This window comes from Hippoglossus hippoglossus, chromosome 19 (genome assembly GCF_009819705.1).
Source record: "Hippoglossus hippoglossus isolate fHipHip1 chromosome 19, fHipHip1.pri, whole genome shotgun sequence".
Classification (NCBI taxonomy): domain Eukaryota; kingdom Metazoa; phylum Chordata; class Actinopteri; order Pleuronectiformes; family Pleuronectidae; genus Hippoglossus; species Hippoglossus hippoglossus.
In genome coordinates this window covers 12,102,553-12,246,731 of record NC_047169.1, presented here as the reverse complement: position 1 = coordinate 12,246,731, position 144,179 = coordinate 12,102,553, and the positions used below count along the sequence as shown (strand labels likewise).

The window sequence follows — 144,179 nt, the reverse complement described above, 5'->3', positions numbered from 1 at the left end:
CCACAAGTAGCCTCGACCTCTGAACTGTCAATAAAAATCAGTGTTTTCTTTCAGCTTTTTTTTTTTTATTCTCCTGCTTAAATCTGCTTCTTTTTGTCATGAAACTTTTTTTAACTTTTATATTTTAGTTTCATTCATATTTTAAGCACCATACGTTCCAAGTTGAATGATTCTTTACTGAGATATCGTCAAACAGTCAATGCTAGAAAAATCTGTTTTTCCTGTTTGTTTTAAAACTGTCAACCAAGCTTTGAATGTTATATGATAAATGGTCCAGTGTGGTGGATAACATGAATGTTCTGCTTTACTCTTGCAAAAAAAAAAAAAAAGAATACATACCTATATTTGGCAGATGGTTATTTTTTATTTCTTTCAAGAAATGTGCATTTTGAAGATGGTCGTTACTTAAGTTTGGGATTAATACAGTCGTTGTTAGCATGAACTGAAGCTGCAAGCAGAGTGTATTTCAAGGAATCAGATATATGCAGTGTCTTCTTTGGTGTAAAATTGTATAGATCATAGTAAGGTGTATTTTCTTCCCCCGTAACTCCATCAATACAGGATTTGGATCCATTCCTCAGATGAACCTGCCAAATAATGGAATAATGGATTCAGATATTTTTAATTTGCTGAGAATCAGATGGAAATATTGACGATACCACTGCGAGAATGCACATTGAAATAATGCAACCTCAGGTTTTTATATACGGATACAATCATACCTTGCTTGTGTGGTTTCTCGGAAACATCGACCCCGGTGGTTGTTGCAGACGGATTTATTCTGGTCAAAGACTCTGTAACAAAAGCAGAAAACAGTTCAATGGGATTATCTTTGCCTTGTACTTTGGATCATAGCTGTTTAATGTGTATTATGGATTTGATATTTTTTAATATCAATAAAGCTGCATTGTTATTTTGATATGATTCAGATATTGTTTGTGTTTACCACCACTGGAGAGGCTTCTTCCCATCAGGCCTACGAATGTCTCTCCTTTATTCCCTGACAGGAAGGTGAAGGCAGATTTATGGTCAGAATTTAAACTCAATGCCATCATAAGAAAACAAAAATATTTTGATTGGAAAGCATTTTTTAAAATCATATTTGAATGATTATTGATTACACTGAAGTTTGAAAAGGAAAGTCAAGCTACGTACGTCGATTAACTTTGAAAGGTTTCTTAACACCTGTGGGGTAAAAAAAAAAAGACCACAGTTACCATTGGATAATTTTCTCTTTATTAATAGTCTTGTATATGAATCTTATTGGAGAAAAAAAAGCACAATAGATCATGTAAAGTTTTTTAATGGATGCCACCTGAGCGTTTTCCCATGAGTCCGTAGAAGCGGAGGGCTTTAGATCTCTTCATCAGGGAGGCTACCAGGTGGCTCACGTCTGTTTCCATCGCTGTCTGTGAGTCGTCCTAACAGATGACACATTTATTCATTTAATCAAGCAAAATAAAATAAAAATATATGCTTTTTTAAATTAAGAAATATTTCCCACATTGTCATTAAATCACAGAACATTTAATCCATATCTCCGTTCAGAGTATTCTCCAGTTTCTCCAAGGAATAATTTCTCCTGAAAAAAACCCGGAATATATATTACCGATGCTCACCTGCCAGTCTGTAGACAACCCTCTCTCCTCTTCCTCACTAGCAGTGAGTCCCTGACAGGTTTGCAACAAAGTGCAAAAAGTCACAACAACAAGCTGCATCTTCCAGGTATCCATTTCTTTGTCGAGCAGAAAATCCTTTGCTTCTGATTATCTTGAATCAAAGCAATGGATAGATAAACAATGTCTTTGGTATATATTTTCTGCAAAAGCAAAAAAAAAATAGAATGCAAAACGATGCTGGGAGGATGTGGTCCAGTGTTATTGTGTCTGTCCCGGCTGCAGCAGGGGGCATTTATACGTTTGTACCCCTGCTGCTAGACCCCTCCCCACGAAGTATGATCCCACGCTTTTCTTCATTGCATCAAAAACCTTCAAATTTATCATATCACAGCATTTTTTAAGAATCTGTCTTCTCTTTAACGTACTTTGGAGCCATCACAAATGAAAACATGACGTATATTAGGGAATTAAAGATGCTTGAACGTGCTGTATTTCTTCAGTTGTCCTCTGAAGATTTTATTGACAGTCTCAAGTTCAAAGCAAGACCCTCATGTTCTGTGAAATTAAAGCTTAAATATTTACATTGGAAGCATTAACCTTTCATGTCCACTTTTACTAGGCAGCTGCACTGCTGTCGGTCTAAAAATATAACTCATTTGTGACCTTGTGATGTGTACGGGCTTCTTTGATATGGCAGACGAGCCGGGCAGGACGTGTGGGCGTGTCGGGCGACGCTTTTGCAAATATAACCATCTGCTTTGAAGGTAGAGCTTTTATTGGTTGCGCAGGCGACTTGGTGCCTGACTGCTACCTCTGGATTTATTGAACAGGTCAACATAGATGTGACCTTTGCATGTATATTGATAAATAAAGATTAAGAACAGGTTGTTTTGTGACACTGATGGTCAGGAGTGAAGCAGAGGATGAAGAAGAATGTGCTCGTTCTTTATGAATACCAGGAAATAGGCGTAAAAGTGTTGTTGAAATTTGGCTGAATTTGGCTGCACTAATATACAAGTTGAATATATATAAATTTTCCATCTCCTGAGATAGTTACAGTGTTATTAAACCCTTTCATGATACTTACTTACGTAGACATGTTTTAATTGAAGCTGTCTGGCTATAGAAATGTCTGGAGAGGCAATTACTTGACAATCAGTGTGCGCAGTAAGGACGCCTACTCGAAACAAAGCTGACACGCGCATCGCATGCTTTGATCTGTGCACAGGTGCTTTGGAAAATGCAAGAAAGGGCCAGGACAATTAAAAGCAATTACTCATGAACAGCCCTCGTGTGCACACAGTGTAATCCACGGCGATCGTAAAGTGCAGAATCAAAAGAAATCAGAGGCACAATATTTGCATATGAAATGGCTGAGTCACAAAGAGCTGCAACAATGACCGAAACATTATTTCCCTGTGATGCAGCGGAAGCGGAGTGGCCGGGTGTGGGTGCTCACTGCTGGTGATTCACTGCAGGGTGTTGAGACTGATAATAGTTAACCTCTGATCCATTCCACCTTCATCTTATATGACATTTCAAGAGGTTTGACAACAGAGTCAGTTTTACATCCACGTCACTGTCCTTGACCTTAAACATGTCACCTTGATTTCTGTGGATCACCGTTTTACAGGTGCTTCATGGGGCATGCGTGATGGAAGAGGTCGGCTTTGCTTCATTTTACTGGCAGTGACTTATCCACATAGACAACATTATGTGTTGGCATAATGTATTTCGATAGTTTCCTCAGCCAATCATTACATTTTCATCATCTTTGGTTAGTCAGTGGGATTACACTTAAAGGTCCAGTGTGTAAGATTTAGGTGAAAGGAAACTATTGGCAGAAATTACATAAGAAATAATCCTAGTGATGTTTTCACTAGTAATCATCTAAATTGTACAAATTGTTGTTTCTTTACCCTAGAATGTGTCCTTTATATTTAAATAGTTTATATTTACATTGGGAGCAGGTCCTCTCTACAGAGATGACAACTGAAGCTACCACAGGTTCTCTGTCATGTTTGGAAGGGGCAGGTGAAGTGAGGGGTGTTCAGCTGCAATATGCAACATCACCACTAGATGTCACCAAATTCTACACACTGAACCTTTAAACAACTAATTTCCCAAAGGGAATATAAAGTCTATCTTATCTTATCTTATCATATCACATCTTATCTTATCTTATCTTATCTTATCTTATCTTATCTTATCTTGTCTTATCTTATCTTATCTTATGCAATCTCATCTCATCTCATCTCATCTCATCTCATCTCATCTCATCTCATCTTAAATTCAGTTTACTCATCATAGGGAGCATTTGTATTTGGACACATTTTTACGCCGTTATTGAGATGAACAGATGACAGGAAATGAGGGGAGAGACAGGCAGCAAAGATCCCTATCTGGACACAAACCAGAGACATTGCATGATTGGTGCCTGGACCACGGGGTCACCAGAGCTCTTTAGTAGATATAGCATTTTAAACAGGAGCAGTGCATTACAAGCAGACTTTGAATGTATTGAGCATTTAGGAGGCAGAATGGCTCTAAATAAATATTATTTTGTGTGTCTGTAACTTGAACCACACAGGAGACAATCTCTTTCTTGTGATCCCCCCAATTTTACAACTTAATGAAGTATAATACTAAATCAGTCGGGTGGGCAGGCCTCAAATGATGCGTTCAGTATTTGCCAGGAAAACCCATTTTATCTGCGTCATCTCAAAGATTTATTACAGGAGTCCAAACATCTTTCATTGACTTACAGACACTAATTCACTTACACTGCCACTGAATTGCAGTCTACTATATTACACTGATCTTCAGCAGACAGGAAAATTGCACATGACAGATACAAATTCAGTATCTGTGAATAATTTCTTTGTGGTCTCAACTAATAAAAACCATCATCTTTTCTGTTCTCGACGTCTGTGTCATAACTGCTTTCATATGGCCTAAATAAAACCATATTGTCAATTTAACAGACTCTTTTGTTTTGGACAAGTGTTATATTTATTAGTCTTCATCACATTATAGGAGATGAAGGTAGATACAGATAGATACACCTGGCAAAAACAAGCGAGGGCTCTTTATTGTTGGAGCCGAGGGCCATAATCCCCTGGTGACGGATACCGTGTTATCAGATGAGCCACTGGGGCGAGTTCATTCTGGAGGCCTGATATCATCAGCTCTTAGCCTAACAGAGCGGCTTTAAGGACGCCTCTTAGACCCGCTATCTCCACACAATCGGAATCCGTCTTAACACTGACAAATTAGTCCATTCATGGGACTAAGTGGGCTTAACTGGAGCTGGTCAGTGGAGGAAATGGTGTTATGTTCCCCACTGTGCTCTGCAGTTTTATAAAGAAGAAATGTAAATAATTAAAAAAGTACAGTGATAAAAGTATTAGTAGAGAGCCTGAATAACCAAAAATAATATTACTTTATATAAATATGATTATGAAATGCTTTGTGAAAGTACGTTTCTGCTTTATATCTGAAGGATCTTCACCTGAACGCTTGCCCAATTGAAATATAAACCACAGACCCTGATTAATAAAAATGAAAATCATCTCATCATCTTTTCATTGAATGAAATTCACTTACCCTATCCAAAAGATCCAAATTTGGAGGCTTCACTTTGTAGTAAATGTAGTAAATCTCAATGAATGAGCTTGAGATGACCCTTACCCTAACCCAGTGAAAAAAGGGAAACAAATGTGAAAAGTAATGGTTTTCCCATTATAAAATACAAGCAGGTATATGTAAGATGAATCTATCTGCTGTAATATATACAGTATGACCTGTACAGTCAGTCAGCGACAGATACCTTGTATCCAGGAGGTGGCAGTGCTCTCTAACAAATAAACTAAGAGCCGCAGAACCTGAAGTGCTCCTTCCACTCTGCCAAAATGCTGCCACCACCTCACTGGAGTCACTCATGATGAATCTATTTTGTGTTTGCTTGTTTTGTCTGTTTGCTCGGTTGACACATTTAAAAGTGAACAAATGTGCACGTATTGTCTTGGTTAGGGACAATGTGCCACACATTATGATTTGTCTTTTGATTTTTGTGGTTCATTTGTGTTTTGTTTTGCACGTTTTACAAATTTTAACATTTAGTTGTCAGCTTGCAATATTTTTTTTTTTTCCCACCACAAAGAAATCTGGATATTTGTTGTGGCTCACAGTGAACTGGAGAGGTTCTCACTATATTTAATTACACCCATTAAAAGATGAAAACCTTGTTGCTGCAAAATTCTTGTTTAGCGTGAATAAAGAAAAACTTGGGGCTTAATGACCTCTTCTCTGACCACAATAGACACAATGCAGACTGGGGGAAAAAGTTTCAAAATTAGCATCACAATACCATCATTATAGGAGATGACGCTGATCTGAAATTATTTCAGATCTACAGCACAGATTCTGACAAGTCGAGGCATGAAACAAAAACAAATCTATAAATTTCTTTCTATCAGGTGCATCACAAATTTTCTTAAACAGATAATCATCCGTCTACATTATTTTCAGTGGAATGTGACTAATTGTTTTCATGTCAAACTTTGCATACCAGAATAGATCAGACACTGTATGAATAGGACTGCATCCATACAATGGTATACAAGTAACTTTGTTTGTTTCTTAGTCTGAATGGCTCCTCGCTCTCTTGCTCCTTGAGTTGTTTTTCCCGTTTGGTGCCCTGTGGCACTTTAGTGTGGTTTTTCTAGAGAGGCATAAATTTGGCTCTTCAAGGCTCCCTGAGAATGAAATACCACTGTCTGTCTCTGCATGCTCAGACTGGGGGCTTTGGGCTCGTCCTGTGGTGGTTCTGTCTCTATGTATCCAGCAGTGTGGGTGCCATGGCTGCACCATAAAGAGGAGCATGAGAAATGTATCTTGTGCGAGCTACGTCGACTTTCTCTTGAGGAGCGGCAGGTGATAAAGGCATTCCCCCTTCCTGCACACAGAGGCATCGGCAGGTTGTGTCAGATGTGTTATCGCGGCGGTCACGCTCTTTTGGAGGTGATGTCAGGTGGCGGAGGTTCACTGAAGCGTCCTCAAACACAAACAGGAACAAGCACACTTGCCCTGAGAGGCCTGTGTTAGACGCGGTTGTTTGACGCCAGTTGTTTGCTTTGAACTTATTAAAGAATCTCTGTGATGGGTTCGTGTTTCGTTGTTGCCTCATGACTTCGAAGACTTCCTCACTGTTGTTACTATTCTAGAAGGAGTCGATTGTTTGCTTTGAAGTTATTGAAAATCACGGATGGTTTTGTGTTTCAGTGTTGCCTCATGACTTGGGGAGATGCTACGTGAAATACCATTGTGTCCTCCATGTTACTATTCTGGCATCACTCTCAAAACGAATTCCTTCAATGCCGAATGATCTTTAAACTGGGTTATGACGTTCAAGTACTTTCGAATTTGCATATTGGAACCATAACAAAGTCACATTACAGGTTGGGAGTTTCAGCTATTATTACTTAGTCACAGCTGGATGGCTGTTTACTCACTTGTGGTATTCTTTGGCTGACAAGTAACTAACTTCAAGGGTTTGTATTGGCTGACCTTGATATATTTGGGTCATGTGAGACATATCTTTATCTGCTGATCTTTTGGCCTTTGGAAATAGACAAGAAGATTTATTTCTAAACAAGCTAGCAGCCTGCTAACTGAGAAACTGGAAAACACCTCTGTCCAAAGTTGACAAAATCCACAATGCAAAAGCCCTAAAGCTCAACAACACATCCCTTGTGTGTTTAAAGCTGCTAAATGTAAGGATTTTAGATCATAACATTCACACATTCAAAAAAAAATGTGAAGAAATAATAGTTTTGACATTTTGTCACATACTGTGTGTTGCAGGTATCTAAAATATCCAGGATGAACGCTGCCATCTTGCGCATTTGGAGACTAGTGATCAGACAGTCTGAGATGTCAATCAAGATGTTACAGGCCATTTTTATAAAATAAAATTAGTGATTAAAACCAAACTTACTAGAAAATGATGAGATCTACTTTAAATGACAGAAATCATAAAAAAAATATTGTATTTATAGTGTTGTCTTTTTAGTTTGGTCCATGTTCCATTCACTAACAAGGAGGAGGCGGGGTTTATGACTCATACGGCAACCAGCCACACAAATACCAAAATAACACAACAAAATTTGAAAATTAGGCAGTTTACCTGGTGTAACTTCAAGGTCAGCACTAGTGCTAACTTTGAATAATTAGTCAGCATTCCCAAGTCAGAATGAACGGTGCTTTTCCCCTTTTCTGCCAAATGAGAGTGGTATCAATCTTTTAAATCTAACATTCAGCAAGCAAATCAAAGTAATTTTCCCGAAATGTTGACTTGTTTCTTTAAATCTCATCCCTTATTCGTTAAGTGGGTCATTAATATGTTGGATTCCCTTTTTTCCAGTATAATTGTTTGTTGTCATTTCATAAGCCTCTCTACAGTGCTCATCTGTTGGTTCTTAGGTCAGAACCCACGGGTCCCCGGAGGCCCATAATTGGCCCCGTCAGTGATGTTCTTGTTTGCTGGGCTCTTGTGGCTTCTTCGACACTCTCAGCCTATGGTAAGGCCCCGCTCAGTCAGATGTGCTTACTTTGTAGAGAAGCCAATCACCAATTCATTCCCAAAGCCTCAGAGGTTCAAAAGCCAAGTGCATAATTGCCCCTTAAATCAATCTGCAAATTTCGCGGTATCCGAGCTGCAAACAGTTGGCCTGGAATCATTTATTCACGAGGAAACGCTCTACATGGTATGTATTTAGAGTCGCAGGGAAAGTGTCCTGGAGAAAATTACATTGGAGTCAGGGAAGATACATTGAATCATGGCCCTGTGGTTTGCATACATTTTACATTCGTCCCAGTACAATTCGTACCATTTGTTCAACCTTTATGTGTATCATTGTGTTTTGGCGGTTCTGATGGCGGTACAGGCCACACAGCGAGAACTCTGCTTCTCAGAGCTTTCCCCCACGTAGTTATAGATTTTTTTTCCCCCATAAGCTTCAGTCGGCTGCTGCTGTGTGAGAGACGTGAGACGCAGACAGTGTGGTTGCAGCAGTGTCACCTTTAAAAACAGACAGGACTCATCTTCCTCTGTCTCTCTACCTTAATAACAGCTTGCACACAGACACACACACACTTTGATGCCAAGGGCTTTACGAGTTCTGTTTAATGCACACCGTCCTGCTCGCTCCTTCTTTCTCCGTCTCTCTTTTGCTTTTTCTGTCTCTACCTCCTTCTTCCTCCTTCTCTCCCTCTCTTTCTGTCTTTCTCTCTCTCTCTCTGTCTCCTCACTCCCTCTCCTCCTCCTCCTCCTCCTCCTCCTCCCCTGCCTGCTGTATTTGCAGGCAGCTTTAGTGCCAGACACCCTGAGGCAGCGGTAGCGCCAGCGAGTCTTCCCACCTCTGTTTTTGTGGTGGGAGATGACATGTCAAAGCTTTGAAGGGCAGGGGAAGGGAGGGAGAGGGGGAGGGAACGGGAAGAGAAGGAGGGAGCAGCACATCACTCGGCGCGGAGGAAAAGCAAAGGACCCAGAGAGAATGTCATGTGGCCTGCAGTACAGCCCAGATATTCTCTTTCTCTCTTTCTTGGACCGTCTATGTGGGCAGGCAGGAATGGCGACAGGAAGCCACCCACCCCTCCCACTCCTTCTCCTCCTCTTCCCCTCCTCCTCTCCTACCCTCCTTCAGCTCTTCACTCACTCACTCACTCACGAATCCCCCGCTTCACCACCCCCTTTTTCCTCTTCTCCATCCCACCTTCCACCCCTCCACTCACTCACGCTCCTTCTCTCTCCCTTCTCAGGGCCGTGCAGTTTCTGTTGCATGAAATTCCCCAAAATGAATTTTTCCTTCCTCCCACCCTCTCTTCTTTCGATGCGTCTGTCTCTGTCACCTGCAGGCGTGCCTGTGCATCATAACTCACTCGGTGGTGAAGTTTTCTGAGGTGTGTGGAGGTGTAAACTGTGAGTGAGTGGCAGACAAAACATGTTTGATTTTAGATCCTCAGCCATTACTCATCCACCAGTATTTTTCCAAGAGTGTTGCCTCTGCGTAAATTTACACTTTATCAACTTCACTTGAAATAACACACACAGGCCCGTGCCGTGAAAATAACTTGTAGATGAGTCTTGCAAACACACAGTAGAGCAGTAGAACACACAGCCTAATGAAATACCTTGAACTGTGGGCTGCCAGGTGTTTATATTTCCACTGAAGGAATGCTGTGGTTGTGTACTAATTTGTGTATCAGAGCAGCAGGATTATTACTGAGGCAAACCGGACGGGGCCACACAGAAATGATCAAACATCCTCTCCTCAGATATGCCCTGTTGAGTGTATGGGATGTATAGTCTCGCTTTGTTTGACTCGCACTGAAAACACAAGACGGTGATTTCTCCCAGTGAAGCAAATAAAATGATGAAAGGGAAAACAGAAGCCTACACTGATGGGGTATAAAAAAAAAGTTTCCGCTGACTTTGATATGAGCCTCAGATGGCACTTCAACCATACCTGCAGGTTCTTATGTGGCTGCCGTCTCACCTGTGTTCTTTCAAAGCGTTCGCATTAAAGTTGCACATTGTAAAACATCCTCTCAACAGGGACTTTTCAGATGGTTCGTTTTCAAAGTGGAGAGAGAAGATAAACCAATCAGAGCCCAAAGAGCCTCCGAACCACTTTTCATTTTCATCCCAAATGAGGGTGTGGGCTCTTTGAGTCTTGTTTTTTTAACTTCTCAGATCAACAAAGACAGCACAGGATCAGTCGCAGGCAAATAGCCTGAAGATAAAAACAAAAGTAAGAGTAAGATGCCTCTTCTGGATTAGATGAGCTCAGTCGATGCTGAAACGTGTGTGTGCCTCTGTGTTTGTGTCACCGTATGACACACTATTTGTGTTTGCATTTGTTTGTATGGATTGTATCACTGCAGGCCAGTTTGATATTTCGAGTCATTACCAGCGTCAGAAAGGGAAGAGATTACAGGGTGCTGCAGCAATAACACACACTATTAGCAAGACAAGGTGTTATTATGCCTCTGGTGTCAGGTGATATGTCAGAGCAACTAGTCTGTGTCATGCTTACAATTGCTGGATCAGCAGGCGTATACAGGAACAAGTGAGTAGACAAACACATTAACAAAGAGCTGTCTGACCCATTCATCTTTTCTTAATGTGAAGTTGGGATTAAAATGTTCAGCTTCGCCGTTTGATTATTTTGGACAAGTTCCTGATTTAACACAGCATGACGTTATCCGATGCCTGGTTGTGTAACTTGTCATCACATTGCAACACTGTTGTTTAGTTAAAGTCACAAATTGCTGTTACAGTGCAGTTTTTTTCCTCTTTCAGTTTCAGGTTTTAAAAATTTTCAATGAGAACTCTTTCCTTTACAGTACAGTGAGTGTGTTAAAAGCATTAAGAAAATGCTCACGGCCGCAAATGTGAATGAGCACATAAATTTTGTCTGCCTCTTTTTTTTTCTTCCCCTCTGTCTTTCTTGTTGCGTCTAAATTTTCCATGCCTGGCCTCCCTACTGCTGAGAGTGCTGTTCCTCGAAGCCGCAGTGTATTTTGAAGCAAGGTCGGGAGAGAGCCAGAGGCTCCAAAATCAGGCACAAGACTCCCAGTGTTCCACTGTTCGGCTTGCTCTTGGCACCGGCTCCTGACCAGAGAGGTCTAGCTAGCCACAGCCACTGTGTATGTGTGTGTTTGTGTGTGAACATATATAGCCCTCCCCCATCCCAACTTCTAAGCCTATATAGAAATAGCTTGGGTCGTCTAATTTATGGGCTCTCCCACATAAAAAACAGCTCCTAGGTGTGAGTCAGAAAAGGCTTGAGCAAAATTTCTGTTGGAAGACTTGTCAGTTTTTGTTTTACCCCCCAATCCTCAGCCCTTCAATAGTAATGTATACATGTAACCGAAGTGGAGGTGGGTCCAGATGTACTGGAGTTTGACAAATCTGAACACACAAGCAATTCAGGGGAGCTCTTCTAAATTGGTTCCATTCCTTGGCTGACAGTGGTGAGGTCATCCCCCATAGAAAAGGAGTCTGGAGCTGGTGATTCTGACAATGATCAAATTTCATGCTTTCCCTGCTGCTGTCATTATCGACCATCATACAAAATGTCAAGTCTTCACAGGAGGATAGTCTGTCATCAACCATAACCTGTTCCGAAAGATAGACCTACAGCGCTCGGCTAAATAAAAGTGTTGGGGGATGGGGGTGGACCACACATCAAAAACCTCACACGCGATTAACACATATGGATCTGACATTAATCCTGAAGGTTCCTTTACGTATGTCAAAGGAAAGTCATCCATCTGTCTTCATCCTCAGACGGAATATCCACCCGGGGTCTGGAAGTCTAGGACGCAACACGCAAAACCACAGCGAATATAAATAAATGGCTGTATTTCTCTCTCTGCTTTTGTCTGGTCAGGACACTCATCCAAGAGCCTGCCAAGTTGTTCATCTACATTTGGGTTTGGCTGTTCCCCTCTCCCGACAGCTAAGCCCGGGCCAAACCACAGGAAAAGGAAGCGAAAGGTCCTCTCTGAAGGGCTTGTAAAATATTGTCCTGGGTAAAAATGGCCAATGTGAATGGCAACATTCAGTCCCTCCACTGCAAACAAAGGTTCTTTGAAGCAGAGACATGGGGTAGTAACTGCTGGTTTTGCTCCCTTTGTTGCCCAAAACTCTTGTTTTACTGGTTTTCATAGTTCATTCGTGTTTCTAGTAAGTGCTTTGTGTTTCCTGGCAGAGGCACGGCTCATGATAAAGTGTAATAACCTTGGTACACTAACTGTTTTTTAGCGTAGTTATGGTTTCAAATGACCTGGAAACACCATTGAATATAAGTATTGTCAGCACTATCCCTGCATATAGAGCTGTTTCTAATACAGATCAGGTTCGAGACCCTTGGAAATAAACACTTTGTTTAGTTATAATATGTCTGTACGAGTTTCTCAACCAATGACTCTAGTTACATACTATTTCAACTACCACAGTTTAATCTGATACCAGTCAAGCGGGGCTGGAACGTCCCTGCCTCAAATCCACAAAGCATCTGGGAAAATCTTAGTTCAGAGGACGGGATTCGCTTATACTTTGGACGTGCCTTTGAGCAAGACATCCAAACCCTCAACTTTCCCCAGTGGAGCTGCTAGGTTGCTAAAAGTCTTATTACTTTGTGGGCAACATTGTGCCAAATGGTCACATATATTAAAAATAAGGAAAAGACTTTATGTTAGGGTCCTGTTGTTTGTTTTTTTTGAATAAACTTGTAACTTACAATACTACCCAATACTAACAATAAATATGACAATTTCTCAAGATTTTTTTGTAAAAAATGTGTTTGAACAAGAAATAAAATATATCCAATGATGTGTGGCTTTGAATCAAAGCTATAGAGCTAACAGTAAACAAGGAACGACTTGAATGTGTACCTTACGGAGATGACGTATAATTGGCCCCTCTGGGGAAACGATGGGCCCTTTATGGCCCCTGATTTAGAAAAATCCTTGCTCCGCCATTGCAGAGAGTTTAATGAGAGGATTGACGCTCTGCTTGAGAGTGATATCAATCTTCTCTGCTCACTCCTAAAAATAAAGCAAATAAGTTTATCTCCCAAAGTGTTTCTTTAATTACGACTGTGTATTGCTGCAGTGGTTGTGAACTTACTCGTTGCACTTTCAGGGGCATAATGTGTTGTGTAAACTATCAGCACAGTCAGAGACATAAACACATTGAGAAACTGCCAGGTCCGTTTTTAAGAGCCAGTAATTCAAAACCTGAAAATGACTGTTACAATTTAACCAGTGAACAGAATACCTGCAGTGTAAATGCCTATCCGTGAAATTAAAGTGACATGTGGTGGTGGTGCAGGACCTATTTCCTTTCAATGTTTTTCCATCTCGGCTCCATGGAGATTTGCCCTCCCAATAAACACACAAACACGACCACTCATTTACTATACAAACCAACGTCACAAAAACAAAAAGTCAGAGAGTAACGCAAACTAATCGCCTCTTACATACACAGATACAAACCAAACACAAACACGCACCACACACATCCTCTCATCTTTCCACCGCCTGGCTCGCTCCTCGACAAAGTCTTTGACAAGAGTGTACAGTAAATTTGTGTGCATGTTTGTGTTTGTGTGTCCAATTTATCTCCATGTAAGCGTAAGAACACGGACACAAGTGTGTTAAAGTGCACATGCACACACCGACCGATTTATACACTGTATCTAGATGTGGAGCCATGCATTCATGCACCAGTGTGTACAGTTTATGAATTCATGAGGTGTGTGTGTGTGTTTGTGTGTGTGTGTGTGTGTGTGTAAGGGCTCAGTGTTCCCATGTGATGTGTGTGGAGGGCCATCTGGTCACCCCTGCCTTGCCGAGGTCCCTGTGAAGTGCTGTCAGCGTGGCCGTTGCGGTCTCCCGTGGCGACTGGAGGCTTGCTGCACAGCACTTCCAGCCCAGGCAGCCGACCTCAGAAAAGGAAATTTGGGTCGCTCAAATGGAGGGGTTGCTCCCGAGCTATTTACAGAGCCCTCTACCGGCCCAGCGCCACCCACGATATTCCATATGAGAACCGGTGTGTGTGTGGTGCCTGCGGTGTGGTGTGTGTGAGCGTTGGGGGTGGGGGAGGTATAGGGGGGCACGTTTGTGTGTGCTTGTGTAGGTGAATACATGTGCTTTTATGAGGAAATGCAGTTTTTTGCATTTATGCTTGCAGGCGTGTGTCCTGGCATACAGATGCACATGCATTTAATGCTTTATTAGAACCTATTATATCCTATTATCAGTATATATACAGTGATTATCAATGTGTAGCCACTTTATGTCAACACACTGATTATAACCTGCAGTAAGTGGAATAATTTGTAAAAAAAGAAACAATAAAACTCTACAGGCACGGACTCAACCGTTCTCTCGCTGCTGCACGATAAGAACATAAAACCACAAATGCATATTCCATGAATCACAAATCATAAATCACTGTCAGATTCGTGGAGACTGTATCTGCAGAGTGAATACCGGCACTGAGATCGAGGCAACCCTTTTCTAACGCTGCCTATATAAACATCTGGGCCGTCATGGTTGCTGATCAAGGAAATACGATGAGGATACGGAGAAGAGCGAAGCCTCAGATTAATGAGAAACCTGCCTGTAGGAAACTTCAAGCGGTTCAAGTGAGATCATGGGCATTTCTCTCTTGATGCCCATCAGTTGGGTTTAGTGGTTTTCTGGTCGAGCTCTGCAGACTTGGGGAATAATGCTGAAACAGGACTGTGGATCCATTTGAGGCCGAGGATCTGATGTATATTCACATTATTTCAGTGATTAAAACACATCACGCCAACTGCGTACAAACATGACTCCTATTTAAATTCGGCAAAACATCGACATATACATATTTACAGCCATATCAAAGGCTGCGGTAAGATACGATATCTTGTACAGGAGCTCTAGTGCCTGCTATGTTTTTCTTGACCTATCTAAGAGAGGTAAGCAACTAAACAATCTCTTAACGCCCACAGACTGGTGACGGTCCACCGCCACCCAAGGGGAGACCTCCAGCATCTCTGAAAGTCGCCCTATGTTGTGAATATTAGGTTAAGGTTATTTTAGGCCGACCCGCTCCAGAGGCAAATTACAGTGCAAGAAAGGGGGTGAAAAACCAAGTGGGCTGTCCACCGTGTAATTTTCCTGTTTCTCTTTCAAAGGATGAGGTATTCCTCGAGGAAGCCCTGTTAAATTTACAAGCCATGACCCCACATCAGCGGGAAGGAGGCTCCTCTGACAGGGAAGAGGAGGCATGGATGCAGCTTTATGACTTTAAGTCTGGCGCTTGATGGAGCTACGTTGCTGTTTTTCAACATCTTAAAGTGTGTGCTCGTTAGATTTAGGGCAGGTAATCAGAAGTTATTTGAGTTTGGCTCTGCTTTTCAAAGAAACTTAAATGATAAATGATTCACCTTGGGCACTTCTGTCACTGTTTAGCAGAGCAATGCTCCCGCATACCGAACTTGGCTGGTATAAGAGTTTCTGAAAAAGACCCTCTGGCAGATGTGAAGAAACCTCACCCTGAATAAAGATCCTGCCTGAACAAGAGAGCAGCCTTCAGAGGAACGAAGATGATCACTGCTTACTCCTGCAGTGTTCCTTCAGAGGTCTCCGCCATAATTATGCCAGTCTGGGAGAATTAAAGCTACCCTGGCATTACTTTTAATACACTAAGATACACAAACACTTCTTTATCAAAAGGTGCCATGTATCTCGTGCTTCAAATTCATAAACTCCCGAGAAAACCATTTTGATCTTTGCCAAGAGTGTTGCACTGGCTGTAATTATGCGTAAAACATCACACGTTAGATTGCAACCACGGAATTCATGATGTTTGAAGGACATTGAGGATACATTGAGGATACATCCACAATACTATGTTTTCGTTTGAAAACATATCAACTCTGCTACATATAGGCCCGGTATTCACAGTACTCTAGAGTTTGAGAGCTGCTAAAAGGGTTTAGAAACACTGCTGACCCCGTTTTAGTTTGAAAACTCCAACGCAACTTTTCAGTGTGGACGGTCAGAAACTGAGATGTTTGATCATGGTGATGTAGACACTCCAACCGCTTACTGATCGGGTGTTTTCGGTCAAGATGCAGGCTCCTATCCCATGACCCCCCCCTTCAGAAGAAAAGCCACCAGCAATAGCTACTGGTGTAGAATGCTACATAGATAATCAAGTGTTGCTAACTCTGTTGTCTTTGCTAACAACTGTTGTGCTGTTATTTTAGAATGATAAAACTGCTCACATGTGTAATAGACAAGCTATTAATCAAACAATCTGTTTCCATCAGCAAACGAATGCCCAGGGTGCATGAGCGGTCCAGTGCTGTGGTTTTTCAGCTGTGTCTGTATTTACGGGGATTAAAACTGATACAAAATGCTCATGTGGACAGAGACTGTTTTAGTTGGAAAGTGCCATTTTCAAATGAAAACATATTAGTATGGATGTTAGAGAATGCTGTCGATACACATCATCAATATTTCCTCTTCCTCCTCCGAAATCGTCCAGAGCATCCTCATCTACAGAGCTGCTGTACTAGGCCAGATAAATTTCCTCTTGAGTTTCCTAAGGGGCCCCTGCAGTACTAGTTTGGGGAGGGGGAGGGGATGTGCACTGCAGTGCGGCTTGCTGGTTAATTATGGGTCGCGAGCTGCAGCTCGGCTGGCCTGGGCGGGTGTTGGAGCCAGTGGGTCTGGCACAGGGAGGTCTGGCCACAGACCCCGGTGGTGACGGCATGAAGTCTGGGACGAGTCAGAACACCAGCCCGGGGTTTGGAGCATTCCTCGCATTCCCTCCTCCCATGGCTGCCTGCCTGTATGTGTATGTGTGCATGTGTATGAGACACAGAGCGAGGGAGGAATATGAGTGAAAGATGCAATGTGTGTGCGCATGTTCACGAGGACATGTACACATTACGTGTGCATGTTTTACATCCGGGCTGTATGGATATACCCATGCTAAAAAAAAACAGCATCAATCTCTCCAGAATCTCTCCTAAGAAGAGCTATCATTATATCTGAGCTGAGAGTTGAGAAGTTAAGTCCTTGATGAAAATGCTTTCACCAAACAGACATATTTCTTTTGCACACTTATATAAGTAACTCTTGAATGATTTTGACACGCAGAACTAATATCTTGTGGACTCGTAAAACCAGAGGGAGGCTCAGTTTCATGTTTTCCCGATTGAGGAAATGCTTTTTCCTGAAGGCAGAGGACAGAAAGGCAGATCTTCTGCCATTATACGATACAAACATAATTCCAAAGAGACTTTTAGGGGAAAGAATGATTCTCTGAAAACCAAGCCTTACTCAATAAGTGAACTTTCATATAGAGAAGCCCCCTTATGCTCTGAAACTCACCTTCATATGAACTTAGAGTCACCATGTTTTCAAGTTTCTTCTCTGTGGACGTCTATTTTGCAATGACAAGACACACTGGCAGCAGGACAACACACCCAGGGTGAAAGAGACAGCAGGTATTTTCATTCACGCATGAGATCAAACCTCTTCAAATTATTCTCTGAGGCTTTGTACACTTGACACACACATGTTGTCTTTTAATTAAACAACGGTCTTAAAAGATGTTTGTTTGATCTGGTAAGACTTCATTTTTTGGTTTTGGTTTTTAAAATCTTGTAAATATTTCCTTGTAAGTTTAGTGGAAAGAAGTGTATAACTTAATGCTATTTATAACGAAAGGATTTTCTTATTTTATCTTATTGATAGTGCAAACCGGGATCTACTAAATGTATTTTGACCCAATTAAATATTCATTATATAATCAGCAATTGTTGAACTAACCTTATATGACTTGTATACTTACGCTGTTGCATGCTTATCTGATCTGTTGAGCACTAACATGTATTTGTCGTGTAACTTAGCTTTTTATCTTGAAGCACATTGAGCCTATGCTTATCGACATTAAAGACCTTTACATTAATTGACTACCATTGTATTACCGTGTATATTCCTACTTTAACTAACAAAAAAATACATAGTGCACTGCTTGTGTTGTCCAGTGATATATAAGAGGTGCTGAGAATGTATTCAGAGAATTACAACTTGTAATCCACTGTCTATTGAATGTGGCTCAGTGGCCCACTTCTTGCAGCTCCTTATATGACAAAACAAGTGGCATGATTTTATGAGGCCCTGGCCCAGTTTTTAGGAGGGGGAGGGACCTTATTCTAAGAGGAAGTTAAGTAATGAGGTTTTTAATTTATATAACCTGGTCAGAGGCCGCACAGCGGTCGACGAAAATGTTTTTCTCTTTTTAAAGCATTTGAACTTGTTCAGAGGAGGCGAGACCTGTTGCAGACGCAGACAGGTGAGTGGGCTGCAAAGACAACAAGGAAGTCTCTGCACACTGAAAACACAGATCAAAGCATATGGCATGTCAACAGGCTGCTGTTTGTACGTATCTCAGACAGTCCTTTACAGGTCTGTGTGTGTGTGTGTGTGTGTGTGTGTGTGTGTGTGTGTGTGTGTGTGTGTGTGCACCTGCGAGTGCGCGTGCGTGTTTTAAGCCTTATTCAACCCAGTCACGGCAGCTCACCTAGTACGTTGTAATAAACATGCCATGTAAATATGCTACAGTGTCAGTGTCAACATATTGAAATGTAGTAAACTTTCCCAATCAGCTGCGGATGTTTCACAACTTTACCAGAGGGCCGCAGCTTTATTTTTAGCTTTCTTGAAGTTGAACTGTGCTTAGAAGATCAATTCGTGACAATTGCAGTTGCAGGTCTGCAATTATGAAACCTTCATGTATCATACTCAAATCTACATAGACCAAAGGTAAAGAGTTAGTTTGCCCAAAAATAACTCCAAAGTGGGGGAGAGGGCCACCAAAAAAGCCATTTTTTTCTTTCTCTCCCCACACAACCTTTATTTTGACAAGGCTGGGAGAATAGGGTATTTATATATGGGGCTGTGTGCTGTGGTTTCTCCACAATTACAGAGTGGCAGTGCTTAGACTGGGAGGCGTGCTGAAGGTTTATGGAGGGGAACATGAGGGAGCGGGGACATGAGGGGACCAGCCCTCCTGAGTCTTTACAACCTGACGTACGGACTCAGATACCACACATTTGGAAACGTACAGTCAAGTGTACGAGCATCAGATTTACTAACATAAAAACTTCACTGAAACTTAAAAAGTAGGTTTGTGAATAGGAAAATGTACTTTATGCAATTAAAAGTTTGAAGAGATTTGGTCCAAGCTGAGCCAAACCTCTTTAGCCCCAAACCTTTACATTGCAATGAGGCTCAATTTCTGTGTTTAGAAGGTGGTCAGTAATGTTTTGAGTGGTTCTGGCGTGGGCCGGAGCTTCTCTTTGTAGATTTGCTGTATTATGGTTGCGATATAAACAAGGATTTTTCTACCATACCTCTTGCACAACCACTGCAGGCCACGTAGAGGAGAACAGTGGGAGTTTGTGTTTGTTTCGCGGATGCTGTGTTGAATCTGGCAACGGCCTCTGCAGGGCTGAGCAGAGGGGGGGAAGAGGAGCGGGGGGTTTGCGGTTCTGCTGGGGAGCCTGGAAGTCAGTCAGGGCGGTGGCCGAACCACCTTCCCCCTCCACAAGCCGACATCCCCACCAAACGCACACATAATGTACGTGTGAGCGCACATTTTCACGGGAGCGTACGAGCACATATTAGTGCATCTTGTACACAAAAACTCGCCAGACTTGGTTCAAGCTTGTCAGTGCAGCACAGTGGATCCGGGGTAGATATAGCGTGCAAGGCAGGCAACAGGAAATACAAGATGGCCTTGTTTACAACGGGATTCAGCAGCTTCACACACCAGAGAGACTCGTACCACAAGCGAGCAGAATTAATTAAACACCTCTTAAAACAGACTGCAGCAATAGTTCACTTCTTTTATTCTTATTTTTTTCCTCACCACTGAACTTTATATTGCTTTAGACTTGCTCTTGCCTGTCTATACGTCAAGCCTGGCTTTGAAATGTAATACTTATTTAGGGGGTGTGAATGTTCTCAACAACAGGCAGTCTGCTTATTGTGTCTCTGGCTTGAATGACAGATACCTGAGAGTAGAGCTGGTGCTGATAGATATGCCCACGGTCTTAACACAATGTATTGGCACACAGTACATTTGTGACATATGTGTGTCAGTATGTTCTCTGTGGTGAGAGCAATTTCATCCCGTTGTTTTTTTTGACAATGCCGACCTGCCAATCTGAATCTCCTTGTTCCCGTTTCCACGTTTCTTCTTGGTTCCTCCTACGCCTGGATTTAGTCGCCATGGCGGCAAAACAAATACTTGCATCTTAAGTAGCATTTCGATCGCAAACCCTGCATTTTCTACCCACATTAAAGGATATCATGGTTTATGAGTGGAGACAAAGGTGCTTTAAGGCGCACCGAATGTATTATGGCATTGTTGGCATTGGTGGTTGGTAGTCTTAGGGTGTGTTGTGATGTACACAGTGTGGTTTCGAGCGTAACGGAGAATAAAGGGGACAATTCTGTGATGTCAGAGGTACACGGTGAAATGTTAAAATGCCGCTGGCTGAGCCGGTGAACTATTTACTGTAAAACGATCTGACGGACCCACACGTTCGGCTGAATGTTTTCAAGGAAATATGATTGTTGGTTTTTGCTCTTTCAAGAGTTTTTCTTTGAATCAAAGCCATTGTCAAGCCAAACATGACAGTAGATTTCTCAGAATACAATGAAGAAGAACATTATTTACATCTTACTTGAAGTTAAAGTACAGCATCTTTTTTATTATAACTATATAATAATTGTTATGTATTACAGACCAGTCCATTCCAAGTAAAAGTACACTTAAACTGTTACTTAGGTAAAATCAATAAATCTAAATGTATTTGTATGAAGCCCATATTCACAAATCACAATTTGTCTCATAGGGCTTAACAAGGTGTGACCTTCTCTGTTATTAACTCTCCACAAGAGTTTGGAAAAACTACCTAAAAAAGTTAAAAGTAGGTTAGCAACAAAATGTGAATTCTACTATATTAAATTACATAACATTATCTGACTATGACATTGTATTAACATATACACAGCTTGTTTATGTTGTAGGGTTGAGTTAATGGTAATTTAAACAACTTTGCATGTTGAGAACATAGCAATGCATCAGTAAGTAAGTAAGTAGTCAGTTAAGTACAGTCACACTATTATTATTATTATTATTATTATTATTATTATATCAGTGTATTAGTATTACTTTTCACTGTTGATCACTAACATGTGGTAGAAATACTTTAGAGCAGCTTTATTGGCAGCCTCTGTCGACCGACATGCTGCCATATCACAGGTTTTTCACCGGAGACGTATGTAGGTCAATTTTATTTTCTTCACTTCTTCCTCTTCTCTCTGCACTCAGTGGCAGATCAAATGGGGGCAGTTCCCATCACCTGTCAGAGGAATGTGCCAGCACTCCCATCCATCAGCAGCTCAACTTGAACAGGCATAGCTGTGGCCCTCTGCAGGCCCCAAAGTGCCCCGGGGCAGCAGCGCCTTACCTGGTAAATCGGCTAGTATGCTTGTGTTCATGTGTATGCTGCTCGGGTACAGATAGACATACAGGTTTGTGCTCATGCATGTTTACAAAGCATCTACGTAGCCAGTGGTTCCATCACGTGACCCAACATGTCTTGCCCTGCTCAGCGGCCTGTATGATGTGTGTGGTTTAGACAGGGCGTTCCAGCGTGTTCACCACCGACCTGGGAGAAAGAGGAGGATTTAGCATGTGTCAACAGGCATACCTGTAACCTGGGAGATGTGCCCTGCAGGCACCTAGTGATTTTCTCATGATTGTGATGGCGAGACGCAGACGATAGGGCTTGCAAAAGTAGACTCCTCAGCAGGACTGAGGTGGCTTAGCGTGGCGTCAGACACACACACCACTACATTCCAGTGGGATGCTCTTTATGCAAAGCGATGGGTGTTACACCAAGTGTGTGTGTGTGTGTGTGTGTGTGTGTGTGTGTGTGTGTGTGTGTGTGTGTGTGTGTGTGTGTGTGTGTGTGTGTGTGTGTGTGCGTTTATGCCTGTTTGCATGAGTCTATCACAATTACTGTTTGTGTTTGTGGCCACTGAGGGCCAGTGTCATGGTAGTGCTCAGGGAACAGAGCACAGGTCCAACCCTGAGAACCTGAGGAACCTGAGTAGACGTCAGGGGACTAACAGAGTCTAAGGGGCTTAGGCCTGGCCCGACACAAACACTTACCTACTGTGTCTGCTGTCTCCTTCACTGTGTACTGGAAAACAAGAGCTTTGGTGGAGACACTGGATCCGAGGGGTACCCCTGGGCTGCTACGCAGTCCTGAGCTTTTTGTTACATATCTCCTGTTTGTTTTCGGTTTTGGTCATGTTGAAACAATACTGTATTACTCATAATATTCCTCTTGTATTTTTCCCCTCAAATATCATCTTCCAGTCTTTTCTCTGAAGTCATTCCCAAGCCCAAGCAGCAACAAGGTGGCCCAAAATGCGAGGTAAAGGTGCGCGAGGGGTATTAATCTCGCTCTGTCAGTTTGGAGACGAGAGATGGGCCTCCCGATAAGAGACGGGCCTTGCGTGTGAGTATACGGGGGGTCTTTAAGTGACGACTGTCACTGCATGACAAACAAAAGGAAGTAATTGGCAACAGCTGTCATGAGCCACAAGATGAAACACTTACTCAAGGCAGATGAAGAGGGTAACTCTTGCTGCTGCTTCTCTGCTACGGCCACACCTAAACACTTTGTTTCATGTTTGATCTCAGTTGTCACTCTTGCCATTGTGTGTTCAAGTGACAATAGAGAAGTGCTAGTGCATTCTCTTCTTCAGTCATGTGGCGCCTGTGCAGTTGCCTTCCTGTGTACATATTGGTGTGTTTGTTCGGAACATACTCTTTGTGTACATTTTCCTCTCTGTGGGTTGTGCCTGTTCAACTGATGAATGTCTTCACATATACTGTACACATGCCCATTTGAATCACTGACGCTTTGCTTAAACCGACTCACTTTCTCTTGTCAATAATTTACATTAGCAGCGCGTTTTTAGCCCTTGCACACTGACTCAGGCCAAAGCTTACGTGAGGCAAGCTGATGTGATAATTAAGATAAGCTTGTTGTAGACCCTGAGGTGAATCTTCCTGGTCAAGTTGTGTAATAGTAATAGCAGGGTTCCTCCACGGCCAAGGATAGTGAAGGGGGGGAAACTCTAATTGCCCCAATTATCAAGGGAAACCTGCATTCCAGCAGGTGGTAGAGCGAACAGGGATCTGCTGAGTGTTATGACATTAACTGTGCCATTAGCTGCTCATTGGATTACAACAATACAAACAACTGGAGCTCAATTTCATCCCTGTCAGTTGCTGGAGTAACAGGAGAGCGGAATGGTATTTTTATCGGTTGATTTTAAATATAAGTGTTAGCCATTTTAACATATAGCATAGGTTACAACCTTGGACAAATAAGGATTTAGACTCATTAAATGTTCAATAGTCTACGCTCTTTTGGGTGTGGTGATTTTGTGTGTTCTCCTTCCAACGACACCATCGTCACCACTGACAGAAAACAGGGTGGCACTTTGGATCACGACCAACACATCGACACATTGTCATCAAATATTCACCTTGGATGAACCTTACTCGTACAGTTCACGGAGTGCTCAGAGCAATAACCCAATTAGATGTCTCTCTTTGTTGTGCTGCCAGTTTGGTATAGAAGAAATCAACAATTTTTTTTTTTTTTGGGATGCAAAACAGTTTAGATACACGATCTGCCCTGTGTTTATACGATTGTCGAGACACTTTCTGTCAGACCGGGACACACTCATACAAAAACAAACAGTCACACTTACTCCATGCACATCCAAGGCCAAGTGGCACTGAAGCTAGGAAGTGTCAAGGCTAATGTCGTGGGTAAACCCCGGCCATCGGACGTCAAGGAGTTTGGATTAGTCACACTCTGAGGTGTACCGTGTGCATTATTTATCAGCAGACGCCCTTGTCACTTCCAGCCCCCCCACCCCCACCCTGCTGTCCCTGCTAAGTAGGATTTATAGCTCTGGTGGAGCTGGCAGGAAAGAGAAACACACATTCATTAAGGAAATGGAGACAAAGTGTAGCTGGACCGCACCGACACCTCCTTCATATGGCTGTGCTGCTCCCCCATGACTATCTGGTTAAAACCATCATAGTAATAGTCCAATGCATGAGGATATAAATGATCAGTGGTCTCTCAGACACAGTTAGAGTCCATGTAAAAGCTGATATTAGTCAGGCATTAGCGGAGGCAACAGGGGAGTCACGCTCTCTTGTGTTGAAGTCGTTACAAAGTAGCGTTAGGCCAGAGGTCTTAGAGGAACTAATGGATGCAGATGAAGGGGTTTCGGAGTTGCCATGAATTATTAAATATGATCAGGTTTCCCGGGCTCTTGTGTAGATACAAATGCTCAGGCACACTGGAGCAGGACCCTGGTTCCTCTTGCACAGTGGAAAGAAAACCAACACCTGTAATCCCTACAAGGTGTAGAGGAGCGGAGGATCAGACTGCCTGAGACCCGAGCGTGTTTTGGGGATGTGTTGTCTCTCACGTGCAAAGACATGTGTGACATAGGCTACAGTTTCCTGCAAAAACATGTTTGATAACCATCACTAAAAATGATAAGTAGTTAGTATACATATTCATTTAGTGTTTGTTTATTTTATTGTTTATGGGGTCCAGCATTACACATTTACATGGGGGTCATTTTGGATTGAAGAAAACAATAAACATAAGGAATATAAAATGCAGCAAAAAATCAAAGTCAGGTTAAAAAACACGATTTGAAAATGTTTATAATAAGATAATAGAAAATGTAATGTTCACATTGGACAGTTTCTTTTTTTGTTTTGGTAATATACTGTAAATTTATTGTGATTTTCTTTCCAATCTGCGGAGGCTCATTATAGAACGATGTTATGTTTGAAAAAATAGAATTGACCCTAATTAGCATCTCCAGTGACATGCAGCGTTCTTAGCTGATTTAAAAACAATAACCGGGCAACTCTGTAGGAATAGAAAAAAGCTGTAGATATAGACATCTTCAATTTAAATTGACCTCTTTATACATCAAGCAGAAACAGAGCGACATCTCTATTCATTTGGAGTCATATTTTTCACCACTGAACAAATATAATTCGAATATTCTGTCTCCTTGTAGCTTTAATGTGCTCTCCGCTGATTCCTGACAAAGAACTTGTACAAGCTACACTTGCACTTTCACAATTGCGAACTGTGCGTGTCAACTGTTTGTTGCTGAGAAGGTAGTTTGGAGTTTGGAACAGCGAGATGAAAACTGCTATAAAGCTCCAAACGCTCTGAGGGCTGAATTGTCGGTGGGCTCATCACTGTGAGGGACCCCTTTCCACATTACTCAGGTGATTGATCCATTATTATCATTATCACAGAAACACTCATTGGTGCAGCTTTAAGAAGTGGATGAAGTTCAGGTACCACTTATGGTTTATTTTGTTAAAGTTTTGTAATGCACAGTGTGTGATATACTGCCCAGGCCCCATCTTTAGCAGCATCTGAATTATTCAGCCACCTTTACTTACACAGTACAGTATCTCACATCTCTCTGAGGTGTGCTCGCCCCCCTCAGCTCCTGTTTCCTTCCATCGCTAATTACATCTACATTTTGACGGCCACCCTGCTCCTCAGGCGAACCGCTAATGAAGTGTTTAGATAAAAGCAGAAGTTCATCAACTTAAAGTCTTTGGAAACAGAAACACTTTGGTAATGGCTCTTAAATGACTTTCATGACTAATCTAATTTGCATGCCTGACCATTTATACAACCCCTGTTATTATCTGTCTTCATAGTGACACCCAGGGAACATACATTTGCATATTCATAGCTGATATTAAACACACTTGGCTGGAACAGTGGTATTTTTTCTTGACACATCAAAGCCATATAGTCCGAAGTCATTCACTGGCTCTGCCACTTTGATGCTGCCGCCTCTGATGGCATACTTTATTACAAATAACAACACAAGAGACACCCAATGAACCAAAATAAGAAGAAGAAGACGTAAGCAGATCCAGTACATGGCCGTAATGAACCTTGATGTTGATTTCCAAGAAGAAGAAGAAGAGACACAACCCTCCATCTTTAGGGAAAGAATTTAGGACTTGTGCTTCACCTTTCAGTGCCTACATTGATCTTGACAGTTATGCTTGAAAGAAAGAAATAACCTGTTGATGACCAGCTAACAAAATCAGAGCTTCAACACAGAGAGTGAATCTCAACCCTAAATCTAAGAATATCAGATATCGTCGACTTTAGACTTTTCTGGAAATGTCACGCACTTGTCTTTTTTAGCTCACAGTGTGAAAGGGGGGGTGGGGGGGCATACTCCTTCCAAGATGCAATGGAAAATCCCGTCCTGTCCTATGTATTTCCCTGGCAGTGAGGTCATGTTGTCTACCTAACCGCAGACCTCAGGACTGAAGCCTGATGACTGACTGAGTGGTGTTATTTCTCTGCGTGTGATCACTGGGTGGCAGTGTTGAGCCAGAAAGGAGGAGGATGGAGGCTAGAGGAGAATTCTCGGAGGACTATGTTCCAGCTTCAAGTCTGTGCAGTACAGTATGTCCACAACAGATTGGATTAACATGTTTAACACAAACAATAGGATGCAAATCCTGGAGTTTTATGTTTTCAAGTTGTTCCCATGATCATACGTTACTCCCTCAGCATCACCCATCTGTCAGTTTCTGGTGTAAAGGCAACCAGTATACAGGGCACCCCACACACCCCGAACCTTTCTGACTGAGTGACCCCATTGTTCCCTCGGGGGTCCCTGAGAGACTGAGGGCATTGTGTGTTGCCGCTGAATCACAAGGACTTACCTGTCACCAGCTATAGCCTAAAGGACAAGCCCCTGTCTCCACTTTGTTATGGCTGTGACGGGGGGACAAGAGGATACTTCCAAGGGAACCTTGTTTCAGTGATCAGATGATGATAAAGTGATCTGGTCTGGATTCACAAGTGTCGATAGTGGCTGTCAGCACTTGTTTGATGGGTGGCTGTCCTCAAAAAAGAGCGGTGAATTGATTAATGTTAGAAATCAGAGACAAAAGAAATTTGTGTATGGTATAATTTTGGCATTGTTTTAGTGAGAGCTTTTTAAGGATAGACAATGTGCATTGTGTTGTTTATAAAATTTCAAAAATTAAATCCCAAATGTCCATGTCTTTCTCTGTCTGAAGTCCTGACCCTTTGCACACTTTCTGTAAACCTCTCTGTCTCAGTCGTTCTGGAGTGGAGACATGCCCAGCTCCACTTAATGGCCCTTTGTTCAACCTGCAGGCCAACGGGTCAGGGGTCAACTGCACCTGAGGCCGATTCCCACAAACAAAAGCTCTGTGTTTACTTGCAACAGGCCACCACTTCCCTGTCTCCTGTGGGTGGAAAACACGACAGCATGATAGACTGGCTGCAACAAAATAATGTGAAATTACTGCTTGTTTTTATCGTCTCTGTATATGAGGGATAAAATATATTTTCTGCCAGACAGTTCTAAACAAGGTGGATGGCAAAATGAGTAAAAAAAAAAAAGAGATTTGATGGTACGACAACAGCTAACAACACAAAAACATACTAAACCTCACCCAAAATGAAAAGGGGTCACATGTTGAAAAAAGAATAAAATAAGTGCATGTTAAGGGGGATGGGATTGTTCTGTAAAAAGGGATTTTAAAATACTTTTTAAAAATGTCAAGAGAGGATAAAGATTCCAAGTTAAGTGTGCCTCGCAGGTCATTCCAAGCTTGTGGTGGTGCACGCAAGGAAAAGGCGAGGGAGACAACTGAGGAGAATTTCCTCTGAGTGTGATAGCTACTGGAACATTAATATGAACATCATCAATCCAGAACGCAATGTAACAGGTAACGTTCTCTACATAAATACCATCTAGTGTTAAAGCCACAGACTCAAAGGGTGATAAAGAGAATATGTAAGTGTCATTTGGTCTTTTTAGAGTTAGGGGGAGATATCTGCAATACCCTAGTCTGTAAATTATCCACTGCAACTTTCAAAGATGGTACCACAGTTTGTAGTGTCATCCACCTAGAAGTTTAACTTTGTTTTATTTAATCCTACACCAAAATCATTAAAATAATTAGAAATTGAATTGGTCCCAAAATACATCCTTGAGGAACACATGTCTTTACTGTTAGCGGTGAAGAATTACAATTGTCTATGGGCACACATAACTGAATGTGTGTGTTTTTTGCAGAACTGTGGAGGTTGGTGACACTTTTAAAACCAATTGGACACAAATTTGTATTGATATTACCCCAATTTTTAAAGGGAATAAGTTACACAAAGCGCAAACCACCCCACCCATTTCCATTATTTCTACATGAATTCATTTGTAGTTTCAACAGCAATGGTGTAAGTATCAATACTTCTCCCTGCTTCCAACACAAATATCATGTAATGCTCTAACCATGAAGGTGGAAATCAACCAGGAAGCAAAACCGCAACAATTCCCTATACTTCCTGCATCAGAGACATCCATCCCTAGCTCCTCTGGCACCATGTCAAGGACAGCAGATGGGAATCTTTAAGCTGCCACACATCCACCCACGTACGGGAGCATAAGGGGCCTGCACTGACCAGATTGAAGCCTGAGATGGAATAAAAGAAACTGTTGGGTGCTGCATAGGGACTGGGTGGCAGTGGTTAAGCTGGGGGGGGTAGGGTCGCTGATAGAGGAGGGGGATTCTACCTGTCAGGACATGAGTAGAACAGGTGAACCCCCGTCCCCAAGGCCCTGCTCTCATTTGTCTGCACACACACACACACACACATACACACACACGGGCCAGCCCCCTCCACCTGTTACTTGGACTGGGAACCAGCAGGGTGCCCCCTCATCCATCCCACCCTCTTTCACCCACTGTCCATGTCTGTTACACCCCCTCTTTCTGTCCCATCCCATCAGCTTGAGGCTACCTGTGCTCTACCTCTTTCCCTGTCACTTTGTGACATCTCTGGATAAAATTCACCCGTTCCCTTTGTTTGCACGAAGTTTGATATGAATTCAACCGTGTAAGGAACCAGTTCATCAAAGGCTTTACTTTAGCCGTTCAAAACAGTGGCGGAGCCGTTAGCGTGAGCAGCAACATCTGCAGAAAATCTCACTCAAACAACATTAACATAAAATGTACAAGACTACCACATTTTTTCCCACACTCTTTGTTTAACATGTGATCACGAGGGAACTGCGACACCACAACAACTAAGTACTAAAGAAAGGACTAAATGTGGAATTTAAATGAATTTTTTGCAATAAAGCAAATGCCTTCCTGTAAAAAAAAAACAACAAGCCCATTGGTTGTGTGAGCAACAGATTGTTATTGTTATATTATTATGTTAACACATAGCTACATTATATTGTATGGTGAACTCCAGCGGCCGTAACAACAATGGAGCAAAGGAGGATGTCAGGTGATGAGTATGGAGAGTGACAAAGTCCATGTTAGGAAGAGGTTGTGTTGGACTTTCACACAGGAGATCGCTGTTTGTTCCCAGTATGAAACAAATTATTTTATCCACGACTGTTCCACAACCCTAACTGCATGTTCATCATCGTTACCATAATGACAAAGGTCGTCCAACCTTAAGGAAGTACTTATCTTAACCCAGACCCTGATTATTTTCCCCCCTTAACCTCAGCAAACCACACCATAAGCTCAACCATCGCTGTAACCATGATGTTAGATCTGGTATGCATGCAGCTGTAGGGGGCTCTATTTGAAGAAACAAACCTAGGGTCTTATGAGGGTTTAGGAACAAATTATGTTTTGGTCATTCTGGCTTAAGGACTAGTTGTTTGTGTTTGTACTAACTGGCAAATGTCAGCATGCTAACACACAAACTAAGGGCATATTATAAAATTATGTTAGCATCCACCTCAAAGAACCACAGTGGCTAATGTGAGCTGATCTAACCTGTTTCGCACTGAATTATGATTTGTTAAATGGAGTCAGAGAGGGGACTGTTTATTTTAGATCCTCAGGGTTTTGATATGAAAGCTGGAAGCAATAACAACACCTTTTATCAACTGTAATGCTTTTGACCATGGTTAAAAGCACATATATCAGAAAGTCATGCTTCTTTAAATCTCCTGCCGTGCTTTGTAAAATCGGAGAAAACGGATCAGGCTGCTCCTTCTCTTCCCTTTAAGTCATCGTGGTTCCTTCCAGCTGGACACTTAACCCCCAGCTGCGTCAGTGAAGCTGCCATGCAGCCAACAGCAGAGGACTGCGGTTACACAGGCTAGCCCCTAGGTGTGAATTTGACTTACTGTGTCAATGGGCAGAAGCTAGGAAGGTGCATGCATGCGTGATTAGGTGTCACTAAATAAATACTGGTTGAAATAATAAATAATGTTTTGGTAGAGGGATGACAGGCAATGAGGCGCCATGCACGGCCAGGTCTGACTCACCTCAACTGCACCATGACGCAAACGGCTGCTGAGACTGTTGTGGTGAGCAGGAATAAGAATCCTTATTTTTTTTTAAGTTAACTTGCACGATACAGAATTTGAAGTCACCCTATAAAATAATATTTTATATTTCATAGATACTAAGGATTTTACCTTTCCACTTAATTGACATGATGTTGATCAAAAGCTTTGTGGCAACTTATAGTGTTCATGCAATTTCAACCTTATGATAATGCCTGCGTGTGCAGCCACCTGAGGGGATTGCTGTTTTACATGGCCGTTTAAAGGTTTCTGTGGGATTAAAAGAGGTTGGATGCAGACAACACACTGCTATTTCCCTCAGGCAGGAGAGGAACCTTTCCACTCCATTCTCTGCTCACACTCCACACTAGTCACGCAAGCCCCGTCAGAGCTTCACACACACACACACACACAGGAAAACACACAGACAAAAACCTCATACTTAAAATGAGTCAGAGAAGCAGCCCTGGATTGAAAGTCAGATGTTGTGCAAGGCTTTGTTTGTGGTTTGTGTGGTTATTTGAAAGTCTGATGAATCCACAAATCAAATGCAGCCTTGATTTATGTATTTAGAAGTATCCATGTTGCTTTAAGCTTAGAAAACCAGTGAGGACATTTTGTCATTATTAGGGAAGTTTGTATTTGCATTACAGAATTAAAGAATGTTTTAATAGCACAGTCAGTTGACACAGCTACTAGTGTTTCACAAAGAAAAACAGCAGCAAATGATCCATGATCCTCCAGGACTGTGACTCTGCTTAGGTTATTAAATGGTGTGTGTGTGTGTGTGTGTGTGCCTGTGCGTGCATGTGTGTGTGTTCAAAGCATGAGAGCACATGGCCTATTCAAGCAAGAGGTATGCTTCAGAACAGGCTTCAGGGTGAATAACTGATGGGAGAGACCTTTATAACAAAGCTCTTAATACGCCCACATGCATGTTACATGGACACAAGCACACACACACCCAATCACAACACACGTAAAAACACTCACTGCCCTTTAAAGCAGATTCTCCACAAATCTTTTCCTGTCTATCTTATCGTCTTGTGTTGACTTTTATTTTTTTTTATCATAGCAGTTCATGACATACGCAACCTACTGTAGTAACTATAATTTACAACGTTCCCGCAAGGACAAAAGCTTTCGCGCTTTGTCTTTCATCGGTGCATCCACCCACTGTCACCCTGCAGTCAACCAAGTGTCAACTGCCAATGCAGGCGGTGGTTGCTATTCAACCTGTCACAGACTTTTGTCTCCCTGCGTGGGTCGCCTTTGTGTGTTTTCGGCACGCACATTGCACAGTCAGATATGGAGTAAAGGTTTGGGTGGATGTCAGGAACTGTCTTATTTAAGTCCAAATGTCCTTGGTTGCAGATTTTAATTTTGGTCGCCAGGTGTGGGGTTTAGACCCTCTGAATTCCAAAGCCATATAAACGTTCTCAGATGCTGGAGGGGGGTTAAAGTGTGCAGGGGTTAGGTGTGATTGCATGGGGTCTTGCACCGACGCAGGGTGGTGTGCACATGCGAGAGTGCAGGACACAAAGAGACAATGACGGAAAGCAAAACCCAGACGAGCAGTTTATACTTGAGAGAGTCTCCTCGTGTGATCAGTGGTATTGAGGGTTGGAGACTTTTGTAAAACTGGCAGGGATTTTGAATTATATTGGCCACAAACTACTGTCACCGCCTCTCAAACCACACGGTGTAGCAGATGCACATTATGGCCTCATAAGTCTTGAGCATGGGAGCTTTACTGTAACTCTCTGTGCTCGCTCTTCCTGGAAGTCCACACAATGTGTCCAATACTGTTTCATGTCAAAAGACCATTACGCAGCTCTAAACTTAAATGCATTTTATCCACAGTGGTCAGTGCATTCATTTCAATGTAATTGAAAAGTATGGCGGCCCTGAGAGCTCAACGCACTGCAATTTAAGAAAACAAGTGCAAATGGTGAAACTTTCTTCATCAATTTGACAAAACATGCATGACAAATAGAAAATGCACTGCAAAGACTCACAACAGTACAAAATACTCACAATATGACATGATGTGTTTCCAGGCGACAGTGAAAGGTGATGGACACGGCTGAGTCACTTCAGTCTACCAATTCAAGTAATCAGACGAAATACAATTTGTTAATTTAAGTTGAGAAAAAAACTGAGTTAGTATATTGAAATCATGCAATTCACAATGTTGCACTGATGCAATTTTCCAACAACACTGAGGGATGGGCAACTTCAACTAGTTATTTCACACGTCAAAAAAACATGGTAACAAAAAGGATGTTTCCGAAATCACTCACAAATCAATATATAGTCCACTAAATAGTGAGTTCGCTATTTTATAGTGGTGTCCGAACGTTTAGTAAAAATGTTTATAGTATACTCATTGTTTCCCATAATGCATCATGAAAAGTAGTGTACAACGATGGTCACGAACCGGAGAGACGAGAGCAGAGAGGGCAGCAGGAACAGCCCGAACATTAAGATCCGAGCAGCAGATCACAGCTTAAACTGCAGCAGTAGTTCTAAGTGTACTAAGTGTAAAATAAACATGTCAAATTTATTGTTGGGTTTTCCACAGGCCAATGTCGTTGTTGATGTTGTACAACATTTTTTTTTCTCTTCTGATGAGCTCACTAGTGCTCTATAAAGAAGACCCCATATAATAAAGTAGGGGTTAGTGAATGAGTGGGTGATTTTGGTCCCAGCCATATTAATCACTTTTTAGTGTCACCTATTTGATTGTGTTGCCAGTATTCAGTAGTGTTATGAGTATGAATTTGAGTACTTGCAGCACCTATTCTATTTGCCACACATGTGTAATCAAAAAGAAGGTCTCTCCAGTGCATTGAGCTTTCAGGGCCACCGTACAAAAGCACCAGAAAGAGCATGAGTTCACTCTTTAAGCCATCTCTCTTTTTGGGTTGAGAAAATCCAAAATGGCTTCCCCTCCTCTTTCTTTCCCACTATCACCGGCAGCCTGGCAGGGCAGAGCAAAGCTGCTTAGTTCATATACAGTGTGCAGGAAGTGATTAACAGTAAAAGATCAAAGGCAGTGGACAGGATAAACATTCTTCCCCGGGACCCTACTCCTCCGGGGTATACAGCACCACTTCCTCTTTTTACAGACTGACTGCTGCCTACACCACCACAGCACAGCGCACACATTGTCACCACATGAGGCACTGACACACAATTCAGACAGTGTGTGTGTGTGTGTGTGTTTGTGTGCGCGTGTGTGTGTGTGTGTGTGTGTGTTTGTGTGTGTGTGTGTTTGTGTGTGTGTGTGTGTGACAGACAGAGAGAGAGAGAGAGATGGAGTGATAAAGTGGGAGAAAGGAGGAGGGCAATGTGTTTATGTTTTTTGTGGGTGCGTGCATGACTCTTGAGAGCTGAGGCAACATCCAAGCTGCAGTTAGAGTTTGAAAATGATTATGTTGTTATGTTGTGCAGACCCAACAATCTGTTGAAGGGCCTCAGTTTATGTTAATTTCCCATATGATGCTCTCACTGGTGCACAGCTGTTGCGCTAAAGGACCGCCACTGGGAGTTGATTATGCGACTGCAGCTGCAGGTGTAAGAGTATAGGCAGGAAGCAAAGGAAACCCTCTCTGATGTCAGCAGCACTGGATATGGGAGGACAATTTGAAGCCAAGCTGTTAGTGCACGGAGCCTTTTCCTGCATGTGTGGGTTAAGGAAGGACCAGAGGGTACGAAGTGTGTGCAGAAAAAAAGACAGTAAAACACAATCTCTATTGAATCCCCCACACCTGATACAACTATCGTCAACGTGAGTACCTGCATAAATCACTCTATTCTTCACCTCACATTAAAGTGTGCTGGATATCTTCGATGCTGTCACAACATATTTCGTCATAATATTCTCACAAATTCAGTTTTAACCTTGTGTTTACATCAATATCAAGGCCTTCCTTCTTGAATCTGGGACTGTCTTCAACACTGCCATCCCCCACCCCACTCAACCCACCCACTCACCCAACCTGAGGTGAAACATAACCTCCTTTTGGGCTCAATGGATGGCAGATCACAGGCCCTTGAGATCTAAAAGAGACAATTATCCTCAATTGAAGGCTGACAGGAAGAACAAACGCTTCATAAGTGGTGCAGGGGTCTTTCTTCTTTTAGGGGGTGGGGGATTAATCCAATGACAAGGGGTCACAGGAGTGACCAGGTCACCCCATAGCCAGGTGAGGTACCCCATGACCTATCCTCTGAATACCAGGATGATGGCTGAGTGATCATACATCTTTGGATGTATATTAAATTATCAAGACCATTACATGAGGTCCAGTGTGGCCCAGAACCATAAGACTAAAAATACAGCGTTTGACCTTGTTGTTCCTTTGAAGCTCCGGTCTCAGGGACAATGTCTTTGTGTTGGGTTTGATGATGGCTCCAGCAGCCCTCTGCTGTGGTAGGCGCAGAGCGTTGAGTCCAAATGTGGGTTTAAAAATAACAAGGTCTCTGGATGTGTGGCTTGCTCGTGCTGTTTCTCTTGGCAGATTGAGGTCAGAATGTATTGCCCATAATCTGCTTCATATGCACAGCTACATAAAATGACTGCCAGTCTCAACAGCCTGCCAGTTATTCTCATCGTCAATCAAATCTGAGAAAATGTCGATGCTGGAGCGATATTGACATGAGGAAATAAACTCTTACACTGCTGTTTTTTTTGTGTGCTGTCCCTGAGGCAACAAACAAGAAATTTCCCTCCACTTCTCTGCCAGAGTTTAGCTTTTCATTCACATATTGGTTACAAATGAGCTTCATTTGGAATGATAACCTGAGAAATACACATATGGCCTCCAGTGAAACACCCACATTTGGTCTCTCTGCCTGCCATTAAAAAACATTTAATCTGATAGAATCATTTGTCTTTGTGTCTGGAGCCAGGCAAGTCCAAGGGCAGCTTCCAGCATCTAATTGGTCGAGAGGATCATTGACATCACAAGAGGTGAAAGGTCAATCTGGGACAACCTTGCAGGTTCTTTGGTGCCAAGTTCTGTTTGAGAGTTGCCAGGTGTGAAAAGCTTTAGTTGTTGTTCTTGGGCCGATGTGAACATCTGCGCCAGACCTCTAGCCAGTGCAGAGAAACGTAGTCATGTAGAAGCTGAGGACTTTGAATTCCTCCTAAAAACTTAATTAGAGAAAAAACACACATATGGGTGTGGTGGCGGATTGGGAAATAAAAGTACAGGATTATACTTTCCTTCAGCAAAACAGGATTTCCCTTTCAAACTCAAATGGAATGTCTTTGTTCATGAAAACTTTAGTCATGTGTATATCAGGTGTCATTCCATCCAGTCAAAAGCACTAAATAGGAAGTCTGGATATATAATCACAAGTTGTAACAGCTTCCAAATAATACATTAAATTCAATTGTTTGTCTTTTGTAAATGAATGTACCGTGTAATTTAATTACATGGCGCTAGTGCCAGATCCGCCCCCCTGTCCCCCCGCTTTAAGGTTTTACATTGATAAAGTGGAAACTCCCCATACCAAAATACCTATTGACTGGTTGGTTGGTTGTCTGGTGAAAGACATAAATGTCTGTATCAACAGGAGCCAGGATATTCATTTTGAGTTGGCTCCCACTCTTGCTTAATTTATGTGCACCGTAAAAGGTTTTGCATGCTCTCTGCTCGTTGGCGGACCATGATGAAAAGCTACCTGATCAGAGGGAATGCAGTGTTTATTTGTACAAAATGTTAGACTAAGCTGAGGTTGAAATTAAATTGACATGCAAATGTTTACTATTAGCTTAAACTCGTTCACTCACTCATCAGCACCACTGATACACAGAGAAATACATGAGCTAATGGTGTTCAGTTTCATTCCGTTTAGAGTGGGAAATATAAAATCATGCAAAACATGATACTAACCTAACACACATTATAAGCATAATATTTCTTAATTTGAGGTATACTGTGTGGGTTTTTTTTAATGCAAACAAAAATATTTCGAATTGACATCAATATTTAACCCCATTTTGTTCAAGCATCAGGTTTGAATTCCATGTTTCTGGCCTCACTTGTTTCTTGTTTGTCTTTCTCCCATTCTCTGTGTGTGTGTGTGTGTGTGTGTGTGTGTGTGTGCGTGTGCGTGCGTGTGTGTGTGTGTGAATGGGCGTGGCAATCTGGCTTCCTCCTCCTGCACACCAGAAACCCATCTACCAATCACTGCCAAGAATTTTGCTGTTGTGGTAGCCAACTCATGCTAATGCAAGTGGGTCTCTGGGTCTTGCAGTGCAATTTTCCAGTTTTTGTTTGCTTCATCCATATTTTCCTGCACTTAAAGTCGTTATCCTCTGCCATTCCTGTTTGCCGTCGCCCAGCACCTCAACTTTGAACCGTTGAACATCACTTGACTTAGTGCTGCTTTTGTATGTTTTTTTTCCTATTCTTATTAAAGAGCATTGTCTTTCAATTTGAGAGAAGGAATTACTTATTTCACATTCAGATTCTATCATGCTTTGACTCAAAAGGAGAGGAGTTGAGCAAGCTGGAAATCTATTCTAGCAATTAACATCAAAGTAGTGTTAGTGCACAGTTTGAGCACAAGCAGAGTAAATCTGTGCACAACAGGGGCTGTTTAAGGGGCGAACGCAAGGTTTTGATTGAAAACATTACAAACTCTGAAATCAACTAGTTCTGCTCTCAACCTGAAAGACTAAAATAACGTTAGGATAAAGATACCCCATACTTTTAGCCCAAAGCTAAATAGATTTTACTTCAGCCTTAAGTGGTTACATATTGGCAAGTTAACGTTAGCTTTGTTGGGTTGGTTCACCTAGCTACACTGCTTTTATAGGCTACTTGGCAGCTACTCAATTATAACTAATTTCCACGTACAAACTAATTTGAGCAATCCATTTTAAATAAAGTGATGCAGAAATCTCCACGTAGGAAGCTAGCAACTGGGCTAAGTTTGAACTTCCAAACAACTGCTGCAACTGTTGCATCTTGGCTCCAAAGCTTGAGCAAGCATTTGCACTCCTCATGATATAAATAGACAGTATTTACTCACACATCTTGTTTACCCTACAATAGCCTATCTGTATGCCTGACCCCTAACATAAACACAACATGGCTCCTTTCCCCATTGACCCAGAGGGGTGCAGGTGGTCCACATGGACAACTCTATATGGGTTCTGACCTGGGTTCAGAGGTCAGACCCCTCAAATGACGGCCTTCCTTGCCGCCCCTAATTGCCCTGTTTATTTTTAGTCCACACTGGGCCGTGTTGAGCTATTAAAAGAAACATGAACATGAGGCCGTCCACTAATTACTGTTGGGCCAGCAGACCCTCACTTTCCCTGATTGCTACCATATGCTAACCCACTCAAAGAGGAGAGTCTCATCTGTCACCTTCACTGTCTCTCTATGGTTTTGGTGTTGATGTAGCACTGAAGGATGCTGGCATTTTACTGGAGTTGTATATCAATCGCAATGTCTGCTGGCGCACAAGTGTACAAATTAAATGTAATATAAGCATGAAGACCACTATCTTCAGGGTGGATTTGTCCATAATCAAAGTACATCTCAGAACCATGATTTCTGTTCCCCTCCGTCTGTTCATGTCATGTTGGTGCCGCATGTTCTAAAATTCCTCAGAGTCACAGCGGAGATGATCGCTGTCATTTCACAGGATACACAAGAAGACAACAGATGAAGCGGATAGCCCTCACTGAGCCATTTCTGGCAAGTATCAGTGGATCTGGTTTGAGCATTTAAGGAAGCACTAAGTAATTGGATTGATTTAGACCTATGTGGTCACAGGGAGGTTGAAATAAGGCAGCAGAGACGGCCATCTTGCTGATATTGTGAAGTTTACAAAGGTTTGATTGCAGTAGGAAGCTGGCTGTGTGGATTAGCACAGATGGCTCTGCACAGAGAGAATTCCTGCTTCTGTTTAGTTTAAGAGGCTGTTAGAGGTGCGGACATTTGATATGACAATCAGAGATATGTCAGTGAGTAACATATTTCAACACTTTTCTTTCAAACTAGAATGAGTAAACTACTGTGTGATATTATGGTGAAACTTCAATGTCGGAAATACTGGGTTCATTGTTTTAAAATTTTTTAACTTTTAACACTTGTAGATATCCGGTATTTTGATGGGTGACCACACTTCCTGCTAACTTTTCCAGTGTTTGTGTTTTGATGCAGGTCCTTTGACTTTAGCTATGTAATATCCGCATTTTCCGATATGTATCTACTTGTTTCTTAACTTCTCTTCACCCAGTGCCAGCTTATGTTGCTGGTAGCACATGTGTCAGCAGTGAACCCGGAGCTGTCAGGACGGTGTCTGGATATTGTCAGACAGGACAGGCCCACCCGCCCGGCTCTGCCTCACTCCACCCCGCTCAGCTCTGATGGATTGGGTTTCCGACGCACCTAGATTCACACAAACCTGCAACTTCCTGCCGAAATGAATCACTGCATGTGAGAGAACAGATATTCACAGGAGAGCAATGCATTATACTACTTAGACCTGTTAGGTAGCTATGATGTGATGTTATGTTTCCTGAGCAAATGAATTACTTTGGAAATGTCAACTTGAGCAGACCTGGTCATGGTCAATATCCAAAGGAAAATGAGAATGGCTGGCATCTGGCAAGTTTAGGAAGTATTGATAATGACTAGCAATTAATTTGCATCAGAATGGTTATGCTTTGAAAATGCTTGTCTGTTTGGCCATTGAACACAGTGTAATATTTAATTTGTAAACTGCAGAAACTACACATAAATGTTTTTGTGTGAACCTGTTTTGTTGGTTCTGAGACAAAAAAACACACAACTAGAATGGCACTTGGTAGAGCACATACCTTCAGCAGTCCCCTTAAACTCAATCAAGTTGCACCAAATTGCATCCACTAATTTTTTCAAGATCCGTTAATTATTTAATGGAAAATTGGAGAAAATGTCAAAATAATACAACAATTCCTGGGTCCACGCCCTTTGAAGTTGATAGTTTCTTCCAAGGCCCACACTCCATACTTCCACCAAGCTTTAGTAAATTCTGTTCAGTAGTTTTTGTGTAATCGTGCAGACAAAGAAACAAACAGCAATGGAAACACAAAAAATTCTAAAAGGGAACAAAAAAGAGGAAAAACAACCACAAAGTGATATTGAGTGACCGCAGGGAGACAAACAACCACCAGAGACAGACACACAATAACTGCAGCCTGTTGGTTTGCCCTCGTGTGACCTGGGGCCAACTTTCTTAAAATCTGTTGAGCAGGATAGTCATACATACAGTAGTTTGTGAATATATGGACTATGGAGCATATAGAGTGTGATTTTCATAATTAGATTCATGAGACAAATTGTATCGTACATATTCCTCCTACACACCTCTCCCATTTACCAAACAGAGTAAAGTAAGTAGACGATAAGTGACAGTGTGTGGAGTTTACCAGGGCACCTGAGCAAATATTTGATGTACTAAATATATTAAACTATGCTGATTCATACAGTTGGTACATTTTATTAGATCCCCCTCTATTCCCCTGAAACGTTAAAAGTAACAGAATGGAAGAATTGCTCTCGGTGCCACTCAGGGTGCCCCTACAGGTGGGAGGCGTAATTTATGTTTTTACCAATCGTAAATACAACTCTTCTTCCTTTCCTCTGACAATGTCCTTCTCTGGCTCTGCCATGATGTACATACAGAATATCAAGCTAAGTTTTTCTTACAGCTAGCTGCTAACTTTAGCTCATAACTCCCGCTCTGGTTGTTGCGGTTTTTGTATGAGCACTGTGACATGGCAGGGATGCCATGATAATGATAAGTTTGTTTACCATCAAAATGATTTTAAAGGCATTACTTTTTAAGGTGAAAATAATACACAATGTTGCTTTGACACTGAATTGCAGTGGTAATTTAACATACCAAAAATATAATATTCTAAATGTCTCTTGACTGTATCAAGATTACAGGTCTCTCTGGTTTCAGGTAAAATTAAATATATTCCATTTTATTTCTGTTCATTTGAATATTATTGCAGACATCTTTATGTGTTTATATCTGTACATTGGAAGCAAACTATTGTATATATCAGGACACAGGGAAAATGTGATATAAAGAAACTGAAGATCAGTGATTTGATAAGCTGAAGACCTGACTGATCGTGTCGTGACGGCATCTGGCAACACTTTGTAATAATGGCTGCTGCCCTGACTATCAGGCGTGAGCGCTGTGGATTACTCTTTTATCTCAACATTGGAATTTCAAATTTTCTGATTTGTGAAAGCCTTACTTGTGGAGAACTCAGAGGTTTTGGTTTGGTCTGCTGAGATGATACCCAGCTGTGACTGAGAGACGCTAATATCTGAAGTGCGTCAGGAGCTTTTCTTGCCACTGTTGCTGTTGTTTGTCTTCTCAATCCTGCGTAACATGGAGTGACTTTATACGGTTGATGTAATCCTTAAATGTGCCGTGCAGATGTAGAGTCGATTTTGTTACAACACATTTTAGCTATTTGCTGGAAGACATTTTGTTTTGGCGTGCGTCACTCCTCTAGACATGATTATTCGATCCTCGACATGCAGTAAAGACATGCAGCAGAGCCTCCTTTATAATTTATAGTCCCACACACACAGAAGCAAAAAATCTTTTCAGCATCATTCAATAAAAGTGGATTCTGGGTTTAAGACGTATCATATGTGCAGAAAAAAAGGTTTGTGGCTTAGAAGATAATATCTAAAGTGACATTTTATACATTCTATAATTTGTGTGTGAGTTTGCATATACAGGCTGTGGTTATCCTGCTCCCTGCAGGGACCATGTGATGGCAGCAGTTGGTGGGCCACTGTTGCCACCCAGACAGCTGGTGTAGAGCAACAGACGACCTGATGGGTTGCCTCAGCATGATGAACACACCTGAGGCTCTGTCCTTTCAGGATCCTTGCAAACGGTTGGAGCGTCGGTTTTGGGCAATGCTCCAACAAAAACACAGGACTCAACAGAAACCAAGTTTGAAGGCAAGGCTCATAAAGTCACTAATCACACTTTTATGTTTGCTAACAGTCTGCTCCCACCGAGGAGAGGCCTCTTTAATGAGACTGCGTTCAGTTATTCATGATGGAAGGCTCAGTAAAAACCATTGCTCTGGTTCCACATTTTTGAATAATAGCCAAACCAGTGAAGCAGAAAAAGCCTACATGGTTGTTGCAATACCAATACAGCACAGATATTCAAGACGTCTCAAATCCAGTATCTGGTCCTCCTCCTAAACATGGAATCCTCTCCGAGAGGAATCAACACCAGACACTCCCAGTTCCTCTACGTCCTAATCTTCCTGAGAAACCAAGGTGGGACACCTGGGTGAAAAGGTCGCTGTCCCTAGCATTCCTGGCTTGGCAGGGGGGCAAGGGTTGAGTTGAAATGGAGGGGCAGGGAGAGGTAAGCAGGGGCATTGTATGTCCAGGGGAGGTACCTTAGTTGGGTTTGGCACTTTGGCTTTTGTTGATGTTTTTTGTTGCCATTGTTGGCCAGACTTAACATTCCTCCTGGCTCTCCAGTGAGTGTGTACTGGAAAAAGGTAGCGGTAAGGGGGAAAGATGACAAAACAGATGGGTTTTTAAATCTTATGGGAAACAATAGAGGGTGTCCCCCCTGAGCCATTTTGGGCCCTCGTGGCCTTCAGGGCCTTGAGCAGAGAACTGCATGACAAAGATGGTAAACTAGCAGAGAAAACATGGGCGACCTGAGGAAAGATTTTCTCATGACAGTACCTAACACTGAAATCAACTATTACTTGATTTTCATAGCAAAATATGAGATTCCAGCTTAATTTTGTCTTCGTCTTATCCTGCGTCTAACCTTGCACCATTAGTGTATTTGCTTCCTCGGGATGTCAGACTAGATAGTTTGCTTATTGCTATGGATGTTTCAGTCCCACTCTCACTAATAATTCATTCTCCTGCCTATCTTAAATTCTCACTTGCCATAGTTCACACGTCTCAGCTCATCTCAAAGGCTTGGTTTGTCAAAAGTTCTTTCAAATCTTCCTTCCAGGTGACCTCCATCAAAACGACAATTCCTTAGTTTGCCTGAAGTGACGTATCCAGAGCTAATGGAGTCAAGTTCTGGTCATTTAAAGCTTCACCTGCCTCCTGGTCGGTCAGATCTTGACGCAGCCTCCTAACGCAGATCTCCTCCGTCAGGTTTCCCATTGTTACCGGCCTGTCTCGCTCCTCCTCGGGTGGTTGTCAAAACAGATTACAAGTAAATGGATTGTTTTACCCCGGAGCCTCCTGTCACTGAAATATGGATGTGTTTGAAGTGGTAACCCCTATACACAGCCAATGAAGAGGTTACAAGTTTGTGTGTGAGCAGGATCACTCATTCTGCTGGCATTATCACCAACAGTTCGTTATGTCGGCTAAAGCTTGGCTGAATTCCTTAGCCCAAGATTGCTATCCGCAGGTTTTTGCTTGCTCCCCAGTTTCTGTCTCTGCATTCTACAGAAAAGCTTTCCGTCGCCACAAATAAATATGCGAAACAGTAGATCTACATTGGATGCATTGTTCTGGCAGATTTTGTGGTTATAAATTAGGTAAGCCCCCCAGGCCCTACTGTATTTGTCTACACATGCAGATTTTCAGAAGTAGCTATTTCTGTTATCTTGCGAGAAAGAGACTTTCCTTTCTGCCTCATTCAAACAGGAGAACTGCCAGAGCTCTGTCCATCAGATAAGAGATTTTTGGGTCAGGCACATAAGAGGAACATTTTGCTCGGAGCATTTTTTTCACGCAGTTACCAGGCAGAGGTTTTTCGTGGCGGGCCCTGGGGAGCAGATTATGACTAATGAGGTCCAAGTTAATTTGACCAGAGGAGGCAGCTGGCGAGAAACCGGCCCCAGTTTAAACCATTATCTGGAGATCTCACTGTGGGCCAGACTGAGGGACAAACCCACAGGAAGTACACCACTGTCGACGCCGGTCACGTCCACCACAAACGAGCTACAGTGACTTATAAGGAAATCTTGGAGAAGACGAGACATTTACAATCACCAAAGACGTTCTCGGTGCTGAAATTATTTTATTGTGCTTTTGAATCACTACACCTACAAAATGATACGTGTGATTATGGCAGATGGCAGTGTGGTTTCATAACACCTGTTCCCTGGTCCCCTGTGTTGTCAGTTTTGTTTTTGTGCTCATGTTTTAACAAGACTGTATGTTATTCACAAGGGATGATTAACAAGTGGTAATGTTTGATATAATAAACTGTGCTCATTTCTACTCTATGTTTTATACAATTTTAAGATCAATTATAGATTTTACAAAATGAATGTTAATTCGAAATATTTGAATACAATTTCTCCATGAATTTGACGAGATGATTTCCAGTCTAGTTTTTCCCGTGTGAGGCCTGCTCGGTCCCCGGTGAGCAGTTTTGTTTTCCCCTCCTGTTGTTTTATTGACACCCCTGTGTCATAGCTGACAAACACAGATAAGTAATCAGTAATTGTTTTGTGGTTCTGTCTCCCACAATCAATTATTATACCTCCCCAGCAATAATTTCCTTGTTTGATTTAAACACAAGCTCCCCCTAGGTAAGTCATCAGGGCTAATTGAGACCTGGGGAGCTCCACTGAAGGACATTGTTGGCTTGCAATGGTTTGGTGATGTTGTGCAGGTCCCTGTTGAATGTTTTATCAATGGAGAAGATGACATTAATTAAAGCATACAGGAAAACAATCAAATAAAGTCTCTAACGCCCTATTTCCTTCATGTAATATCCTTACAATATCATAATACTTGACTGATAACAACATGATTGATAAAAAAAAAGAAAACTAAAGCACTTTTAAACTCGTCCTTGTGGCACCGGACAGCCATTCACATAACCAAGGTGTGAGCAGCAGGTGTGGGAGTAATCTGGGACCCACCCAGTTTGCCGGGGCCCCTATTCACAGTCTGCCTGTAAGGTGCCATCCATTGTGTCCCAGTGGCTGAAGAGGAGCACAGGAACAGGACAATTATGACATTATGGCTGGGTGGCTGAGCAGCAGTCCCAGCTGGTGAGAAACCGGAGGAAAGAATGAGCAACCAGAGAGCAACTGTTCCCGCATGGGAAGCAATCCACCACATAGACAGAGTGTGTTCAGTCCTCATCAGGGGTTGTCGACGACGCTGGATGGCTCCTCTGGAAGCAGAGGGGCAACGACTTGATCCAACAGTGATTTGATTTAATTCCAGTTTTCTTAACAAACATTTATTGTCTCATTCTGCCCATTATCTGAGTTCATTATTGTTTGGTTTCATTTAAAAAAAAATCAGGCCCATGATGCAAATTAAAGAGCTCCACAATGCACAATGCCAGTAGGAATCGTAAAAATAAAAATACCATTGTAGGTTATATCCGAGTCAGTGCTGCAATATTTCCACTATTTTCCAGACGTGTAAGCCAATCACAGTTTAATGAAATGTGTGGGAGAGGTAAATTCAGCTGATTTACCCATCAAGTGTTTGGCAAATCACATCAAAGCTTTCAGGGCGGATTGGTCTACAGTACCTGGCTGTGTTCCCAGTCCAATAAATAAAATAAATAAATGACAAATATACACCGTAACAAGACTTTGATTGATTTCTGTCTTAATTAACCCCAAAATTATTTGAGTATTAAATCATATCATCCTTGATGGGAAGTATTTTTATGATCAGTTGATCCAAATCAGGGGATCACCACTTAATCCCGTGTGTGTGTGTGTGTGTGTGTGTGTGTGTGTGTGTGTGTGTGTGTGTGTGTGTGTGTGTGTGTGTGTGTGTGTGTGTGTGTGCGTGTGTGTGTGTGTGTGTGTGTCATTCATAATGCTTTCACTTATTCCTCTTGGTAATTCATTCATTCATTTATTGTAGTTCCTCCAAACATCAGTTTCATCTTCATATTACCATACAGTGCAGGAAAATATTTAAAATTGCAGATATGACATCTACTCCATCACCATCTAATCTGCATTCCTGTTTAGTTCCACTCAGTCCTGGTGTTTGTCATTGCTTCATCCTCTAAAGCACGACCACTTTGACATCAAAGCAGAGGTGTGTTGTTCCCTCTCCACGCTGAGGAGGATGTCATGGGAGAATGACCCTGTGAGCAAGAGGCCGCTCCGGCCCCGGGACGATGTGTAGATCCATGCGCCTTAGAGGTGCGGTCAGTGCATTCCTCTGTGTGTCTGCGCTGTGGCCTGATGGTCGGTCAAGAAAGCTGTCAAATGTCCGAGTAAAAGAGTGTTTCATGGTTACATCTGAGATATGGATGACGGCAAAACATAAGTCAACAACATTCAAACTAAAGCCCCTTTTTCACTGGTTAAAAAAAAACAATAACATCTGGCTTTTGTCTGCAATGTGAATGGAAACAATCAGCATTAACATTAGCTCTTGCTCTGATCGGCGGTGATGTAAAACATGACACCTGGGTGAACACGTTCATTTCTTCTTCTTCTTTATTTTGGCAGTCTAGACGCTGAGGCTGCATGCTTTCCAGCACAATGTTATGACACCTATTGATTTTCTGAGGGTTGATGCGTAAAGTCATGAACATTTTTATGCTGTTTTTTCAGCGAGGTGAGAGAGCTTCTCAATTTCCCGTGCGTTCGTGATATCGAACACGACTTACAGTGAAAAAAAAGCAGAAAAGCAAACTTGTCTACTGGCGATGGGAAACGAGTCAGTCACCTTTAGAAAAACATGTTCACTCGTGTAACACGAGTATAAAAATTACCTGATTTCCACTTTTTGACATCTTTAACCCTTCAGCTGTCATCACACTCCGCGTGCTTGGTACACAGCTCCTGCTGCTGCTTCCATAAACATCACACAGCTTGCTTCCTGTGGGATTTGATCATCAAATAGATAGACTCAACTTATAATTCTATACTGTCATCATTTATACCAGCCACCTTAAGTTGAGGCTTCCTCCTGCATGTAAATTTCCCGAAAGTCTTTCTTTAGGGATCAGGTTGTTTGCCCTTTTGCTCCGTCCAGTTGCATACCTGAACTGACGCCGTAAGTAATAAAGAAGGACCTTCTTTGATGTGATGTCCCACCCAGAGGCTTCTCCCTCCGAGCAGACAATACTCCAATTCATTACTGGACCTGCCTCTTCAAAGCTCAGCCACTCTGCGCCGGGAAACTCTAAACTTAGGCCCCAGACAGGCCCTTTTTAAACACCCCACTCACCCCCTGGGCACTGAGGTGGTGGCTGGATGAGTCCACATAAGTCACGGTGTCCTGCACATATCCCCCCCCCCCCCTCCTTAGCCCTGCAGCACCACACCTATCCCCCTCAGGTGACAGGTGGATTATTGGGCATCGGTATTTCTGCATTTTCTTGCCCAGTAGCTTGCAGCCTGTTGACCGCGGGAAAATGTCGCAAAAGAGCTGCAGCAATTTTTTTTACTGTACAGGGGTTTTACAGTGTTTTTAAGGTGTCAAACTCAGACTCCACCCGACGTAAAAATGAAAGTAAAGCCACAGCGTCCTTTGATTTTTATTGCTTGTTTTCAAAGCATCACTTTACACTTGAGTGTGTTTGTTGTTGCAGTGTAATCCCTTGTTATGACTCCAAATGGACTGAATGGCTGGTTGGCTGCCCATTGAGCCACTTGAGTAAATCAAAAAGTTTGACTTGTTTGGGGAAGGGGACAGTGAGGGCTGATCCATAACAAAAATGTTCACATGATCTTTCCCACTGTATAAAGATTATTTCAGAGACTGTACGGCCTTCTCAAATAAACACGGCTTGGCTCTACTTCTTTTCATTTTTAGAGGATTTTAGTTGTGCTCAATTGACAGGGATAAAGATCCGGTTAAATCGCCACACAAGTAAGTCACCACACACGCAGGGGTATGCTCTTACACAACTTGATATCCTGAGGTGGGAGTTCGCCCCTTGGGTGGTAAGATGTTGAATGTGTCAGAAAAACCTGCACATCTCAGTTTCTCATTTTTCTCCCTCTCTCTCTCTCTGACCCTGTTTACCCGCTGGTTGCCAAGTCTGATGTCAGCCCACTGCACACAGGGTCCCCGAGCGAGTGTACAGTTTCTGTTTTGACACTCGTTCCTAATTACACATGTAAATGATTGATCACCTGAGCTTGGCAGGGGTGAGTAGAAATGGAAGTCCTTGTTATGTGATGGCGCTGCGATTATGTCAGAGTCCAGGATGGTTTCTGCTGCTAGGTACAGTTGAAACTGATACCTGCAATGGCCCGAGAGTCAGGAGATTAAGTTCTGAGCATCCGCCATTTGGACCTAAGACTTTCCCTATTAGCGGTCCTTCAGGAGCAAGTTGCACAGGTGTGGCTAGATATCTATGGCTCTTTGTTTGCTCTAATCCCACGCAGTTTAAACCAAGGCTCACAGTCCGCACCTTAAAACCGATGCTAATACACCTGAGGGGCCTGGCTGCTGAATGCAGAATTCCATCTACTTTTGTGAAATGTGATTTGGCTAATTGATTTTGGAGTGGCCAGTCTGGAGTGCCTGGGGGTGAAAGAGAACAAGAATGGACTGTGATGGAAGTTGATGCTGCACAGCACTGATGAACCTGCTGCTACAAGAGCTCCCCCCTCTCAGGTGTGAAATGACGCTAAATATAACACAAAGACACCTCTACTCAAATCAATGTGAAAATAAACAGTGAGCCGCAGTGAGAAAGCATGTAATGCTTTTACAGATGTGGCGAGAACCTCTGTCGGGCAACAGCTGTTGGTTTGTCTGTGCTTCAGGTATGGAGCCAATCTGTGGGCCAGGAGGGTTTTAACCCCAATCTTCTCCTCTCTCGTCTCACAGCCTGGCACACATTGGCTGTGCAGCTGCACTTCCCATTGATCTACTGGGCTGCCTGGATGGCTGGCTGGAGGGAGATAGATTGGAGGGGAAATGGCTTAATTGTCCTCACTCTCACTGCTGGAATGCAAATAGCCCTCCACCACTGGCCTCCACTGTGAGGAGAGCCCCACGTTGTGAAACCAAGCTCCTATTTATTGCGGTGAAGAATAAAAAATACTATGACAATTTTACAAAATTAATTAATAAAGCAAGTGGACTCACCACCAACCCTCAACAATGTATTGGTCAATTGTAAAAAGAAAAATAAGAAATAAAAGAACATATTTTACCTTTGGAATTGTTATTTTTCCCAATTAGTTTTTGCTCTAATAAAGAAAAATGTCTGCCTCATAGAGTGCCAATACCATTCTTCAGTCAGAGGTCAAACAGATAGTCAGGTGAAGGGTCATGACTCACGTAGAAAAGGTAGGGGATGAAAGAGTTAAACGCTGAGGCGTATGTATCCTGTCTGACTTTGATCTCTGCCTCAGGTAGCCATCAATCTTGGCGAGGAGCTGATGGGAGGCTGCTCCCTCTCCGAGCGGGCTTGCTCAGACTGAGACTGTCTCCTGACTTTGACAGAGTGCTGGCATGACATGCCAGACAATCACACAGAGCTACGAGTCCACAACAAATCCACTGTAGGTGTTTCTATTTTAATTTTCCACTTGGTCTGAATTTATCCTCCTGTGCACCAGTTCTATTTTACTTGTTTTAATTAAGACAGAAGGAACCTGGTGATGTAGGACAGGAATGCAGGCAGGGAGGGAGCAGAGAGGGCATGTTTTGGTGAGGTTCAAAGATGAAATGAGCAAGTTACCGAGGCTTTGATGTTTCTTGGCAGGCTTCAGACAGTCACTGACAATCTGATGATCTGGAAGCGCAGGCCTTTTTGAATCTCCGGCCCATCCTGGCCCCAGTCGTCTCGCCCTCCAGTGACAAAAGCTTTAATATGACAAGGTTAAACACCTGAAGCACTGCAGCAAAATGGTCACGACAAAGCTGGGGTCAGGGGTGCAACTTTAAATGGTGGGAAGCTCAGTAGTTTACTATGACTGTTCACTTATTAATGGATGTTTTACACAACCGTTCTCGTCTTTGTTGTCTTGAAGTTCATTTGATCAGTAATTAAAGCTACTATGATCAATATATTTATGCCACATAACTACTTCTGTGGGAAAGGCGTTGCTTGTCTTGACAGAATATTGTCAAATCTACATTCCCCCCAGCTTTCCAGAGATTTATGTCCTCTTTTAACTCATTGTTTTCCTTTTCTTGCCTGAACTTTACTGTTCACGGTTCATTCCCACCATGCTCAGCCTGGTTTTTACACACACAGGAAGCTCTAATAAACTCACTGCACACTACCTGCTCGGCACTAAACAGCAGGCAGACAAACCCTGCGACTAGTTGGTGAACATAGTGCAACATTTAGCAGCAAAAGCGCTGAGGATTTTCCATTCCACAGAGTGATTATTAGACTTAGGTTCATCTCCAAATGAAGGCAAATTCTGCTTTGTGTCTGCTGGATGTTGCAACTTTTGCAACTGTTGCAAAAAATATATATATTGCTTGTAGCTTGTATTTTTGCCTATGGTCTCTTTATTTTGCTGCCTAAAATTCTTATAAATATAAGAATTTTGTTCTAAAATCTGTGTAATTTTTAAGAAAAACAACCTTGTTAATAATAGTAATAATAATAATATTGTAAAAATAATAATAACTTGGGACACTTTCATTGCTTCCAATCCTGATTGAATTTTCCTGTGATCTACCTCCAATGGCTGCTCCTTTTCTACATGTTCGCATTTGAGGTGCACTGACAGGAATTTCCTCACTTGCTCCTGTGTTGCATGATTTAAAAAAACAAATGATTTACGCAATACACACAATCTTAATATCAGTTGGCTCTCTCTCGGAGCTTTTCTTTGAGTGACGCTGTCATTCGATAGGCGGCGTGGTACAGGCTGGGTGCTGCAGGGCCATTGTGTCCCATTGTAGGTCACAATGGAACTTAACACTTGACAGAGCCAGGGCTTGTTGTCAGGAGCTGAACTTGATCCCGTCAAGTTGTTCCCACTAAAGAGCCATGAAGGAAGGGCCTTGACCTCACGGCTGTGCACGCTGTATATCAGGCCAAATATTAATTCTGCATTCAAAGGATATTCATGTATAATAGACGTGTGTGTATAGGTCAAATGTATGTTTTGGTCAATTCTAACAAGACCAATTTTTGACGTGAGGTAAGGGAGGATGGCCCCACCTGCTGCCCAGGCCACAGAGGCTTGTCATCCCCGTCACCTCTGGCATTTCAAACTGACGCTTGCCTTGCACACTGTTGCCCTACAGACCACAAAAGGGGGTTCACGTTACCCAGAGGGACAGGTAACTTCAGATGGATAATCCTTGGACCTGGTGAACCTGTCTTTAACAGGGGCCTACAGTCTAAGCTTGGCAACCCTGAGCCATGTGGCATTGTGTGTTGATTGGGTGTGCATGTGGGACTCCCCAGGGCAAATCATTGTCCGTTCTGCACTCCTCATATTGTTTTCTTGTCTAAACATCTGCAGCTTGTTAAACCTGTTAGCCTTTCTTGGGAGATTGTGGGAACTGGGAATTGTGTTTGAATATTGTTTCTAGATGAGGTTTGTGGCCTGAACACATTGTTTCTAGATGAGGTTTGTGGCCTGAACACATTGTCGCTGTCATCTCCATATATTTTCCTCACAGAGGGCCTTAGTAGATGTTCTCTGACACACTGCTGGAATGTAACATCAGATGGCTCCTCTGAAATCTTAGATAGTTGTAAACACACAGTGTTTGCCAGGGCGGCTGATGCCACTCCCCCAGATGTTTATGACCTCTGATGAACTTGCCATCTCAGCCACCAGGCCTGGCAGGATTCTCCCACACAGAGACAACTGTCTCGCTCCCAGCCACTCCTCCAGCTGCTGCCACCTTCTTGTCTCCCCACTGATCCATGCCAGCTTCCAGCTTTTGTTTTTGTACCCGCCTTCTCTTGGTACGGGGGGGCAAGATTTACAGTGGAAAAATATAGTATATTTTTCCCCCCATGTTGAGCTGTTGAGTCTGGAATGTGTGTTTGGGCAAGATTTTGCGAGGAGTGTGAAAAAACAACAGAGCTGTAAACACTGAGGGTAGACCCAGACTGGCTTCTTTGTTCCAGATGTGCAGCAGGCATGCACACACACTGTTGGAGCAGCTCCAGCCAAGTAACCCAGTGTAACCCAATACACTGCCACCACTGTCCCACTGCGTGTCCATCAGCTGGGCGCGCACTGCATCCATATAGACAGGTTACTGTGTGAATCCCCACTGTGTGTGTGTGTGTGTGTGTGTGTGTGTGTGTGTGTGTGTGTGTGTGTGTGTGTGTGTGTGTGTGTGCGCGCGCGAGAGTGTTTGCGCGCTCCAGCACCCACAGTCAGAATTGCTACCAAATGCGTATTTGGAAGACTGAGGAACTTTCGAAAAAAAAAATCAACAGTGTATAATTCAGACATATGACCGCAAATGAATCCATTTAAATCAGATGCGCCGTAGATGACACCGGGCTCAGGTTGCACCACCATCATGCAGAATGGTTTCTGTGCGTATTACGCTTAACGGAGTCCAGACGGTCTTTTTTCTCCGGACTTGCCAAGGCCTCTATATCCAACCAATCAATTAAAAGTTTAAGTCCAACAGTCAGCGGCAGCGGGCGATGCTGCTGTCGCCATCTGTCTGGCAACAATTATGCCAGAGATGAATTCAAAGCTCAAACCAAAAAAAAGATCAGACACAGTCCGACGTTTCCCACGCGATTCTATTCAATTTGACTCACTTTACTGTTGGGAGTTAGTTGTGTGATTTCATTTTGAATTTTCTCGTTACTTCTACAATTTAACAGTTTTTTCCCCCCGCAGCCTTCAGCTCGGTCTATTTTTCTCTTCTTGTTTTTGAAGTGGTGCAAAATATCCTCGATTACTAAATGGGATTTAAATTATAACAGTTTTACTTCCAATAAACGGGCCAGTAAAATAACACGAACAATTCAGGAGAACTGAACATGCTGGGGCGTGAATGGCCATGCAAGGCCATCGTCAAAATAACATCAGATAGAATACAAATACAAGGGGCAGTGACAGTAAAAAAGAAGTGAAGAGAAAAAAAAAGGTAGAAACATTTTTTGTTCTGTTATGCATTTTACTTATTTACAGACACAGTTACAGGAACAATTAAATATTTCCTTTGTGAAGAATTATTCAATATAGTATAATGCTGGTCTTGATTTCACTGAAAACGAGAAATAAATAAGTCACATACAAAATTTTCATTAATGAAACTGTTTTTGTCGTTTTTAATCATCATATTATAAGGATAAAAAATGATAAACACAGAAAAAGTAATTTAAAGATATTAAAAACAGACCAAGCCAATGGCAAATAATAACAGTTTTAAAAGATGAGGAAAATAACAGATGAGTGTTATGTTAAGTTTAATATGTACACACACAAAGAGAAAACACCTAAATGCATTATCTTAATACAATACTTAATTCAAATTCAATTAGAGTTAGTAAGAAGTAAGAAACTGGGGAGTCTTAATAAGCTATGGCATTAAAATATATGTCGCATCATTATTAGTTTGCATTGTTTTGCATATGTATGTATGTGTGTAATATACAACACAAGTCCTTATATATACATATTAACATTAAATTAAACAAATAAATAAACCAAATATTATTAATAAGATAACATAACACAATAACTTCTCACCTTAAAATGTTTATTTATTAGAGCTGTTAATTCATAGCATGTTGTATGTTATTAGTATGTCATATACAAATATATATATACATTTCCAGTACACTATCCCAAAACCAATAAATAATTCAATGCTCATTCAGTAGGAAATAAGGACACTACCTGGATGACATTAATATATTATACGATCACATATTTCCCTGAACAAAATGTGTAAACCTTAGATCCGTTTGCTCCTGAGACTTCACACAGGAGTGATGCTGATCATGTAACACCGGTGAACTCTCTGGGCCCTCAGAGGCTGCCAGCACAGGCGTCTCACTCGCACACACACACACACACATCAGCAGCAACATGGCTGCACTTGCGGAATGAGACGCCGGCCGTGGAGATATGAGTGTTCCAGTGTGATGGCGCCTGGAGGAGAGATTAGACCGTTCATCCTCTGCACTGCTCGGGCTCCTCCTCTGCCCCCTTCTCTTCCCTGAGGCAGAAAATTGTATTGTATTATATTGTTTGCATTGGCTTTCTCGATGCAAATGAATTGGAAAACATCGGCGGAGTACAGTGTTTGGGTGTTTTAGCGACAGACACCTGCTCACTTTTGCACGAGAACAAAACAGGGAAGCACAGGAGACATAAGGACAAAAATGAATATCTTTACATATAAAAACACACATAAAAAGTCAATATACAGATTGAAACTGATAATATCACCCATTTTTCATTTGCACAGAAAAAGACAAATAGGTTTTGTGCTTACTCTATATTTCATGTTTCTCATGGCTTGTCCCCAGGTTGATTCTGTGATGCATTTTAATAACTAGATAACTGTGTCAAACCAAACTTTAGCCTCACACCCATCATACTGTTCTGCTGAAATGGGACATGTGGGTCTTTACTCTTGTCTATTATGTGGTGAGCTGAGCCTAACATAATAAATCCTGGCATCCTGTCAGGGTCATGCACTGTCAGTCTGAGTCTTGGCCTCGGCTGGGTCCCAGCAACAGAGGGTTACTTGTAAAACATGACGTGCAAGTGCAGAAGATCACAGCCAATGCAGTCGCCTGGGAATGTGCTCTTGGTTTGTACACAAAGAATGCTGTCACTCTGCATCAGAGCCGTTCGATCGACAAACACGACTTGTGTGTGTGTGTGTGTGTGTGTGTGTGTGTGTGTGTGTGTGTGTGTGAGAGAGACCAAACACACCTATTTCAAAGACACCGCAGACATGTCGAGAGGAGACACCACTGAGTCTGGGCCTAGTTCAGGAGTAGGCCCGGTTCCAGCATCATCCCTTTGCGTGTATGCAACAGGCCACCGCAAGGACTCATCCCTGTCCTATAACTGCAGGGCCCGCCTTTGTTTCTCACCCATAATACACACATAATTAGAAGCCTTAAAGAGCCTCCTCCTCACCTTCCTTTCTCACTCCTCCTCTGCCTCGTACACCCCTCGTGCCCACACCTTATCTCCTGACAGATATGAACATCCAGGACTCAATCCTCAGCATTCAGCTCTGTTCATATACGCCCATGGGCCTCTTTGTCTTCAAAGGCTTGGATTTTGTGTTTATCTCTGTTGGGCCTCCCTGCTCCCATTCCTCACTTCAGCAAAGTGTGACTCTGCCGTGAACTAAAGGTTGTTTTTCCTGCTGATAACACGGCCTCTAAATGCAGCACCTGCTCCCAAAGCAACTCACTTGTTGCCATGTTGAAAATATTGCCACCATAATCCCACCACCAATAATGCTGCAGTAAATTCCTAATGGACATAGCCACAGTGTAATTTCCCCAGAGAGGATTTACAGCTACAGGCCACATGTATGAAGTCAGAAACGTCTTGCCCACAATTAGAATCTGGCCTCTCAACATGCTTTTTTAATTTTTCAATTTTTTTTTTATTGTGACTAAAATTTTACTATGATAATAACTTGTGGCTTTGTACTGGCCGACTGCTTTGCTGAGGCCTGTGAGGGATCGGGAAGCGGTCCAGCCTCCAGCAGTGCTGCTGGATTCCCAGTAGTTGCACAGGCAGGGTAGGACATGACCAAAATGACGGGGTTGGACTGCAGCTCAGCACCACGCTGGAACCCACCAAACACCCAGTTTTTAATGTGATTGCAGCCTGCATGTGGATGAAAGGTGAAGTCTGTATCAAACTGCTCTGCAGCTCATAGATTTTACTGAAAATATCTCAAGTTATCCACACACTTCCTCCTTTCACTGTTTCCCTGCACCTGTGGATTGACTCCCTGCTCAAGGGTTGAGTCAATAAGGGGCTGAGATGGAGACAGGGTTGCTCTTTGAGGCCCTGCATGCTCACAGTTTTCTCCCCCCGTCCCACAACCTATCCACATGTACCTTTGTGACTTGTGCTGACTCTGCAGTGTACGCCGCAGTCCCACCCTCCTCTGGCAGATTTGTGTTTCCCCTTATTTTATGAAACCCCAACGTTTAGTTAGAAATAATATGAGTGACATGTGGGCTGAGTATTTTAGTTTCATATAAAACTAAAGTCAAGCATTCTTTGGGGTACAGAGTTTGTCATATGAAAATTGTTCATTCAAATGGTATAAACACGTGTACTTGTACTAAAGTATTTGACCTGCTCTACTTTTTTCTACTCATAAACAGAGATGCAATAGAGCCTAATTTAATAATCACATCAGGTAATAAGATTAATTTGCATGTTGACACGAGGAATGAGTGTTGGATGAGCAGTAAATCTGATAACATGAAACAAGCTTGAGTCACCGTGGTTGCCTGTGAGCAGCCGCAAAGAACTTTGAATGGTTTGTAGACTGAATGTAAAACATCTAACCTTCCATCTGTTAATGATAGATTATTATTTTTAAATTTACTGTTTAATCGTTTTTGCAATTTAAATTTTTTTGCCGTAAAAGTAAAGATTTAAATTTTAGAATATCATAAAATGACCTGAAGATTTTGATGTAGTGTTTCCCTCATAAATAATTTACAATGAATTATGATTTTCATTAGCTGCAATATCAGAATATATTGTTTGTTAATGTACAGAAAATGATAAATTAGCGAGTTTGACATCGTGACAGAATTTCAAAGAAAACGTCGAATTATTATTCTATCAAAGGATTTTCAGAATAAAAGTAAAAAAAGAATTGGAGTGAATTGACAGCACAAACTTAAAAAATGAATAATGGAATTTCAATTTCATTTTAGACAGTGACACCAAATAAAATTAGATATAACTTGTTATTAACGTGTCAGTCACTTCACTTGTCAGTTCCCTTTGTATCATATTCATAAAAGAGCTTTAGGCATATTTTGGCTGTAGTCTCATTATAGAGCTTTGCCTCTTTTACCTCATAAAACATTTACAGTAACTAATGAAACTTTTATTTTGAAAAGTATCACTTTTATAATTATTCTCATTATAACCAGTTTTCCGTGATATTGACTACTAAATGTCCTCTTGCAGGTTTATTTACAGGACAAAACAGCAGATTTAGTTTGTTATAACTGTCTCCACTTCTCTGTAAACCACACTCGAGTAAGTTTCGTATGATATTTATTGATAATGTATAGAAGGAGGTCCCTGCATCCTGTATCATATGTTAATGAAGTTAATGGTGGAGCTCCAGTGACAGCCGCCTGCTGAAGACCAATCACAGAGCTCGCAGATGGAAGGCAGTGTGTGTGTGAGGCTCTGCAGGCAGAACCATGTCAGCTCCTCCAATGATGTAAAGAAGGATCCCTTTCGCTTTTTATCCGATTTTTTTCTGCCTCCTGTGCAGCTGTGAACATGCACACTGTTTCCCATGACTGCGCACATCGGCTTTTCACCAACAGTGCATTGGACCTATAGTGTGGATTTGCTCCGTGTGGTTTTCCTCGCTGTCCGACAGAACTCATGAAACCCTCTTCAGAGCGACGGGTTTATGGACTCGCGTACATTAGCTAATGATGTCTATGGGGTTCATGCCTGACAGTCTGAATGCCTCAGATCCCTCCAAATCGGCCTTTCTAGAGTTCGGCCACGGACACCCGGCGCACCAGCAGCACTCCCCCGGACTCTCTCACATTTATCCCGTCCATGGCTTGCACGCCGCCGGCCATTCCCAGCACGAAACTCCCTTCCCCGGCAGCTCGTCCTATGGCCGCTCTCTGGGCTACGCCTACCCCGGCGCGGTGAACGCTCATCCCCCGTCTGCGTACATGCCCTACCAGCACAGCAATCACAGCAACAGCAGCAGCCTGGCCCACAGCAAATTAGAGCAGACAGGTATGTGACACAGTCGAATAGAATCGGTCTAAATAGTCGTGTTGTTAAAGGCTATAAAATTCTGGTTTGCAATCGTGCTTGTGCGTAATTACGCACGGGTCGCTCAATTTCCCAAACGTCCCCCTGTTGATAAAAATAGTTCACTTCATGGTTTGGTAAGTTAACAAACACAAGTCATTTATACTGTATTATGCCTTGTGTCCAAATGGTGCTATATATAAATAAAGTTGCCTTCCCTTGCCTTATATCGAAAGTTTATTTGAGGCGTGCGCGTCATGCAGCAGGCAGATTCTCACTCATAAGTCCAAACAAGGCCCATATGGGTGCTCCCTCTTTACCGCTCATGTTATATAATAAAGGAAGACGGTGCCATTAATTTTATTGACCATAATTTTCTGTGGGTGAGTCCAATTATAGTCCACGTTACCTCAAAAACAAAATTTCTCCCTCAGTGTTGGTGCAGGACTCCTTTTCATCTCTGTGCACCGACGTCCCACTTTCTACACGATCGTTTTGGCATTTTGTGTTGTTGTAGAATGAAAGTGTCAACATGACTCAACGTAGGATACTTGATGTCAACACCTTGGAAATATTTCACTGAAACATTAAGCCTCATTAATTCAATAAAACCATATATTCACACAATTTATGGGATCTGATATTATTAAAGTTTGCAGTGCAAGGCCCGTGTTTTAAACTATCCAGGCACCATGCAGTCAAATTCAATCCTTCATCAGTTCACCTTGTGTTCGAGGTGGCAGACTACGTAATGTTTGTCTAAAACATTTAGGAGACTATACGAGCAGTTTAAATCCTGTTTAAATGTCACATGTGTTTTCTTAAGCTGTTTGTCTTCAGGCAGAACCTGAGGATTAAAGCCATGAAATCAAAAATCTTCTCTGTTTTATTGTCTTAATGTGCTAGATCGCGAGAAGTCCACGGTGATTGAGAACAGGGACATTCGTCTAAACGGCAAGGGGAAGAAGATCCGGAAGCCCCGGACCATCTACTCCAGTCTGCAGCTGCAGGCTCTGCACCAGCGCTTCCAGCAGACCCAGTACCTGGCCCTACCTGAGTCGCGCCGACCTGGCGGCCAAAATGGGGCTCAACCAGACTCAGGTGGGCCTTCAACCCCCCCCTGCAACCCCGACTATTATATACATTATCTTTTATTATTATTAATAATAATAATAATAATGTGGCCTAAGTAAATAAATATTTAGCAGCACATAATGATTGCAATAATTATAATGATACAGAAATATGATTCATAAATTAATATTCCATAATCTAATAATAATATTCACTTTGCATAAAAATATCACAGAGTAATAGAGGGTATTGTTGAAATGGGGCAACTTGAAAAGTAAACGTCTTATTAGATACTACTAGGATGATTGTGTTTCTGGAGATCAAATGAATAACCACGATTCATAACTCAATCCTTTAATGCATGCCTTATTTACTGTAACTTAATTTCCAGGCGGTTTTTCCTTTGTCAGCCCTGCTCCATGACATTTTGTGAATGAGGCATGACTGCAGTTAAATTATTTAAATCGTCACAGGCCTGCAAATTGAAGGGTCTCTCCTTGTTTTTGCAAAAGTTTATTATAAATCATGAAATGTAACCTGTACTTTACGAGGTATATAACAGCCCATTAATGCTAAGAAAAAAATTAAAAAGGGAAATAAATGAACTGCGGTCATGCCTCATTCACATAAGTACAGTAAATAAAGCATGGATTAAAGGATTGAGTTACAATCACACCAATTAGATTCTTCACTTGTTCTCCAGAAATACTATGATCCTTAAAGAATACAGCAACAAGAAGTTTCCTTTTTAATATCCTCTATTTCAACATCATCCAGTGTGTAATATTGTTTTCAGTTTACTTTAATTTAGATTAATGCAAAAATGTTTGAATATAAAACACAAAATCACAGAATTAACCATTAATACTGTTTAATGGGACGGAATAGATATGAATAGGATATATAGAGAATAGAAAATACTATAATGATAATACAAAATTATAAAGGAGGCATATATATAATGACCACATATATATAATGACCACACATTATTTTTACCAACCGTGAGTGGAACGTGTGTGTGGAGAATATGAATATATAACACACAAAATAACATATATCAATATTCAACAGATTTAATTTATTAATTTCAAATCTCTCTCTCTCTCTCTCTCTCTCTCTCTCTCTCTCTCTCTCTCTCTCTCTCTCTCTAGTTTTATTTCACACTTCTTTCAAATTAAGAGATAAACAGTTGAATCCACTCATCTGTCATCTGATCTGCCTCCTGCGCATTTTTGTCCTTAATCCCTGAACGGTTACTTCAACAATGATCTGCAGATGACACACAGTCTCTCTCCTTGCTGTCGCTCAGATATTTATTCATCTACCACTTTGACACTCACACTATATATAAAACATATATAAATGCTATTCTGGATCAGCAGAAATGTCAGTGACCCACCATATAGGCTCTTATTCGGTCTGTTTTGATTCCCAGTCTGGGCTTGTTGCTGTCACACTCATGCACCAGTGAGCTCATAAAAACAATAATAAGGGAGCTCCGTTTTTAAAAGATTACAAATACCAGTCAACCATGAGGCTGCATGAATAACAGTGCGCCAGGATCAGGCCTGTGTGGGATTTACTCAAAGCAACACGGAGAAGACGAGAGTTATGGCGAGTTTTCCTTTTTTTTATTGTTATTGTTTTTTTTTATTGCATTCTCTTCAGGCCAATTTTGAAACGTTTACCAAGGGGAAAAATGCTCATAAAACCCCTTCGCTCTGATATTGCCGCTGATTGTTAACCACAGTGACGCTTATGTGCAGTTCTCTCTCTTTTTTCTAGGTGAAAATATGGTTTCAGAACAAGCGCTCCAAGTACAAGAAGATCATGAAGCATGGCAGCGGATCAGAGGGGGGAACATCTCCACAGCACCAGCTCCATCATCCCCCTGCTCGCCCGGGATGCCCCAGCTCTGGGAGGTCTCCATGGCGAACAAGGGCGCGTCGATGCACCCGAACAATTACATGAACAGTTTTGGTCACTGGTACCCAAACCACCATGCCCATCACCAGGACGCGGTGCCCAGGCCCCAGATGATGTGAGTGGATTATTGCGCATGCAGGCCATGGGTGCTCTGGCCTGTTGGAAGGAAGCTGGACTCACTGGTCTCTCTCGAGGCCTCCGCTCAGAACAGGACTGTGTTTAAATGTGTGTTTCTTAGAACTTCACTGTTTTCTTGTGCGTTTGGAATCATAAATTCTACGAGGCATCAAATGCTTTTTTTTAAAAAATTGTTATAATGTCGCTGCAGCGTGGATTGCACGGCCTCGTCTGTGTGAAATGTGGATGTAGTGTAAGAGACTGGTTACAGATATCTCGTGTGCTTTATTACTAATAGGCCAAAACGTTTCAGCTGCATGATCCAAGAAAACGAGCGTTACGCAAATAAATACCTGTCGAGGTGACGTTATGAATGATTTCTTGTTTGGCTCGTTTGTTGGGGTAGCTGCTTCATCCGTGAAGTATTATATTCACTGTGAAACATTTGAAAAGGCAAATAGGTGAGTGTTGGTTTTCAATCACGAATCAAGGAAAGAGCGGGTGTAGATTAATTACAACCGGACACAACTGTGAGACTCTCATATCTTTTCATTACTGACCTGGGGATAAAAACACAGTATCTCCGGTGTCAGTGTGCAGAGTTTGATAACATCAGCGTGATAGATATATCACAAATGATGGGAAAAATCTGCACAGCTAAACCCTGAACCAAACCCGAGAGGTGATTTTCAAAACATCTATACAGATTCCAGGTAAGAAATAAATGGTTGCTTGTATATTAACCATTGCTTGTCTTGGCTTTATGTTTTAAGATAATGAGTTTAAAATGAAGGCCAGCATATAGGGCCTCTAACTCGAGGTAAAAAGCAGTGTGATTACGCAAAGGGTTGCAGGGAATTTTACGCACAGTGGTTGCGCACAGCCAACCTTTACGCACGGACAATATGTCTTTGCGTGCCTCTCAAACTGTCTCTTAGAATTTTAAATCCAGGTTGACAGCAAAGACTTAGGTTGAAATTGCAAAAATATATTCCATAGACTATTCCAAAGGTTGCGTTTTTGTGCCCTCCCTGAAACAACAATTTACACTTTTTGTGCGTTTGAAAAAGCGAGGAACATCTGAGGCAACATCCCTGTTTTTGTTTCCACCAGAGAGGGGGACACATGCCGTGAGGAGCGGAGCAAATCGGACGAGCGAGCCAGACATTTAAACTCCTTCCCCTCGAGTAGAGCTCAAACTTTACGGCGGTGAAATGACAAACGGCTGCGACATCCCCACCAATGAACTGCGCCTGATTTATGGTCGTTCGCACTGATTACAGCACATCCTGGCGTGTACAATGTTTAAACACGGAAAACTAGATATTTACATCTCATCGCAAACGCTTCGCCGCAGTGTGAGCTGGGGCTCTTGATTAAATGGCGGGCTAATCTCTTGTTAATGAAGTTGATTAGTGCGTTCACGAATCATTCAGTGGCTCCTTTTTTATCCTCTCTCTCCTCCAGCACTTCTCCCGCACGCTGGCCCGACTCTCTGGCAAACATTAGGTACCGTTTGTCTGATGTGATGTCATACTGAGGGATTAGAGAAATAACTAACCATCCATGTTTACATGAGAATTACGTCTATTAGAATACAATTTGTTTATATATCAAGTGTGGCTGCCATTTTAAAGGGTCGTGACAACTAGTTTTCAAGTCTCTTTATGCTGCTTCAACAGAAAAATACATGCACAGAAACTGGTTTTACTGAATAGCAGTAAATCAACTGAGCTCATTTTGTTCACAGGGAGGTCTTGGATCTTAAAGGGAGAGCCACTCTGCATAGTCTCACATATTATTGCAATTGAATGGAACGTGCCATCTTGCACTAACAACATCCAAGCGACTCTCCACAGCATATCCACAGTCTTTGCATTCAGCCCTGTCTTACCTTGGTCAGAGAACTGCAGCCTGGTTCAGGAGGTGTGGAGCCTGTAGCGGTGTTTCACTGAAGAACAAAGCCACACCAGAGCCCCGTGTCCTCAGTCCTCCACGCTGGTTTTCTCACATAACAACAAGCACTGTGTTACATTAACATCTCCTTCTTTATATACCAACATATACATATAAATATATATATATACGCACACATGCACACCCCTCTGCCCTTTTCCTCATTCTTGATGATTATGTGCCTTGTTGAACATGTGGGCCAGGGGAAGAAGAGGCTAGCTTTGCTGAACTAAGTGACAGGGCATCAGGGAAAATTACAGGCAATTTCACATCTCCAGATTAGAATAATGGCTCGTGGAGTTGGACAGACAATAGTGGGACCTTTCAAACCGGGGGCCAATTATCAAGCAGGCAGATTGAAGGGAAAGTGAAAAGGCTCCTCGCGTAAATAGACAAGCTGAGAGGAGGGAATGGGGAGATGATAAAGGCAAGTCTGGCTGTATCAATGCATGCGGACGGTCGGGGGTTATCAGATACAAGGTGTCTGATGGGTTTTAATTGCAGGATAGCAATGAGAGAGAAAATAGCTTGTTATTAAATCCCAGTCGCAGTGAATGGGCGAGCAGCAGAAGCAGGTCTCTGGGGTGATTATTGTTATTAGCTTGAGTGATCCGACATCTCTGGTAATTGTGAGCAACATCGCTGTTAGAGAAAGAGTGGCTGCATGACTCATCTGAATGGAAAGGCCTGACTTACTTTCACACACAGACACACAGACACACACACACACACACACACACACACACACACACACACACACACACACACACACACACACACACACACACACACACACACACACCGAAACACATACCTGGTTTGTAAAAATCTTTTACATTTAGTTATTTTATCAATATTTATCAGAAAGAAATCATCTTAAAGAGCAAATTCACACATTATTTTCTGACTTAACCTCAATTCATGTGCTAACAAGCTTTATTAGTAACTCCTCTTTCTGCTAACAACTTTTATTTATGGGGTTCAGTATTTATAGATGCTAGAAAAAAACCTGCATCTTTCCCAACAATGTTACAGAATCTCCCTTTTAGGCATCTGAGGATAATCCTCAAATCGTATTGTGAATGGTTCTTAGCAAAGGTTTTCTCCTGTTCAGATCAAAGACCCATTCCCAGTGTTGACAGTTAGGCCCATCTTTTTGTTCAGACCCATGTCTGGAGGCCCAGTGTGGAGTTTCCAGGGTCAAGGTGAGCTTGTGCCGCAGCAGCACCGAGGCCTGGGAAGGCTTTATCAGGATGTGATGACTGGCTGGGAGGACTCAGCACGCAGCCCATGCAGGCCCGTCCGTCCCCTGGTCTGCAGGTCAGCCAGGGTTCACAAGTCCACAGCTGTCAAGGATGCCTTTCCTCCGTCATTTCATCCCAGTTTACAGCAGAATGGACAGAGTGAGTGATGCTAATGCAGCAGAGGACTCGGCCCAGGCCCGCACTAAGTGTCGGACAGCTGCTGAAGTCTTTCCGTGGATGCATTTCAGTTCCCGACCTCCATCTCAACCCCATATCGCTGCACCCCAGAGACAAGTGCTGACACCAAACTGTTGACTTTTGCAGGGGTTAGGGTGGTCTTATAGGGGCTCGGGCACCATCTCTATTTAGGGTGCTGGGATGCTCTGCCACGCAGGGATCACATTCAAGTTCAGCAGTTCACCTCCACCTCCATGGCTACTTACACTAGTTAATGTTTGAGAGATGACATATATGGACACGTCTGACAGCTCACACATACGAGTGCAGCCGGTGGCTAGCACACGTTTGTCTTCGGCACAAATGTTTCCCCTGACAGCGCATAGCCAAGGGCCACACACGCTGAGGGAGCCACCGAGGGGAGGTCACATGTACCCTTGATGAGATTTCATTGATATTAGAATGCAATAGTGATCAAGCTGCTTCTGTCAGATCAGCACAGTGCACTGATGTGGTGAGAGATGCCGCAGACAACTGGTGTTGAGTTCAAGGAAACAAACATTAGTGAGCTAGAATAAGGAACTGTGACACATTGCAATACTGGAAACGATGATGGAATGTGTTTGAAGTTCGGTGGAAATCTGCTTCTTCACTGAAAGTCACAGGTGTCAATGAAACATGAAAGTGCACTAAAACCTTTATGGTCCAATTATTGAAATCCTGGTTAAATAACACGTCCAAATGATTGATCCAAAAGAAATTGTGGGAAATATTATTTTATTTATTGTAATGTTTATTTGATCTAGATTAGGCTTAGAAAATTATAAATTCCAATCTTTTCTTATAAAGAATTATGTAATATTAGTACAATTTATCTTATAGTGTTCAAAGTCTCTTTGTATGTCATAAAATAATAGTAATAAATATGCAAAAGTGTGGTAATTCATAAAAGATATTCGTCCAGGGAAATCATTTAATTATATAAATACATCTTAATTACACTAAAGATATATATTTAACTGTTGTTATAATTTCTGATTCTGATGTGAAGAAATATTTCCCGAATTGTATTGAATTATTTGAGAATTGGCTTTAATAAAAAGTGAGTTGTAAGATTTATTCCAACATGTTTTCTCCTCGTAAAGCCAGAAATGAATTATCCAATTCAAGAAAAAATCAAATAAAAATGTCAGGAGACATTTGATTCAAACATCTCACGCCTGTAATGTTCTGAATTGACTGTTATGGCACAACGTTGCAATAAAGTTTCATACAGTAACACCTCCGGTCCCGGGTGCATACCATTCCACTTACTAAAGGTGGTAGAAAAGGCTTATAAAAAACTCTCATCAGTGCATTTTATCCCCGTGCGTAATGGCGCCTTGGTGGTCCATGTGGATGAGATCGCCATTAGCGGTTTCTCCCTCGCGTAATTTTGTGTGTGTGTACTGTATTTAATAATCCATGCGGCTGCGTGTCCAAACTGAGGTTAAAAGAGGAAAGGGGTGTTTGTCATTGTCATTATTATCAGAGTATTCTCCAGGTTTCACATGGATCAGGCCGTTTATTACCTGGAAATACTCTTCCCCCCCCCCCCCCTATTTTCAAAGTGGTTTTTTTTATTATGCAACACGTGCTTAAATATTGGATTAAACGTGCGAGGTGAAGAAAACCAAGAGGAAAAACCTGCTTTTCTTCAGTCTTGTTTTCCTTTTTCAGGAGGAACTGCTTCGCCAAATGCATTAGGCTCAAATCCAAGTGTCTAAAGTGAAACGCTCAAAAAACAACAACAAAGGAGTCGTGTTTATCTTATACTTTCAATATTTGAAAGTATAAGAAAATATTTGAAAGCTTTTTTTAATCCCCCCTGCAGCGTCCGCGTGCGTGTGCGTGTGAGATCCCCCCCAGGCCACTGGTTGCCCCCACCCCCAGACCAGCCCCACCCACCACCATCCACCCCCTCCTCCTCTCTCTCTCTCTCTCTCTGTCTCTCTGCGTCTTTGTGCAACGAGCTGAATTCTCCCTCTTGTTTTCTGGCAACAGAACAGTAATAAAACCGAGTGACTCCAACATGTCTGCATGTGTGTCGCCTCCTACTGCAGAGCTTTGCACGCAGCGCGCTCAGCAGCTCGGTGCACTGCAGCCGTTCGAACCTGTGTCACTGGGCAGAGCGCGCAGTGGTTGGGGTTTAGAGACTATGATATAAACGCCTACGTATAGGGTCTTATTGAACATATAAAGAGAGATCTTGCAAAAACAAAACAGATGGACGAACTTTAAATAAAAATATGAACTACCTGGTGCACGAACATTAACACACTAACACTTCTTTAATGCGCATGACTAAACCACTGCCCAGTGTGTCATGACCAGTGTGTCAGTGTTCAGGTGGATGAATAATAATTACAAATGTGCATGTGTTATAATTAAATAATAATTAGTATAAAATTCCTTCCACTATATACAGGAATTTTTTGAATTGATTAAATTGTGTGGTGTTTTAGATTTCAGTAGGTTCACAAAATAATGCTGGAATTAAACTGGTTTGCAGTGACGACGTTTTTTTGTGTAAATAGATTTTTCCTTTGATAAATTTCCTTTCGTTTGTAACACTGTGTTTTAAGGTGGCACGGGCCTCTCACGACTGCAGTGAATTCTCTGCACGGTTTGTTCCGGAGAGGCGGCTGAAAAACAGGCTGTTTATAAAGGCGCTCGACACACAACATGCAATTAACACCTTTATTCAATTGACAAGAAGGCAACAAGTGGACTAATTACATGAATATAAAAATGGTTTTTGGAGGCACCACAGTGCAGTCGTTCCGTTTCAAACAAATATGATCATAGTGGTTCTGCATATAAACACATATTTACAACCTTCGACGTTTTGTACAAATCCATATAAATATGACCTGAGTGTTTTTTTTTTCCTTTTCTTTAGGCGCTATCTACAAACCCGCATGCATGATTTGATTGTAGCATGGATCAACTGCACAGTTTTGTCATTATTCGGTTTGTGGTTATAGGCTATTTGTTAAAAAAAAAAAAACGTTGCATAGGCCTATTCATTTACATAAAAAAGAAGTTAAGGAAATAAAACATAAGCGATAAATAATTTAAAAACCACGCCAGATATCCGTTAAATATGCTGCCACAAGTGACCAGAAATCCCTTATGTGCTTTGTGAATGGAAAAAAACCCAGTTCTGAAACATTCTTGATCATCCAGAAAAAAAAATAAAGAACGCAATGTTTCACTTCAGGCCTGCTCCCGGTCCAGTTTGCTCTGCAGAGTCATTGTGGAGACAACCTCGTTTGGAGAAAAAATAAAATAAATCTGGAGAGATCAATCTGCTCTGGAGTCTTTGTTAATAAACAGCTCCCACGCTCTGCTGCGGGACTGGGTGGTGCACGGTGCCCGGGTGCTGTAGGTGTGATCCCTGCTGGTACCAGTGGTTGTTATAATCCTCCAGGTATGGCGGCGACGAGCTGTGCGTCGGCTGTGGGACCTGAGGTCTGCTGATCGGGGTGCCCTGAGGGGTGCTGTTCTCCCAGACGGCAGTGGGGGAGGGCGGGGAGTTGCAGGCCATGGAGTCGCTGGCGTTGGGGCTGTGCTCCAGGGGAACCTCGCCGTTCTTGTACAGCTTCTTGAACTTGGACCTCCTGTTCTGGAACCAGATCTTGACCTGGGAAAGAAGCGCGTACTTTAATTGTAATGCAACTGAAAATTCTAATATGAAGAGCTACTCATTATTATTATTTTTTAAATAAATGTTTGCTTTTATATTGAGTAGATGAATATATAGATATAAATATTTCCCTGAGCATTTTAATTGTTAGACTTAATTACTTCAAACTAAGAGACACACGTCCAACCTCCTGTGTGCCTAATTACGCCCTGATGGATAATAACAGGGCTAATTGCTGACAATATTAGGGACTTCTGACTCGCGTCACTCTATAAGCATTCATGGATTATGTAATATCAAGTGTTAGCACCGGGTCAGGAAGCTCACCTGTGTCTGGGTAAGGCCGAGCTGAGCCGCCAGCTCCGCTCTCTCGGGCAGTGCGAGGTACTGCGCCTTCTGGAAGCGCCTCTGCAGGGCAGCGAGCTGGTAGCTGGAGTAGATCGTCCTCGGCTTGCGGATCTTTTTCGGTTTTCCATTCACCATACGCACCTCGGGCTCTGGCTCTTCTTTCACTACAAATAAAAAAAAAAAAAAATACATTAGAAATAAATCAATAAATCAGATCACTCAGTAGCATTTTTAAAGTATAAATCTCTGAGCTACAATGAATTAAAAAGGACAATTGCTACGTAATTCAGATTAGACGGAATGTAAATTCTAAGAAGTAGATGTTTTTTAAATATATTTATGGGTCAACTGGCAAATTCAAAGATTGGCCAAAAAACAAATGTCACAAAACAAAAGTCAAAACTAAATCACGCAACCAGGATGATGTTATTTTGTCAAATCTCCAATTTGGCCTGCCAGTGTAAACGTGATCAAATGAATAGGGTGAAAATTATTAGCTTTAATGAAATCATTATTATTTTATGGTCAGCAGTTAGTGACTCATTCCCAGGCAGACTGTTAAAACATGACATTAACACCAGACCCTGAAGGAGTGTTGGGTTTTTTCCTTTTCCTTCCAAGTGACTTTTATTTCACTGACGTTGTGAGCTAAACATGAACACAACATAAATACATGAAACGTAAATGAAACATGTGATCTGGTTTGACTAATTCATTGCCAATGTTCAATCAAACTTATTAAATAATAAATAAGACGTGTGACTTGTATTTCCATACAACCAGGGCTCTTTTACGCAGATCTCGCACAGTCCGCACAGATGACCTGACTTTTACGCACAGATAAAACCATGCACACTAAAGACGATCGCAGCAGAATAAGCAGGAGAGCGTCTCAATATTTACCTGAGCTTGGAGGCGAGGCCTGCAGGTGATCTCTGTTGTAATGTCCGTACTGTCTGTAGCTATTCGTGTATGGGTATTCAGATTTAGTGGCGTACGCTCCCGCGGCTCCCATTCCGTTCAGGTTAAACTGATGGTGGTAAGAGTTCATGGGCTGTCCGTACGCTTGACCCTGGTAATACTCGTGGTGGCCCAGGGCCGCCTGTCCGCTGTAGTAGCCCATGTCCGTCACCGAGGACTCGGGCAAAGTGGGGGAGTCCTTGGAGCTCGGGTGGCAGCTCATAGATCCAGGCAGGTCGGTCAAAATGCTCGCTATCTTCTTCTCATACGTCTGTCCGGCGCTCATGGTGAAAGCAGCCCTCCAGAGTAAAAGTCCACGGGTGGATTTCTGTTTGACGTGGAGTTCGCAAAAATTCAATCCGCAATGAAGAACTAGTAGTCTCTATGTGTGCGCGCTCTTTACGCACGGCTTTTCAGAGAGCCTATAGTCCACTGAAACGATCCTAACTGCGGAAACTTAGTTGTGCCACCGCTCAGCTCTGTGACACAGAGTTATAGAGAGCTGGGCTGGATGCTGCCTTCCCATTGGCTGCAGCGCGTCCCCCCCTTTCCACGCTCCAGGCGAGGTCGTGGTGAAACCCAGCCTTCAGCCGAGAGCGCCTCTGCACGCATACCTCCCAACCAGGAGTGTTTTTTCTGCTGTATATTTGCATATACCTGTTCACTGATCGAGCATGTGGCTCCACAGACTTTTTGGGCCTGTCAGTCCAACAACACACGCACCTTTTTTTTACCCACTAACATCCTTATCGTCCTCAGGCTGGCACCAAGGTGTTGCAGCACAATGGTGACCCAGAGGCTTTCTAAAAAACCTCAATCCTGCAGCCAGACCGTCACCTTAATTGTTTTATGCAATGTTTTCCTAACAGTGCCTCGAGATCACACTTTATTCAGCCCATTGAAAGGCTGCCAGTCAGACTCGCACACCGCCATTGTCATTCAAAGGTGTTAGCGGACAGTGAACTTAACGTGAAAGAGATGGATCAGATAGGCAAAAGACTCTCCTCTGAGAAAGAATTCCTCTGCAGCCTAGTGTCCCGAGTGTATGCGTGTGTGTCTCTGCCTGTTTGTGTGTGTGTGTGTGTGTGTGTGTGTGTGTGTGTGTGTGTGTGTGTGTGTGTGTGTGTGTGTGTGTGTGTGTGTGTGTGTGTGTATATGAATGCAAATTGGATTCACACTGTTCATAAGGAGATTGTGTTATTGTTGGAGGTACAGGCTATAAAGGAAAATAATTTATTCATGATTCATTTAAAAAATTTTTTTAAAAGTACTTAATTTTTATTTTATTTTTTTCAAACAAACACGGAGAAATAACATTTTCTCCAATATTTTCTGCGTCTTTTGCTGTCAGTCGAAAGCACGGTCTGCAGCGCCCCCTGCTGTATTTCTTCATAGATAACTATGAACTACTATAACTATCATAGGTAACTTTAGTTTCTTCACTGTAAAATAGATAGAGGCAGATTAATACAGCTGAATACGTATAAATGTATTTTTGTCACACTCTCCATTGTTAAATCTACAAACTTCACAAAAGCTGTAATCTCATGTTTATAAACGACACGCTGATTTGACCTGTATTTTCCCCTTTAGCCCCTAATGTTTGATGAACTACCGCCATCTACTGGTAAATGTGTGTAGCACTGAAGTGGCCTTTTAAAGGGTCAGTTCACCAAATTGTAAATTAGACCCCCCAAAAATGTATTTCTAGCAGGAATTTAGAGTCACACCTAAAAGATAAGATCAAAGCGTTTGGACCCACTACTTTATTAAATTTGTCCGAATTAAACTTTGGTATTTTTAGATTTTGTTTCCACCCACTGTCAATGACAAAAGCCAACTTTAAAGCACAATATATATGACTTGTGTCCTGCAAAGACTTTGTTCTGAATCTGGACTCAGACAAACCTTTCTTGTATTATTAGTAGAAAGTATTTAAACGCTGTCACTGACCTTTGGAGTCACGTGTCTGTTTTTCCAAGTTGTTCATGTTCCATCTCTCGCCGGTAGGGGGCGCCATTACACAGCCTCAAAGATGATTGTATGACTGTAGAGTAAGAAAGCTGCTTTTATTGGGCTGTTGTAGTATCACAGAACAACCGCTAGATGGTGCCTGTGTCTCACAATTCAATGTGGTTCAATAGTGTTTGTAAATATGTGCATATGTATATATAGATGTACATGTTCTGTGCATCACAAAAACATGGTGAAAATATATGAAGGAGAGACAATATAAAAGAATGTAACCCATCATTGTCCAGTGTTTGTTTATGACGGTGTAGTGTGTGTGTGTGACTAATGTTTGATTTTATAACTGTGCATTAGTTTAGGCAAAAATAATCGTGTGTATCAACACCAGGCTCCTCTTAAGGTTGGAATAAGATTAATATTGAAACATATCAAACGTTGTTTCAACTCATAGACATATCGGTTCATTGTGTGATCTGGTGTCTGTTTAAAGTACAAATATTTACCTTAAATAAAGGTCTTTTTCCGTCTGAGAATGGGATTCATCCTCAGGTGAAAATCTATCCTGCTCACAGTCCAATGAACCCTCTGCACCAATCGTCCACCAATCAAAACGCTCACCTCGCAGTAACACGAGACACCGTTTGGGGACATGTTTTGTACTTTTTCTTGTGGCAGTGGGTAAAAAGTGGAGCAGCTGGCTCGGCTCCAACAAGAGCTCAGACCCGGCACAGTGAAAACCCAGCAATTACTGGCTAACTAGGTCTAATCACTGTCTAGAGAATGAAATAAAATAAAAGCTTTTGTTCTGTACTTTACAAATGAAGCCATTTTCCTTCAGCGAAAGTAATTTCCCCTCCAATTTTAAACTGCTCAAATCTTCCTCAGTTATCAGTGTGATTAAGGGAAGTGCTTTAGGCCGAACAGAGAAACACTGATGGCAGTGACCCTGAGACACAAAGTATTTTGTGAGAATCGCAGACATACTAGACTGGTATGTCTGCGTACATTTCTCGGGACCTTGACGGGACGACGGAGGCTGAAAACGTATCACTTCAAGTACAGGATGGACATTTTCTCTCTCAGCATTTCGCCCCCGCAGCTCCACTCGGGTTTTTCAATTTGAAAATATCAGCTCCGGCCTTCCTGATCCAGACTTCATAGACTGTTATGAAGCGCTCAAGAGGAATATTGCACATTCGGTTTTCCTGTGCTCCAGGGGAAGCTTCAAGGGGCTGCAGGTTACATTCAGAAATGCGCTGCACCTGTTTGTTATAGAAGAGTAACAAAAAACACACACACACACTGAACATGTACAGACCTAAAACCTTCTGAACTTCAGATCTTTGACCCAGCACATTAACTAATCTTAAAGGGATAGTTCACCCAAAAATGAGAATTCACTCATTATCTACTCACCGCTATGCCGATTGAGGGGTGGGTGACGTGTTTGAGTCCACAAAACTACGTGTCAACAACGTGTCTTCTTTTATCCTGCAGCACTGTGATCTACTGTGGTTGTTGACTTGACTTGAACTATAAGGATGTCTATAGCCACAGTGAATGCTGTATTTAACCCCTACACAAATAAACAACTCATATGGATCCCCACCAGCGCAGCAGTGTGCACACACCTACACTGCAGAGGATGTTTAGACTTTAAACAAACTCGGTTCATCGCTTCCTACCCCCCACCCCCCCCCCCGCAACCACCCACGCAATTTCATCTCCCTTTGAAAATCGCAAGGCAACAGCGCCGAGCTCCTCGGGATAATGAAACGCCACTGGCTAGTTTGTGCTGATCTGATTGAACAGTGGGAGTCACTGCCCTCTCATGAGTGGGAGACTCAGAAGTCTATTAACTCTCTCTTTCTCTGGCTCTCCCTCCCTCTCCCGTCCTGATTAGAGATAAAAAGAGAAGATGGCAATGAGTCAGGGACATTGAACCATCAGTGTAGTGTGCAGACATGAAAATCACCTGATGCTTTTCCCTCTTTCATGAGTAAACTCTTGTCAGTCTTTACTCCAAATGTTTCCAGATACTGTTAAGTATCTATTAAGGTCTATTAAGTACAAGAACAGAAAAATGCATCAAACTAAACACTGAGCTGCATGAACAGAATAATGGCACAAAGTGAAATACAAGGCTTCCCCTGAAACCAGCAGCTACTTGAATGCTCCCATCCCTCCAAACTAAAAATACTCAACGTGATCTGAGATTTTCCTGGAACAAATGATTGTTCCAGCCTCCCAGCGGTGTTGTAAATTGGCTCAGCTACATGGAACCAAGGCCCTGCGCTTTTCTCAGGCTGCTTCACACCAGGACACTGTGTTGTGCAAAGATGTTGCATGTGTGTGTGTGTGCGTGTGTGTTGCACATTTAAAACCACCAGAGAAAAGAACCATGCAGGTAAGACCTGAGTAATGTGGTCCCAGGGGTCCCCAGTTGCGAAGGAAGTCAGAAAGCTAATGGAATACACATGTGGCCAGATGTTAAAAGGGCATGACCTTTTCCCTAAATACACACTCACTCACACACACACACACACACACACACACACACACACACACACACACACACACACACACACACACACACACATTCATAAAGATATCCAAAACACCTTCTAAAGCTCGGCTAAATGTTCCCCTGCGGAGCTGCTTCCACTCACACTGAGACAGAGAGGTTCTGCTGCTATCGGCCATCTGATGCCTTTAATGGGTTACTAATGACACTTGTCTCTCTCCAGTCATGTTCAGCAGTTAACACACTTCCTCTCACCCTGTTACATATTCAGTACTGGTCACATTTATTGTGAATATGTATGTTCGTAGGCTTGTTTTTAATTAAAGGTGCACATTTTCTGTGTTTTAGCTAAACATCTGCATCTCACACTGAAAATCACAAGAATCTTGCACTTTTTCATAATATTTTATCAGAACTGTAATATAAAGTAAAACAGAAACATTTGTTTACTTAACCTGTGGCTGAGTCGTGATTCAATATTATGGTGATACTGATTATATTCTCATATTGTCTAGCATATCATTTGGATGGATGTTAAAATAAAATGTAGGTTAAACTAACAAAATAGACCATTTTCAAGCATAATAATCAAATTAAATCAAATTGTGAAAACAATATTATTGATTTGAAAACAATATTGAAAAATCTAAGGATTTGCTAGAATCAATAGAAAGCACAGTCGCAATACACTGGTGAAGCTCATTTTATTGCAGTAAGTACTTTATGGTATTTGACTCTTTGTCAGAAAAATTATATATTTTGCGTTACATGAAGTTATTGTATTCAGACCTCCTGATGTCCGTGCCACAAATATTCATTCTGTAATCTGATTAAATGTGGGAACGTAAACAAAACAACCTCCTGGATGGAGACAACAGGCCTCTGACCTGGAACAACATTCCATGTCAATCAGCTTTTGCAACAGTGCCCTGTGCTAATTGTGTTGTCCGGCCCGACTCTGTTGTGAGCGCAGTGAGCTGGCAGCCTGACAACCCACTAATGTGTGTGTGTGTGTGTTTTATATAGATAAGACAAGATGACCTCACAAAGATGTGACGCATTCTTTGTAAAACCATAATTTCCTGTGTCATCTGTCCATCGTCGTTTTTTATTAAAGACCGACGCATATGATGCTTTTTCAGTTCTTCTTTCCTGTGTTGTGTTTTATTATCGTGTTTTGTGTACATCTGCAACGTTCAAAGCCCCAAGTATTCTCTCCCACAGTATTTTGCTTAGGAACCTTCCAAACTAAATGAAATGACCCAGAAGTATTTCAGCAGCCGCCATAATAAGAGCTGTTCGAATTCTCTAAATATCTCGACACTGTGATTCTCCTTTCCTATCTCCTTTCCTAACTCCTTACATCTTCTCCTTCACATCTTTCCTTGACCTCGTGACATATTCCATCAGGGTCAAGGAATAGTGGTTAGGAAAGGAGATTATTTTGACTTTCCGATCGCAGCACCCGGTAAAGCGAGAGCGGAAGTTGACGTTTCCTGCATGTGCAGAAAGTGGTTGACCAATCACAACAGTGGTGGCCAGCTGGCCAATCAGAGCAGACCGGGCATTATTGGAAGGGGGGGCATAAAGAGACAGGAGATAAAACCTAGTGTTTCATACAGAGGCTGAAAAGAGGAGCTACAGCAACGGACAGAGGAAGATTATGTGTTTTCTGAACGTTAGAACGTTAAAATGATGAATTTTCCTTTGAACATAGTATGTCTCCTTTAAGTTGTGTGGCATCTTCTCCTCCCTCTGACGTCTCTCTCTAGCCGCTGCCACCCGGTGCTCCTCACTCCGTCCATCACCTCCTAATGGTCCTCTCCACCATTTCCAGTCAGCTGGCACCGGCACCAGATGCTGCACAGAGGCATCCGCACAAGTGTCCCCATCCTGGCAGCCCCTCACTAACACGAATGCATCTGTTCCCCGGCTCCACTCTGCCAAGAGTGAGTGCTACGAGTGGCCTGCACAAACAGCTGTTCAGGGAGTGATCAAAAGAAAGAGAGACCTCTTTGATTACTCCCTCTTTGTTCGCCGTCCACTCAAACTTCCGTATTCACTGAGGCCTCTGTGTGAGTGGGCTGCAAGCCAACGGAATGCACAAGGCAATAACTAGCTTTCTTTGGGGTTGAGGATTTATTTGTAGCATGTGTATTCATATTTTAGAATCTATCATTTCAATTCTATCCCAGTGATGCTCATTAATGTTTGCGAATGTCTCAGTGTCCCATGACTCCGAGTCCGCAGTATCCCACAGTTCATCTTGACCCTTCACCCCTTTGTCACCCACTTGTTGGTGCTTATCACTGGAGAGTGCATATGTCGCCTTGGTTACAGATACACTCTCTGAGAGTCTTCCAGTTTGAGATGCCCTCTCCCAGGATTCTCACAGGAAGCTCCACCCTAATCCAAGCCTGTTTGTTTTGGCTCAGACGGAGATGCACGGAGGACTAGTTGAAACTGCTCTCCTCTATCTGCTGATTATCTGCCAGCAGAATAACACCGCTCAATCAAAACACAATCAAATGTTTTCCCTTCCCTTTGCTTTTTGGCAAAGCAGAACCCTCATCCTGCCCTCATCACAGTCTTGTGAAAATGGTGTGAAAAGAAGTGGCTTTAACACCAAGTCTTAAGTATCATGTAAACAGTCAGTCTTTAAAGATTCCAAATAAAAAAAATAATCTTTATATGCATCTTGAGAATATAAAAATCCCCTAATATAACATCTAAATCAAACTAATGTGTATCGTCAATTTTTTCCACTAGAGCTGTTTTAGAACATGCTTCAGTGGACATTTTCCCGATGGACTGTGCGTGAGAACAAAAATGTCTGAGTCAGTTGCTTCGTGCATTATCGGCAAACCTCTCCGGTCAGCTCCCTGGTAAAATGTGCAACTCATCAGCTCGATGAGAGAATACAACCGACAAATGTCTGTAAAATTCACAGCGAGTGAGTGAGCATGTTTTTTACACTTGATGGGTGCAAAACTGAAAATAAAACAGTAAAAACAATACAAATATCTCAGGATGAAAAAGACTTACATACATGTAGAAGACAGGTTAGATAAAACGTCTGACATTTAAATGTCCAAACCTCCTTTTAAACTACATATAAATTATAAACTATTAATAATAACATATTAAATTCATAAGGTTTCAACTGTCACAACATTATGACGCACACGTAAAGGATATCCACAACCTTTATGTAGGTATTTGTCTTAAACAAAATTCGTATGTACTCGAATGTCTGGCTGGGAATCTTCTGTAGAGAGGTTAATCACAGTCCTGTGTGAAACATCCACCTAGTTATTTGGTGGGCTTGTTCACGCTGGGTCGAGAGCTGTCATTTTTCTGGGCATGCCTGAGCACAGCAGATGTTGGGAGTTCCCGTTCTGCCCACTTTTTCCCTCCTCAGCTTACACAAAAACCTCCATGAGGCTTTCTCATCTCCAACTTGTAAACTTGCAGTCATTTCTACTAAATCAAACGTGGCAGAGTGAGTCAGTCAGGCTGTAAAGTCAGGTCGAAACAAAGTGCGTCAGTCTACAAGACGCTCTAATCCACCTGACCATGAGTAAGTTTCTGCATTAACATTTAGCCCCAGGAGATGAGCTGCCTCCCATCCTCATCCCCCCCTCGTCTCCCTTGCAGGTCTTTAAACTGGATCTGGTGTCCGCAGGGAAGGGATGACAAAATGACGTGTAGTCTAGGAAACAGGGGATTCACATGAGGGGCTGCCCGGCCTTGAGCTGTGATTCTCAGGGTGCCTCAAGGGTTGATTCTGCAGCTGCTTGAGCAACACGTGCATTTTGCACATGCAGCAAAAAACTGTGGATCAGCTCAACTATGAAAATACAGAAATTATATTATATTCACTTGTTGATTCTGCACACTGGGTGTTGAGAGTGCATGAGAACTAGTTAGTAAGGTAGCAAGAAGCAAATTGTAAATGTTCAAAATAGCTGAAATTAAAATAGCATATAGCGGCACAACATAGGTTCATCTGACAGGGTTGAGGGAGATCATTCATTATGTATCCACTGTTTATAAAGATGGACGACATGATGGCTCCCTAAAAGTGAAGCCAAAGCTCCTTAAACGCCCCCTGGCTGCTGATTGCAGTATAGGTCATGAACCCTGCCACCTCCATGTAAGCAGATGGGACAGTGCAAGTCAAATAAATTGTTGGTTTCTGTCATTTTAGGAAGTTCAGTGCTCATTTTTCCTATGAGTCTGGTTTTAATTAGTTATTTGATGCTATAAAACCAAGGTGAGACAACATGATTGACAGCTCAGACGGACTTATGATTGGTTGAGCGTTTTTTTTAATTCCCTACGAGGTGCACTCATTGTTTCCCATAATGGATCAGGACAAATAGTGTACAACCGATGGTCACTAACGGAGCAATATATACCATCATGCATTGCGCTCATGGTGGAGAGACGAGAGGAGAGAGGGCCGCAGGAACAGTCCGACCTGTCTGATAAATGGAAATACGAGCACGAGCCGCACTTCACAGCACAAACAGAGACAAACAAGTTTATTTCAACATTTACATTTTTTTCCCCAATATATAACAACTATAAAAACTAGACAATGCTCTACTGAGAGCCATGCTAGTTTACGATAAAATGTTAATCATTAAAAGCTTGGATTGTGCCTGCTCACATGGAAGTTGCGACCACATCGGAACACGGCATCTCAGGTGCTACACATGAACGCTCCCGCCACCCACAGTGTTGCAGGCCACAGTGTGAGGGACAGTGCCCCCCCCCCCCCAGCCTGGCCTCTCTGTGTTTGGTTTGCTGCCGATTCCCCCACCAGTGTCCCTCGCTAATGAATGGACACTTAATGATCTGAGAGGGCCATTCAATTGAGTGGAAAATGTGCAGGTCTGTAGAGTACAGCCCCCCCTTTTTTCGTCGGAAACAAAGGTATTCACACACACACACACACACACACACACACACACACACACACACACACACACACACACACACACACACACACACACACACACACACACACACACACACTAAAGGGGAGTGGAGTGGATTCATGCACTCGCTTGAGAGGAAGCTGAACACACACATTGCAGGCAGGGCCTCTGTGGGTTTTCACACACTTCCGCACAAATCCTTCACAAATGAGAGCCTGCACAGGAAAGACACCCACACCTGTTGTGATGTTTTTTAACGTAGAAATTGAAAGTGATACTCATCACTATTCAAACACATTTAAACAGTTCTACCCACTCAAATTTGAATGATTGTACCATAGATTGTATATAAAGATGGACGACAAAAAGCGAAGCCAGAGTGTCTTGATCGCCACCTGGGGGCCGGCTGCAGGTTGGTCATAAAGTGCAAGATGGCGGCGTTCGTATCCGAGATATTTAAGCTTCATTGCCTGATGGGAGGAAGAGGAGACACGTCATCCGTCTTTAAATACAGTCCATGGATTGTACAGTTAAACAGTATCCACACATACTGCTTCTACTGTTGAAACTCAACCACCTAAACACACACACACACAGTTTATTAACGTGATAGCAGTTTTACCACCATTCAAATCTGAACCATCTGCCACTCTCGACTCATTCAAAACAAACAGACAACGACCACCGTGTTTATCTTTCAAAAACCAACACACATGTGCTCAATAAAAAAAGGAAAACATCCTTTTATGTTCCTACATGTACTTGCCGGTCACCGACGCCCAGTCATAAACAAAGTGGCACCATGTGGTTACTTGGGATCGACTGCAAACAGCCGATCAAAAGACTGAAAAAAAAAACGTTTGTTTACAGGAGGTCTCGGGGAACCAGTGAAGTGCAGGGGTCGGCCATTCAAACAGCCTATATGCCGCACAGACAGGAAGGAGGCTTTGTAAGGAGCATTGTAAATCATAGCAACTCACTTTGCCACAGGAGGGAAGATGAGCAGTGTGGGAGTGAGCTCGTGTTTGTGTGTGCTGGTCAGATTTACTGCAGTTACCCTCCAGATTGTGTCATTATTCAACGGTCTGTCGGCGAGATTACATTAGGCCTGGTCACAGCCTCGTGCATCAGATTTACTGCCCCATATATTCACCTCTTATCCACGGTGAGGAATAGTGAGACTGTTAACAATTGGATCAAGTGAATGTAGATATAAATAATCCAGTTTGTCAATGTAACTTCCAGACATTTGTGAGCCAATATTCCACATCATCTCATGATATTAAAACTTTAAACTTTTATATTTAAACAACAACAAAAGCTGTTGTGTTACCTAGAATTAAGCGTAAATGGCATATGGGCAGTAATTATGCAGCACTTTATTGGACCAGTGTGTATGAACATACAAGGAACCTGTTGGTACTGGTTTTATATTGCTTTTATACTTACATTCATAATATCACCACCTCTTTCGCAATTTCCCAACAAAGTAATTTCACCATGTTTGTTTTGTTGCTGCAATGCTTTATATCAAGCGGAATTACAGAGTTTTTAATTTGAAAAGTTGTGAACTTGGGTCTGAAGATTGTTTCGATAGTAATAAAGCAAATTCCGTTTCATTTTATGACTAACATTCACCATGAAATCTTCATTGCAGATAAACCAGGTAGGATGAACAGAAAGATTTCTAACTTCACTCTGCACAATAGACTGTTTTTAAAAAGCCCTGCACACAGCGTCCAGCACACAAACAATAAAAAGAAACAGTATATTGTAGAACTGTTTGAGGAGCACTCAACAATGACAAGGAATAATTCTGAAGTGGCTCCACAGCATTAACACAGGACAAGAAAGCAGCCCATTCCAAACAGGCAGGTTCAGAACGAAAACAATAAATGCTATATGCAGACAGGGGATGGATATGTGCCTTACAGTAAAAGTCATATTCACCCATTCGCTCACAGATCCATACAAAGCCTCTATACGCAGCGTTTTTTTCAACATGTTGCCTCGTGTTTTTGTTTTTCTGCAGTGTGCCCGTGGAGGTAATGCAGCACTTTCTGAAAGAGGATCCCAGACACAGGCAACTGCTCCTTTGGTAAACAATGCACACTAGTGATGGTGTGGTCTTCTCAAGGTTATTAAGTATCAAATTCAGAGTTAACCGGTCCCGTGGGAGGAGGGGAAAAACCTTGACAAAGGTGAAACGCTCCCGTGACCTTTTTGAGCTCGTGCAGCAGCCAATCCTCATAACTCGGTGGTCTGAAGGAAAAACTCAGTGAGCGTCCTGTTATGACTGGCTAAAGGTCATTCCCCATTGAGGTAGCCCCGTCATCCACCTCTCCCTTAAAGTCTTGCCTGATATATACCCAACAAAGCTGCACAGGTTGAATAATAAATGTATGGTTTTAGAATTGTTTTGCAGTGGTTATTGCTTCTCTGAATCTTTCAGACTCAGAGCACTTTGCCCAAGGTTATCAGTCTTCTGGGAACAGAGCCAGATCAAACTCAGCCTCCCCTCAAACATTTCTTTCTTTACCTGCGACTCCTCTGCTTTGAATTGTTCGTTTTAACACAAAGTGTCTCTATGGGCAGAGGAAGGAATGCTGCATGAAGGAACTCCCTTTAATATTACTGAGAGTGCACTACTGAACAGCCAGTGTTTTAATTCAAATCTTCAGTGAATCATTAACTCAAGCACACATTCCTGTAACATATAGGATATTTTTTGTTACTACTGGTTGTGATGTTCTTTTCCAAAAATGATTATTCTCTTTCCTTGGTGCTTTGAAAACTGAAAAGAGGCTGGAGGAGGAATGAACTGCCCAGTTCTAAGTACATTTCTATCAAGTTATAACTCCATTAAAAAATTCATCTCCAACAAAGGTTCTGCTCTGGGTTGTTACTATTTGGTTAGCCAAGAAAACTTTTAAAGAAATAGTTTGAGATTTTAGGGAGATACACTTATTTGCTTTATTGCTGGAACTTTAGCCCCTTTTAGCGAGACCCCTCCTTTCGCTGCCTTTGTTTATTTGCAGTTGACCAAACAAACTAGAAAAATGCTGCCCCATGTGTGTTTTTACATGGCATGTATGAGACATGAGGCATGTGTTCCAGAATGAGACAGGTGACTTGTAGTGCCTGCTGCAGACTAGAGGGTTATCAAATCGTAACTGATTTTAAAAAAAACGTAGGGGACCAGGAACAATACAATAGACGTGACTGATTCTTTATCTTTTGATCGTGAGAATGCACACATGATGATGCAGTCGAGACGGAGCGCCACATACTTGGTGTTTGAACACACGCTTTCTGAGTGGCAATTCCAGAGACTTGCATGATCAAACGTAACTGCAGGATAAAAACAAACATGGTGGTGTACTAGCGCCGTTTGTGTAATGTTTTGGACAAACAACAGGACACATTAAACAAGCACACAAACTGTTCCCACAATTCTACAAGCTTGTCCTCCTTTTATACTGTCCACCTGGTACAGGAGACGAAAGTATTGTTTATGCTGTAGGCAGCCATGCTTTGGTTCAGTACGCAACATCCGGTTGGTGGTTTCCCGTCAACTTGCTCTTCTTGGCTATTGCAGGTTTCTGGTGCTGTGTGTTAGCCTAGCTTAGCATAAAGACAGGGAACGGGAAAAGTGCTAGCTCTGCCCTGTCCAAAGGCGTCATCAACTCACACTAGCACTTCTAGAGCTCATTAATAAGCATGTTGTTTCATTCTTAATTTTTGTAGTAGTGATTAAATGGCAAATCAGGGTTCATTATCTTGCCCAAGGACACTTCAGCATTCAGATGGGGAAGACTGGGATCGAACCGCCGACCTTCTGGTTGGAACATGTACAACATGTACAGATTAGACAAATAAGATATAGCGTATTAACAGATGAGCCTCAGAGATGCTGCTGGTCTGATTTTACAACCTGCCGTTTCCTGTCTTTATGCTAAGCTAAGCTAACCTGGCTCATGGTTGTTGCTTTATATTTAGTAAGTCTGGTATCGATCTTCTCCTCTAACTCTTGGCAAGAAGACAAATAATCATAAATCCAAAATGTCAAATGATAAATTCTGGAGAGTTTACTAGTTGAGTTTGTGTAACAGCTGTTTTGTGTCCACAGCACAGTGACTGTGTCCCGCTGTCTCCCATCACTCTGTGTGTCTGTCTGGAAGCTAATCTGAAAAACAGGTGCCACAGGACAGTGGGAGAGTGTTTGGAGCCACGCCTTCCACCTCGGGCAACACATTCCTGCACCTCAGCGTGAACTGAAGACCTGAAGAACAGCGAGACCGCGATCGGGTCCCAGAGCCCCTGCTGCATTTCCTTCCTGCTACACACACACACACACACACACACACACACACACACACACACACACACACACACACACACACACACACACATACACACGCCAAACACATACAGCCCACTCACAGATGAACAAATGTGAGCATATACTCATGGAGTTTTACATACACACACACATCAAACACTCAAAGTACACACGCATGCTCACACACACACACACACAAACACACACACACACACACACACACACACACACACACACACGCACTGGATCCAGTGAATTTAAACCTGGTCTCAAAGGGGACTGTCGGGCCTTGGCGGAGGTATGCGCTCTACTGAGTGCCATTCTATTCATTTTTATACAGTGTGCAGAGCCTTAATACTGGGAGGAATATCATATATCAAAAGACCAGCTGTTCCATATGAGATATTGTATATAAAAGCAACATATGTGGTCCAATGTTGCAATCCCATCAAGCTGAATCCCGTCTCTCCTTTCATACCAGCAACAGATCAAATAGGAGTAGAACAAACATGTGGGATTGCTATAAAGCTAAGTATTATTTGTGTATTGTCTCCTGCTTTAGTGGACAGCACTTAGTGGATCATGTTTTATTCCTGTGAAAGGTCATGTGAGCGCAGCAAGAGTCCTGGCTGGAGTTTAAACAGACCACACTGTCTTCCTCCGCAGACGCTACCACTGCTCACAACATACTGGCTTCATAGCAACTCCCGGCTCCATGGCAACGCTCGTCTCCGTCGTCGCCGTGCAGCGAGGACTCGGTGTGAGAGCGTGCTGTGTTTCATATTCAACCAATGTCCTGCTCGGTTTGTTAAAGTTCATCAGTCTGGGTGTTGTGGATTTAATATTCATGGAAACTGGATGACAAGCTGACATGTAGTTATTTTGAGGCCTGGTTTATTTCCATGCATACAAGGCTGCGCTGCAAAGTTCTTTTCCAACCCACTGCCTGGGGATTTCACACAAAGCCCACTGAATAAGTAGAGTAATAAGTCAGGGAGATAAGTGTAATGGGACTATAATGGAGCATACTGATGCTCTGCTTTCTCCACAGCGCTCCACAATAGCATGTCCATTTCTGCTATCACATATTCACATCAGGAACTCAACATGGCATCCCACTCACCCGCCCCAAACAGCTCGGTTTCAAAGGGTGCCTTCAGAGGAGCCGTGTGGCGTATAGGACAAACCACAAAGCAGCTGGAAAGTTGAGCGGGAACATGATATAATTATGTAGGATTAACCTACTCAATTAAACGGTGAGTATGAGGCAGAAACAAAATCCTGAGGAATCAGGAGAAGAGGAGGAAAAAGGGGGGACGGGGGAGGATGGCGGTGGGTTTGGTGATGAAAAAAACAGGAAGTTAGGAGATAAATTGCAAGTTGCATTCCATGTGTTTTGTGTGGGCTGTAAGACCAAAAGGTTCCAGAGTGGAGAGGACTTTGGGGACAGCGGCCTACAGCTCACACTGACTGGTATTGGTTTACAGTTGGGTCTGGAGACTACACATTTAAAAGCCAGAACTGGAACTTTTACTACTGGGACGATGTGCAAGGGCTGAAACTGAACTCTACTCTTGTGGGAAAAGTGATCAGATACATATTCTCATTACCAGGCAACTCTATTTTGAAAATAGTGGTTTATGGTGTATTTACATACCTCATGGTCCTCCATGTGTGTATCGCTTTCTGACAGTATAGAAGAAGCCAGTATCATCTGTCACTTTGCAGGAGGGACACTTATCAGATGTAAATGGGTGGTTTTAGAACCTAGAGGGGTTAAGGATCAGGTGCTCACCAGCCCCTTTTTGCAAAATGCACGAGAATCAGTCACACGCTGGGAAATAAAGGGGGAGGTCAGATTGCTCGTCTATTGTGGTGCGCTTGCTTTAAATTCCCATCAACTCCCATCTCTCTCACGACGTGTATTTAGTGTCGGGTCAGGGCGGTCACGATGGGTTTTTATTTGAGCGATCGCGTGGATCTGCTCAGTGTCAGCGGCGTGCCAGATGCATGCCTTGATAAGGTCGCAACAGGATGTTGATACTGTATACACTGGCATGTTGTTTGTTCACCTTTAGGCTCGCAGGGTGATGTGAAAATGCAAACACAAAGCTGAAGCCTGGATTTACACTGAAAAAGAGTTGAAGGATAAAGTGCACTTCATCTGCTGGTTTCAGTGTGTTTTCACTTTTTTTTGGTTTCATGCATTATTTTTGTTTGCTGGAATCAAAAGGTTAGTTAAACATGGTTTAGAAGCTTGTCACAGGGGTGGCACGGTGGTACAGTGGACAGCACTTACAGTAACAAGGTTCGCGGTTTGAATCCCAGCCTTTCATGAGTTTGCATGTTCTCCCTGTATGTGTGTGGGTTTTCTCTGGGCACTCTGGCTTCCTCCCACAGTCCAAAGACATACATTGGGGTTTGGTTTGGAGACTAATTGACTATATGTGTGAATGTGAGTGGGAATGGTTGTTTGGTTCTAATCTTAACGCTGTGATACGCTGGTGACCAAACTCCAAAATGTAAAAATGGCAACTTTAGGATGGTTTACAGATAATTTCTTGGCGACCTGTCCAGGGGGAACCCAGCCTCTCGCCCAATGTCAGCTGGGATTTGCTCCAGCTCCCCCTGCGACCTTATAAACAGTATAGATAATGAATGGATGGAAGCAGCCAGTTAGCCTAGCTTAGCATAAGGACCCAACCCAGCTGACAATATTAAAATAGCAACACCTGAGCCGAACACGCTTGAGAACATCAGTCCCTCCACATGCCAAAGACAGTGTTTGTAAGTCTGTGGAATGTGCTCAGTGAACTACATTCCCCACTGGGCATTTTTTCACTTGGGATGGAGAAGAGTCCACCTCCGGGTGAGAGAAACTCCTGGAGCGTGAGGAGATGCCGAGCGGGAGCTATAAGCTCATCAATTAGAGGAGGTCAGAGATTCCAGATTTCAGCCTGGAGTCGGCCAATAAAGCAGACACGATGAAAGAGTATTGCACGTCGGCTGTGCATTGGAGATACAAGCGAACGGGGGAGGAGATGGGGCTGCAGCTGGTCTCTCGACACCGGGGGGGTTCCAAAGAAAGACAGCCAAAAAGAAAAGGGAAAGGGGGCACAGGGGGATTCGGAAAGGCAAGGGTACTTTAAAAAAAAAACTCTGGCCTGTTCCATGAACTCTCTAAGGGGATTAAGGGTTTAATGAACTGCCTATTCGAAGCCAGGAGTTTGAGCGATAGGCAACGGAGCAGGGGAGGGTGGCTGTCACAAGAGTGCTCATGTGAGGGCGGGCCATGCGTCTAATAGTGGAAGAGTTTTATCAGGAAGCCTGACTTTCATAATATATCCCCCCCTCCTACTCAAAACATCCTGCTGGGATAACTGATTGAAACACAAATCATTAAGTTGAAAAAGCTTTTCTGGGTCTTATTCATAAAACAAAAGTAGGCCAAATTAATAGAAGAATTTGATTTAAACCAAACATAAGATTTCTATAATATACTATACTTTACTTAACTATAATATACCAATATATAACATATCCCTAATATATATCTGTATCATTTTGTATGTTTGGTATGTTATGTTTTGTTTATTTGGGTGTGGTTTTCATCTAAGCCATTACTGGTTTCTACCAAACCCCACACATATTTGTAATATTTTATTTATGTATTTTGTATTTAGGTTGTGTGAACTAAACTAAGCTAAAAAAATCTATTAAATCAGGAAGAGAAATATTTTTTTTACATTAAACTTGATTTCTTTTTCAACGATTTTGGGTTTGTTGGTTTGTTTGTGACCAAGATAATGCAAAAACTACTGGACGGATCACCACAACACTTGGAGGAAAGGTGCAATATGGCTCAGGAAAGAATGCATTATATTTTGGGATGGATTTTGGCTGTTGGGCCTTGGTTGGGGTTAGGGTTAGGGTACACGCTCTACTGAGAGCCATTCTACTTCTCAAAAAAGGTTTATTTATTTTAGTCTCTTTTTGAGTTATTTTTGGGTTACAGGCAGTGTAACTTTTAACTTCCCAGTGTTAGGAGCCTCAACAGGTGGAGAGTGAAGGAGAGACAGGGGCAGAGAGAGGGAGGGAGAAAGAGAAAGACTGAGTGTGGCTGTGTGAGCAAACCTCTCTCTGCAGTGTGTGAATGCTGTGCACTTGCCTCGGATGTCTGTGGAGGTGCAGCGAGGAAGGGGGACGGAGCAGGGGGAGGGCAGCAGAGGGAGGCACACACCGACACCTAGGCAGTAACACAGTGGATTGAGCGAGGGGGGGGGGGGGGACAGGCGGCTCTCTCTCTCTCTCTCAATGGGGAGGTCTCTGTGAAGCAGCAGCAGCAGCGGCATACCTGTTGGAGCTCAGTGTCGGACCCACGCTGATCGTGGATCTGCGGGAAGCCCGGAACCAACCTGAACCATGTCTCCAAGACTGTTCCTGTGCGCTTTTGTTTTGGCGACGCACCAGTGGACGCAGCGCTGCAGCGGATTTAATATAGATGCTCGGTTTCCTGTGATCAAAGAGGGGAAGACCAAAGGCAGCTTCTTTGGGTTGTCGGTGGCTCTGCATGAACAGACGGCGGGCTCCAGGAAATACCTGTAAGTTGTCACCGGGCTCCACTTCTCTCTCATTTAGAGGTTAAAACAACGCCTGCACTCACGCGCTAAGCACCTGCTGCGTAACGATAAACTACCATTTTACTCGCCGCACTTTACGCACACTTGTTGCGCATAGATCCGCCACGACTGTATATTTTGAACACAAATCGCCTGTTTATAAACTGCTCTTAACGCACTTGTTAAACTCTTCGCATCACACACGCCCTTTCCCTACACGCAGCATATAGTTCCTCCTCCAGTCTCCCACCTGTTTGTTAAATCTGTGCGGATTGATCCAGGCCCATGGACACAACTGTTAGTAGCCTCTGTACCAAAACATGTCACAATGGTGTTCTGTCACCTCTCTGTGGCCCTGTTTTACCTGAACATGTTTCCAGGAAAGTCTTAACCTGGGTCAGTACAACTGCATTTCAATTTGTAAATGAGTCCACGAGGAGATAAAAACAGGCATCTGAGCTGTGGAAGACTGTGAATGTGAAAGTTGCTGTGGCAGTTTCACATCAATCTCACTTTTTTTCCCCAACAAATCAATTATCCTTTTCATTCTTGACATTTCCTGATGTATCATGCATGAGCACACCCTTATTGTTAAATGTATGATTAAGACATTTTATAATTGCTGTTGCACACCTCTCTGAAGGTAATTGTACAGGTGTGGGTGAAACAGATTGGAACTTGCCTGAGCCTCAATGTTATCATGGAATGTGGAATATTAAATGTTAATACTACACACAAATATTTCAGATCAAATATGATATCTCATATTCATCCTTTCCATGCATACATGACTTCAGTGTTCATATCCAGCCACTGTGGAATGCAGAGAGAGTCCTGAGATAGCCTGCTCTACTTTCTATACACCTATCCTCAGGCTATCACATTCAGCCGAGACACAAGTGGATTTGTATTTCGCAATAACAGCGTGCATTGGCCTGAAACTCTTGTACGTTGTTATTACCACGACATGAATGCTCGTGGATTTAACCGTGTTTGGGAGGATTTACATTCCTGTTGAAGGAATGGCTCATGTTCCCGAGGAGACATCTTTCCTCTCTTCCTATGCAGCGTCTTTAATGAAAGCTCCTCAAACTGTATCATTGTTTAGTGTAGGATTTCCCCACGGCCAATTACAGCGGCCCCCCTCATCCTTCCGCATCCGTGATCACACGCCGTGTTCACTGCTGTTATCTGTGTCCCTGTTCTGCTTTGAAGAAAATCACAAGCCAGGCCCCACTTCCTCTGTGTTGTCACCAGTGGAGTGAGTCTGAGCGCAAGGTTTATTAGCCGGCTCTCTGTCAACTGGTGCACTGGTGTGCATTACAGAGATTTCCCCCAGTTAATAGAACGGATAGCAGTGTCCATCTGACACAAGATCAATGTGCCATCTTGTCCTCGTCCCCAGAGGGACGGAGTCACTGTCCGCAGACTGAAACCCAAGAAGGGGGGGCACATGGCGGTGGTAATGAGCCTGGAAGCCTGCAGGGACAAAGAGGTTGTAAAAAGTCTCATTTGTCCTCTGCAAGGTAAAGGGGCTGAAGCAAATTTGTACTCAGTTCTGTTTCATTCAAAGTGTCTTTTACACTAATATGAATGTAACCTGCTGCTGGCTGTAGGTTCATATTTACCTTACAGAAAAGAGAGTGCTGTCAATATTTTCATCGCACTCTTGGCAAGAAAAAAACAAGCGTATTTAATGTAGTACTGCAGTGCCATGCTAAACACGCCTGTTTGGAGTTGGCTGTTTGCTCGGCCTGTGGGGATGATGAAACTGTAAAAGGGACCCGCATGAGCCGCGGCGAGTAAAGACCTGCTGCAGAACCCAGTCCACAGAACCACGAAGCTGAACCACAGCTGCTGCACAAAGAGCTGTTCACCTAAAAATTTGGTGAAAGCTAGACGCAGCGCCTCAAACTGGAGAATCAGTTTTGGTCAATGTCCCTCTCGCTGATGAGTCAAAGCCAAACCTGCTACAGATCGCCTGTATCGGAAGTTCTAAATGCACCAAATTCAACAGTGCACTTCCTTGGGCCCTTAAGAACACGCATGCCCATTGTGAAACTGATTAAATGAATGGTTCTCGAGGTATGCGTTTCACAAAAGGACAGACAGAGATTTCTGGAATAATTAGATAGATATCACACATTACTTTTCCAAATTGCAATTGTTTTGTCGTCTAATGTCAGCGAGGCCTGTTTCTGAATTTAGGGAAGTGCGAGACTAAAGATAACTGAGACACTTTCAACCTCAATGTGGTTGTGACCGTTTATGTAAATTCTACTATGTGTATTTCCTTCAATAGCACCTCCTGTTCCAAGTGTGTTCTCGCTATCAGCCTTGGCTTGTAAATCTGTTGAGCCACCGGTGATCACTAAAGACACTCTCTCAGTACTCAGACCTCACTCCACATGTACTTTCTGACTCCCAAACATACAGTAAAAACGGTCTGGATGTTTGTTGTTGTGCTTTTACAGCCCTGTCTGTTTCCTCTGCGTTGTCTGGCTTCTTTTGTGGCACCGTATCTGTCTCACGGCACCACGGGGCTGTTTGCGCTCGTTTACTGGAGCCAGGCAAGAGTGTGAATATTTGAAAAATGCAACAACTATCCATGTAAACCAGTCGTGACATGTACACGTACGCTTTTCAAAGTGGCCCCTCTTTCTTGGTGCATTTGTCAGACAGAGTCCAGGAAGAAAAGAAAAGAAAGCAAAGACAGAGGGTTTCCTCTCCCAGTTTGACAATTAAGCGAACGTAATAACGTTTTTCTTAAGATGTGGGCTATTATCCCATTAGACTGAATCTACCAGTGTATCTTGGCTGAGCTGAAGCAATTTAAAAAATGTATTTTGGATCCTGGTGAACAATTAGTGGACTAACTTCATTGGGGAAGGGCTGCACCTGAATAATCTATAGGGGGTACCTGAGGCCAATTTGTTCAGGGCATTCACTCCCCCTCTTCTCTTTGAATTCCCCCGTTTAAAGAGAGGTTTCTTTTTCCTGTGAGGGCTTTTTTTGTTCTCTGTTGTAGCAGGGAGGAGGGACTGGGCAGTCAGCTGGCCACCTATTGGCTCTTCCAGTCCCCTGACCCCATGGTATGCCTGGAATGTATTACCCTTCTCTGCACAGTCACAACCTGCCAGGTTTCAGGTTGAGACAAGACAGGAGTGAGAATGATGACTCTGGGGACTGCTGGGAAACACACCCACCCACAGCCAAACCAAACCTCAGCTAAAGTTCAAAACCCCTAAAAGAAATCCCCTCATTTTACAGATGGGAACCTCTGCCAGCTGGGTCAAAGAATTTAATTCCTCTGACTCTGACTGATAAATATTTAATCAGTGCTGAAGTGCCTTCGCCTTTCCAGCTCATCTCTGTCTGACTGCTGTGGCCCGAGGCCATGAAAGTCAGCCATTTAATTTGACAGGGGCCTTCCCGTTTTCTGCTGTGTGGGCCATATTAGATTGGTCGACTTGCTGTAAGGTTTATAGTCACTAACAATCTGATTCTCGGTTTGAACATGCACAGGAACACGTTCTGCTTTCCCTCAAGTCTCTTACAGATTGATGGAATTAAATGTATCCTGTTGGCTCGAAAAGAGACTGCAGAAGGTTTGCTCCCTGAACTGTGGGAGCAAACTGCCTGAATTCACTACAGTCACAATGGGATACAATGTATTCCAATGGCAGCGAGGTCTCACAGCAGGAAGGAGTATGAATGTGTGCCCGGCCTGGTAGTATGGTATTGTGTTGGGCCTGTGAGCTCGGAAAAGCTGCTCAACAGTACTGTGAACGTCAAATATCTCTTGTACGGCTCTCATTGCACAGCTGATGCTCAAAAGTAGATTTCTGTAGTATAACTTCAACTGAATGACCCACTGTGATATATTATATATATATTACACTACGTTATGGTGCTAATGTAAATGATGCAGGTGGGTATGTCCAACTTGGCCACGATCCAACATTCCTCACCACACGAGTGCCAGTGGTCTTTGTCGGTGAAGTGGGTCTGTCAGAGCACCAGTGTCATGCCACACTGAAACGTTTTCAGATGTGCGTTACACCCTCATACATGTTCTTCATGAGAACCCATCGCGGACATTGTTACTTCTCTTTGAGAATGGAAGCATCAAACATCCCAGTTGTTCTGCATGTATTCAGGAATTGTTCCAAACTGAATTTAGTTTTATTTTGTTAAAACACATAATTGTATTTACTGTATTCATGCGTTGGAAGCTACATATTGTAAAACACTGTATGTCTAACACCTAATCCTGAACCCTTGGCAAAAGAGCACTTTATAGTACAAGTGACATTCACCCATTCATGTACACATACAAACAATTTTCTTTCGTCATTCACACACTGTCACCGTCAGGGGAACTTTGGGATTTAGTGCCTTCTTATCTTATCTTGCCCAAAGACACTTTTGAACACAGCCTTGAGAAGCCAGGTCTATTTCCTGAGCCTCAGCCGCCCATGCTTTTTATTTGTTTGATATAATAATAAAATGAAAGAGCAAAGATTGAAGTAGTAAAAATGAACCTGATAGGTTTGTCAGTTTGTCCTTAATGTCATGGTTTTAATGTTTGGTCCTTTTTCCTATAAAGACGCCCTTCACGGAGAGTTTATACTCTAAGTTATATTTAAAAATCATTTATATATGCTTTACAGATCAGTTATAAGTTGAGCCTAGACAATATGTATTTTTTGGGGGGGGGGCCAATGCCAATACCCATATTAGGAAGTAAAAAAAAAATATATATATATATGTATTTAAAAAATTGGCAATAATTCCTAATTCCTTATGACAAAGAAATGTAGATATTTATTTTAACCATAAACTTTATCATACATTTTATTAAAAAAAAAAAAACATAGATACCAATATATCTGTTAAAAGAGATATTGGCCAATGTTATTGACCAAGCAATATTATGGGCAAACCAATATATTAGTCGGCTCTAATTATAAGTCATTGAAAACTTTTGTGTCGCCAATTTGTTAAACTCATTTGTCCACTTGTACAGAAATTATTATTTATATCAAGAGAGAAACTCAGCATACACACCTGCCTGTGGAGTGAGTTACAGCTGTGCTACCAAACAATAAAACCATGAAATCAAAAACAAACTGAAGTGCCAAATAGCAAAAGGTTTGTACAGTGGCGGGAAATTGGTATTTGGGTTATTAAAGGGTTTTGGCCCAGATACTTTAACAGCACAAGACTATGAAATGATTCCAAGTTTGTCCTGGTGCCTGAGCCTAATCTTTGTGCTACTTATTGCCTGTATCCAATCCGTTGGTGATGGCATGGGCTGCATTTTGTGTAGTGGCTGAGTGAATGACAGTGTCTAATAACACGTTGAAATGGATCCCAGCGGGACCCTGGGCCTCCTGCTAATCTCCACAGAGGAGATTCTGTATGGAGGGGCTTTCATTGGGAATACCCGCAGTGAGGACTGTTTCTGTCCTAACAAAAATGTAAGAGATCCCCTTTTCTCCCCCTGATTGTACAAATGCCCTGAAACAGCACGGAAAAGCTGGTGGGGTTGGCCTCTGGGCTAATGATGGTTACCTGTGGCTAAGAAAAACTATACGCTTCCAAACCTTTGTCTCTTCGTGCCATTTATCATCTTTGAAAGGGAAGTGATCCTGAAGTATTGGTTTACACTTGATGTGTGTGTATGCAAAGGTCAGTGTGTGTGGTGTCTTGTGGTTCATAACAATACAACATGTTTTAAAAGCCATTTTAGTATTTTCTATGTATCCAGTTGTCTATTATTGGAGGTTTTCCAAGTTTCAGGAGACATTAACAGATGTTTCCTGCTCAAACCTGCACTGCTTTTAGATAAGTTGAGTAATATGTGAGTGAAAACTTGGCACTTGGCAGGAGCGCTACCTCAGCTCCATTAGAGCTGTGAGGTATACGGCCCACCTGTAAACCCCCGAGGTCTCTCTCTCTCTCCCTCCCTCTCTAGGGGTCAAAATGTTAATGGAGACACTGTTACTGATACTGTGTCTCTCGTGGATTCTGCTATGGCTGCATGATGTAAGTTTGCAGGATGAATGTGTGCTGGTGTGATGTTGGGTCACTGACAAACGTGCATCCAGACTCAGTCCAGCTGTGCTTGCGTGTGCGTACGTGCGTGTACGTGTATGCGAAGCCAGTCTGACATCATTCAACCTGCAACAGAGGATGCTGGGTGGCCACAGCGAGCAGACCAACCGTCACATGTAAGCCGAATGAACGTTGTCCTTGTCAGACACGGTTTTACTGGTTGCTAATGAAAAGTGAGTTAGTGTATTATCAGGGGACGACCTGCCATGTTTGGTTTGTCACACCGGGATGAAATGAGTTTGCTCTCGTGTTACTGTTTCACCCACGGCAGATGGTGGTCTTCAAACAGGATGTTTGCCCAGCTGAGACGCCCTGGTGGACTGTAACGTTCGTGTGTGTCTGTGTTTGGGGCGCAGGTGCACAGTGATATTTAATTTGATCGTAACACAACTTCTGGCTCTGTGACATTTCCTCTCTTAATCAGCACTAATGCCTTGCATTCAAATTCCATCATACGTTTTCCTATTGTGACTAAATTACTATTTATCCAACCCAGGCCAGCATTGTAATGCACAGTCTGCTTCTCTGTTTAAAACCTCTGACATGAGCGTGAACACTTCCAGTGTGAAGAGGTGAGATAGAAAGAAGATAGATAGATAGATAGATAGACAGACAGACAGACAGACAGACAGACAGACAGACAGACAGACAGACAGACAGACAGACAGACAGACAGACAGATAGATAGATAGATAGATAGTTGCGTTGTCTTTAGAAAATGAAAATGTCTTTAGAAATGAAGACAGAAACATGTGAAAGTCCTGAGACGCAGGTGGTGCCATAAGGTCTGTACAGTCAATGATGACCAACTCCAGGCAGCAGGTCGATACCGACAGGTCACTGTTTGTCCAGAGACGACTCATCCGTCAGCATGTTCCCTACATGCAGGCTCACAGTTAGTGTGTTAACAACAAGGCGTGCGCACTGTGAATGGTCTGATAGCAATGTACATTCACCGCCCCACCTACTGCTTTGTAAGTGTTTCCTGAAATGACAAAGACATGGGTTTATCAGAGTGCAGCTGTAAAATAATCACACCGGGAGCTGACACACACTCCACACACACACACACACACCTTCATCGTGACTCTATGTGCCCTCACCGTCAGCACAGCAAGTGCGGACCACGCTGTAACACGCTTTTATGAGCTATCCTACTCATTTTTCAGTCAAGTCATTACACCATTAAAAGAGCATAACGAGATCAATCTCAGCCCTACTCCTCTTGTCCTCGTGCTTAATTCAATCTTCAAATTGAGTCACTCCATTCTATATTGTCTCCATGTATTTGCTTTGTGGCTCTAAGTGGCTGTGTTTCTCCTGGATTCAGTCTCGTGCTATAACTTTATACCATTGTGACAAACACCAATGATGCAGTATAGGTGAGTGTTTGTGTATCTGTGTGTATTAAATGGATTTAGGATTTAGAGTATCTGTTCCTTGCCTGTACTTGTTTGCAATGAGAGAGTAAAACCTTAGTAGGTTCACTTATATTCTTCAAAATGTAGATGTATCCAGTGACACAGAAATAACTCCACTTGTCTTCCTGCTATGACTTCCTGCCAGTAGATAAAGAAATGGCTCATGTCTGTCTCTCACTATTGTCATTCAGAGCAGCCAGACAGCCTTCCCCTTTCTTCAGCTGATCTCTCTGTGCAGATATATGAAGGCAAATGTGTGCGCCCACATTGTGTTATCAAACTGTGAACACACACTCAAGTTCCTGAATTAAATCAAACGAAATGCCGCAACGGCAATTTGCTCAAGCATTTATCATCATACAGAGTTCAGTTAAAACATATACAGTTTAAAAACATATATAGTTAAAACTTCTGTCTCCGAGTTATATCAGTGAAACACTGAACTTCCCATCCCCTCTAATCCTCGCTCTGGATCTTTGTACAACCTTGTTACCTGGGGCAACAGTTACGTGTGTCTACTTGTTTCCATTAGAGATTTTTAATTGCAGAAGAGGACGACCTGTGGCTTCTCCCTGTGATGCAGTAGAACAGAGGATTGTCTTCTTTAGAATCCACATCCTGTGTGGATGTGGCTTGATTCACATAAAAACTTTCACTGTTACTTTCAGTATTGTAAAGAGAGTGACATGCCTCACATGTCTATATCTTTCCAGAGTTAAAAGAGTTCACTGACAGTGAAACACAGGCCCTGAGGTTCTCTTTCATGTCGCTGCAGATTTGGTGTTTTTCTCTGCCCTGAGGGCCACAGCCGCACCCTGTGACAAACAGGTTGTCCTAAGCCTTATCTGGGCAGATCATCCATCACTTGTGTTAGGTTCAAATACTGGCAGTGTGTCCTTAGTATCATTTCCCTCAGCCTCTTTGTCTGCCACTTTCTCTTACTTTCCCATTTTCAAATATTTACATGTTCTCATTTGGTAGAAAGCGACTCACAACACGGGGACAACCCTGAAGCTTCAGTACAATACACTCAACATCCATTGCACGTCTCTCCGTCCAGGGCGACAGATCCCGCACATGCAGCTCTCTCTGAGGTTCCTACCGTTTAAACTTTTTTTTTTGTAGTTTTTCCTCACTCTTGTTGAGGGTTAAGGACAGAGGATGCAGCACATTGTTAAGCTCTGTATGATGCAAATTTTGATTTGTGAATATGGGCTATACAAATAAAATCTGATTGATTTATTTAGTAGGAGAGCTAGGAGGAAGTGCTTTAAAACTATCAGTCATGGATCTAAGATTCTACATAAACTGTCATATTACTTGTCAGTATTGTAACTAAGTGACTAGTTCATTAGGGGAAAAAAAACTACTGACAGGACAGGGGCTCTTTAGGGGCCAATTGGATTTCACCTGTGGCCAGTGGCCCCCTGACTCTGCCCCTGGATCCGCCCCTGATTCCCCTTGACACACCAGGACCAGCAGGGTGTGTTAGTTATACACCTCTATCGCATGTCTCATCACAGTCCTGTTCAGACTGGACCTGTGCAGATGAAGATAAATGAGAGTGCAGTATGCTCCTCTGTATATGTGACTGGTGCTGCGTATTGTCTCTTCTTGTTCGTCATACAAATCTGGGATGGAGGAGAATTTATTGCACAAGGTTTTAGTCATCTGTAATTAAGTTGGTTTCCTGCTTTCGCTGCCAGTGTTGCCTGGATTAGTCAGGTACGAGGTGAGCGCATGAGAAGATTGGGCTTTTTTGATAGATAACTTTAAATAACTTATTAACTAACGTCTGTAAATCGAACTGACAAAAACATTCGCTCTTTGTCTTTCTATGTGACAAGAAGCGATCTTCCTTTTGCCCTCTTCATAGCTACTCCCTCGCTTTTTCAACACTTCCCCCTGCTCCTGTGTTCTTGGTTCAGTCGGTGGGCACTGCAGATTGAACTGACTGGATACCTTTATTTAAGTAAACACCACTGATATGAACATGCCACAGTTCATCTAACTCCCTTCTGCTGGAGTGTTTCTTGCTCCTGAAGAATGCAGCCACTCTCACCTTGGCTGCATGGGCGTGTTTGCCACGGTAAATGTTTGGTTTAGACAGCCGTTCGGATCACCTCATTAGGAGAGGGGGGCAAATTTCAACATGTCCGCGGGAGTAGGAATTCAGCTGCCGGGTGCCCCTCTTCCCTTCCCCTCCCTGGGCCCTTGACAGCCTGTTTATGAGGAGGCGATGAGCAGGGCGGTAGATAGGAGGAGGGCACACATTGTTGCAGTTGCGACAGGATATGAGATGTGCTGTCATGGCTGAGTCAACTGTTTGTATCTCAGGTTGTGATCAATTTTAGGAGCAGGTTATGAAGAGCGAAATCCTTTCACATCCTTTCTCGGTGTAGCCCCCGAATTACATTTATTGAGCTGGTATGTGCTGTCCCGACTGCTCAGCCCTGCTGGTACCTCCCAGGTCACAGTTTGTCACAAAGGGAGATCAGGCTTTTTGCTTTCAGAGCCCCCCACACTATGGACCTCTCTCTGCCAACTGAACTCCCACACACCACCTCACTTCTTTTTAAATCTCGTCTTAAAACCTTTCTCCTTTTGAAAGCTTGTGGGAATGTTTGATTTCCATTCATTTATATTGTTTTTATTTGTTTTATTAATGTCTAAAAAAGAAACGAGTCTGTTCTGCTACATCACGGGGAGCAGCCACAGGTCGTCCTCTTCTGCAATTAATAATCTCCAGTGGAAACAAACACGCACGCGAACTGTTCAACTTAAATTCAACAAGTCATATCAACACAACTTGAATTTTAAATAAACTTAATTTGTGTGTTATCAGTTGGAGTATTTTTTGAAAGTTGGTCCAACAATTCTTCTTTTATTTCGGTGTAGCTTCAAATCCACCGTACAGAAATGACAATTGTAATCACCTCATCTAATTTGTTGCAAGAAAGCAAAAAAGCTAATTTCCCCAAACGACGCCCTGTTTCTTTGATTAGTTTCCTGTGTAAATTATCCGTCTCCAGCTCCACTCGGGCTGAAAACACCACAGGTCAGTTGTAAAGCGGTGGATGTAAAACCTGATGGCATCAATCTGCAGTGCTGACTTCCCACAACAAACACAGGTGACCCTCTGCTGAGACAGTAAGACGACAGCGAGTGTGTTATGAGTTCACGTTGACCTCTCCCTCCCTTCGCTAAAAGAAAGCACTCTGCCCTCCAAGATTTCCCAAGCCTCCCTGAAGCATGGTGCGTGATTAGCGCTGGACTTTGGGCCCCAGCTCTCCTTATTTTCTATTCAGTGTGAGCAAAGTTCACAGTGACTGGCCTCTATAAGTGTTTGATAGAAGTTGTGCCGCAGCTTGACCCGGTTCTCTCTTGTTATTTCTTGCTCTGCGTTACGTGCCCTGGTTTTCCCACAACAATGGCTAACCTTGTACGTCTGTGTTTTGAGACACGCGGGGCTGTACAGCTGAAAAACACATTGGGTGGCCATGACTTCTGATTTACTGGCCATAGAAGAAAGGCAAGTCATGTAAGCACCCACTCGCTCATGTGCTTACACTTTCTGTATGGGTGCACACACTCACACTCACACGTGCACACTCGTACTTCCTCACAGTGGGACTCCGTGGCCCTGGTCCTCCACACATGTGTCAGACCTACTACTACAAACCTCTGTGGAATCTTGGATGCTGTCTACAGCACTGAATGATTACCTGAGTCACAGCCACTTCCTCCCAGTCCCCTGGAAACTGCTGGCCCTCAGAGGCCATCTTGGCTCTTTCTGGTTGTTTCCACCCTGGCAAGATAATTGATTAATAGCTGATAATAACCATCTGGAGGCAGAAAGAAGGGACAATTGTACCTTTTTTAAATGATGCATGCATGGTGATGTCTGTTTTTTATGAATTAAAAGAATGTAGAGGAAACAATTCATTGTTGCTTTTTAAGGATGTGAGTTTGTACACATTAAAAAGCAGAAGACACAATGTTGACACACTCATGTAGTTCTGTTCCTGTTTTCTTTTCTTCCTGGATGTAATGAAACGTAAAAATGTAGTGCTCCTGTCTCTACTCCTGCACGAAGGCCCTGTCCGCACTTATATGGATATTTTTTAAAACATACTTTTTCCCTCTGCTGCATTTTAAACTACTTAAATTTTAACAAATGCAGATTTTCAAAAAACTCCAGTTTCTATATTTCCTTGCGTGCATGTAAAACAGAGCAATTGAGGCCCACGGTTGCTTTAAGTTTCTTATTCTGTTCACGCTCAGGTGAAACATTCAAATGATTATATTTGTGTCTGGGCTCTTGAGATGTTATCATGTAAGTATTTATGGAGGCTTTTGTCTCTGTCAGGGGGATGCAGTGGTCGAGACCGGTGGACCACCTCACTCACAAGTCTCTCAACACAACCTAGGATTAGAATCATGACTAACAAATTTTGCTAAATCTATGAAGTATTTGTAATTTTCCTCCTAACACATAAATCAATCTTCCTGTGATGATTCAACTCAAAACAAATATTCTATCTTCAAGTTGGAACAATGCAGAGTTGAGTCATGATTTTTTTTTGATGGCACAATGAGCTGCAAAATGTCTGTCTTCAGTCTACACCCATTATCTGAATGTGCCGTTGCTTATCAGTAATGAAGGTAGCTGCCCCACAGTTGCAGTTAATATACTGCAACTGCAGCTTGTCTAATAGCTTGACTCACTACTTGTCACCATTAACCGCTGCCAGTAACATGCCAGCATTCAAGCAGGTTGACATGAACGTTTTCAGACGGTTTGAATGAAAAGAGGAACGGGCTCCACATCCAAAACCCAGAACGATTCTGTCTCCCACCGCCGAGTCACGCACGCTGGGAACAGGACTGTCTGCACCTTCCGCCTACAAAGTGGAGCTAATAAATCTTGTGCTGACAGTAAATAGTATGTCCCGGCACAGAGCCGTGCAGTGGGGGTAATCCCTCTACTTCCAAGTTTTGTAGTGTGTTAAAAGGTGCTGATGTAGGGAGTGTCCTGGTGAGTGGACAAAAAGATCAGGTCCATCGCAGAGAGGCTAGTTTGTGTGTGTGTGTGTGTGGGGGGGGGGGGGGGGGGGGGGGGGGGGGGGGGGGGGGGGGGGGGGGGGGGGGGGGGGGGGGGGGGGGGGGGGGGGGGGGGGGGGGGGGGGGTGCCCAGACTTGTTACGGGTCATGCTCGAAATGCTCCTCCGTTCCCACTCGCGATTCAAACTCGTCACGTGTCCTGGTTCACTTTGTGGAACTGAACCCATTTTCAAAATCGTAGGTGTCCTCTTTTCAAAAATCCTGTACTTAATCATGGCAAAGTATCCGGTTTGAAAAAAAAAGGAACCTGCATGATTCTTTTCCTGTGTTTAGACCAGCAGGATTATCTGTGACATCGTCTAGCTTTTTTTGTTGCTGCCTGTGTCTCTGCTTTGTGTTGTCTAACACCATGACACGACTCTGATAATATCTGACGGTAATCATCTTTATCTGTCTTTGTCTTGTGTGTGTGTGTGTGTGTGTGTGTGTGTGTGTGTGTGTGTGTGTGTGTGTGTGTGTGTGTGTGTGTGTGTTCAGGCTTCTTGCAGGTGCACCCAAAGAGAAGGCCTACTCTCTAAAAAATGTCAATGAAACAGGTGCTGTCTACTATTGTCCCATCAACACAGACACCAGGGACTGCTCCAGGATGGACCTGGTCAGCACAAGTAAGTATGATGGCGAATAAAAATAACATGTGTGTCCGGACAAAGGGATGAAAAATAGTAAGAATGAAGTTATCATTTTACTTATTATACTTTAATAAAGTTGTAATATCACGAGTAAAAAGTTATAACACATGTCATTTGTCATACTACGTCATTAATGAGGAATGTGGACCATCTTGTTTAGTTTTACTTTAGTATAGGTTTTAAAAATAACAAAATGTATCCTAATCTATTCTATAACTTTATTCTCGTAAGATTATAATTTATTTAATGTAATTACCGGACAGACAAATAAACTGACCTAGAACTTTCTTAGTGAAATAAGTGGAATTTCCCTTTGACACATAAATACCTACACGTAAATAATACCCAGCCAATAATAATCTGATAATCATCTTACTTCTTCTTTCTTCACCGAGGACAGAGCTAGTGTGTCAGACAGTCTCAGAGCCTGATCTCCGGCGTGTCCTGCACCACTCTGGATCATTTACTGCACCTTCACAATGAGCGCCAGCGTACAAAGCTCTGAAATGTGCATCTTTTCTAAATTGAAGGTTATTAACTGATAGGCTTACTGCTCTTCTACCTTGAGGTGAATAAGGCCCCCCCGCAGGCTAAAAGTAAGAACCGTAATAAAAGGACTCAGCATCTCTTTGAATGTTGAGCTTGAAGTGGCTGTTGCTGCAGTCACAGCACATTTTTTGAGGTTGATATGTGTCAGGACATGATCCAGGCCGAATGATGCTTCACTGTTTGGGTTGTTTTCTTCTGTGACTGTGATCACCATAATTATGATGAATATTTTTTTTCTTTAGCATAATGGTGGATCGCACATGGTTGACTATAGACTGCATACTGGTTTGATTGTTTAAAATACAGTATACATCATTTGTTCTCTATATTTTCATGTTGATTCTAAAATTTTGAACCTTCTAATGTAAATGATAAATATTTCCCATCCATAGCAAACCCTTCTGAGATGGTGGAGGGCATGTGGCTGGGTGTGACAGTGGCCAGTCAGAGGGACAATCCGTCCAGACGTGTGATGGTGAGAAGACGCCATGTTTTACTGTGTTAGTCAGTGTCACAGGTGACATATTATGAACAGCATCTGGTGACTTTTCCTGCAGCATTGAGGGGCTGCAGCGGGAGATAAAACCCTTTGTATCACATTATGTTGTGTCACAGGGGACACAGTGTGCTTATTGCGATATTTACTGCAGCACACACACACACACACACACACACACACACACACACACACACACACACACACACACACACACACACACACACACACACACACACACTTGTACTTCTTTTCTTAGTGAGAACACTCATTGACAAATTACACTCCCTTGCCCCTTACCTTTACCTTTACCCTAACATAAACCTTACTCTAACAATAACCCTAAAAGTTAGTCTTAACTCCAAAGAGAAAAAGTTGGGACCGGCCACATTGTCCTAACTTTCGCAAACTGTCCACACTCAGTAAGGTCTATGCCCAAAATAGTCCTCACAAAGGTATAAGTGCAGGGACACACACACACAAACGCACACACACTTGCAGATGGAAAATGCCATAGAGAGTCATATTCATCCTAATTTTTCCGGAGGGATTGTTTTTCCTTCCTTTTTGGGGGGTTTTCTTTCTTTTGTTGAGGAAATATGCTTTAACTATTAATGGCCAATACAAACACATATATTGATAAATTAACAATTAAAATATGACACTTTAATATACAGTACTTCTACAATAAATAAAGAACATTTATTCATCTGAGCATTTATTGTACAATTTTTTTCAAATATAAGATGTGTTTTTTTTCTTTTGTTAATATAGTACAGAGTTCTGTAGGCTGAATTAATGTGAGTACTTAATCAGAAGGAATTAATCCATCACATCTTCTCTGGCTTGCAGGCGTGTGGCCATCGGTACATGAAGATCCTCAAAGGCGGCACTGAAGAGCAGCGTCAGATGATAGGGAAGTGCTACGTGAGGAGCAATGATCTGACCTATGACCCAGACGATGACTGGCAGACTGACAGTTACGAGGTCTGCAACCCCAACTTAGACATGATGTCGGAGGCCATGTGCAACCTGGGCATCTCCGGTGGCATGACAGACACAGACGTCTACCTTGGCGCCCCTGGCAGCTTTTTGTGGAAAGGTGGGCACTGAAGAGTTAACGTCAAAAGGAGCACGTTTTGCTGCTTGATATTGAAATAATGGGCAGGTTTCACAGACGGGTATTAAACACATCCAAGAATGCCCGGTGTTAGTCTAACACTAGGATTATTCTCTGTCTGGGAAACCTGTAGATGGTGCATGAAACAGATTATAACCTTGTTTTCTGATTCTGCTTTTATTCTAAAGGAAATGTTCATGTGATATGGAGAAATCCGGATCCAGCGAATGCATGGGACTCCAGAAATGCAGAGTTTGCCCAGCTGCCAAAGACAAAACATTATATGGGTAAGTAGAGTGTGTTTTTACATCATGTAAATTGTAAATCGATTGAGAAATACCTGAGTGTCAATATGAATAACAAGAGAACCAAATAAAAGGAAAAGGGGTTTTTTTTATCGCACAACATCCAGTTTCATCTGTGATATTAAACAAGGTCTGTGTTGCCTTTGCAAAGGTCAGATAACAGTTTAACAGTGAATCTCTTAATCTCTCCACCACAGGTTATTCAGTTGTCGAAGAGAAGAAGCTGTTCAGCCATGATGACTACACTGTAGTGACAGGGTCTCCCAGGGATGAGTCCAAGGGCTCCGTGGTGCTGGGGACAAAGAAGAACAAACTGATCGACCCGGTGCTTGTCATCCCCGGGGAACAAGTGGGCTCTTACTTTGGAAGCAGCCTGGCTGTCACCGACCTTAACAATGATGAGTGAGTTTCTCTACCCCAGATTGTGTGATTGTGGAGAATATATGCATAAAAATGTATTTATCCTTTTAGCCTATCATATTGTTTGATGCTATATTTAGAATGTAAGGACCCATAGACTGTATTTAAAAGTGGATACCACTATCCAGAAATGAAGCCAAAATATTCTGGATACAAACGCTTCCATCTTGTGTATTTAGAGGCAGAGTCTGCAGACTAATGATGGGGGGGGGGGGGGCATGGCAGTAAGGTCCCATCCATAAACATGCTGAACCAATCGTGAACGTTTCACCCCATTATTATATCATCAAATAACTAAACAAAACCAAACTTACCAGACAAATGATCACCTGAACAAACCCCAGTTTGATAAAAAGTACATAAACTTATTTGACATGTACTTTGACTTGTCCATGTCCCATCCACTAACCTGGAGGAGGCAGGATTTATGACCCGTACTGCAGCCAGCCACCAGGTGGTGATTGAAATGCTTTAGCTTCACTTTTGGGGAGCATTCATATTTAGGGAGCATTCAATCTTTAGCTAGTCTGTGTTCGGACCTCATACTACACATGATTGGAATCAAAGTGACAGTAATTCCACTCTATCTTTAGTTTGACAGCAATCTTAAATTGGGATTTTTGGACTGATTAAATTTGAGACAGCCGCCTGTTCAGCCACATGCTGCTTAAAATCCTAAATACACACTGGTAACAGACGGAAAGCAGAAGGGTTATGTTTGCTCTGTTAGTATGTTCTAGCAGACTGCCTGTAACTGCCTCTTGTTCTTTTGAGCTGCTTCATGGTCCAGTGCTCTGTAGCTATGATATGGCAGATTATGCAGAGAATGCAGGACGATGATGCACGTTTGAGCTGAGATCAGAGAAAGTCTGTCCCTTCAGTAGCTCTGATAAGACCTTCATCATGACATCATGGGGAAATCATGCTGCAATTTAATTCATGAGTCAAACCTTGTTAGATATGTGGTGCATTTAGGAATATGTAAGTACTGTTTGTTACAATTACAAGAAATGTTGGTGAATTGTAATTTATTTTTAGTTATAATAAGGATGTATGTGTTGGAATATGAATGTCATTTTTTTTTCTTTGCCTATGACAGCTGGAATGATCTGATCGTGGGGGCCCCATTTTACTTTGACCGTATGAAGGATCTTGGTGGAGCGGTGTATATCTTCATGAACGAGAACGGGTCGTTCCAAAAGACCACCACCGTCGTGCTGAACGGTCCGTCGGGGTCCGGGTTTGGCATTGCAGTTGCTGCCATCGGCGATGTCAACCAAGATGGATTCCAAGGTAGGACTGTGAACACAACTCAAGTTGAAAACAGCTTCAACTACAAAAATGATCTACATGATGAAATTGTAGTTAAAGTCCATTCTATGATGTTTTTCCATCACATCTACGTTCTAAACTAAAAGGACTGCTCTGTTGGTGTAGAGGGGAATTATTGTATTAAGACTTTGTGTGATTGTTTTAATGCACTGTTGCTACGCAATTATCTCAGCAGGGAAAGATTATAATGGAACGTGTTTCATTTCAGACTTTGCCAAAGCCTCGGCTGGCAACCAATCATTAGGTGGTGCACTGCTGCCACCTAGAGGGCGAATACATTCCTTCTTTCACTTGTTTTCAGCTGTTTCCTTGACACATTTCCATTATTCCTGTCTGCAGACTTTGCAGTCGGAGCTCCCTTCCACGACACAGGGAAGGTCTACATATGGATGGGAAGTAAAAAGGGGATCTCGGAGGAGCCCAGTCAGGTAACATGTGACTTAATACATCGGATGCATTTCACATATAGTCTTATCAGGCATCCGGATTTATTGTTATATATGCAACTGCTGCCCTCTACAGGTGATTGTAGGTAAGACATTAGGTAATGGATTCCAGACCTTCGGCTACTCCATCAACGGAGGGATGGACATGGACGACAACAGTTACCCTGACATCTTAGTTGGCTCTCTGGACGACCGAATTGCCCTGCTCAGGTAAAAGAAAAAAAGTGTGAAAATTAAGGAATTTTCCCCCAGTTTTCATTCAGTTAAAACATTGGGAAATGTTTATTGCATTAGCAGGGTAATAAAATCCTGTAATAAGCCAATGTTCAAACAGAAAATAAAAGTTAAACTAATACCGGAGTATGTCTCAGCTATAAATAGTAAAAACATGTACTTTTTTCATATGAGAATATAACTTATGTACAGTTTGATTCTATGTTGTTTTTTTGTTTTGTTTTGCTCAGAGCTCGACCAGTCATCCACTTAACTAGCAACTTCACTGTTGAGCCGAAGATTGTGGACCCTAATCAGTGTCCTGGGAATACAGCATGGTGAGAAGACATGTCAGAATACCTCATTCAGATGAGTTACTTTTTTGTCTAAGACTTGTTTGTGTCTCTTTGTGCTTTACAGCATTAAAGTGACGCTGTGCATGGCTTTCACGCCGAGCAATGGAATCAAAGACTTCAGGAAAAATATAAGTAAGCAGTCTTTTCTTTTTCAACTGACTTCTTATGTGTAAATAAATATTATTTAAAATTTGAATGGATAAAGGCCACAATTGTGAATCGATAGCCATACTTAAAATATGTAGAATTACTGGCTGCTCACAGACCTTGCGTTCTGTAATGTCATGTACGTGTTTCTACCTTGCAAAGCGGTGAACTACACAGTGGAGGCGGACATGGAGAGGAGAAGAAGCCCCCGAGTTCGTTTCCAGAAGAATAATGGCGACACATTCACCGGCTTACTGAGCCTGCCCTCCTCCAAGTCCACGTGTCAAACTCTAAACCTGGTCGTAGTGGTAAGATTCCAACAAATGTGTGTTGTGCAAGTGGGTCGACTTAAAAGCTGCGGTTGCCGAAATCATGTGGTTATTTTGACTGGTATTACATTTTTGGGCGACTTTACAGGCGCCTGTGAGGGACAAACTGGAGCCAGTGGTCTTTTCCCTCAACATGTCTTTACATGAGCAAAAACCTAAAGCCAGACGCTCCCTGCAGAACCTGGACTCCTACCCGGTCGTGAGCCAGGAGCAGAAACTCACACAAAGAACTGAGGTACGGTGTGATGCATACACCACATTCATAAAACACATTTCACATAACTTCGACAGTGAGGCACATGTTACAGTGTATACTTTGATTTGTTACATTTCCCGCAGATTGACTTTCAGAAGGAGTGTGGCTTAGACAACAGATGCAGCAGTAACCTGAAGCTCACGGCTGAGTTTGTTGACGACAAAGAAGACCCTTACCCCCGGTGAGATGAAATTCTGAAAACCAAGCCTTCTTTTTAAAGCTGATACAGGAAACATATATAAGATGAATATCACATGAGTTTATCCACTGTCTTATCAAGAGATAGAGAAGAAGATTGATACCACCCTAATGAATGTACAATACATATGAAGCCATATAGTCCAGCAGCCATTTTGCATAAACTTAACATAAAGACTGGAAAGAGGGATGGAAGATTTTATATTTAAATTAGTTTAATCAGTAAAACAGTTGTTTCTCCCTGTTTCACAGCCGTGCGCTGAGCTGAATTCATGTAGAAAATGAACCCCCAAAAAAATAACGGTTTTGTTACACTAGTAAAGTAAAAAAGAGCTCTACATGCTGTATCTGCAACAATGGCAGCTGGCTAGGCTTTGGGAATTGCGCTTGTGTCATCCTGTAACGCAATATGAGACTGTTATTTTGGTTTCGGGTTTAGAATCATTACACTCCTAAAAACATTAACTAAAATAATAATAAAAATACATGTTGTCCGTGCTTAGGAAGGGCAAATTCCAGGTTCTACAGTTCAGCAGCGCTATGAAGATAATAAGTCTGAAGGTGGAAGTGACTAACTTCCCTTCCGGGGGGAAGCTGGGTGAGGACGCCCATCAGGCCATGCTCAACATCACCATCCCCGAGGCACTGAGGTACTCTGGCGTCAGGTCAAAGGTACGTCCATCAGAGGGCAGCAGACGACTGAAAGATATCCATTTAATAGTTATTTCCTCTGTTCAAGTCTTAAATCCTTTTACCAGTATCACAAAAATACACTGTTGGATTGTTAATTTCGCTCATTATCAATGCGTGAATATAGAACACACAGTTTGAATATTCTGCCTGTGCATGTAGGACCATGATGTGCAATGCACTTTGGACAGCACAGTAATTTGTGAGCTGGGGAATCCACTCAAAGGCAACGAGAAGGTGAGTGAGCCTTTGTCCCTCAAACAGTTTGACTCCTTTCTTTCTGCTAAGATGCGTTTGTGATAATTCTCATTCCACCGCTGACTCTCATTATCAGGTGTCACTCGTCCTCAAGCTTGAAACCTCAGGGATTAATCTGAACACACAAGAGATCCAGTCTCATCTGCTTCTGTCCACGTAAGTGCTGAAGATTGCTAGATGCAGGCTTTATAGCCGAGAGTGGTTCACTTTTTACAGAGCCGCAACACTTTAGAGGCAAGTTTTAATTCAGGTTCTATGCCCACATTTGCTTATATTTGGGTCCCCGGTTCGATTCTACAGTAAAACATTTTGTGGCTGCTACCTATTAGTAAAACATGAAGTCACTTTTTAAAGGAGACATATTAAGCTCATATACATTCAATTTGGGATATTACTTGAAAATGTTCAGAAAATGCATCACTTTTCTTAAACGGTTTTGTTTCTTCTGATAAGGCCCAGTCTACTCTGATTGGCCAGCCGGCCCGCTCTGTTGTGGTTGGTCAACCAGTTCCAGCGCATGCAGGAAATATTGACCTCTGCTCTCCATTTACCTGGCTCTGTTAGAGGAGTGTGCATAATGTGCATCGTGACAATGTAGGTCATTGAAACATCAAAATGGTGCAGAGGTATCAGCCGAGGGGTTTCAGGAGCCTCTGAAGCAGTGTGTTCTGTGGGGGAGACAGACACAAAAAAAAGCGAAAACTGACAAAAAAAAAAGCATATGTCTCCTTTAATTAGTGCTGATGTTATTGTGGACACCATCTGGCAGGCAGTGTTGTAGTAAGGTTTGCTTCTTCAGTCTCAGTGAACAGAGTGACCTGAAGCCTGTGCCCGTGGCCCTGCTGATTGAAAACACCATCCAACCATCTTTATCCACGTGAGTACCATTACGTAACAACTCCTGACGTACTGTACATACACCAAAGAGCGGAAGCACTGAGTGTCACATCAAATTATCCTCCACATCATGTTAGTGTTCGCACTTGTGCACAATCATTTCCAACTCTCACCCTGTCCAGAGTGAACTCCTTCGTGCAAACACAATTCAATGGGACAGTGATGGGCGAGATGGCCATGGTCAACACCAGTGACGTGGGCAGCCTGGTGGAGTTCACCTTCAATGTGAGTCACCTCCACCGCTCTTGGTTATGTTAGACCTCCAAGACTGTACGTTGCATCTACAACACGTGTGCTGCTCACCCACATTTCCCTGATCCCCACCCAGTCTTTGAAGCCAACACTTTCATCCTTCAGAAGTTTAATATTGCGTGGGGGAAGGGCTGTTGTGTGAGACATGGTTTGTGGTGTGAGCATGACAAGGGGTGGAGGCTATTTAGGAGAAAACTACAGTCTAGCTCTGAATGTTATTGTTCATTCACACAATAGGTTTGATTTCCTCTTTTGTGCTGCGGACTCTTTTCTCCTTTAGGTGAACATGAGGGGCCAGCCTCTGGGAGACCTGGGGACCCTGGCTGTTGAGTTTGATTGGCCCTATGAGGTTGCCAACGGCAAGTGGTTGCTGTACCTGACGAAGATTGTCGTCATGGGGGAATCGGAGACGGAATGTAACCCTGCTGAAGCTGTCGTCAACGTGCTGAACCTCACTGTAAGGCTCTGTTCAATACTGTCAAAAGGAAATGGTAGCTGTGTTGATTTCCAGCCTTGGACCTTTTATCCGTGTCATGTTTTTCTCTTATAATCTTTAAATCTTTATAATTCTTTCAAGCCTACTGCTGCCCACACCCATGATATATATACCAAAATGTCCCCTTTCTGAAAAGCTACAATCATGGTTACAAATAAACAGAAGTAGAGGCTTTAATGAAAGGCCTTGGACAAAGAGCAACAGTAAGAGTGTACAGCGTGTGAGGCTGACATCAGCATGCTAACGTGCTCACAATGATACGTTTATTGTCTCTGTTTAGCACATAGTCCATAAAGATGGACGACTTGACAGCTCTCAGAAGATGGTTTCTGTCATTGTAGGTAGTTCTTCTCACACTGATGTTATACAAACGGAATGAAACGTCATAATTGGAAAAGGGGACTTGTGATTGGTCGAGCGCATTCATCTGTGGGACCTTTCCACTGCTGGTCCATCTCCCCCCCCCCCCCAGCATTTGTATTCGAAATATTTCTGATTTATTTCTGGATAGTTGAAGAAAGTGAAGATGCTTAATCCATCTTTTTTGCACGTGAGAGCAACTTTTGCTAATTAGCACTGATCACAGAGTTTAGGTTGAGGCTGAGGGGAATGTCCGACGGATGTCATACCTTTGGCAAATGCACTGAACTGGACTCATATCAAGCGAGACTGAATTGTGACACTGGTAGAAACTCGTCCTGACGTCCGTGTGAATTGAAGCAGTCTGAGCAGAATGAGTAAACAGTGGCAGAAAAGTGGTGTGAAAATGGTTTTAAAGCCAAACCACAGCTGTTCAGAAATACATTTTGGAAAAAACATGGGTCGCCTCATGCAAACCTCACACAGCCCCAAAATAGAAAATCATTTTGCGTGTGGCCTGCATATAGACAGTGGAAATGAATATGCTATTCTGAGAAGAATTTGGTAATGTCTTTATCAAAACCAGTAATTACCACGTAACCCTCTGATGTAATGTCTCTGTCTCCTCTGCCTCCCTCTTTCATTTCCCCTCTCTCCTTCGTCCTCCAGTTGTCAGGGAGTGGACCAAAGCGCACTAAACGGCAGATCGAGGTGGATGACGTGACCCAGCCACAAATCGTCGTGCCACGAGCTGTAATCTCACTGGGCACTCATCGAAAAGAGACCTACGTATTGGTAAGAAAGGGAGCCGCCTGAGCGTGAACAGCTTTGATGCGTCACATGACGTATTTAATCGCCAGAGTGAGTTTTTCACATTTCAACTGTTCAGCAGATAGATGCAGAAATTATGCAAATAAAGACATCACAATTAATGCTGCAATTTTACATAGAGACACTATATTATCAATGTTTCCAGTAGATCATGAACGGATATGTTACATTATTGTATACAGAGCGAGCACAAGTATAATCAAGATTCATAAAATAAAAAATGGAAAGATGGATGGATAATGTTGTATCATGTTATCAATGTTGTCTCCCCTGAACTCTTTTAGACTTTTTTTCCAACAATGCCCGCATACTCAGTTTGCGTACATGTTTGTGTCCCTGTGTGCTCCCTTGTTTAATCTTTCTTTCCCATGGTGCGTTGAAGGAATGCTCCAAGGGGACGGCAAGATGCGTGAAGTTTACCTGCCCACTGCTCAACATGACAGACTCAGCCAAGATTCATGTGCGGTCACGTTTGTGGAACAGCACAATGATAGAGGTTAGCTCAGCCCAGCTACACACACACTCACACACACACACACGCGATAAACACCTTGTGATTCAATGTAGACCGATGCAGAACACAGTTTTTTACGAGAGCCTTCCTCTGGTGGGAAAGAGTGTATCTGGAATTATGGATATTTACAACGTTTAACTTCATTGTGAAAATGTTTTGATGGTGTGCGTGTGTGTGTGTGTGTGTGTGTTCCTGCAGGACTATTCCAACGCTCTGAGAGTGACAGTCAGAGGGGAAGCCAAACTGAAGCTCATTACAGATAAACCAACCATCACGATTGACAGTGAGCCCATCATGGTGCGTAAATGGTGATGATGATGATAAGAATTTTGATGATGATAATGATTTTGATGCTTTTAACCTGACTGCCTCCACCTTTCCTTTAGTTCACAGTCGAAATAGAGCCAGTGGAGGGAGGGGAAAAACCCTACGAGCTCCCGCTGTGGATCATCATCTCGGCAGCAGTCGCAGGAATTCTACTGTTGGGAATCATAATTATTATACTGTGGAAGGTGAGTAATAATGTACTGATCATATTGTACATACACACGCTGTGTATCCGCAGACAAATCTAGTGGACTGTTCGCTCACTCACAGCAGAGCTCTTCTCTGGGTCATACAACAGCTGCTGACCCCCACTCATCTGACACATACAAACTCCATATCAAAGCGTTAGTCTAACCTTTGACTTACCCCCCCTCTCCCCCACGCACTCCTCCTCCTCCTCCTCCTCGTCCTCCACCCTCAGTGTGGCTTCTTCCAGAGGGCCAGCACGAGGGAGATGTATGAGGCCAAGTCCCAGACGGCTGAGATGAAGATCCAGCCATCTGAGACAGAGAAGTTGACCGAGGACTACTGAGGCCCCTGGGGGTCCCCAAACAGCACACACCAATGGGGCTTTTGGGTAAAAATGGATTTTCAATGGATGCTAAGCACTAAGCTTGGGGTGTGATTCAACTTACTATGTCGCTTTCTGAGTCTTTACACCAACCTCTTCCAGTTACAGTCACTAACATTTCCTGTGTTTCCCCCCCGGGCTAGTTCTGTGCAAACACAGCTGTTCACTCTGCTTTCACTACTTCATCTAACTTATTGTGGGTCTTTCTGTTACCTAACCTGAATTTCTTCTTCTCAATCCGTCATTAATGTGATTTGTTTGTTTTATTAATCTTTATTCAAGGGTGTGTTCTTTTAGTTTGAGAGCAGGACAAGAACAGGCGTGATTTCACGTTCAGATTTTGTAACTCTCTCACTCAAAACCCTGATTGTGCTTAGATTTCCTGCGCTCAGCTTCAGCTCCTCTCCTCGCGCTCACGCTGCCTCTGTGCGATTGTGAAACATATGCTCTCAGATTTTTTTCTTCTGCTCTCTGAATTCATTGTGCAAAAATTGGCTGACAAGTGAAAATGTCCCACCCTCACTGTGGGTGTGTTAGCTTTAAGTCTTTAAGAGTCCCGTATGGGCGGTTGCTTTAACCGGGTCATACACTCCTCCCTACTCGGCTTTACACCATTTTCCTGTCTTAATGCCTGAAGGAAAAACAATGACACCTTCATGGAGTCCAGCAGATCGCTGGTATATTTATTGTAAGGATCTCAACTTTTTTATGAGATGGGAACACTGTTGCTTGTGACTATAAAAACAAAATAGATGCCACCTTTTGTATTTTATGGGAACAACAGCAAAAGTAACCAAAACAAGGGTGGGGAAATTTCATTTGTCAGCTTATTGTGGGTCTTTCTCTTACCTAATCTGATTTTCCTCCTTTAGCCTTCGAATCCTAAATCTTCCTCTCAACCAGTCATTGATCCCTACTCTCCTGCCGTTTGAGTGCAAACTTGATCACTGTCACTTCCTTCTCTCCCTCTTTTCTCTCCAGCTTGGATTCTTTAAGCGGGCTCTCTACTACCGGATGATGCCAAAGCACCAGGGGGTGAAAATTCGCAAAGCTGAGCGCTATCAGTTCAATCTGGGATTTCAGCCCGAGGAGCCTCAGAAAAAGTATTGGATCACCAACTGGACAGAGATGCAGCGTTACTACTACTGAGGCCTTAACTCTGAACCCTGAACCACTCCTTGTCACATGGGCTCGGGCCAAACAAAGCGCACTGGGCTCCGTTGAGGACCATGGACAATGGACAAAGCCCTGAAACATTTTTTTATTTTTATTTTCATTAGATTTCATTGACTCTATCAGTGCAATATACTGAACATTTTTGTTTCAGAGATTGTAATTTCTTAAGTATTTTTCGAAGACTGCTGTGTTGTACGTTGGAATTGGGGTTGCATTCAGGAGTAATATGTAAACTGTTTTGATTCACGTTGCAGGACTTTATGTACTGAACTCTGTGTTTGCATGAATACTTTCATTTCTTTGAATTTTTTGAGCAAACTTACTGGACATTCCTCATGTTTATTTTGCACCATATCCGTTTTTTTTGTATTTTCTGTGATTGCTCATGCGCTTCTCAGTTGCCAGGCATTGCAGGTTTAAAACCTAGATCAGTCCTTTTTTCAACTGCACTTAAAATATGTTGACAAATGTCTTTTTGTCCATGTCTGTGTTTGGCAGGCATCACATAGACCAGCATCTGAAATTTAGCTGTGGTCGAACTCTCATTTGCAGAATGGGACTTTGTAGTTTTCAAAGCTACGTAGAAATACTACTTACCTGGCTGAGGGAATAAATTCAGAGAGGTACAGAGAAAAAGTGGTACACAGCCGCGAACTATAACGTTTTACAGCCCAGCTGGACATGTTTTAATTGCCCTTTTTAAATTCCATTCCTTTAAAACCTTCCAAGCACCTCAGCAACACATTGAAAAAAATGGTTCTTGTTTGTCTAGGATTATCCAACATTTGACGATGAGATCATGGGATCACTTGATTTTTATTTATTACACTCTTTTGTGTTATTACAGTAAAGAACCTACCTGGATATCTTTAAATATATCCCACACAGGGAGTCACAACACTGGATTAAAGAACACACGGTATTATGTCTGTGTGGAGATATGATATTTTAAGCTTCAGCATGGATAGCTGCATCATAAATTGTACATAGTGACAAGTTACATTCAACTGTTGAATCTGTTCAACAGTTAACTCTTTGAATGAATGCATATATTATTGGCCTTTGTTTTGTTACTGTCCCCAAGCTTTTTGTACGAGACAGTAAGAGGACACTTTGGCCGACCCGCAGCACTGAGGATGTACTGGATCAGGAGAAGACGAATCACTGAATCGCCTCTGAAAGGACCGAGCGTTGCATTACTGCTCTGGTCAGTGCTACCTAAGAGCCCACAGCTCCCCTGTGGTGACTGTGGCCATTACAGAGGCTCCACTGACTCTGAGTGAAGAGGGAACGGCTAACTGCACAAACTCTGTCCTCTGTGGTGGTGTTGTTTTTGTTGTTTTCTAACTGTACAGTTTCAGTGGAATTAAATTGTTTTTCACAATCTGTGACGAACGGGAAACTTTCTTTGCTCTCTAAAATGAATTTGAACACACAGGCAGAATACATATTTCATCTCTTTTATTGTAGAAATGCTGAAAATTTAACAAAAAACTAAATCAAATGTTCAATAATGCTTACACATATAACAACTTTACATTCATTTTTAAAACATCTTCTCCCTAAACATTCAAATATTACAAATAATTTACAAAATAGTGGTGTGCTTTTGCATAGGCAAAGAAAATATACAAGACTAGGGAGGCAGACCATAAACAAAAGCAGATTTGATCAAATGCATTGTACAGTACACAAAACACACATTCACATTGAGGTTGGTACTGTGCCAGCTACAGTAAGTCCAGTCTTACTTCAGCCTTCATTGACGACTAGTCCTTTTGCTTGAGCTCCATCATGGATATGGACTTTTCCTGCTTCCTTGACTTCCTGTATTTGTTGGCCAATAGGATGGTGGCCACCAGGAGGACCAGGCCAATGGACAACAGGACCCACTGTCCAGCTACGGCAGCTGGGCCTTTCACGTTCATGCCCAGGAAGTCCACTGTATTTGCTTTAGTTTCAGCTGTAGGTGGACACACAGATGAGATACAGAGTAAGTGACGTGCAGGATTGATCGTTTGTCACGAACTTGCACGTTTATATTTGGAAAGCAGCCGATTCTACACAAGGGGGAGTAGTTCAGTGATTTTCAGAGCTAGTCCACAATTGCTTACTTAAAAGCGGGGGTAGCCTTACACAGCGATTTAAACATTGCAAAAGTACGATAGACTTAATATAAAGATGGACGACACAACAGCTCCCCAAGAGTGAAGCCAAAGCTTCTCGATCGCCCCCTGTTGACTGTTTACAGTATAGGTGTTTTACATTTCGAAGTTTTAAACCTGATTGCTAAATAATTCATGAAAGTTGAACATCAATGGATATAAAATGGAATTGAGTCTTGAGAATTTCCTTTTCTTTCATAAAAGCGTAATAGTCACAAATGTTTGAGTATCGTGTAAATGCCACCTAATGAAAATCAAAGTCAGCAAAAGTCATCTGAGGGAAAAAACCTCCTATTTAGATAAAGGAGATCTTTTCACATTTAATGGTCTACTTTCTTGATCTCTCCAACAACAGCTGTGGTCTCCTTTGTGCATCTATCTCTTCCCAGCGCTCGTTGCTAAGAATCTCATTAATCTAATCTGTAATACATCCTTTCAGCAGGATCTCATCAGTAAAACAAGAGGAGCCGCAGATTGATTTCACTGTATGATGCAGCAGAGGAGAAACACAAAATGAAGGCCTCTGTGAGCCTTTTTCTGGGAAGGAGTTCAAGAACCGTTTGGCTTGTAGATTGGGAAACTTGCTTCACACAAACCTCCAGTAAATAGACTCATGCATATGAGGTATTAAAGTGTGTGGATGCCTTGAATGTGCTGGACATACTTGGAGGTTTCCAGGCGTACTCGGGCCACCCGCGAACATCGTTGTTCTTGTTGTTCTCCACCTCCAGCCAGTCAATAAGAGGTTTGAAATACTGCATGAGTGGCTGGGCACTCATTTTGGGCCCGCCGGTGATCATGGTCATTGCCTCGGGCCAGGGCTTACTGAAGCCCAGCTTCATCACGTCACTGCAAACAAAAACAACACAGGTCAGGGAGCAGGTCGGGGAAGACAGGGATCAGTAGCAAGAGTGTGTTCTAGAGATAATTACACACATGGTATGAAGAGCGGTTTCACTGCCTGCACTTACAATCTTTCAGCTGTCTAACGCCAGTGTCACAATTATGTCATTTCTTTATGCAAATAAGAAATAAAACACGCTATACATTCTTCTCTTGGTCAGTTCTGGTATGAATGTATATTTCTTTAATGGTGAAGAGTTTAGATTTGACTGTTCTGATGTCTTCCATGTTTCACTGTTTTACATATGGCTGTTCCATAAAGCATTTCTTTTGTGGAAAAATTGTCCAGTGGTTGCACTTCAGGGTGTATGTGTGTGTACTAACCCGAGCAGCTTCCCAGCTTCTTTAGATTTATAGATATCGCAGTTATGGAGAAGCCCAGTTTGGTTGGCAGCCGTACACAGAGCCTGGTGGAACTGGAACTGGATGATGAAGCTCACAAAGTACCTGGTTGAAGTTCAGCAAAGTACTGTCACGACGGGGCGTCAATGCCGGCAGAACAAAGGAAAAACAAGCTAGAGCTGTGTCATCAATTGCTCGTAATGGTGATTGATTTTTTTTGTGAGCCATGTGAGTAAGTGCACATTATGTTTTACAACATTTATATCTTATCACCCGCTGATAAGAGTGAGTTGAAGCAGTTATCGGTCTATCTGGACTCAATTATCAGCCAGCGGGTTTGTTCTGTCTGGAGAATTTACCTGACGTAGGGCACATTAGCAGGGATGTGGAACTTTGCACCGGGGTCGAAGTCATCCTCAGTGCGAGCTACAGGCGGACACAGCCCCTGGTATTTCATTCTGCAGCGCAAAGAAAAGGAACAGTATAATATGGATTTTATTTCAGTAAATTATTATGAATTGAATAATTCATTTAACAATAAACCCCTCACTCGTTCATTTCCTTTCATCTAACAAACAATGAATATGGCAGTTGTTAAAGTGCTGGTGAACTTTACCGGAGGTTCCACCACTCCTTATTGTACTCAGTGGGTGGGATGCGTCCATCGAATACTTTCCATCTCCACTGGTCCATCAGGTAGCCAAAAGGCAGGAAGGCGATCTTGTCAAGTGCCATGCTCATCAGGAAGTTGATTTCACTCTCTGGGGGAATGGAGAGAAACACTTTAACCATGAGCTGAACACTGAACACCTTCTTCTGCAGAACACCTAGTGGTCAGGGTCCCCCACCGTGGTTGTTCTCAACTTTGTCCAAGAGGCCGATGCTCTGCAGGTGTTTGGGCGTGGACACAGAGAGGGCCAGCACGTCGCCGATGGCCTCGTGAAATCCAGGGTTGGCCCCGTCGCGGAAGGACACAGGCCGGTCTTTGTACTGCAGGAAGTACTGGACGTGGCCCATCTCGTGGTGCGCCGTGATCAGGTCATCCATGGTCACAACAGTGCACTGTTTGATCCTGGAGACACAGACAAGGCAATAATTACAGCAAAGAACCCAGAACTCTTACAATTTCTGTAGTTAAAATTATGTAACTCAGTCTTATAAATAATTTTGGGCTGCTTCACTTGACAGGACTTTGATGTTTTCATTCCACTGGATGAATTTTGACTTTGAATTCTGCATCACTTTTAGAGATGCAGAACTATAATTAGTTCTGCTGTTCTCAGGTGTGATTTGCAAAAGAGATCTTAATCCCAAATGAGAAAGCCGGGAGGAATAATAATTATTTGAAGTATTGTACAAATATTTGATTTGCAATGAATAAAAACTAGACTATCAGAACACTGCTGAGGGCCTACCAATCAATTAGGATCACAGAAAAAATAAAACTGAGGATTAACCTGAAGTCTTTTCGGTTGTAGAAGTCCCATGCCGATGCATGGCACACTACCTTACGTCCGTCAGACGGCTTCTCCAGCATGGACTTCTCCCAGAACTCTTGTGGCATTGGTATCAAACCAAGAGAGGTGAAAAAATTGTCTGATTCCTTAAACATTCTCACTGCATCCCAGCCCTGAACAAGGAAAAGAAAGATAATCAACAAGTAGAAAAAGAAACAGCTACACTGCATTTATTTAATGCAGTTAAAATCCTGTGTATATAGCTACATTCTGCATGAGCATCCACTTTGAGTCTCATTTTAACTGAAACAAACTAATCCTACAGCTGCGATGTGAGTGGTGGGAGAAAGTGATTGAGTCCTTGGGTATTCATGTGTGCAGATGTGATCATTATGCAACAGCTGCTTCATGAGTCCATTCACCTGTGCCACCATGGCTGGTGTGGCGTCAACCTGCGTGGCATCTGGATAGGGGATAGCCAAATCCATGATGCCAGACCACGTCTGTGCCCACATGTTACCTAAAGGGACAGAAGACAGCATTCATATTTCACATTTTTAAGTCGAAGAAGTTATGGGGCAAGTCATCTTCTGCTCTGACAGTGTTTAACCAAGTGGGATTTGTGACTCTGAGTGGTTCCAATCCCTGACTGTGAGGAACTGTCAAACGCTATCTCATGCTTGATGCCTCTGAAAGCAAATTAAATCCCATCTAAACCCAAATACATCTACAGCCAATGACAGAATATCTATGGGAGTATGCTCCCACATGAAAGGAGAGTTTTTGGCTGTAGTGTTAAAATCCTTTGGATTCCAGCATGAAATACTGGCTTAAGTGACCTCAGCCTCAACTCCTGACAGCCTGGTATAATCAAAACAAATTTCTGGAGGCTGTAGCTTCATGCAATACATTCCAAAAAGCTGCTGCTGCTCTTTCAAAGAAATTTCAATTTTGTTACCTACCCAGCAAATGAGCAGGGATGGGTCCCTTCAGGTTGATGCGCTCGGGGCCATACTTTTTGTACAAAGCCCTGCGAACATAGGCATGTACATTTAGATAGAGAGGCTCCAGCTCCTTCCACAGACTCTCCAGGTCTTCCTCAAAAGTTGGGGTTTCATACAGGGAGCGCCAGGAGGCCCCGTTGTCAGGATGACCTGTGGAGAGCACCACGGATAGACACAAGGTTGGTTATGCAGGCGGTGCTGAGTTTTTTGCAAACATGTCTTCTGAGCAATACCACTTATGAAGCAAAAATTATGCCCTTCTTCTTGTTTATGTTCTCCTATTTATGTCCGATTGATGCAGACCTTGGTAAGTCCAAAACTGGCCTTGCTAAACCCAAAGCTAGCCTGGCTAAGTCCAAATTTGGCCTTGCTAAGTCAGAAGATAGCCTTGCTTAAGTCCAAAACTAGCTTTGCCGATTCCAAACTGCTGGTAGGCCGATTTTGTTATCACTGGACAGGGCCATGTTAACTGTTTCTCTCAGTTTCCACTCTTTGTGCTAAGCTAAGCTAACCATCCGCTTGTAGTAGTTTCATATTTAGTGTACAGACATGAAACCTGTATCAATATTCTCATTTAAAGCTCTATAAGAAGCCTACTGATGGAACTGGTCAACAATGGCCCTTTAATTGCACCACTTTAAACTGACCAGATTATCTTTGACTTCAGAGCAACTTCTGCTTCTCACTTCTCTCTGCTGATCTGATCTAAAGTTGGCTTTGATATATTTTTCAGGCAAAATAGATGAGGGAGAAGATGGATTTAAAAGGATCCACTTGAGGTCATGTACCATTGAGTGTGGCAGCTTCGTTGGCCAGTTCAACATATCTCTTGTAATCCTGACGAAGCACTTTTCCTGCAGAGTCTCTCCATCCCTTCCAGGCAAACAACAGTTCGTCATAATCCCTGGACTCTGCCATGATCTTCTGGAGATCTGAAACACAGCACATTCATTTATTACAGCAACAGTACTGTACAGTGTAGCAGAGTACAATGTCTTTTAAATTATGTTTTCAGTTTTTCTTGTTAAATACTTTGCATATCCCTGCAAAGTGATAATTACAGCACCTTTTATAGTTATTATATTATTTCAAGGTAGCTAAATGTAATGATGTACAATTTGGAAATTATCAAACAATACTTTACAATAAAGTACAAGTACTGCTCTACTTCCTTATTAACTTAATTTATGTAACTTAAAGATATAGGTATAGTCTTACCTGGATCCAATGGGTGGCAAGTCCCATCATCCCTGCAGACCTCAGCCACACTGTACTTGGTCTCCATGTTGGACAGGAGAGTGTTGTACTGACAAAATAAAAGTGTCCGTCAAAAATTAGATCACACCAAAATCATCAGCAATCACATTTCTGCAGGTGCTCTCTATAGTATATAAATACACACACACACACACACACACAGCTTGAAATTAAGGTTTACCATTTAAACTTCAAGACTTGCTCATGGCGAGAATTTAAAGTGGAATCCAATATACTTAAGACTTAATACAATTAATTTACAGACATTTTAAGTTATTTTTAAGGGTCTTAATCCAGGCAGTAAGAAAAAGGTTTTAATTTACAATTAAACCTTAATTGTTGGGAAATGAAATTAATTGCCTGATGTCTGCAGACACATGGGCAGATTTCAGTGACTTCATGTCTTCACACACACACACACACACACACACACACACACACACACACACACACACACACACACACACACACACACACACACACACACACACACACACACACACACACACACACACACACACACACACACACACTAGCTAGCTCTTGCTCTTCCCAAGTAGAAAAACAGGTCTGTCCACAGTATAATTTAATTGTTCGCATTGACTCATTTGTGTTTAGTTCATTTAATGGGGCAACATCAAATGAACATTTGTCTAATCACCCCAGCTCAAGTTAGCCAAACATTAGCCACTTGATAACCTTGGAGCTGTCATCAAAATGTAATTATGAAAAATGTACTTAATAGCCTTAATGACGCTGCACAGCCCACTGGCTAATGTTAGACTAATTTAACTGGCTTCTCCAGGCACCTTATTTGACTTCAAATGTTCAGTCAATTAAGGCTAATTAGAAAATAGTAACATAAACGTAAAAAGGCTTTTCTTTTGTAAACTTTGTGATTTCATTATAGGCATTATTTAGGCAGCATCAGTATAAGTACTTCACTTGGCAGCAGATGAAGGACATTAGATATAAAACGCAAATTTGTGTATTCTGTGCTACAATGGCTGCCATTTTTCTTGTTTGCTGGCTAACAAGATGATGTTTACCACTGAAAATGTCTGTATATGGGTTATCACTGTTATATGTTGTCTGCGTTCCTGTTGCATCCACCTTGTTGATTATTTGTTGTGGGAAGCACTTGCAATTTGTTTGCCCTCTGTGATGCGCAACTATTCACTCGCTGCTAAGTCTTTGATAAAAATATGTTAATCTAAAACCATTTCCTCCACACCTCTTCCAGCTTTGCCGAGGGAAGTGCGGCACGTTCGATGTCGCTGAGTTTTTTGATGATGCGTTTGACCGAACCGTCCTGGAAGTCCGTGGTGTCGTACTGACGGGCCCTCTGTCCATACTTCAGGGTGTGGGCTGCCATCTCCAGGCTTTTGTCAAGCTAGAGAGGAATAAAGAAAACTCTTTAATCTTCCTGTTCAAACATTATGTGCCAAATGGAAGCAGTGTGATTAAATGGATGGATGCACTGGTTAAAAGATGAACAAAGAGGTGCATAGGTTAAAGGTCAAAAGTTAAATAGAGTTATGCATACATGCATTGATTAGTGACTCACTGACTCAATCAATTATTGATTCATTGACACATTGTTTTGATTAAGCATTAATCATTTTATTGATTGATTTAATGCAAAAAAAATAAAAATAAACATAAGATGCAACAGTCCTTCACATGTGAATGGTGACTGGAACAATGCTCAGGTAATCATAGTGGAGTCGGTCAGAGGGTCTTACCATCGTTTTCTTATTGGCTTCATTGATGTCGGTGTTGTACTTCCAGGAGGCCTCGGTGTAGGCGTTCCACACCCCCTCGGCTGTGCTGTTGTACTCGTCCAGAAGCGTCGTTGCGTCGAGCTCGTCTGTATTCTTGCCTGGGTAAACAAAGAGAAGGATAAATCAGCTCAAATGCAGGAGGCACACTGTAAATAAAGATACATGTAATTAAAGGCTGGAAAACGCCATTAAATTTTAGCTAAATTATGATGTTTTGATTATGATTATAATGTGGGGGTTTCATATTTTTATGTGTTTGCGTCAAATGTAGTAGACAACTGTTCTGTGTGTGTGTGTGTGTAGAGAAAATCTTGGATCAGACTGTGAGAAATCTGACTAAGGCAGAAGAAACAGATGCATCCAATTTCCTTGTTATTTGTTACTTTCTTCTTTATATGTCTATCAGCCTGTTAGTTTACCAGTAATTTTGATTGTTACTATTGGATGTGCTGACAGTCCGGTCTTACCGATATCCTCAGGGTAGCCCTCAGGTACGGGTGGAACCCAGTCGAAGTCAGACCATCCCAAGTCCTCTTTTACATTTTGCTTTTCGAGCCACTTAACAATGGGGTCAAAGTATTCCATCAGTGAGCTAGCATTCATCTTGTTGGTGCCTATTGCCTCCTGGAGCACAACAGGCCAGGGCTTGGAAGAGCCAGACTGGAGAACTTTCCTGGTGGAGGTAGACAGAAATTAAACATCTTTACTGATCCCATAAAGCATTATGGTTGTTTGTGAACAAGTGAATTAAATCACGTACTTCAAGATGGCGCCTGCTTCTTTGGACTGGTAGATGTCACATGTGTGCAGAGGACCAGTGTGATTGGCTGCTTCACATAGTTTTTTATGAAACTGGAACTGCAGGATGAAGCTGACAAAATACCTACAGGGGGAAAGATTGTCATCTCTTCAGTGCACCACATTCACTATATTACTCTTCTTTAAACATTTCAGAATATTTCCTTAAAAGTACACAAGGAAAGGAAAGATGAGTCATCTACTTATAGATAAAGACAGAATATTTTTTCATATTTTCATTATATTTCTAGAAATACTAAAATCTTTCAAACGGCCTGATACTTTAACATCATAACAGTGTCTTTGTATGTTTAACTAAATGTGTGTTTGACTAACTGTCTTTCCACACTGTTTAAGAAAAAGGGCTCAGATACTTTTCTAATAAGGCCCCCTGCCTCTGCAACAAGCTTCCTGCTATTGTGGGGTTGTTGAGTTGTTTAAAATCACAACTAAATGACAGGAATTCACACACAGGCCATCAATCCTCGGCTCGCCAGCCATTCTTTTCTGCCAATTTTTGGTTCACACAATTATCTTTATCCCTGCCGTTACATGGTGGTGTGGGTAAAACATGGTGCTACCTGATGTACGGTGTGTTCCCAGGGATGTGGAATTTTGCCCCAGGATCAAAGTGTTCCGCGTTACGTCTGATGGGTGGACAGATGCCTTGATATTTTGTCCTTTAAAGAAAATAAGAAATAAGAAACAGATGAGACGAAACAGAGCACTATGGCGTGCGGTTACATAAGTCTTGGGAAATCACTCAGCCTTTAATTATTGTTTTTCTCTGTAAGTATTAGCTGGGTATGTGTGCTCTCTTTCCTGCATCCAGCCCTGGTTCACTCTCTCTGCTCTCATAGTTGGTTGGTTTTGGTCACAGCAGTCTGTTTTCAGCAATAACGCGCTTTTAAAATGCACTGCACACTATCTGCTCAGCACCAAACAGCAGTTTACCAAGCAAACACAGATTTGCATTTATAAGATAGAGCTCTATTCCCTCAGGAGATGGTGGAGACCAAAAACAGAGCAAACAGAGAGGGAATGTCGGACTTAAATTCCTCCGGTGGACATAAGCACAACCCCAGATGAATGGTACTGTTGCTCCGGATCTACTGAACATGTATTGATCCTCTCATCTAAAGTTCAGCCAGAAAGCAAATGTGTTTCCCCAAAATTTGGGAAATATTTTGTAAGTATATTCCTCCTACCTGAGGTACCACCAATCAGAGTTGTACCCTTCTGGAGGAGTGCTTCCACTGAACACGCCCCATCTCCACTGGTCGATGAGGTAGCCAAAGGGAAGGAAGGCAATCTTCTCCAGAGCCATCTTCAACAGGTAGTTGATATCACTTTCTGTAGAGAAAAAAACAATGCAGCATGAAAAAGAGACAGTGTTTGAGTGGCTTGGGCTTTATATTATTTAGGTTTTTTTTCTGTTTAAGTCTCTTTACCAGGGTCGGAGGCATCACTTTTCAGCAGGCCAATGGTTTTTAGATGTTTGGGTGTGGACACTGACAAAGACAGAACGTCCCCAATAGCCTCGTGAAAACCAGGGTTGGCTCCGCGACGGTAGCCCACAGGCTGGTCCTTGTACTGCAGGTAATACTGGATGTGCCCCATCTCATGGTGAACAGTGAAGAGCTGCTCCATCGTCACTGTGGTGCACTGCTTGATCCTAAGTCAAATGAAGCATCAAAATAAGAAACTAAAAAGGGCAACAGGTCTTGAGCGCTATACACTGTGGATGTGAGGATCTTTGTGTCGAGTAATACAAGTTTATCTTTAAGCTGTACACTGCATGAAGTGTATGACACAGTCAATAATTAACTCAATGCTAAATTGTACCTGAAGTCTTTGCGGTTGTAAAAGTCCCAGGCAGATGCATGGCACACCACCTCTCGACCCTCAGGCTTCTCCAGCATGGATTCACTCCAGAACTCCTGAGGCATCGGCTCCAAACCCAGAGAAGTGAAGAACTCCTCGGCCACACGAAACATGTGCGTGGCGTTGTAGCCCTGGGAAGAGGAAACAGTTACACACTTCACCTCAGAGCAATGTGACAAAACTACAATTGCCTACAAAGAGAAACCAGTGGGATTCCAGATATTCCTGATTTGTGGTATAGCATTTTTGAGGTCAAGAACAAATAAATGAATTTTCCTATTTTCCATCACAGTGGGAGAAAGTCTTTCCAACACACTTACTTGTGTGACCATCTCATCAGTCACATCAATGTTGGGTTTGTCAGGAAACGGGATCATCATACCATAGATATTGTTCCAGGTCTGGGCCCACATATTTCCTGAGGGTGAGGAAGAAAACACTCTGTGAAAACATACTATGACAGGATTTAGATTCGATTAAGCAGATATGGAATCGGATTCATATTTGATATAATTTTATCAAACCCCATTCCTAATTACTTTATAGGCTAATTTATGAATTTATCTTTGTTGCAGCTAATAATGGAGAATAAAGAGATGGACAGAAATAATGTTCAGATTAAGGAAACATTTTTAACTATCTTGCATGTGACAATTTTATTAATAAAATACATTTATTGTATTTTTATGGCATTTACGCTTTATTAAGAAAATTAAAACTAAAATCTAAATTCAAATTAATACAGTAAAACGCTGTAAAATAACCTTTTTAACACAGGATGCTCGCATGAGGCCTGTTTTTCATGCAACCAGTTTGATGTAACTTAAATCTTTACAAAGAAGGTGATATAAAATGTAAATCTACCCCCAATCCCACCTATCAGAGTTAGTAACATATGATGTGCTGTACCTAGCAGGTGGGCAGGGATGGGTCCTTTAAGGTTGATGTACTTGGGTCCGTACTGGTTGTAGAGCTGGCGACGCACAAAGGCGTGCAGGTTCTGGTAGAGGGGCTCAATGGTCCTGTAGAGTTTCTCTAAATCCTGTTCAAAGGTCTCAGTCTCGTACCATGAACGCCAGTCCGCTCCAGTGTCGGCAAACCCTAAACAGGACCAAATGTTTGTGTTCTTTCTGTATTTTTTTTTATACTTGTGCTTTCAATAGCAAAGGTGAAGGGGGAGTTCTTACCATCAGCTTGAGCGGCTTTGTTGCTGAGCCCTACAAACGTGGGGTAGAGCTTCTTTAGGGGTACACCTGATGCGTTGTGCCAGCCCTCCCATGCGTACAGCAGTTTCTTGTAGCTTCTGGAGTTGGCCATGATATCCGTGAGATCTGCAAAATGATTTAAAAAAATGCAACACACCCTCAGTCATTAAGAGAAACATCAAGATATTCCCCAAATCAATTAAGATGCATCCGTGTTTAGATGACTTCGTGCTCCATGCTCTATCAGCAGGAAGAGGCCAGAATGGACACACATTTATCCAAGAGATTAGCTCTGACTTATGACAACTCCATGATACTCCGAGTGGAAAACAACATTTGACTTTAAAGTGCCAGGAATAGGAAAAAGGTGAAGCTGAGGAGCACTTGAGATAGTTGGAATGGTGGAAACAGAGATAGCTGACAGTCTGTTTGTTATTTCAGTGAGAGGGTGTGCCTGACACTTTGAGTAACCCTGCTCCAGTGTGTTTCTAGGATTATAACCAACCATTATCGTGGGTACTGCACCTTGATGAGGTTATTTATGTTTCCAACCTTTTCTTTTACCACTTTTTGCTCCACTCGTCGTATTGTGTGTGCGTTGGCGAGCATTTCTCACAATTATTTCTGGGAGCTGTTCCCCACAAAGCAGATGGCCATTGTTCACGATGCATGTCTGAAAGTCTTAAAACCCGCTGATGTTGTTTCTGCCGCGTCTTACTCAACGCTCATGGGCCCACCCTGTTACTTTTCCAAGAGCCGATAACATCTCAACCACTTACATCTGTTTTTGTTCCTATAGACTTCCCCCTACACGCTGTTTGAAACATATTCCTCTAACGCTGCTGTGTTCCTGTTTCTTTCAGGGAACATATTGACGTCTGTATTGCAAGATGTGTGCATGTTCAGCCTCAGGCCCAGTATTTTATGTTCTGCGCATACTCACGAGGTTCCAGGCTCCAGCTTATGTTTGGGTCCACATGCACCTTGGCTGTTGAGTAAATATTGTCCATGTTACTGAGAATGGTGTTATACTGCGGAGAAGAAAAAGAGACGTTAGGAGATTCTTTCACCTTCAAAATATCACAAAGCAAATTTTCCTATCAGATGATATAAAAACAAACCTGCTTTCTTTGTTCCACTGGCAGATTGGCAACGCCCAGTAGCTTGATATTTGCCATCAGTTTCCTGTCTGTTGCAAGAAGCAAGCTGAGGACGTCGGCAGTGAAGACCTCCTTGGCCTTCATGCCCCAGGCTTCAGAGAACGCCTGCTCATTGAGTGATGCATTTACCTAATTGGGAGAGGAGAAGGAAGTGAATGACAGTGATGTGTCGGATCTCTCCAATTCCGCCAAGGCCTGCCAAGAGGTGGCAGCAAATATTTATTTAATATTTAACATAAGTCTTCAAGTCTGTTTGTGCAAGCAAATATGGCCCACAGTGACAAGACTGTGTTGTTTTCCTGTATCGTCATAGCCATTTTTGCAACGTTGCGTGAGTATGCCCATATCAGACATGTTGACAAGCATTGGATGGACGACCATGAAACTTTGTACAGATTTTCATGTTCCTCAGAGTAGGACCTTTAATGATGGTGACGACCCCCAGATGTTTTGTCCAGCTCTATTAGTCAGGTTTTTACTGAAATTTCTCGACAACCATTCAATTAATTGCTATTCAATTTGGGATGGCGATTCATGGTGCTCAGAGGATGAATCTGAATGACTTTAGTTATCCTCTGACTTTCCCTCCAGTGCTCGGGGTTTCACCTATTCAAATTGACGATTCAAATTGACTGGCACAAATTTCATGCAGACATTGTACAGGTTGAATCCGACCGATTTTGGTTACTCCCTGACATTTCCTTTAACGATGCCACCGGCAGCTTGACACTTGACGTGTCTCAACAAATGCTGGATGGATGACCATGCCATCAGTTACAGACGTGCAGACTCTTGTTGAACTTTGGTGAAGCTTGGACTCTTTCTCACAACATCATTTGTCATTTTTCTAGTTTGCTGTTCTCAGCAGTGAACTATATTGCCTCATAGAGCCTCACAGTCTCAGTCTTGGTAATCAACTCTGTCAACATGTCTTCATTTGTGTTCCTAAATAGCTGTTCCAACACGTCGTTCCTCTGGGATCGATAAGGAACAAGGACATTGCCGCAAAACAACACTGTGCAAAGGATATTATTTGAACAAAAAGCCTTTGTCGCTCAAGTAGGAGCTTTTCTTTATAGCAATCTGGAGGGTCACACACAACATATGAACGTTTTCAGTGTATAATGTCAGTGCTGGACGGAGTCAAGGCTGCTATGGGATGCTGCATGGATGGTATGTGCTGAACATTGTAATGATGAACTGCTGTTGCATTGTCACAGCACAACACGACACAGTTTTATTTCCCAGAAGAAGAAAAAATATTGCAATTCTATACGATGAGTCTTATCAAATTGTAAAGTTATCATACTGCAAATTTAAAAAGGAAGAAACAGATTTGCAGTTGCTCTGACCTGACCTAACCTGACAGAGCCGTAGCTTCAGTTCTGTTTCATGTTTTCATTCTTTCGTCCAGCCGACACTGAAATAACAGGCTGCAGGAGGGAAAACTGGTGACAGTGAGTTGAGGTATTAACTCTGACCTTTGTGCGCTTCCTCTCAATCTCTGTTTTTTCCTGCCTTCCTACAACTGCCTGTCCACTCAGATAATCCTCTTCTCTGCAAATAATAAAGATAAGGCCGAAACGCCTTTTTCCTCAGCTTCTTTCACTCAAGGTCTTTCTGTTACTGAAGCTGCAAGGTGTGTTGTATAATTGCCCATTAACAATTCTTCTTAATCATTCACTCTTTTAAAACATAACCTGTGTGTGCAACTGATCTTTCCAGTTAAATAGTTTGGGTGAAACGTATCCAAAGTATTTGAATTTTAAACCTTTCTCCTGAACTCACCTCAGAATAAAAGCTCTGAAACTTCATATTCCAGTCACATACAAAAACTGGCACTACGCAGTGAAATTAATGACTGAGCCTTAGGTCTGATTGTGACACGTCGAGGCGGCTGGTATTTTATTCTGGGGTTCAAAGGATGTCAGTCGCTGATATCTACTTTCCTATTCAGCATGATTAGAAGCCTGTGAACTGCGTCACCTCTGCATGGGCTGACGAGGCCAGAGTGCGTGCGTTCGTGCGTGCATGTGTGTGGCTGAATCATTTTGTTACCTCCTTAGGAGGGTTAGAGGTTAGACATTGTGAGGGATAAGGTTTTGGTGAAGCTGTCCACAATGAATCAAAATCAATGCAAACCTGTGTGTATGTGTTGTTTCATGTTTACTTTGTGCGCGTGGGTGGAGTATAATAATTGAAATAATTGCGATCCTACTCCGGTTTATTTGAATCATTTCTATGTGATGGATTTAAAGTGAAACGCCAACAGCTGTGGAGCTGAATGGCCACGCCCTCCCTAACACCACCAACACCACCAACCCTCCTCCCCGGCTGCCGGATCAGATGTAGCTCATTGCTCTTACTCACTTTGATCCCATCTTTGAAAAGACAAGGGAAAGAAAAACAACTCGCTCATACATGACGACTACAAGCCTCCTCATCTTTCTCTCTTGGTCCCGGATGCACGCTGGAGAGCAGAACACATTCTGCAGCCTGACCCTGTCGACACTGGTGTGGTTACACCTGTTCAGTCGATTAGCTGACAAGATCCCAGCGTAGTGAAGTCCTGCTGTGACAGCTGTCCAAGCACATAAGCGGGAGGAATGTGTGTGGACTGAGTGCACTTGTTCTGTCCACACATATCCATTTGTGGACCGCGGTTTTATTGATTGCTGCTTGGAACTACTTTTCTCCTGCTTCATGCTGGAATCTGCTCTCCCTATCTCTTTTTTTACTGCTCAGCCACATGGTGAGTTGAGGCTGAAATTTGCTTTTAATCTAAGTTGCAAATTCGTGCAACACAGAGGCATTTTATCAATTGCAGTTATTGCCACATTGGACCACAGAGACTCTCACTGCAGGAGACACTGTATTATGTAGAAAATATCAACAGACATTTAAACAACTAAATAAACATAATAGCACACAAGCCCCCCATGGAAATGTATTCAAAGCTTGAAGACGTTCGCACAGGTGTTCAAATCAGTTTTCTATTTTCTGTGACACACAAGCTGAGTTGGCCGCATTGGGAGGAAGCTGAGCATGTAAATCTGGAGAGACATGAATAGGAGTGATCTCCAAATCAGGCAGGGCTAAGCTCCACAGAAACCCTCGACCACGCATGCATTTGTGGTGACGAGGTGCCAGCGCGGCCAAGAACTGATCTAAAGGGGCCCAATTATTGTCAGCATGAGAGGAAGGTTCAGCTAAGGCGTCACCCTCTAACTTCAAAACTCCAGGAGAGGTCCTACCTGAAGCTTGGAGTTGTGGTCTGTAATGTCGGTGTTGTAGTTCCAGCTGGCGGCGACGCTGAGGAATAACACCTCCTCGGCAGTGGTGTTGTAGTCATTGAGGAACCTCAAAGCATCGTCCGTGGTGTTTGCATAATTCCCTGGCAGCCAGCTCCCTGGCAGAGCCACACAGAGTCCAATGGCTGGCAGCAGCAGCAGCACAGACCACAGAAACCTGTCCACACCAGTGCCCATGGCTGGCAGGCACCAAAGAAAGAAGACTTAATGTGGAAGACTTAGGGCTAAAATACGCTTGCTTTAATGAAGTGAGAGCACGCTGCCTTTCCCCTGGAGCGGTTATATCATCTACTCTTTCACTGCTCCCTGATCTGCCTCCCAGCCTGGCTGCTGGTGAAATGCACAAAAGCCAAAGCGAGCTTCTTTTTAAGTGCCAGTTTAACCCAGCCCACACTTTTCTGCAGCCGTCCCTCTCACCACTTTACAGCACTGGACATATTCATCCCCTCCTCCTCCCGTCCACCAGCCTGCCAGGATTGAGATAGTGCCATTATCCTTGATCAGATCTAGGTTGCTGTTGAAGATGAGAGATAAGATATGACACTGCAGCTCAGTCCGCCTGTCTGCCTGCCTGTAGAGTGGAGGCTCCACTGTAACCAGCTCTGTGGGTGAGTGTCTGGGGAGGGACTCCACATACTTTGCTCTCAGTTCCCTCCTTCAGCTTGGAGACAACAGAGGGAGGGGGGAGTTATAAAGAGAGGGGGAAATTAAGGAGAGAAGGGACAGGGGGAATCAAATAGGAAGGGTCGACAGGACTGAAGACTGTGGGCTGAAAAGGCTGCAAGAGATTAGCAGGAAAAGTGAGATAGAAGCACAAATCTGTGAAAGGGTGTTCGGTCGCCTTTTATGCAGAATCTCGGCTTTATGCAGCACAGCCAGGTCGCCCTAATCAGGGGAAAGAAAACAATTCCAGTGCAACAAACAATTGCAAAATGAAAATGTGCATTTTCTTGTGCACTTTTCTAACTCCTGCAAGAATCCTGTTTGTTGAACCTCTGCGAAAAAAACGAGAGAGATGACGAATGAGGAGATTCAGCGCTGTCAAACAGTGGAAGCTGTCTCCACTCGTCTGTTGTTGGTCCTATTTGTTGCTGTTTGACTGTGATCTTCTCCATGTGAAGAAACAAGAAACACATGTGCTTTTTTTCTCTCTATTCATTGCTTAGTAAATTAGCCAAGTTTACTGACTTGCTCTCGCTGTTATACCAATGGAATCCTTGAAGGTCAAATGAGGTTATGGTACACAGAAGGGGAAGTGCAGATTTAATAGGAAAAGTTATATCCTGTACTCTACGTGGTATATATACTAAGGAAATGGCCACATGGAGAGTTTACACTAAGTGTATTCAGGGGGAAATTCAGGGGCAACGGAAAGAATCTGACCCAGCGTGACTTTTACGTCGGTGTGGTGAACTTGTCAGCCATCACCTTGGTTGTTTAATTAATTTGATTGTGAACTAGATTACACAACAAATGACGGAAAAGAGTTCTACAAAACTTGGTCAAGGATGCGATATGGGTCAGGGAGGAACCCATTAAATTATGGTGCAATTCAAAACCAGGGGGGCGGATCTGGGATTTTCAGACCAGGAATATGAAGAAGTTGTCACACACTGTTACTCCATTTTATCATGGCAGATACCTTCACCTCCACTTTGCATTTATCCTCCTAAACAGTTTCTACAGGTGCACTGTACCAGGTCACATGTTTGCATGCAGCTGTCACTGGTTCTGCGTCCAGTCACATTTACCTCGTGATCCCTTTTTATGTTTTACAACCCTGTACACACACACACACACACACACACACACTGTTAAAATCCCTCAGCTGCTTGTGTTTTGCTACCAACCAGCTGATCATTCACCTGATCCTCGACCCTGACTGGGGACTTGTTGCTCAAATCACTGGACTTAGTTACACTTTGAACAAGAATTATAAAACAAGGCACAAAGAGTCCACTGATTTTTGGTGCCTGCTGTCTTTCCTCTTGATATGTTCTGCAACCGCATTTATCCAAATACCTCATTCGTGTCTCTGTAATATTATGCTATGTAGTATTATATGAATATATTTAGCCATTGTAACAAAGTCTATTTGAGTTTTGTGATAGAAGATACAAATATATATTACATGAAAACAACAGAATACACTCAAAAACTAAAATGGCAAAGTGCATACCTCCAACAGTGCCCCACATATAAATCCACTAGTCTGTATTTTTATCGAGATCTGCACCAAATTGCACACACTCATGAATACCGTTCCCCTAAACATGATTTTTTTCTTCAAGTTCCATGGATTATTATCTGAGTAATCAACAAAAAAGGTTGAAAAACTGCTTATCTCACAATGTTAAAAAAAGTGAAGAAAGAATTCCTGGATCCGACCCCTGATCCGGATCCACACCCACAAACAAACGGACAGGGGTGAAAATATAACCTGACGACTTGATTAAAAGTCAAAGTCAAAGTCAAGTGCATCCAAATCCCAAATTCTTTCTTTACCCGGGAACACTTACACTATCTGGGGGGATATTTTTGAAGATTTTGATCATGTTAACCACACTTTAGTGAGTTAAATTGTGAATGGATTATATAACTTGTTTTTCAACACTCAAGTATTAGTAAACAAAATGTCCAGGTGTTTGAAATGTTGCTTTATAGCGGCCATTAATAGTCAGGAGACAATCAACATGTTTATTAACCTTGATAATCACATGACTGCAGGGAATCAGTTGTTATTGTTTTATAATGTTCAATTGGTCCTTATCGATCAGCAAAGGTCTCTCCATCAAAATCCACACAGAATGTCTTTGATGGTGTTTCTGCTGATAAGGAGTTTCTCTCTGCGTGAGCTAAAGCTATAATTCTAATGATGCTGACATTTTACTTTTGAAGCAAATGATAATGACAGATAACGCACACAGACTAACACGAGGTTGGGGCACAGATCTTATTATGATTCACTGCAACAGACACCTTGAGTCAGTCAGACGAGTGAGTTAATGCTGACTTTGACTTAATCTCTTCAAAATCCAATGATTGGAGCTGAGACAACCTCCACGTGATCAGTTTGAGATTCAATCTGTCAGACTGAGTGGTCTTTGTCAGGTCAAGGCAGGAGGAGTCATTATCACCTCGCAGGGAAGGTCACGGCTCGTTCATTTTTGGATTACGGAATATAATCCCACCACCCTGTCTGGAAGACTGTGCTGGGATCTTCCACAATCAGGCCACCCTGAGGTCACTATCGATCACACTGTACGCCATGTTTTCCTGTACGCACACACGTTGATGTCTCCGGAGAACGTGAGGCACATGACAAACATGTGAGCGAGCTGGAGTCGGCTGGCTGCTTATTGACAGAGTATACACCCGTGCTGGTCTGATAGGAACGGTATGATGCTCTGTGATGAAGCTCGGTCACGACGAGGTCACGTCAGAGCTGTCTGTCTAAGGGTGAAGAAAGATATGTTGAAGGTCAAAAAGAATTTCATATCAGGGATGAGCAAAAAAAAAGAAATATATCCGTGTTTTGCTTTTCAAAGCCAGTGACTCAGGAACTGATAAAAGTTGGAGAAAAGGGCAGCAGGTGCCTGAAGACTAATTGGAATCGAAGTTCACAGTTGTGTGTACCCAGAGACAATAAAAGTGTCCGCAAAGAGTGTTAACTGCTGCCTTTGTGTGTGTGTGTGTGTGTGTGTGTACAATGTAGTCTATTCTGCACACCCCGGCACAATAATTGAATTTGGCTTTTCCTTTAATGGAAGTCTGTGGAGTGTGGAAAGGCTGTGATAGCCCAGAACATCCAATCTTCACAAACAGGTATATGTTGCACACCATTGGACATGGATGCTGCGGGGCGATATGAGTGTGTGTGTGTGTGTGTGTGTGTGTGTGTGTGTGTGTGTGTGTGTGTGTGTGTGCGGGGTAAAAGATGACCCACTAAAATGCACAACTGAATGACTTAAATTCCATGCACACAACTACTATTATTCCAATTAAATGTATCCTGCATATATGAAGTGAAAAGACTGAAAGGGTCAGCAGATATGCTTCTGTAGAGACATTGTAAAAATAGTTAATATTTTGAGGAAGAACAACAGAATTAAAGGAAAGAGGAAGACACATGAGGGTTAATGTTCAGGTGATGGAGTCTGAACATATGTCTCTTGTGCCAATATGCACAGTGTTGATTGACTCATTAAGCCATAAATTTAAATTTCCCTTTTTGCTGCTGTCATTAGGAAGAAAATAAAAAAATATAGCTTTTTCAAACCTAATGAACCGGTCATAATAATTATAATGATAATAATAGCTGTCCTTGGGTGTTTATAAAGGCGCCATGAAAAAATGATCATTATTAGTTTTAGTCGTGGTAGTATTACCATTAATAAGAAAAATACTGTCAAGCTTGTTTGCAACACACAGGGTGCATTTATACTGGAGAAAATAAATACTGTAATATAATTCCGACTTTGAATAATGAGGTGATATTTTAAAAAATTAGCTGCAGTTTGTCGTTAATACTGTTCCAACAGCGCTGCCTGTTTGATATTTCACATGACTGAAAGAGAATAATTTAATGGATGGTGAAGTCACGTTTCCCTACAAGCAGATCCCAGCTGGGCTCATACATACTGTACGTGGATGGGTCAGCTGTGTAAACAACACCATAAAACAGCCACATGTTGTTCATGCCGTCCTTGACTGATGTGCATCTAGCAGGAGGGGGCGGGGGGGGGGTAAAATATCCGGCTCAGGATAAACATAATGAATTTGTTTATTACTTGAGACTATTTACAAATGTGACCTCTCCAGTGCTGAGATTCCAGAGGGTAAAAGGCAAACAGTATGAGTTGCAGGATAAAGACTGAGGTGAGTGTTACAAAATCACATTTGAGGCCGATGAAGCTAACTACATAATGGCAGGAAGTGTAGAGTGTTCTTCCTCTCCTGAGCTACAGCAGGTGTCTCTACTCTATTTCATATCATTGGGCCATGTGTGGAGAGTGTGTTCAATCCTACTAGTCTCTGTGTGAGTATACATTGTGCATTAAATCATGCAGAACAAGGAGCTACTAGTCTAACGCTGCATAACATACTATATGAATATTAAATAAAACACTGATACAGAAATTATGAAATAAAAAAACATACAAACTAATCTGAATCTATTATCTATTAATCCATTTCTTCACACCAGAAAATATAGGGTTTGTTAAACTGAAGCAAAAAGCAATAGCCAAATAAAAATATATTATAGCAGCAATCAGCGTTATCATTACTGTAAATGAACAATCTCAATTTGCACCTACCTGGGAAATTTCTTATTGATATACAAACAAGATAGAGCTGGCGCTGAGCACAGAGGAAATAAATGTTCAATAAAGAAATAAAATCGTTTATCCCTTATCAGTAGACAAGGATCCTGCTGATTGTGTAAAACGAGCTGCGACGGACTGGACTTTATGTACTGAAGCAGAGTCAGTCACATCCAGGCTGAAAGAAAGCTCGGATCCCTCTCAAAGTCTAAGTGAACTGTTATCAGAGCTTTAATGGAACATGAGCTAATCATTTTCTAAGTGTTCATAAAAAAAAGGGTATAAGATCAGCGGGACTTTGTTTCCCCAGTATTTGGATACTGCAACAACAACGCTGACATTTAATGGAAGAAGAAACAGACGATTTTCACCTAAAAAAGGCAGAACATGAGAGAAATTATTTTCGTTTTCAAACTTTCCCAAAAGTGTCATCACAAAGTGGCTACAGTGAGGTCACCTGATCATGATAACTTATTACTGCGCACAAAGTGCAGCAAAGGCTGATGGGAATGTTTTTTACAGGTATTCGGTCACAATTGTATATAAAGATGGACGACAAGACAACTCCCCCAAAGTGAAGCCACAGAGTCTCGATCGCCACCTGGTGGCTGGCTGAAGTATGGTACATTCATCCCACCTCATCCATGTTAGTGGATGTGATATGATCCAAACTAAAAGGTCAAAGTACTTCACATACTAATGTATGTTCAAGTAGTATATTTTTTCCGGTAAGTTTGATTTTAATTAGTTATTTGATGCTATAAAAATGTGATGAGACTGACTCACGACAGGTGACGTATCGTGGGACCTTGTGACTGCGGCAACCGATCGCTACTGCTTGGACTCTGGCTCCACATGCACAAGATGGCGGTGCTCATATCTTGGATATTTTGGCTTCATATCTGGATAGTGAGAGGAAGTGGAGATGCGTCGTACATCTTAATATACAGTCTATGTTCGTAACAATTGGACAATTAGAAAACTGGTATCAGGCCCATGTAAATATTGTGGACTGCTTTCACACACACACAGTGGAGGATGCAAAGAATTGTTTTTACATGATATCCTGGACAACACAACGCATTTTGTAATCACAAATAAAACATCTCCTATGATCCGCTGCTGCTGAGTTTAACTGATGCTGAACTTTACCAGTCAGTGTTTATTGATCATCACCGCCATCAGTCTCCGTTTCAATCCACAACCCCCACCTGACCCAAGCCACCGGCTGGAAGAGCGCAGAGGCTAGGTAAACAGCACCATCTTCAGTCAGGGAGGAAGAACAGCAACAACAAATGACATACAAATAGATTTAAAATTGTGACTCTGGGTTATAACAATCATCATCATCATCATCATTATCCACAACATAATCAGCAGCAGCAGCAACCTCAGAGAGCATTGAGAGACGAGCTCTTCTCTACACCATACTGCCCTCTGGTGGATTTATAAATAGTACATGCGGCTGCAATACACTCTCCTGGTATACCATTATAGAATTTATTATTCATAATATTTATATAATCACTATCTGTGTCAAACAATAGCCTGTAACATTATTTAATAAATCACCATCAACAACAACAACAAACACAGTGCAGAGTGCAGTGAGACCGAGCGTTTCCCTGCACAGCACTGCCCTCTAGTGGATTTTTATAAATTGTGCCTGTCACACACTCCCGTGGTATCATACAACATATTGTATAATTCATATTATTGTCTGTGTAAAAGAATAGCCTATAACATTATGTTAGACATATCATCAACATTTATAAAGCATCATCTTCAACATCAGACAGATGTTGCTGCAGTCTCAGTGCACGTTCACCTGGCGCAGCCCTGCCCTCCCTCCAGCTGCTGAAAAATCTTTACCCTGCGGAAATTCCGCGTTCACCACCTCCCACCTGATCCAGCGACTCTCCACTACACCCTCACCTCAGGTAAACGGGGAAGTCGACCTGTGAGAGCGGCGCTGAAAAGGCCTTTACACACCAGCAGCGGACATGACGGGAGAAATGACCGAGCAGAAGAAGTTTTCTGAAGTCATTAGTCAGATATTGCAAACTGCGCCAGATGCGAGGAAACACCTTGTTGACAACCACAGCAACCTCCTGCAAGTGGCGGATTACTGCGAGAAAAGTTACCTCCAGGTGAGTGGAGATCATTACAACATCTCTGCTGCGGCATCAGCACAACTTTAGTTTTAGTTTTTAGTTTAAAAAAAAAAGCTTGTGAAGGATTTTTCAACCTGTCCTGTGTGGTTTTGTATTCTGCAGGCAGAGGATCAGACCAAGGCTATGGATGAGTCCAAGGCTTTGGCCGCCCAGTCTCTGGCCAGTGTCAGCTACCAGATCAACAGTCTGGCCACCACCATGCTGAAGCTGCTGGACTCTCAGGCCATGCAGGTCAAAGCTATGGAGAACTCAGTCAACCTGCTGTCACTGGTGAGCAACTCCTTTCACCTACAAACACCAGGGCCGTTCACAGGCATTTTGAGGGGCCAGGTGCTCCAGTGATTAAAGACCAAGGAGGTTATGCTTTCTTTTTCAGTTTGTTAGCAGGATTATGCAAAAACTACTGGAGGGGTTAAGGTCAGGGAAGAACTCATTTAATTTTGGTGTGGATCTGGGGAAGGATCCAGGAAATGTTCACTTTCTTGCGAGATAAAACATTTTTGTAAATCTTTCTGTGAATAATTCATTGATCTTGATGGGAAAAAATGTGGCTTTTCACTTCCTTTAACGCTTTTTCAAACAACATTTATTAGTGTGTGCGATTGGTGCCGATCTAAATAAAAATGCGGATCTAGAGAATTCACATATGGTTTGAATAGAGGAACTGTTTGGCCTTGTCAGAGGTGTGCACTTAACTGATTGTCACTCTAGTTTGTAAACATGAAAACTACATACAGTAGCACATCTGTTAACTAGACGTAACTGTTAACTGTTAACTAGATGTATTTATTTGAGTACCCATGCAAACGTGATGATGTTAAATACTCAAACTACAAGATTATGAATTCACACAGAGAAGATGTTACTGCCGTCACTATTTCTACATTTATCACAAGAACAGGGAACCAAGAAAAGAATGCAACATGTGAGTGTCTTAAAATAAATGATTATTCAAAACTTTACACACTTAACATCTTTTGATTTTGCAAGAAAGAGTTTAAAAGTAATTTCATGGCATTGACATTTTTTATTTAAGGTCTTTAACTGATTGCTTGTAAATAAATTGAGAAAAATGTGTTTTCACTGTATATCTTTTTATGCATCCCTTTTAATATGTGCTCAGTTCTGTTGCTTTGCGTCACGTCAGCAACTTTTTTTTGTCCATGCAGTAACTTTATATGCTTTTTGAAAGAAAATGAGTTCGCCCATGTTGTAGACTGAGGCTGGTTGTCCCCGTGCTCCGCTCCAGGCTGCAGCTATCCACTTTGAGAAGGTGTCGAGGAGAGAGATTGGTACTTATACTACGGCCAAAGACAGGACTCGCTCCAGGCTGATGGCTCTGCCGCCTTCAGGCAAGGAGCCAGAGAGGAGCTACTCAAGGGGGCCGATATCATACTCTGCCTTGGACACTATTGGACACTGTTTTAAGGTAAATTGGAGATTGCATTGAGAGAGAGAATTGAACGCAGCATTTACACCGTCCTTTTTTCACCTTCATCATCTTCTCCTCCCAGATCATTGAGGAGCAGCCCAGAAAGAGAGCAGACAGCATACTGAGCACTGCAGACATCTCTGTGTACGTAGACACTGTCCACGGTTTAATAGCAACACAATAATTCTAATTAAACTCATTACAGATACTAAGAGAAAGTAATGTTAGATTTTATCCCCATATTATAACAAATTGGTTCTGCAGAAATAGTTCGACAATTCATTTTATTCTCAAGCTGTTTTCAGATATGAATTACATGTCCAGGAAATTGGGTCTGTACATTTTTTGGCTTTCACATATGCAGAAGGCAGCAGGAGATTGTCTGAGTCAGACACAGCTCACAGCAGTAAGTAAAGAACAGATACCTGAAAAGTATTTGTACTTTGTTGCTTCCAACCTGTGCCTATACTAGTAGGTTTAGAAGGCCCCTACTAGTCCACATGGACCAGATGTGTGTTCATTCACTGGCCTGTAAACAGTCAAATCAGGTGAAATGTTGAACTATTCCTTTAAGAATCTACAGGATGGTATTATTGCTCACAGTAGCTGAGGGTCTATATTTTTTTTGTCTTGTTTACAGAACCAGTCTCGGCATCGCTGTGCCTCCTCCGTCAGTCCCCACCATGCAAACTGTCGCCAACCCCTCCAACGACAGTCTGCCCCCACCTCCTCCCCCGGCCGGTGGCCTGAACCCCGGCCTGCCTGCCCCTCCGCCCTTCTCTTCCTCCATGGACTACGGCCTCCCCCCTCCGCCCCCCATGACCTCGCCGACATGTCTGCCCCCGCCGCCCCCTCAGCCGACTATCGGCCTGTCGAACGGAGCCTACCCACCGCCTCCGCCATCATCGGGAGCTGGACCTCTTCCTCCTCCTCCTCCTCCTCCTCCTCCTCCTCCTCCAGGGTCAGGAGCTGCATCTCCCCCACCTCCTCCTCCTCCACCACCACCACCTCCCCCTCTCCTACATTAACAAACAATATGGGTCATGTTGTCGGATGGTTTAAATTTTGCGAAAGTAATGCAGGTAACAAGTCTGAGCAGACATGCTGGGTCTTTGCCATTAGATGAAAGTGTAAAGGATATTTTCAGGCCTGTTTTGACATCGAAATCATTTGCAAATAAAAGCTGGAAACTGTCGAATTGACCTTGAGCTGTTTCATCTGTGTTGAACAGCACAAAATGAGCCTCAGATTATAATTTTTTTCTGGGACAGAAAATCCTCCTTCGCAGTGACAGTGTGCTGCGTTGAACGCTGTGTTGAACGCTGCTCTGCGGAGCGTGTTTCAACAGCCCCTGCACTGCATTCCTGTGAAACAAGCTCAAACAAGGATTATCACATTTTCGTGTTATCCTCAGTTTTTTGTGTCCTGTAATGTGATTTCCCTTCCTTATTACGTCTTTGTGTTATTACAATATTTCTTAATCAGTACGAGTGACATCAGAAGCTGGTGGCCTTTTACACTGTCACTCTACTGTGTGGGGAGAGCACTATCAGTGACGATAAGTTGTTTACGTCAGATGCTACTTTAAACAGGTCAATGAGGCTATAAAACGTCTGTTGCAAGTCAACGCTCTGCTTAAGCTGCACTACATGGCTGCCACTTGAAGGTAAGCTTCATTTTCAGCATGGAAAATTTCACATTAGTCAGGGACAGCTTATTAAATCATTTTCTGTACTGTATTTTATTGTGTCCAGTATCGACAAGCCTGATCACACAAGGCCCGTTATTTTATATTCCTCGACAATGGAGAGGAAATGTCGAACTACGGTTTTCTTTTACCGTCGTCTTTATCTTTAAATAGTTTAAGTCTATAATCGTATATGTTAACAGCTAATAAAAGCTACAAATGCCGCACAGCTTTATCTTCGAACTGTTGTGTTATGCAGACAAAGTGGTCATCGTGAGAATAAAATCTGCTGCTTGTCACATGAAAATTATAGTTTTGTGCCACTTTAACACAAACAGTAATTATGTCATTCTGTTAATGTCGTGTGACGTGAGGATCGAGAGAGCAACACTGACGAACATTAAAATAATGTAATCTTCCGATTTAAAATCAGTTGTTCTTTTTTTTCTAAAAAACATTCAGAAAATAAAACTGCCACAGTCCTTTAATATCCTTCTATTGAGTAAGTATAAGATTAAGTAAAATGAAGATTAATTTGACTTTCTGTTTGCCTCACTGAAGGCATGTTATTATGGTATTTCAGATGTTCTTTTATTTCAGGATTCCCATGTTGTGCTTTGCAAAGAAACGCAAAGAAAATGAGGGTTGGCCCCCGAGGCCCGAGGCCTCCGTCTGTGTACATCATCCCTATAGATGAGGAGGAGGAAGATGAAGAACTAATATGCACCGTATTTTCAACCTCCCCACAGAGACCTTCCCATGTACAGCTGAGTAAATGTCAGTCCGCGTCCGTACAGGGTGCAGCACTGTTTGGGTCCTGTTCTCATCATTTCTTTAAAGGTTCAGTGTGTAGGATTTAGTGACATCTAGTGATGGAGTTACACTTTGCAGCTGAATACCCCTTACCTTACCCTCCTCTTCCAAGCATGAAGGAGAACCCAATTGTAGCCTTCAGTTTTCATAAAAACTCAAAAGGATATAAAGTATTTAAATATAAACGGCCCATTCTAGGGTAAATAAAACCACAATTTGTACAATTTTGGTGATTATGCACCAGTGAGAACATCACTAGGATAATTTTATATTTAATTTCCACCAATAGATCCCTTTCACCCAAATCTTAAGCAGTGGACCTTTAAGAACAGGGGAAGTAGGGCATGCTGAGGGGGCTGCAGCACCCCCCACTGGCAATAACTATAACCGCAAGGCCAAGTCTTTTTGCAAAATAAATAACTAAAAGCAACTCTCAAAATGCATTTTCTTGGGTAAAATTTTTAAAGTAGGATGGCAGGAGGTCTAACCTAATTGTTATTTTAGTAATTTATTTTCAGTGCAGCAGATCGGATGTACTCATGCAAAACGTGAGTATGAGCTGTCCGTAGCTGAATATGGTACAATACTGTTTTGACACTCAGAAAGTTAGTTTTCAAGTTCTCACGCTCTCTAATCAAACGTCTTCACTTCTCTTTTTCAGCTCCAAACCCGTCCTACCGCGACCCACCCCCGCCATACACAAACCCTCCAGCGTCCTCAGAGCGGCCCTCACCTCCTGCACTTCAAACCCCCTCTACAGCCTGAACACGACTTACTTTTTTTTGTTACTCTATGGAATTCAATAAGGATCAATAGAAGTCTGAGCTTGTGAAAATGAAGCTCATGAATAACTTAAAAAGGTGAATGTCAGCATTTGTAAACGTGCATCAAGACTGTGTGCAGAAAACCAAAAGTTCCTCAGAGACTCAAAGCAGAAACTGAAAGTAAAAAGGGACACAGGTACCATTTCATTTCATTGCTTTGCTATTAAAAACAAAAAGGGGAGGGGGGGGGGGGATTCCAGCTTTACATATTGTAAATCTACTTTCTGCTTTAAATCTGTACCCAGATGTTCAAAAGGCAGAGGGTTTTTATTTCCTGTAACTTTTGCCCAAATTTTCTTCAGAGCTTACATTCACAACTTTTTTCTACAACTGTAAATCTCTTCCACACATTCTCTGGTGGTGATATGCTACCACAGATTTTGAAAGTCTTTCTGAACATTTCTGAAATCTAAATCTTTTTCAACCTTATTTGAGCCCATACAGGTTGAAGTAACCTTCAGTGCGTATATGTGGTTATATCTTGAGACGCATGTTTATAGAATAATTCTGACGTCTACAATGTCTTTAATGAATTAAACGTTTGTACCATTTGTACAGTCTATACATGTGTGTATACATGAGGTAGGAGGAAATAATAACTTTTTAATTGCACTAATCAATGTGTTTTAATGATACTGAGGTTACAAAAGTGTATAATGTACAAAATTAAGTCATTTATATTTGAATGAATAAAGTTAAAAACAGAATGGTAAGAATTGAGTCATCACTACTAAGGTGGAATATATAATGTGTTTGCTATCTAACATCTATCTCGTGGTCTAACAGCCGAACTCTGACCTCAGTAAATAGTGAATGAAGTCATTCAACATAAGAAATGTGAAATGCAGAGTGCACCAGTGAGTCCTGTGTCTTTAAACAATAAAATAATGCTGTAAAACCTCCTCATGCGGTTCACTTCCCCATAAGTGACACATTATCCTCTGCTAGCAACCCACAGGTGGGAACAGATTTTCTATGTTTTTGGTTCTTTGAATAAGGTAAGGATCCAATTACCATTTAATTCTGCGTCATCAGTTTGATTTGTGTGTAAATTACGTTGTTTCGCAGATTTTTTATTAAAAGTTGCAGTGAGCAGCAGATTTATAGGATGAAGGTCCACTGTCCGTTGTTAAACAGTATAAAGTCAAACATTGTGTTACTTTACCTGCCGCTAACAAACTGATCTAACCTGTCCTGTTGAACAGTGCTGAGCCGTTTTCAGTGGTTTTTAAAATGTCCTTGTTCCTGAAACCCAATAGGGTCACTACAGGTCACAACCCTG

General features: G+C 42.4%; 7 protein-coding genes across 9 annotated transcripts in view; 4 read left to right on the top strand and 3 right to left on the bottom strand.

Moving 5' to 3' along the window:
• The window catches only part of kat7b (K(lysine) acetyltransferase 7b), a 9,680-nt gene extending 8,756 nt beyond the window's left edge, over window positions 1-924 (top strand). The window contains exon 14 of the mRNA XM_034570032.1: window positions 1-924. This exon is cut by the window's left edge and continues 151 nt beyond it. The gene's annotated coding sequence lies outside the window, so the exon portion shown is untranslated.
• Window positions 402-1,863, bottom strand: LOC117753414. The gene is made up of 6 exons (XM_034571491.1): window positions 1,620-1,863; window positions 1,316-1,421; window positions 1,156-1,185; window positions 947-1,000; window positions 723-794; window positions 402-448 (listed from the first exon to the last, which is right to left on the bottom strand). Exons 1-6 carry the CDS (start codon window positions 1,731-1,733, stop codon window positions 402-404), a joined length of 423 nt encoding a protein of 140 aa, XP_034427382.1. The 5' UTR covers window positions 1,734-1,863.
• A 55,159-nt stretch (window positions 1,864-57,022) lies between these two features.
• dlx4b (distal-less homeobox 4b) lies at window positions 57,023-61,127 on the top strand. The gene is given in 5 exon segments (XM_034571245.1): window positions 57,023-57,627; window positions 58,552-58,703; window positions 58,705-58,746; window positions 60,508-60,565; window positions 60,568-61,127. Coding segments are annotated over 5 exon segments (774 nt in total). The 5' UTR covers window positions 57,023-57,305; the 3' UTR covers window positions 60,768-61,127.
• A 5,743-nt stretch (window positions 61,128-66,870) lies between these two features.
• dlx3b (distal-less homeobox 3b) lies at window positions 66,871-69,624 on the bottom strand. The gene is made up of 3 exons (XM_034571073.1): window positions 69,082-69,624; window positions 68,158-68,342; window positions 66,871-67,827 (listed from the first exon to the last, which is right to left on the bottom strand). The coding sequence occupies exons 1-3, from the start codon at window positions 69,422-69,424 to the stop codon at window positions 67,510-67,512; spliced, it is 846 nt and encodes a 281-aa protein (XP_034426964.1). The 5' UTR covers window positions 69,425-69,624; the 3' UTR covers window positions 66,871-67,509.
• A 17,528-nt stretch (window positions 69,625-87,152) lies between these two features.
• Window positions 87,153-114,753, top strand: itga3b (integrin, alpha 3b). Of its 3 annotated transcripts, XM_034570147.1 has the most exons (26): window positions 87,344-87,522; window positions 100,683-100,810; window positions 101,776-101,858; window positions 102,732-102,981; window positions 103,188-103,286; window positions 103,502-103,706; window positions 104,824-105,017; window positions 105,396-105,484; window positions 105,579-105,712; window positions 105,967-106,053; window positions 106,136-106,203; window positions 106,381-106,526; window positions 106,636-106,782; window positions 106,887-106,984; window positions 107,505-107,673; window positions 107,854-107,928; window positions 108,026-108,105; window positions 108,749-108,826; window positions 108,969-109,071; window positions 109,379-109,555; window positions 110,624-110,749; window positions 111,168-111,281; window positions 111,498-111,596; window positions 111,686-111,811; window positions 112,048-112,203; window positions 113,179-114,753. In XM_034570147.1, exons 1-25 carry the CDS (start codon window positions 87,344-87,346, stop codon window positions 112,156-112,158), a joined length of 3,165 nt encoding a protein of 1,054 aa, XP_034426038.1. In that variant the 3' UTR covers window positions 112,159-112,203; window positions 113,179-114,753. The 3 variants fall into 3 exon arrangements, with proteins under 3 accessions (XP_034426037.1, XP_034426038.1, XP_034426036.1); XM_034570146.1 differs by lacking the exon at window positions 112,048-112,203 and having other exon boundaries at window positions 87,153-87,522; window positions 107,854-107,932; window positions 108,030-108,105; window positions 113,179-113,346; XM_034570145.1 differs by lacking the exon at window positions 112,048-112,203.
• ace (angiotensin I converting enzyme (peptidyl-dipeptidase A) 1) lies at window positions 113,679-131,582 on the bottom strand. The gene is made up of 25 exons (XM_034570144.1): window positions 130,587-131,582; window positions 127,294-127,461; window positions 127,116-127,203; window positions 126,155-126,298; window positions 125,877-126,068; window positions 125,288-125,385; window positions 124,929-125,098; window positions 124,535-124,758; window positions 124,292-124,436; window positions 123,665-123,763; window positions 123,046-123,168; window positions 122,753-122,958; window positions 122,247-122,383; window positions 121,736-121,894; window positions 120,463-120,550; window positions 120,033-120,176; window positions 119,203-119,394; window positions 118,663-118,760; window positions 118,241-118,413; window positions 117,632-117,855; window positions 117,400-117,544; window positions 117,143-117,241; window positions 116,766-116,888; window positions 116,202-116,387; window positions 113,679-115,341 (listed from the first exon to the last, which is right to left on the bottom strand). The coding sequence occupies exons 1-25, from the start codon at window positions 130,818-130,820 to the stop codon at window positions 115,143-115,145; spliced, it is 3,858 nt and encodes a 1,285-aa protein (XP_034426035.1). The 5' UTR covers window positions 130,821-131,582; the 3' UTR covers window positions 113,679-115,142.
• A 5,887-nt stretch (window positions 131,583-137,469) lies between these two features.
• On the top strand, window positions 137,470-141,283 carry abi3b (ABI family, member 3b). Its single transcript, XM_034571268.1, has 5 exons — window positions 137,470-138,117; window positions 138,244-138,411; window positions 139,391-139,570; window positions 139,656-139,717; window positions 140,214-141,283. Exons 1-5 carry the CDS (start codon window positions 137,971-137,973, stop codon window positions 140,599-140,601), a joined length of 945 nt encoding a protein of 314 aa, XP_034427159.1. The 5' UTR covers window positions 137,470-137,970; the 3' UTR covers window positions 140,602-141,283.
• The last annotated feature ends 2,896 nt before the right edge of the window (window positions 141,284-144,179 follow it).

Coding starts and splice junctions, on each gene's coding strand:
- LOC117753414 (XM_034571491.1), bottom strand. CDS start 1,733: ATGGATACCTGGAAGATGCAGCTTGTTGTTGTGACTTTTTGCACTTTG. Junction 1,422..1,619: donor GGTTGTCTACAGACTGGCAG/GTGAGCATCGGT, acceptor GTCATCTGTTAG/GACGACTCACAGACAGCGAT. Junction 449..722: donor CGAGAAACCACACAAGCAAG/GTATGATTGTAT, acceptor CTCTGCTTGCAG/CTTCAGTTCATGCTAACAAC.
- dlx3b (XM_034571073.1), bottom strand. CDS start 69,424: ATGAGCGCCGGACAGACGTATGAGAAGAAGATAGCGAGCATTTTGACC. Junction 68,343..69,081: donor GGCCTCGCCTCCAAGCTCAG/GTAAATATTGAG, acceptor TTTTATTTGTAG/TGAAAGAAGAGCCAGAGCCC. Junction 67,828..68,157: donor TCGGCCTTACCCAGACACAG/GTGAGCTTCCTG, acceptor CTTCTTTCCCAG/GTCAAGATCTGGTTCCAGAA.
- itga3b (XM_034570145.1), top strand. CDS start 87,344: ATGTCTCCAAGACTGTTCCTGTGCGCTTTTGTTTTGGCGACGCACCAG. Junction 107,674..107,853: donor ACTCTGGCGTCAGGTCAAAG/GTACGTCCATCA, acceptor CTGTGCATGTAG/GACCATGATGTGCAATGCAC. Junction 109,072..109,378: donor TGGTGGAGTTCACCTTCAAT/GTGAGTCACCTC, acceptor TTTCTCCTTTAG/GTGAACATGAGGGGCCAGCC.
- ace (XM_034570144.1), bottom strand. CDS start 130,820: ATGGGCACTGGTGTGGACAGGTTTCTGTGGTCTGTGCTGCTGCTGCTG. Junction 122,959..123,045: donor GAAGCAGGCGCCATCTTGAA/GTACGTGATTTA, acceptor TACCTCCACCAG/GAAAGTTCTCCAGTCTGGCT. Junction 116,388..116,765: donor GAAGCTGGGAAGCTGCTCGG/GTTAGTACACAC, acceptor TTTTGTTTGCAG/TGACGTGATGAAGCTGGGCT.
- abi3b (XM_034571268.1), top strand. CDS start 137,971: ATGACGGGAGAAATGACCGAGCAGAAGAAGTTTTCTGAAGTCATTAGT. Junction 139,571..139,655: donor CTATTGGACACTGTTTTAAG/GTAAATTGGAGA, acceptor TTCTCCTCCCAG/ATCATTGAGGAGCAGCCCAG. Junction 139,718..140,213: donor AGCACTGCAGACATCTCTGT/GTACGTAGACAC, acceptor TCTTGTTTACAG/AACCAGTCTCGGCATCGCTG.